The sequence below is a fragment of the Copidosoma floridanum genome, unplaced genomic scaffold, assembly GCF_036245765.1.
Source record: "Copidosoma floridanum isolate Cflo_tuat_1 unplaced genomic scaffold, Cflo_Japanese_pri ptg000020l, whole genome shotgun sequence".
Lineage (NCBI taxonomy): Eukaryota > Metazoa > Arthropoda > Insecta > Hymenoptera > Encyrtidae > Copidosoma > Copidosoma floridanum.
This window is the reverse complement of record NW_028321897.1, coordinates 3,812,126-3,956,304: the sequence shown is the minus strand read 5'-3', so window position 1 is coordinate 3,956,304 and position 144,179 is coordinate 3,812,126. Positions and strand designations below refer to the sequence as shown.

General features: G+C 31.5%; 8 protein-coding genes and 3 long non-coding RNA genes across 12 annotated transcripts; 10 read left to right on the top strand and 1 right to left on the bottom strand.

The window, feature by feature from the left end:
* Positions 1–3,861: 3,861 nt before the first annotated feature.
* eIF2Bdelta (eukaryotic translation initiation factor 2B subunit delta) lies at positions 3,862–7,439 on the top strand. Of its 2 annotated transcripts, XM_014360843.2 has the most exons (7): positions 3,862–4,015; positions 4,132–4,461; positions 4,840–5,390; positions 5,514–5,641; positions 5,726–5,903; positions 6,809–6,989; positions 7,118–7,439. In XM_014360843.2, the coding sequence occupies exons 2-7, from the start codon at positions 4,254–4,256 to the stop codon at positions 7,321–7,323; spliced, it is 1,452 nt and encodes a 483-aa protein (XP_014216329.1). In that variant the 5' UTR covers positions 3,862–4,015; positions 4,132–4,253; the 3' UTR covers positions 7,324–7,439. The 2 variants fall into 2 exon arrangements, with proteins under 2 accessions (XP_014216329.1, XP_089450186.1); XM_089594060.1 differs by lacking the exon at positions 3,862–4,015 and having other exon boundaries at positions 4,038–4,461.
* Positions 7,440–19,653: 12,214 nt separating this feature from the next.
* Positions 19,654–29,480, top strand: LOC106645080 (vascular endothelial growth factor receptor 1). The gene is given in 7 exon segments (XM_089594018.1): positions 19,654–19,764; positions 24,860–25,010; positions 25,112–25,336; positions 25,413–25,551; positions 28,420–28,678; positions 28,760–29,091; positions 29,162–29,480. Coding segments are annotated over 7 exon segments (1,536 nt in total).
* Positions 29,481–41,883: 12,403 nt separating this feature from the next.
* LOC149374326 (uncharacterized) lies at positions 41,884–42,518 on the top strand. Its single transcript, XR_016293139.1, has 3 exons — positions 41,884–42,016; positions 42,113–42,296; positions 42,403–42,518. It is a non-coding gene; the product is annotated as an uncharacterized LOC149374326 (long non-coding RNA).
* Positions 42,519–43,165: 647 nt separating this feature from the next.
* On the top strand, positions 43,166–46,311 carry LOC149374325 (uncharacterized). Its single transcript, XM_089594017.1, has 4 exons — positions 43,166–43,190; positions 43,279–43,396; positions 43,484–43,662; positions 46,121–46,311. Exons 3-4 carry the CDS (start codon positions 43,527–43,529, stop codon positions 46,309–46,311), a joined length of 327 nt encoding a protein of 108 aa, XP_089450143.1. The 5' UTR covers positions 43,166–43,190; positions 43,279–43,396; positions 43,484–43,526.
* A 125-nt stretch (positions 46,312–46,436) lies between these two features.
* On the top strand, positions 46,437–47,447 carry LOC149374324 (uncharacterized). The gene is made up of 3 exons (XR_016293140.1): positions 46,437–46,547; positions 47,113–47,262; positions 47,351–47,447. It is a non-coding gene; the product is annotated as an uncharacterized LOC149374324 (long non-coding RNA).
* Positions 47,448–47,467: 20 nt separating this feature from the next.
* Positions 47,468–52,764, top strand: LOC106642166 (vascular endothelial growth factor receptor 1-like). The gene is made up of 8 exons (XM_089594015.1): positions 47,468–47,498; positions 47,619–47,902; positions 50,376–50,526; positions 50,608–50,832; positions 50,908–51,046; positions 51,678–51,948; positions 52,045–52,376; positions 52,452–52,764. The coding sequence occupies exons 1-8, from the start codon at positions 47,468–47,470 to the stop codon at positions 52,762–52,764; spliced, it is 1,746 nt and encodes a 581-aa protein (XP_089450141.1).
* Positions 52,765–60,457: 7,693 nt separating this feature from the next.
* On the top strand, positions 60,458–61,542 carry LOC149374323 (uncharacterized). Its single transcript, XR_016293141.1, has 3 exons — positions 60,458–60,517; positions 60,595–60,782; positions 61,416–61,542. It is a non-coding gene; the product is annotated as an uncharacterized LOC149374323 (long non-coding RNA).
* Positions 61,543–78,637: 17,095 nt separating this feature from the next.
* LOC106642167 (uncharacterized) lies at positions 78,638–81,511 on the top strand. The gene is made up of 4 exons (XM_089594014.1): positions 78,638–78,806; positions 79,365–79,534; positions 81,111–81,252; positions 81,351–81,511. The coding sequence occupies exons 1-4, from the start codon at positions 78,638–78,640 to the stop codon at positions 81,509–81,511; spliced, it is 642 nt and encodes a 213-aa protein (XP_089450140.1).
* Positions 81,512–86,754: 5,243 nt separating this feature from the next.
* Positions 86,755–97,940, top strand: LOC149374322 (vascular endothelial growth factor receptor kdr-like). Its single transcript, XM_089594013.1, has 21 exons — positions 86,755–86,800; positions 86,894–87,053; positions 88,297–88,433; positions 88,527–88,710; positions 88,820–88,953; positions 89,028–89,318; positions 89,417–89,597; positions 89,672–89,789; positions 89,862–90,049; positions 90,720–90,889; positions 90,991–91,141; positions 91,220–91,369; positions 91,467–91,622; positions 91,733–92,023; positions 92,433–92,533; positions 92,634–92,784; positions 92,893–93,117; positions 93,196–93,334; positions 96,762–97,005; positions 97,098–97,429; positions 97,512–97,940. Exons 2-21 carry the CDS (start codon positions 86,966–86,968, stop codon positions 97,828–97,830), a joined length of 3,750 nt encoding a protein of 1,249 aa, XP_089450139.1. The 5' UTR covers positions 86,755–86,800; positions 86,894–86,965; the 3' UTR covers positions 97,831–97,940.
* Positions 97,941–102,296: 4,356 nt separating this feature from the next.
* LOC106642168 (vascular endothelial growth factor receptor kdr-like) lies at positions 102,297–111,167 on the top strand. The gene is made up of 14 exons (XM_089594012.1): positions 102,297–102,358; positions 104,320–104,456; positions 104,559–104,742; positions 104,854–104,987; positions 105,064–105,351; positions 105,460–105,643; positions 105,714–105,831; positions 105,920–106,098; positions 107,296–107,468; positions 107,578–107,722; positions 109,080–109,229; positions 109,316–109,486; positions 109,583–109,873; positions 111,049–111,167. Exons 1-14 carry the CDS (start codon positions 102,343–102,345, stop codon positions 111,165–111,167), a joined length of 2,289 nt encoding a protein of 762 aa, XP_089450138.1. The 5' UTR covers positions 102,297–102,342.
* Positions 111,168–118,644: 7,477 nt separating this feature from the next.
* On the bottom strand, positions 118,645–135,379 carry LOC106642169 (uncharacterized). Its single transcript, XM_089594011.1, has 7 exons — positions 135,295–135,379; positions 127,240–127,301; positions 126,722–126,845; positions 124,525–124,681; positions 123,132–123,546; positions 122,668–122,976; positions 118,645–122,586 (listed from the first exon to the last, which is right to left on the bottom strand). The coding sequence occupies exons 1-7, from the start codon at positions 135,377–135,379 to the stop codon at positions 118,645–118,647; spliced, it is 5,094 nt and encodes a 1,697-aa protein (XP_089450137.1).
* Positions 135,380–144,179: the final 8,800 nt, after the last annotated feature.

Sequence of the window (144,179 nt, the reverse complement as noted above, 5' to 3'; positions counted from 1 at the left end):
AAGGTGGTTCCTGCGAAAATTAAAAACTGGGCGATCAAAATAAGACTTGGAGAGGTTTCTTACAAACTTTTTATATACCTCTCTGCAAAATTTCAGATAGGCTTATAGTATAAAATCACGAGAACGAGACGTTCGAAAATCGTCACCGTATGTCATGCGATTACTTTTCGTAGAACTGGGACAGGATGATCAAAAACTAGAGTAATAAACTAAAAGTTGTTTTTTTTGTAATGATAGGTCAAAAATTATACCATAAAATCGTTTTTAGAAGTCTTAACATTGGATATTGTGATCTATAATGTAACATGGATGCTTTATTTCGTTCAATGAAGAATATTTAATAACATTTTTATGAATATTGACAGCTTCAATAGAAATTATCTTTTCAGTTGCACATTTGACTCGGGAGTCGTGCATGAACCACCTTAAGACTGCAAGAGTTTAAACGTCTCCAAGCTGACATATAGTACTTGTCTTTCACTTGGTGCATTGCAGTCCGATTATTGTGCTATCCCAAGTTCAAGCGACACCAACATATATTATAAAAGGACGAACATTCCCAGCTCTCGGCCTAAAGCCTGCTCTACCACGGTTCTACACAGTATCATTGGATTTATTACCTATAGTATACAAGTAAACCACTGGACAAAAAATCAAAAAGCGCATTACTTTTTGAATTTCTGAGTTAAAAATAGTTTGGTAAATAAATAATACAGACACAATTTTTATAAGTAGGAAATAAGTTATGTTTTATCACGACTGTATTTTTTATTTTTTTTTATTTTTAGGTTAGAGCAGACAAAAAAACGTTACAAACCGTTTTGATTGCCCCATGAAAACCATTCCGATTGCCCATTTTTTAAAATCATCAATTCTGAAACAATTTGTTAAAATTCTTATCAAAATTTTTTATAAATATCAAGCCATTATGATACGTTTTTGTTTTACACATCAAAATAAAAGTTTTTAGATTCTTGAAATATTGCTCATGTGATAAAACTGATAAAAACCATTTTTTTTCGACTTCAAGGTGACATTACACTTTAACTTGTTTTTATTGGGAAAATATGGGTTCTCATTGCTATATTTGAATGTAAAAAACGCGTTAGGGCCAGAACTTTGAACAAAAATTTTTTTTATAATTGGATGAATTTACAAAAAGATATTAAGAAAAGCCCCGATGACCCCACCCTATCCCACGTGTTAAATGTACGTTATGCACGTTCAAAGGAAAGTGTTACAGAACCGATTGGGTTAGGGGAAAAAAAGCTTAAGTATTAAGTATCGTTATCTTCTCGAAAACATATTAATAAAAGGCTTTTATCTAATTACATTGTTGAACGTGGAAAAATAAAAAAATAAAAAATAGATTTTCTCTTCAAGGCCCGTCTTATTTTTCCCCCAATTGGAGAGCACTCACCGATATAGTTAGTTTTTTAAATGGATGGTGGGATTGAGCCATCTGAAGTTAAAACATTTTTGTATCACCAATTGAAAGCTATAGTGGTTTAAAGAGAAATAACGTTTTTTCAGCAAATATTTACAAGACCTTATATTTACCGATTTTTATATCTTATAGCAACCACTGTAACTTTTAAATGGTGGCCGCAAATAAAACAAAATCGTTTATTCCATCGACAGGTCCTGTTCTCAACTTCCATTTAAACCAGGCAAAAACACTCTTATTATGCAAGCAGCTTTCCTGTACTTACCAAAAGCAGACATAATGTGTCGAAAAATTGACAAAAACTCACCTTTTATAAATGTGTGGTATCTTTGACAAAATGACTTAACATTAAAATTGCTGTAAGTACTTGTTGAGAATGCTGTTCGAAATGGGGGAATACAATGTAAACAAATTTTTGCAACGACTTTTTTTAGATTCATTTTTGAAGTCTTGAGTCAGTTACAGCGGAATTGACCATATACATAGCAATATATCATATGCTTATTTGCACACAAAAGTTGGTGATCACGGGGCGAAACCCACCGGAGGCCCAAAGTCAGATCCCAAGTCCGCGGCCAAAGTAGGCAGTAACCAGCTCTAGTTTGGCCCAACTTTTCACCCAATTTCAATTTCCATTCGGGTCTCGGGCTGTTGCTGTAGTAATCGGCAATTCCACCAGATGTACAATAAAGCATTTGTCATATTTTGCCAAACGTAAACAAATGTTCAGACTAAAGAATTGAAGTGCTTTAAATCGCCACTGCTAAAAAACAATTAATTTCCTTCTGAATCACTGGAACTTGAACTGCTGGAGTCAAACTCAACAGCTAACTCATAATGGAGCTGTTATATCCATTGTTTCTTTTTGGCACTTGCAACTATTTGGAGCACTCTTCTTTTCTTTGGTCTGCCAGATACTTTACGTTTTAGACCAAGAACTCGAGTACAGATGAAGCAAAAAATTAATACCTGCCTCCATTCTTATAAAAGTTGAGAAAACCTTATGATTGGGAGAGATTATAGTGTTTCTGCGATATTGCTATGACAAGTTACATTCTGTATCTGAAAATTCCCAAATGTCAAAAATTTTTATCTACCATCGGGCCCAATAGATAGAGAATAAGTTATTATTGGCGGCCAAATAAGGACTCATATCTGATACCCGACAATCGGCTTTAAAGTGAATATATAGGTATACCTTCATTCTCATAACGTGGACAAAATTGGCTCAAATTCTCGCTTTTGTTAAGTCCCAAAATTATCACCATTCGGGATCTAGATCAAAGATATTTTTTTAAATGAGTAACGAAGTGGCGGCTAGTCTTTTTTTGTGAGAGGTGTATTCACTTCAAAGTCGATTTTCGAGTAGTAGATAGGTCCCAATTTTTCCGTCTATGACAACTTTTTATTCTCTAAACATATAGGGTGACGGGGCCTGTAGAGGCAGGTATTCGAGGTGAGATGCGACTACTAGCGCCGAATAGCCAATACAAAAACAAATAAAGTGGCCAAAGTTAAAACTAAAACTTGTCCTATTTGACTTGTTCAAAAAAAAGAGCGCCAATTTAGCGCCATTTTATAATTTGAAAAAGCATCATGCGGCAATAACGCATACTAAAACCTGTCCTACAAGTAAGTATCACCTCGATTGAATTTTTTGCATTTAGAAATTGGAGCTGTTCACATAGACATTTTTTGCTTAATTCAATGTGAACGTTCATATTGAAAAGGGTGTTCCACTGTTTCGCTAAACTCAAATTGAGTGAATAGGCTTATACCTCTTTTTCCATCAGGCAACAAAGCCTATATATGGTCGTAACTACCGGGGCCGTACCATATAACTATTTTTCTGTACATCGGCCTATGTTATAACATAGGCCCGCGAAGCTAAAAAAAGTTATATGGTACGGCTCCCGTAGTTGAACTACGTTGACTGGGGCCGTACCATATAACTATTTTTCTGTACATCGGCCTATGTTATAACATAGGCCCGCAAAGCTAAAAAAAGTTACATGGTACGGCTCCTGACAGAGAACACAGTATAGGTCTGTTCAGTCTGTTCACTCAATTTGAGTTTAGCGGAGCAGTGGAACCCCCTTTTCAATATGAACGTTCACATTGAATTAAGCAAAAAATGTCTATGTGAACAGCTCCATTATTCAAATACTGGGGCCGTACCATATAACTATTATTCTGTACATCGGCTTATGTTATAACATAGGCCCGCAAAGCTAAAAAAAGTTATATGGTACGGCTCCTGATGAACTCGTCTTAGCCAACTTATCCAACTTAACAGCGACACCTGTCCCTAGAAAAATAGTAGGTGAGCAGGTTGGATGCACTGATAGTCACTAGCTACATAACCCATAAAATGTCTCCTTACATACACACATATATGTATACATGTTTACATACTTTACATGTGCAATGTATTGCATTTAAATAGAAAAAGTTCTAAATAAAAAGGTTTAATAAATTTTGTTGACCGAATGTACCCAAGTTTTAGTGTTAATCAAGAAGTGCTTGTTATTCATTAGAGCAAATGATCCAAGAGTTTATAAAAAACAGGTGATTATGTTTAACTGTCAAAATTCATGAAAATTAACCTCCACGATGCAATACAACTGTTAATGCTGTGAGTACTCTGGAGGCCTGGACACTAATTGTAGATTGTTTATTTCAAGCTGAACAGAAATATCATACAGTTGACGAAATACAAACAAGCCAAAAAAACTTGTAAAAGTTCCAATTCTGACGTATCAGCAATTCCTCTTTTTCCTGTAGTGTTGATAAATTGACTGTAGAAATGGATGCTCAAGAAAAATCTAGAGACCAAATTAAATCAGAGCGAGAAGCAAAAAAATTAGCCAAGGCGTTGGCCAAGGGCAAAAAAAATGTTAAGGATAAAGGGGAGACAAGTCAACCGGCAGTGCAACCAAGCAATGTCCAACAGAGTGAAGTGCAACAAAAACCAGCTGTCCATAAAGTTAATGTGGTTACACAAAACAGTTCTGGTAACTATCTTGATGTTTAAGCTGATTATAGGTTTTACTATTACAAAAAAATGCCAGATAAAACTTTTAAGGTCAAAGTAAACAAAATGGCTAATAAGTTTGTAGCAACGTACACATATTCAATAAACAGAAATATTTTCAAAGTACACAGCTAAGGATCAAATATAAAGACGTTTTATCTGACATTTTTTCCATTACTATTTTATCAAATCCATGAATATTGTTTATTTTTTAAATATTTGTTGCTGCCCAATATAGTTTATGTTCATATATTTGCCATCATATAAATTGAATAAGCTTAGCAAATGAAGAATATAAAATTTGAAGCCCTCAAACTTTCAAGTTAACCATGGAAAGTAAATTTAATGTAAATTTTAGAAAAAAGTAAAAAACAGTTAAAAGAAGAGAGAAGAGCTGTGCAAGAAGCTCAGAGAGCTGCCAAAGCTGCTGTGCCAGCTGATAAGATAAAAAAACCTGTGTGTGAAAAAAAAGACGACAAAGCTGTCACGATAGTTAAAAAAGAAGCCGGAACAAAGAAAACTGTTACCTTAAGTGCAGGAAAAGATAACTCGAATGCTGTTGATTTATTCAAACATTTATACATTGACAGGAATAACATTGCACGACTACTTAACTCTAGTTATAATAACATTCATCCAGCAATAATCAGATTAGGTGTACAGTACGCTGAAAAAGTGATTGTTGGTAGTAATGCAAGATGTGTCGCACTACTTGCTGCTCTAAAGCAGCTTACTAATGACTTCGAATGCCCTTTGCAAGCTGATTTTACAAGAGAATTAGAAGCTAGCTTGGTAGAAGCGAAAAAGTATCTTGATTTTTGTAGACCTTTCTCAGTTTCAATGGAAAATGCTTTGAAACACTTGCAAAGAAAAATGTGCACATTTCCTGCAACCATATCTGACAAAGAAGTTAGTTTTCATTTCTAATGCTCTTATTTCTTACTCCAACCTATCCTTGCTTCCTCCTACTTTTTACACAAATATTGCAATGTCTTTTCTAAAGAATAAGAAATGATTCCATTCAACTTACAGGCAAAACTCAAGTTAGCAGATGTAATTGATACTTACATTGAACAACAAATAGATCTTGCGGACAAGGCAATAGCCAAAGCAATTCAAAAGAAAATTTTCAATGGAGATGTTATATTAACTTATGGATTGTAAGTAACTGTCATTGTAAATCACTCGTTTTTTAACATGTGCAGAACTGATTTAATGAAAAAAAAAAAAAAACTATTACCCAGTTCTTCTGTGATTCACAAAAGTCTTTGTGATGCTCATGACTCTAAAAAACAATTCAGAGTGATTGTAGTTGATGGGAGGCCTTGGCTAGAAGGTAAAGAGCTCCTTAGACGACTAGTCAAACACGGAATTGACTGTTCATATGTGTTGATCAACGCACTTAGTTTCATTATGCCACAGGTAACGTTGATAATAATTTTTATTTCATTGACTTTTTAAAATGTTTCACACAATTATGATTTCTCAAGTGCCCGAGATAATACATGTAGGATTGAACTATATTGCAAAAATATTTTAATTAAAATAAGCTTAATTACAATATTATATGAATGACTCCAGTTTTCTAATTTTTTCTTTTTTATTTTTCTACTCAAGAAAGAAAGTAATTTGGAATCAAGTCGCTTTTCACAAATACTTTTTGCTCATAAATACACTGTTATATTCATTGAATTTAGCTGATAAAAGTTATAAGTATAGTTGAGTCTCTTTTTCTTCAGTTGTTTACTATAAATCATCCATCGATAAAAATGATGTCTTGTAGTCGATAAATAATTAATTACTAACGATTAAAGACTACACACTGATGATTAATAAATATTTGTTAATAATTAATAATTACGTATTTAGTTTTACAAACATCTGTTGTAAATAGACTTGTTCATTTATTTACGAGATAAGTTTGTATAAGATCGCGTTTATAGTATTCAAGAAAAAAAAATTCATGAAGTTTTAATGCAACTTCATGAGCACTGCAACTTGATCTGAAACTTTCTGCAGCTCTTGAGAATACCTTGTACTTTAATGCTATGCTATTAGAATTATAATACGTATTTTCAAAAACTCATAACATTTTTATTGAAAAATAACTGGATTAAGAGATTTACCAACAATAACAATTGAGAACTCGATCGAATTTTAATTCACATGCATTAACAGTCAGTGAGTGCCATTTCAACACAATAGTGATCCCTTCTGTCACAGTAACAATTATCTCACAAATTGTATCGGCTTAAAATTATGGGATGCTATTATTTTGCACAATTGGTTCATTTCACTCACTGTTAAAATAATCATCAAATTTTTAGGTGAGTAAGGTATTTCTAGGAGCTCACGCAATTCTAGCAAACGGTGCTGTTATATCGCGAGTTGGAACTGCGGAAGTAGCCCTAATGGCTAACGCTTTTAACGTTCCTGTTCTCGTGGCTTGTGAAACACACAAATCTTGCAAACGCGTCCAAACGGACTCGATTGTCTTCAATGAAATAGGTACGTTACACATTTATGAATTTTTTTCTCATAAAATATTTGTTTCGTTTTTTTTTACCAATCATTGGGCATTAATGTCCTGTCATGAAAGGATTTCTAATCATAATATTCTTTGTCATGTTCAATAGGCGATTCGGATAAACTCGTAAAAAATACGTTTAGCGATTCGAAAAAATCGTGTTTATCTAATTGGACCAGCAGAAAGACGCTCAATCTACTCAATATAACGTATGATGTAACACCAGCAGAACTGGTAACAGCCGTTGTTACAGAAATAGCAATTTTGCCGTGTACAAGTGTAGCTACCAATTATTTTGCGAATTTAAGCTTGTAAAGCAAAAGCTATAAGCTAGCACTTTCTACATCTGGCTGATTTATGTATCTATAAATTGTATAAATTATCTGTATGTATATGAATTGTTGTAATAAACTGGATTGAATATTAACTTACCTGCAAGTGACATCTTTGCGATTTAATTACCAAGACCTTACAAGGAAACATACGATTTCCTTGGGACCGCAAATTGACCGTAAGATATCATAGTAATACGTGATACTGTAATGATACGTGAACAAGCGGAAGTATTTTTTTTTTACAGTTAGTATAACTGAGACTGATGACATAGATAATCAAAACTTAGCCAGAGACGCGAATACTTACGTACAATAACTTTAAAAATCTTCGATACAACTTAAAAAAAAAAAAGTATACTACTGGCCTTGATAAATTTAATAATAAGTGACATATCAGAAACAAATCCAAAATTATACCTTAAAAGATCCGTGACTGGTGGATAATTTTATTTCGCCCATTCTTTTACTCAAACAAAAAAGTTGTTCAAGTCAGTGAAATGTAATTACTAATTACCCGGGCTTTTTGTTTTTAATCTACGCAATAATTAAACAAATTTTGTTAAGGGAAATGAAACAAACCTAACGTAAAAACTAGTTTAGTAGATTCACTGTTCCACTAAATATTTGAGTTTATTGTATTATTTTTTTGGAAAATTTTAAAGTTATCAAATCGTGTTCTAGTTCTTTGTTTCTTAACAGTTATCAATAGAAAAATTTTATTGAGGTTACTGCTTATATTAATCATATTTAATTACTAACAGCGTGTGCTAATGGTTTGAATTTTTTTAAATTTATTCCGACAAAATTCAAGCACATAACGATAATTTTATTAAGAAATTATTTATTTATTAAAAAATAGAAAAGAAATGGTGTATACACCCATAGTAGGTCAGTGCACTAATAAAAAAACTTACATACTCATGTATAATGACGTATGAGAAAATCCACAAAAAGTATCCCTTTTTTGTGGATTTCCTCTATAGGGGTGGATTGCATTTAGATATCAAAGAACCGATCATTATTTTATTAAAACATTTATTGTTAAATAAGTTGCTTGGAATAGTTTTGCGAGAATTTAAAATAAGTCCAATCTGATTATTTTCCCGAGCTATACTTACCAAATAAAAAAAAGGTTCTACGACGTGTAGTTGCTGATGAGATAATGCATTTTTTTCGGTCGATGCAATTCGAAGGGCCGGAGACCGAAACCAAGCAGCTGAGTATCGGCGGATGGCGTCAACACACGTTATCAATCTTGAACGAAAAAAACTTTGCTATTTTCAAGTCAGTAAAAAACAACGGTTTGATAAGTTGACATCATGACTTGTACATTTATTAGATAAATAAATGATTGATTGACTATGAAAAGTCAGTAGAGTTTTTTTTACTTCGGGCGTTTTTCAGAGGCTGGTAGGGTATGCCCTCGGTAGGAAAACTAGGACTCGACACAAAAGCGCCATCGCTCCGTGGCTACATGAAGTCCTTCGGGCCTTGGGTCGCAAAATAGCCCCGGGGACGATGGCACTTATCCGACGAAAACTGCTACTTTTTTTTTTAATTCGTAGAAAAATTGCAGCTTTACGATGAACTAAGTCATGATGATGTACGATAAAAATGAGAAAATTAATCTATTTATTTGTAATGTTCAAACGTAACTCTTTTTCAAAGGCGTTTTTAAACAAATTAATTTGCAAAAATCTATAAGGTACAAATCATACTTAAGGAGGTTTGGGAATTTCATTCAGAGAGGCGAGGAACGGGGAGTCCCCCCTGCCCGCGCAGCTCCTCTTGCACTCAACAAACTTGAAACTTTACGACTGTAACTGCTTGTATTTTTGAAAAATGCCTGGCAAAGCTTGATTTTTTTTTTGTCGATCATCTTCGTTTTGTACCAAGTTATCTATGAAAACGTTTTTTTTTTATTCCAACACATTTAGAATATACCTCAATTTCAATTAAAATGCCAACCTAACCTTTCTCTCTCTTAAGAGACCGTGTTGAACTGTCAATATTTCATAATTTTTTTTTCAAAAATTTCCCCTGGTAAAAAATCTGAAAAATTCATGTGCACTCCTAATATGCTCAAATATATGTGGCGTCTCACACATAGAGATATAAGGATAGAGTGCGCTAACTATAATAATGTACGTAAGGAGGAGCGATACGGTAAAAGAAAGAGATGGTCGCCGAGTGTCCTCTCCATCTCTTTCTAGCTGAGCGCTGTAATTGGCTGAATGGCTGCTGCTCAAGGAGGTATTCTGGCCGTCAGCGGCAGTTACTGACATAGGTTATTGCCTCTTGAGCATCAGCCAATCACAGTGCTCGGGTAGAAAGAGACAGAGAGGACACTCGGCAACCATCTCTTTCTTTTACCGTATCGCTGTATTCAGCCTGTAGCGCACTCTATCCTTATATCTCTATGGTCTCACATCTCTCGCGCTTCAGGCTCTACTCGCTAGGTGGCCAAGCCCCTAATAGCTCGTTCCCGTCAAGCGGCAAAATTCCCGCACGATTACTATATAAGCGCGATCGAGATAGTCTAAGCCCACACCCCTTCTGTGTCTAAGGCAGGGAGCACGTCATCAGCCTTACTGATGAGTCCTGGCGTGCTCTCGGGACGAAACACCTTATTCTCTCTCAAGTAGGCGATAACAATCGCTACATATACAAGATACATTTTTTTTGGCGCGTTTCTCTATTTTGAACTTTTCTCCCAAACCTCCTTAACAATAAAAACTCTAAAAGAAGATAAGCTCCATAAAATCATCATTCCGAGATGCCTAAAAAAATGACCGCTTATCAACAAAGAGACTATTTTAATAAATAATTACGACTATTTGCGAAAACTATTCAGGCGATCAACTAGAAATTTGTAGCGTTTTTTAGCACTGTGAAGATACACACTTTACGCTTGGTTTGGAAACATTTGGATACAAAGGTTATTGCTGATTAATAATTGAAAAAATGTCTTATGTTAAGGTTTTTTTCTTTAACTTAACAGATAAATAAATAATCCAAATTAAAAATATTCTTACGGTATTTTGTAGTTTTTTTTTAACAGCTATATTTGTTACATTTAATGTGTTTTAGAAGACTCTAGTTTAAGAGCTATAGTTAAGAAACTAATTTTTGCGAATCAAAATTTTAAATAGCAGAAATTAAAGACGTTCGGTAGAGATAGAATGTTCCAGTGAATTTTTCTGAAATTTTGACCAGAAGTTCTCGTTGTTGTTTTAATAAACCTGTCAAAATTTTAAGAGGTTCGTCTGTTTTGTTTTCGAGATATTAAATCTTAGAGCTCAGTCATTATAACACAGTCGCTTATGGGAAAACTGATTAAAACTCAGTTTTAAGCAAATTGGCCCAGTGAATTTCGCCAATTTTTTTTCATTTGTCACAGATAATGTTATGAGTTAAATGCATACCAAGTTTCGTGACGATCGTCTGATTCGTTAATATATAAAAAAATAAATAAAAGTTTGATAAAAACGCAATGGCAACGTTGCAAGTGGCAGGAAATTCAAAATGCTCTAGGACGGCAATCAGTACATATTTCAATATTATCGTAAATATTAATACATTTTCGTATAAAATACCAGCTTACATGTGTGTAGCACGTTGTTTATTTTTCTTATAAAATTTCAAATTTATGATTATTTCTGTTCCTTTCTCATTTGTCGTAGTTTGGAGGTTATACCGTTTTTGGTTTTGGGCCTTTTTACGAATGAAATCTACGAATATAAATACAACGGTCACAAGTCTTTTCAATTACTTATTTATTCATTTTCATTACATTTTTATAACGAATCAAAGTCAAATACTTACTGCTTCATCACAAAAACATTGAACATACACGTATAACACTGTCGCAACCGACGCAGCAGACGAGCGGACACCTGATGCGTGTACATAAACACTCATACATTGAAGACCCGTACGGCGTTGTCAACTCTTCACTCATCTCTGGTTTCCCCTTGCCCCGCATGTTTCCCCCCGCTATCTCTACCGAACGTCCTTAAACAGTCACCCGCGAAAAATCAGAAAAATTTTCTTCTTTACCCATTCATTAAATAGTATGGAATGTAAAGTAAAATACTTGATAATTATTATAACTGCCATTACATAAACAATAATTTAGGATCCAAGTTAAAAAAGGTATAGCTTAGCAACAGAATAACAAGGAGGTATGGCTGCATAGGAGTATTAAAGAATGACAAAGATATGTAAATATCAAGTAAATCAAAAGTTCTGTCTACCTATAGGCATGAAGTATAGCTTAATTGCTGTTCAACAAATCACAATGATACAGCTATGAACAATGAGTAACAAAGTATAGTCATCTTCTATCTCTGCCGAATAAGCGTAAGGCTTCCCCATTTTATGTTTGGCCACTGCAACAAGTCACAAAAGCTCTACTTGAAAAGAGACACATCTACAAGTTGTATCATTTTTATACGTTACCTGAATTGATCCACTATTTTAACGACTCGGCACACCTTGCACACGACAATGACGAGAGCTGGAGAAAGAAAGGATCCGCTGCCTTTTTTTCAGTGGGCTAAACTAATTGTTTTTCTTGCTGCAGTTTCAGGCATGTATAGAAAAAAATATATTATATCGTAATATAAAAGTGAGATTAATGCTTAACTAACTCTCAATTTGTGTAAATAACTCAATTTTCAAATGAATTTTGTACTGTTATTGCAACAATTAGAGTTTACACTGGTGTCCAATTCAGGCTTTTTTAGTCTTGATCTACGATCTATTTTTCTCGCTATACGACTACATAGCCTAACGTAACTATAGGTGTCGAGAAAGTGCTGGCGTACAGCAAGAGATCTTTGACAAAGGGAGTGCTACGATTTTTAGTTTTATTTAGCTTATTTGTAAATTCAAAAAGTAATTTTAAAAATTTATAATATTATACGTACAGACTCTTTCTTGCCTTTTATCTGCTCTTTCTACGCCTACATAATTTATGGTTTTGGTTTAATAGTTTACCGTAGTTTTTGTTTCTTTTATTTTATATTCTTAAAAGTCAAATTTGTTAAGATTTTTTACATTTGAAAAACAATGCTGTAAATAATAAATCAAACATATAAAAATATCTAGTAGTTGTAAAAAAAGTAAGCATTAATGTATACCCAAAGTGTGTCTAGTGGCTAATTCCACATTTGAATGTAGGGTAGTTCAGTGCAGTAAACTTTTAATTGATAGTTTTCGCAGTCATTAAATCGATGCTTTGGTCGCAGAAAGCACTAACTCTAAGAAATTTTTTTTTCATATTTTGTATTGTCAGTACTGTCTGTTCAACTCTCATTTAACTTTTAACCCTTTTTTATAAGCAGTTTTAAGTAAGCGCTCTTTAATGGCAGTTTTTGTTGTGCAATAGCAAAAATCTTTAAATACAACGTGTCTTTTTACCAACTCTTAATTTTTGCAGCTCACCTCGCAGCAGGTGAATAATTGAAACACACAGTATAAAAATTACTAAATGATTAAATAAAAGGTTACTAATTTTCTTAAATATATAACTTCTCGATTATCGAACTATTTCAATTACTGTAGAGAAAATGTAGACCGTTTACTGCCTAAGGCCACGTGGTGGTTCAACTTAATTTCCTTACTTCGTCCTTAGAATTATAACCATCTAAAGTTTTAGTTTGTTTGTTTATTAAACCAAATAAGCGTTTCGAAAGTAGAGGTTATATGGGCGTACACATTTTTATTGATAATATAAAAAAATTAATGTAATTCCAGATAAGTTGAATCTGAAATTTTACTATGTAGAGCAGTGCCCCAACTCTATATAATACTACACCTTAAAGCTACCTTAAATTATTGAGAAATTGAATACCTTAAATAACTGGAGACTAGCTTTTCTGGAAAATTTTTACTGGCTTGCATTGAAACGGAACAAAAACTATGACGAAAGGAAATCGTAGCCGATGAAAATGTAACTTGTCCATTTATTTTTTTAATCCGAATAAAAAAGTTGTACTTTTTTATGCATCTTATTTCTTCAAGCAAGCATATGTAGTGATAAAAAAAGGACTATACTATAAGTGCCATTAAAAAAATATTTTGTTAAGCTAGTAATTTAGTAGATAGACTGTTTTAATGAATTTTATGTTTAATAGCATATTTCTGTTTGAAATTAATCAATTAACTGTGCATAAAATGGTTACACTTAAAAAGTCATTAACGAATAATTATCATTAAGTTCGATTCTTATCTTGATAATATTGGTTGACTGATGATTAGTACAAAAAGTTTTGAAGACCAAAAATTTCGTAATGTAATTTCAATTATACATAGTTTACAAATGATTATTTAAAATAACATATTTTTTAATGTCGTAGAATCTTATCATTAGTAGGGCCTGGCAAGAGTCAAGAGTAATGTGGATATTGTCTTATTTTGTCTTATTTTTCAATCCAATGAGCAACACAATATGCAGTCTTATTTTTAAGGCAATACTAAAACAATTAGAATATTATCCTCACAATAATACTTAGTTTTCGGTACTTAGGAAATTTAAATCAATTGATGGGAAAAAATAACGTTACTATCGAACAGAAAACTTGTTATGACAATTTAATTTCCCAGCTAATTATAACATGTGAGTAGTTTATGAAACTTTTACGTTTATAGAAAAAAACATATTTTTCTGCATATTTTTTATGTAAACACAACAAAGTCTGTCTTTTAAAATACTTATTGACCATGAATCCACAAACTCCAAATCTTCCATAGTTTCCTTTTTCAATAATGTCTTTGTGGCATCGTAATGTTTGAAAAAATTAACTTTGTGTAAGAACTGATGAAACCAGAATACCTATTACGTTACAAAACATTTTTCGATAATGGGGCATGCACTTGACGGTTTCTTCACAAATTTAAATTATTAATATTTGATATTTCTCATAGACCTTTATGCTTATTATTATATTTTTACTACCAAAAAAAGAATAGTTTAATACTTTTAACATAGATTTATTATAAATTCAGAAGATCGTATTTTCCTGTAACCTGTCTTTCAGATTCGTACTATTATTAATCTTAGAAAATAAGTGGTATGTTACATGCTTCCTTATTTAACCTATTGAAAAAATAAACCATGACTTAATGTCAGAAACTGAAATAATACAATTTTCATTTTCCCTCAGTCGATAGTACATACTTCCAGTATCGATATTAATGCCAAAACCTTAATATTTGTGATAGACAATACAGCCTATGGAACAACTACACCTCTACTTTTCATCATGCATTTTTTATATATTCAGCAATAAAAGCATACATATAGTTGTTTATTTTTACATTTAAAACAATTCAAACGTTTATTATTATCTTTCAGAATCTTTACCGTAATAAGAATGACAAAAGTTCTAAATAACATTTCTGTATAAAACACAATTTATAATAGAAATCACTTCTCCATCAGAGTTCCGAAAAATTTTTCTCTTTATTTTTATACTTATCCTACAATAGCTCGATGTTAATTCGGTTTGTAAAATAATAACAAATGGATTCATAAGCACTCACTCCACTGAAATCGAAAAAGTGCAGTACGTAAACACGAACTAGATACTTGGTTAGAAAAAAAGGGACAAGTAATCAAATTAAACTAATTATTTTAGTAAAAACTGAATGTCTAATCGGCTAGCAAGGTAATGTGTACGTTCACATGTGTGCATGAAAAAAAAGTTGTTCATGTTTTGATGCCTGTCCCTGAAAAGAACAACTTAGTAACTCGAAGCTTCAGGAGTCTTCATCATCTCCGAAGACGGCACTGAAGTGTAGGATGAAAGTGAAACTTAGGTGCATCCAGACCTACAAGCTGAAGCGTAGTTAAATTGTTACTATTATATAATGAACGTACTTTCCACCGGATATGTCGAGAAATCGTATGCACAACTTGCAAATAATGTTAAAAACCCTGTTTTTTGTTTTCTGCAGAGAATGTCGATTATTTGCATTACCATGGGCTGCTGAAATTTTACCCAAATTAATGTATTAGCTGTCAAATTAGAAATTAAATGTATTAAACACCAAATGAACTATCTATGCACTAGATAGATTCATCTTAAAATGCATGTCATTCACCCACAACGTCACCCTTAAATCTGTAGTTAAATCACACCGAAAACCCGATATTAGCTTTCAACTGGCAAGTACCGAAGATGGTTGTGTGCTACGAGTTGTGAGTATTTAAGGAAGATCTATTCTTGAAGCACAAAGGGTATTCAAAATCCAGCTATCCTCTTAATTCAATATGTTACAATCCTTTTATCAATCTCAAGCTTGGACTTGAACTACAGAATTTTGTGACAAAAACTACTAATTTCTTGTTGGTAAAATTAGTTAAATGAAGCAGCAATGATTTTATTATCAGTTCTTTAAAAAGTTTTTTCCTATATTAATTTAACTCTTTAGAGCGTAAACGATACATAGGCATTATTTATTAAATTAATTAAAAAATGTTTATACTCATATCATTTGTATTTTTATGGGACGTTAGTTATAATAAAGTTACAAAAAATCGACAGAACGTGTAGATCTTATTGTATCATTCATTTATAATTAACTCGTAGACAGCAACTACGAAGATTTTGTACCAAAAGGATTTATTTACGAGTACTTTTGAACCTACTGGTAATATTAAACTTTTGTTATTAGGAGACTCAAAATGATTATCCCAATGTTGCGATACCTTAATTTTAATTTTTTTCTATCAGAGTGTATGGTAACATTTTTAACATTTAACATTTTTTGTTAATCTGTTAATTATGACAAAAATGTGAATGATTTAAAAAAATGCTAACAATCCCTTATCTAGAGAAAAAAGACGTTTTGACAGATACGTTTGCAAAGCAGAGAGTGTTTCATACATACAAAAAATTTTAAATCATTATTTCACATAGTTTAATTTATGTTCCTTAAATATGAACTACGAAGTTAGCAGCACTGCAATCATTATTTAGCAGTTTCGAACTCTTTTTCTTGCTTTTAAATTTAAGATAGCTTTGTAGGAAAAATTCACTGTACAAAAAAAACTGTATGGTTTTAAAATCTAAGATGAATTTTATTTGAGCTTGTACAATTAAGTTCTCAGATGTTTAACAATGTATCGACGCTCCGGACGAAGACTATGTCCTCCTTTAAAGCCTGGACGAAAACTATGACCTTTTCCTAAGTCCAGACGAAAACTATACCGTTTACTCTAGTCCGAACGAAAACTATGCCCATTTGGGATTCCGGACGAAGATTATGCCCTTTTCTGGAGTTAGGACGAAAACTATGCCATTTTGTTTAATCCGGACAGTAACTATGCCCCTTTGGGATTTCGGACGAAGACTATGCCTTTTTATTGCGTCTGGACAAAGACTATGCCCTTTTTTCTAGCCGGGTGTAGATTATTCCATTTTCTCCGAGTCTTAACTAAGATGTTGACCTTTTCTGGAGCCCAGATGAGGTGAAGTTCATTTAAGCTCACCCTACATTTGTGTTTGTAATTAGATACATAGTCAAATATATTTATATAGTGGTTGTTGCATTCACTTTTTATAATATTTATTTAACGGAATCTTAAAAAAGCTCATTCTCTTTTTTTTTCAAACACTTATTCAAACTTTACATACTGAAGCCGCTAGACCTACTAAGAATAATAAATACGTGTTGTTTTTTTTTACAAAGGCATCCGTAGATACTTGGATACAATAATTGCAAAAACTTAATATAAAATGTTAAACAGTTTTCAAAAGCTTCGTTTTTGTGAGCTTCTTTCAGGCGTTCCAGCGTACTAGTGGCTGTTAGCCGCCAAAAGCATGAATCAGCAACTCTTAAGGAATTTCTTTTTTAGTTTTAGGAAAAGAAAAATACAAAAGGGATCAGTAAATAAAGCTTAAATGTTTTTTAACTTAGTTTTCATCCAGACACGGGTTTGTTTTTAGCCCGGACTCGAAAAAAATAACATAGTTTCGTTCAGACTACAAAAAGGGCATAGTTTTTGTCTGGACTAGAAAAAAAGGAATAGTTTTCATCCGGGACCAAAAAATGGCATAGTTTTTGTCCACACTAATCAAAAGGTCATAGTTTTCCTCCGACTTCTAGAAAAGGGCAAAATCTTAGTCCGGGCTTGAAAAAAAGGCCATAGGCTTTGTCTAGGACCGAAAAAAAGGCATAGTTTTTGTCTGGTCTAGAAAAATTGGCATAATCTTCGCCCGGGAAATCGAAATGGCATAGTTTTCGCCCAGGGCCAAACTGGACATAGTCTTTGTCCAGAGTGTCGGTATATTCAACACATTTTTAAGAGTAAGAACATACTTTCTTATTTGAAGTAGACGATTATCAATAGGTTGATCTATTGAAAAATGCAACTCTTAAGGAAATCTTATATACATCCAAAATCTCAATATGCATTAAAGATAATTAATGCCCTTGATTCAGAAGGATCAATGTGACAAAATTCTAATAGCCTTTATCTTATTAATTGAGGACTGTTTTTTTTGTTATCATTTTCATACTTTACTATATTATATATTATAAGCTTTCGCATAGAGTCAACTGTTTCATGGCAGCGCAACACGTTTTTCCAAGTATAATATGTTAGTAATCAAGTTCAAAATAAAAAGCTACACTTTTTTATTTAACGTATTCTTATATTTGCTATTAATTTTTGCAAATTATGCCTCAGCAGGTTACAAAATATTTTAAAAAACTCTGCTATTAAGTGGTAAACAAAAGTTTATCGAATAGTTTACAAAATAGAACTTGATGGCTACTAGGTCATAGGATTATTCCAATACTAATTAAAAAAATGTAATCATAAATTTTTTAAATACTCATGTTTGTTTTTTATATAGTTATTTGATTTTCTATATAACAGATATAAAAAGGACAAAATTTTTTTTTACTACAATTGACAACTTTTTTTTAGAACTTGAATACAACATCTATTTTTTAATATACAGTAGAAATAATTTGTTTTTTTGTTAAGTCAATAAGATGCATTTTTCTTTAACTTGTCTGATTTAAAATTAAATAATATAATATCTGGGTTGATAATTCAAAATATTTTATAATAGATGAGCAACATTTTTCAAGGGTTAAAACTACTTTCATTATGTATAAATATATTATTAAAAAATCGTTACACTTTCAAACATATAAAAATAAGACTCTTAGTAAGACAGTATTGTAAAATTTCAGTTAACGGTAAAGCTAATTATTTGTCCAATTTTAGACGTTTAAGCTAAATAAAAATAATAGTCCCCCTCTCTTATGGTAGGACTAATCAACTTACATCCTTTCGATATTTCAGGCATGAATATTTTTAATAGAGATAACTATGCAAGAGCTATCTTTTTTTAATTATGAGACTAATTTTAAAATTCACAGGATGCCATGGATATAAGCCTCAGCTATATCCAAATGTGACCGAGTTAGAGATAAATGAAGGAGAAACTCTGAACATTACGTGCACAAGCAATGGCTACGTTAATTTTTATTTTTCCACCAGCAATACACGGGGTAGAGTAAGTTGAAATACTGTATATTTGTATTAATTGTAGAAAAAATATTTAAAATTATGATCACTACTGATTTTCACATTAAAAAAAGACAACCTCTCGGCCTCACATAACTCCAGAAGTTAGAAGTACTCACAAGATTTTTACGAGACCATCAACTGTTTTTGGAGACACTGGTTGGTATGGTTGTGCTGATGAAAGCAAACAAATTACAAGTATGACAGTCAAAAATCACAACGATCCTAAAGTCACTTGGCTGTACGTTTATGTTAAATGTAAGGTTATAACGAATACTAGCTGTTTCATTTTTTTAATACAAAATACTTAAATTCTATTATAAAACTACATCAATAATGTATTTAAGAATGTAACCTTTGTTGTGTAGCCAGCAAAAACCCATTTGTCCATGAACATGACGAATGGGATTATTTGTATGCTTTTGGATGTATTGGAAATATAATTTTACCATGCCAGACGACTTCTCCTAAATTTAAAGTTACTTTAAAAAGGCACCAAAATGTAATACAACCTTATCAATATATTCATGTATAAAATGAGTGTTGTAGACTTTTAAAATATTTATAATTTCTTAGGTAGTTGAACTTGATGAAAAGACAACTTTTGATCCCAAAATAGGTTACATTATGCGGGATACGAAAGAAAAGTTTAGTGGGATATTTACTTGTACAGTAAATGAAAAACATTTATCGTACACAATTAAAATAATGGTTACGCTCATGACACATGATAATTGTGTAAGCTTACCGGAAATAACCATGAATAGTTCAAAAGATGTTAAGATAGGATCAAGACTAAAAGTCGAATGTATCGTCAAAGTTAGTAGAGAAGCCGCTTACGATGTATTTTGGAAAGTTCCACAAAATTCGGTAAAATACCATATCCATATAACGTTTGAACTTTCGATTAACGACAAATATTTGCATATAACATTTCTAATACATTTTTCAAATTCTAAAGTATGTTCATTAATTAGACTTCCAGGATGGTTCAAAATATTATAAAAGAAGCTGGAAATAAGTATTTGAAAATTAATAGAATAACGTCAGAGCTTATTTTTGACAATGTAACATTTGAAGACGCAGGGAATTATGAATGCCAAGTAAAATCATCGCTTAACGAAAAAAGAAGTTCTAATGTGGATATCTGTGTATATGGTAGGTCATAGACTAATTTTTCGTATACTTTTCAGTGATGATCAATAGGCTCTTACAATTTGTTTTAACAGATTCTAACAGTGCTTATATTAATCTGACGTCTGTTGAGAAAACAATTTACAGATTACGTGGTGAATCTGTTACTTTTGTGGCTAACGTCTCTGCATGTCCAAATCCTATTTTAAAGTGGTAATGCTATTAAAATCAATAAATAGGTAACTTACCTGTACTGTGTTTTATTAAGAAATTGACTTATTTTCAGGGTGGATAATTATGGTGGCAGTTTCAATTTTTTAGCAAATCCATACAACCCAATGTCCATATCTTACAGCCAAACGACAATGAGCTTACAAATAAAAAATGTTTTAATGGCCAACGATGGAATTTATACACTAACAGCTGATAGCATTGCAGGAAAAAAGAACATAACATTTAATCTGAAAGTTCTTGGTACACAAAATATTTTCGACACCAAAGTACCATTCACGTTTTAAACAACATATCACATAAAAACTTTAATAACTAGACAAATGATATGCATTATAAAATTTTAATTTTCAGTTGTTCAGAATGTTTCGGATCTTAGAGCTAAAAGCTAATAGCGTTACATCACATTTTCATAATTTCTATCATTTTCAGAATAAGTAACGACGTGTGAAGAATTTAACACATCTAATTAAAAATTTTTATTTAACCAATAAGTAAAATTTTTAAAAATTAGTTCACATGCCGTACGTATAGAGATTATCAGAAAATACTTATTTGTTTAACCACAGCAATATTCTGAAACAGTAAATGTACAGTACCTTCTATTAAGGTTGTGCAGGACACCCCTTTTATGCTACAGTGCACGTTTCAAATACAATTTTTTATCAAATCTTGTTATTACTTAATAATAACATTGTTAATAAATTGTAAATATATAGTTTGACTAAATCAAAAAGAAATTTTGTTTGAACAAATCGCTCCATTATTTATAACAATATAGCCATTTTAAAAAATCTACGTGATGCTTGTTAACTTTTATAATTGTTTTTTGATTTCGATCCAAAACCTCTCAGTCTCAAAATTAATTATCGTAAATCATAACTTTTTAGGCATGGCTAATACTCAGGAGTGCCTTATATTTTTGCCAGAACAAAAAGTGTAAGTACCTTTAAAACTTACTGTTTTTGTGTAAAAAAAGTTTTGGTACAAAAAAAATTGTGACCGTGAGCATCACAGGTGCATGTATGTATGTATGTATGGGTGCTTTTCTCTTTTAGAAAAAAAATGGCAGCTGTTTTAAGATGGTACTTTCAGTGAAAAAAATAGTTTTTCGGTTATAACTTTATAACGTGATAATTTCGAGGTTTTCTGTGAAAGACAAAGTTGTAGATATAATTGAAATACAACTTTTTCGTATTTCAAATTTTCGTCCAGGATGTAACTCAAACATTCTGTGAGCCAAAAAGTGCTCAAAAATCGCAAAAACGTAGTTTTTCCCTATCTAACTTATTTGTTTTGTACTTTGAGTTATGATATTAAACGTAAAAGTTGTGGATCTTATTGAAATATAATTTTTTTTGTGTAAAAAACTTTCACTTAGGATGTAGCCCACACGTTCTATGAGCCAAAAAGTGCTTGTAAAATAAATAAAAAGTCGTTTTCGTCCATCCAACTTTCTTGTTTTGCACTTGAGATAATAAATTAAAATTGATAGTTGAAGGTCTCGTCAAAATATAAGTTATAACATCAAATTTGTGCTCTAAGTCGCAAAAATGCCGAAAAAATTCAAATTTATCAATTTTCCCTGTCTAACTTACTCGTTTTTTTATTTAAATTTCAGATTACAAAGTTAACGTAAAACTCATAGATCTTAAAAAAAAAAAACCTTTTTATAACCAACATTTAAGTCTGTAAGATAAAATTAACGCCATAAATTGCAAAAAACGATAAAATACTAGCTTATTCAAATACATACGATTGACACTCAATGCAAAGTTAAGGGTGACAATTATTGTGTTCTAAAGCTTTTTTTTCATCCCGTAGGACTGTATACATTTTTTTACCAACCCTACACCGAACAGTGCCAGCTGTTTACATAGTGTGGTAATAACAGTAATATATTTTTTCGTATCAGTCGTGCCTTGAATGCAAAAACGTAGTTTTTGCATAAATTTAGCCGCTTATTTTGATTGTAAAATATTAATTATTTGTTATAAAAAAATAATTGCTTACGATAATTTTTGTAAAAAGTAATTTCTTTGTCATAAATGGTCAATATTTTACAATTAAAAAAAATTACGATTGTAAATAATTAATTTCTTAAGAGACTGAGAGGTTTTGGATCGAAATTGGAGAACAATTATAAAAGTTAACAAGCATTGAGTAGGTTTTTTTAAAATGGCTATATTGTTATAAATAATTTAGCGATTTGTTCAAACAAAATTTTTTCTGGAATTAGCCACGCTATATATTTACAATTTGTTAACAATATTATCGTTTAGTAATTAGAAGACTTGATAAAAAATTTTGTTTGAACCATGCATTCTAGCGTAAAAGAGTATCCTATACAACCTTAAGCTTTGCACTTTTTTTAGTTATGGCAGCATATTCTTATGCATTTGCTTCAGGTGACACTTTGGCAAATAATAGATTTAGCAAAGTGATGATGTGTTCGAAAGGTTTTGGCTAATCAACATTCTGAATAATTGGAGTTTTGCTTATTTTGACTTATTTTTTATATATTTTTATCACGCAATACCACATTATTTCTGATTTTATACATTTTGCTATTATTTTTACTCTATTTTGTAACAATGTTCACACCATTTTGTTATTTGTAGATAAGCCAACTGTAGAGTTTGATTCCAGTTATTTTAAAAAATACTACAGCTTCAACCAGACTGCACTGTTTGTTTGCCTTGTCAAGAGTAATGCTGAATTCAATGTATCATGGAGTTATATTAGTAATCCAAGACGGTTCCAATATATTGATAAATCATCTGACCTACAGGTATGTTGGTTTTAACGTGCAGAACTTTGTTATATTACATAAATTATTTTGAATAACACTTAAAACTATGGAAAATAATTGTGATTCAAAATATACTAAAGTATTTAAGGGATACAAAAATAAATGAACAAAGTAACAGTGCTGAATATAAGTCAATAGTTACGATAAGACCTCAGGAAAAGTCAACAATCAAATGCACGGCTTGCAACAGTTATGGGTGTAGCGATAATGAGCATAATATTTATATTACAGGTTTCAAATTTGAATCCAACTATTTAATTTAAAATTAAGATTTCATGAAGTGTCTAATACTCATATCTTTATTCAAAGACGGTGTTTCAAATAAGGCTTATGGAGTTATACATCCAAACACAAAGTTTCGTGAAGGTCAAAATATTTCTTTAGTATGTTACGCTGTCATTCGCGAATATTCTGAGGTATATTGGCGTGATGACACATACAAAAAAGTTACAGCTTCTGGTAAGTTCTGAATTTACGTTATAATATGAATTATTAAAATTCTGTTGGAAGCGTATTTTGTCTGCGTTTAATTAATCTGGGTTTTGTAATGTTCCAGATCGAATTCGTATTACGTTTGAAAAAACTAACTATACTTACCGTGCTATACTATCGATCAGTAATTTGAGTTATTCGGATGAAAGGGATTATTATTGTATAGTAACATCATCATCGTACAGAAAATACTCATTCTATACAGAATCTCCAGAAAAATATTCTCTTAAAATCAATGGTATGAATAAAAAGCTACTTTTCTAAAATTATTAAACTGGCGGCTGTTGTTTACCCGGATTTTATTACCATAAACATTATTTTTAATATACTCTCTTCTAGTTCCAGCTTACTTTCTCCGTGGAAATATGAATGACGTTTCAATAACACGATTTGCAAAAGACCCTGAAAATCCTATCTATTTATCATGTTACTTTGAAGGACTGCCAGCACCTAATATAACTTGGTTCAAAGATGGAACATCTTTGAAGTCATCAAAGCAATTCACTTTTAAGGAAAGAAATCAAAAATTAATGATAAGATACCTGCTGGAACGCGATAGTGGTAATTATTCGTGTGTCGCAGAGAATGGCTTTTGGCCAGTAACAAAATCTCAAACAATTATTGTAAAAGGTAACAATTGCATATGCGTATAATTGTACTTTGGTACTCAAGAAATATAATTAATAATTTTTTACATGTGATAAGAGCTCTGCTTTCCATAAAAAAAACTCATTTAATGACATGTATACTAGAATAAGCTTATTACATCAGTTAATACAAAAGGCAGACTTGCCCCTGCTTAAATTATAAAAAAACATTGTTAAGTATATTCAAGTTAAAATTAAAGTTGTTGATAGACAACTTACAAATTGAATTACTTTCGCTTTGTGCTAGAAAATCGAGTTCTTATTGCAAAAAATTGGCAAGTTTATGTTAGTCACCCTTTAAATATTGTTTTTTTTGGATGGAAAATATTTTTTTCATTATATTTAAAAAAAGGATAATTATTGTTGGATTCCTTAATCGTATAACTGATTTTCGTTAAATAATAAGGAAAAGTATTATTTAAACAAAAGTAATTGGTTTTTACTCCAGGAAATCAGAAACTTTCCTACCTGATTGGAATAATAATGTGGCTTATTACAATCATTGCATTCCTTTTAATTCACTTTTATTTAAAAGCCAAACATAGGAAGGTGATTAAAAAGTTATATTTATATACAAAATACCTACATTTTAAGAATAAAACCTGACGTTTTAAAAAACTTCTATCATCAAATGAATTATAATTTTAAGTTTAAAGAAAAACAGCTATTAGAAGCTTGTTTTACACATTCAGAAGACGGAGCACTTGATTTGATAAATCCAGAAGTCACTGTAGATGATCAAACAGAGCTCCTATCATATGATAGAAGATGGGAATTTTCTCGACAGAAATTAAAATTAGGTAAAAATTTATAAATTTGTCCCCTCTCCAGAAAAGAACAATATAAATAATTATCGTAGTGATTTATAAAAACGTAAAACGTTCTATTCACTCATTTTAAGGAAAAAAATTGGGCAGTGGAGCTTTTGGAGTCGTGTACAAAGCAAAAGCTAATGGAATTATTGCTGATAAGTCAATTTCAACTGTGGCTGTAAAAACTGTCCGCAAAAATGCAGATTTAATGTATATTATTACACTGGCAAAGGAGCTTAAAGTTATGATTTATTTAGGACAGCATTTGAATGTTATAAATCTTTTAGGTGCTTGTACCAAAAATATAGCGAAACGTAAGAGTTTACTGCGCTTTAACAAGAATTATGAGTACAATAATTTGTGTGACAAAAAAATAAAATTGTATTTTAGGTGAACTTTTGGTGATCGTTGAGTTTTGCAAATTTGGGAACTTGCAAAGCTATCTTTTGTGTCATCGAAAAAGTTTCATTAATCAAATTGATTTAGATACGAGTAAAATAAATCTACCTACAGAAAAAAATATTCAAAGGTATTGATTTTTCTAGTTACTATCGTTACTTTTGTAAAGCACAAGAAAATTTTTGAAAATTGGAGCTTGCGAATAAGGGAGTATTAAAAAATTGAACATCAGAGGGCAGCATGGAGCTCGGCTTGCTGACGCACTCATAGTCTATACCTATATACATGTATATATGACTGTACCCAGCGTGTCCACTGTAAACTGTGCATACATGTATATAGGTATAGACTACAGGTACACTCAGTGGAACTCTGATCTGTCCCGGACCCTATTATTGAACAGTACTTCACGCCATAGTTCTGAAATAGGGTCCGGGACAGATCAGAGTTCCACTGAGTGTACGTCAGCAAGCCAAAATCCATGCTGCCCTCTGGTGATCAATTTTTAGATACTCCCTCATTGTAAGGACTTACAATTTTTTGGGATGTACAATTATTCATTATTTTATATGATCTCTCATCAGACACTCATTAAGTACACTGAATTTATTGTTGTTAACAGCCATAAAGGGCAAATCTGTTTGTAATTAATCCTACATTCGTTAACACAGTAGAGCAGAGCAAAAAACTTTATAAATGACTCTTTCCATGATACGTATTTTATGCTTTATATGTTAAAATTTTAAGTCAAATGGCATCTTTGTTAATATTAAAGTTCGTGTACAAAAATATAGTTAAATAAAGCTCTTATATTATCATCAGTGAGATATAATAAAAAAATTAATTAACGTGTCCTTTTAGGAAGGTCTTCACTAATTTTTTTTATAACTTTTTCGGTTAAAGTTGCTTCAATATTATAGTATCTGCTTCAGACAGAGTTGGTTTGTAACAGACAAAAATACGTGTACATTACTTATGATACATTTTTGTTTGTTGTCTTTCTTTGTTTTGTCTGTTCTTTTTCATTATATTATTGGAGTTCTGAATGTTACTTTGGTACCATTATGTTAGAATTACTTTACTATTGGATCTAGTTATCCATCCACATGCAGCATAATATGATACACTTTGTGGTATTTGTAGAATAAGAGACAAAGTTATTAATGGCTAATTTACATTATATTCTCTTTTAAGTTAACATGTGATATTTGCCTTGTCATTCGTAATTTTTTTTTGTAATTATTCAAGTTTATTGGTATGGATACAAGTTGATAAAAATAGGTATGAAATAGAGACATTATTATGTAAATTAGGATGTAGTTGTTTATTATTCATATTATCTGAATGTATACATTAGTTAACCATTTATTTTTTTATAGACAAATAAAAGAAATTCATTTTGTTATTACTTTTTTTGCTACACTTGAGTATATTATTTTTGAGAAGATATTAGTGTGTATGAAAAAATGATCTTAGTATCTATTAGTTTTAGTCCAGCAACACACCATATTTTAAATATAACAGTACTTAAACAGGAGATTTTTTTGAAGAGTGTATTGCTATCTTCTATTCTAAGTTATTTATGAAAATCTTTGTGAGTGATGGGTTAGTTGGGTCTTTCTTTATTAATTTTTCACTAGCACTAAATACTAACCTATTACATTAGTTATCATAAAAAGTGATGGAAAAGTGACTTAAATTTCAGAAAACTACATAAAACTCGTACACAAAAGGAAATTTTTTTAGTGATGATCATAAAAAAATTCGTGTTTTTTTACAAAATAATTAATACATGATTACAGAAAATTTAAAACCTAGACTTAAACAATTATTTTTGCTAATTTCAAATGAAATTTTATTGAATAAAGACTAAATTTCACGCGTACTTTAATAGTTTTTAATACGATTGTTAAAAAAAATTAATACAAATGTGCATTGTTGTAAAAATTCCAAATATTTATCATGAAATGTCGTGAAAATATGTATTAAATTTTATGAAAAGATATAAAATTCATTTGTAAAGCTGAATATTCATGGAATTTTGTAGAATTTTTCATACTAAAAATCAGATTTTATTCTTTTCAAGTTATATTTAAGTATGTCACCATTGTTAAATAACCATTTAACCAAAACATTTATAAATATGTTCAAATAGAAGTGTTTCTAAAATCTGACAAAAATGTATCAGTAAGTTAATTGTTTAAATGTTAGTACATCATCTTACGTTATGCTACGTTATTATTAGTAAGTAACATACACAGATTTTATTCAGTGTAAAAGTAACTATGTCCATAAAAGGTATTGTGGAATTGAAACAGTTGTAACGAAGAAACTAGTAAAAAAAATAAGAAGTAAAAATATTGCAGGAAGTACCCGTTGCTTAATTCTTTTATTACAGTAAATATTAATTTATGATTGTCAATACAAGAGAGACATGGATTTCAAAATATTTTTTTACAGTAAAATAAATATTTTATGCCTAAGAATAAATTTTATGTGTACTTACTATTTATAAATCGATACTTTTAAATGTATGACCTGACCTACAATCACAAATACAGATGTTAGAATTGAGAGTGTTTGACGTATTGACAATATCATACTTTTTTGAACATATCATTAGTAAGTTCACTGGGTTCTAGTATATTATTGTGTAAATGGAAGTTTGTTTCAGCTACTTTCTGAATTATCCTAAATTCACACCCTGATTTGGTTCAAGTTTAGTTTGCCTAATAAGTATATCGTAAACAAGTAGGAATTTAATATTCATCTCGAAATTATCTGTAGATTAGGCTACAAATTATGTACAGTTAAATTAAAGTAGTTTAAATATATTGACAAAACTATGAGTAGATTAAATCCATCTAAGTTAATGATTAAAGTTTGTTTTACCAAAAAAAACTTACTAAATATTTCAAATAAAAAAGAAAATGAAAAACATTTTGGTGTTCTACGAATTTTAAGTTTGATAGTCATATCACATTCTTGGGGCCAACAGGACAGTACACGAAATTTCTAACAATCACAGAACGACCTTGTGCGATAGCAGTCCAAACAATAAGCCCATGTCAAGTGGCTCAATTATGGCCAATGATGACTTTAGTGACGATGACACCCAGCCAGAGTGGCGTTCTAATTACAAAGGGGACTACATGGATGAAGATGTTGTGTTTCTCTGCACTGAGGATCTTTTGTTATGGACTTACCAGGTGGCAAACGGCATGGAATATCTTTCAAAAAAAAAGGGAAGCATCTAAGTGTACATAATTTTTAGTGTGCTCGGCAATTTTTAATTCCATAATAATAATTTGTATTTAAATGCCACTTTGTCTCTACAGGTACTGCATTGTGACTTAGCCGCGAGAAATATATTATTGGCAGAAAATAACATTATTAAGATATGCGACTTTGGACTGGCAAAGACATTGTATAAAGACCAAAACTATAAAAAGCAACACGAAGGAAAGTTTCCTGTAAAGTGGATGGCTATTGAGTCCATCAGGGATGGAGTCTTTTCCACTATGTCAGATGTATGGTCCTTTGGTGTAGTTTTATGGGAACTTTTCACCCTTGCAGACATACCTTATTCAGATACAGAGTTCGAGGAGATGTATCAGAAATTAATTAGGGGATACAGATTAGAGCAGCCCATTTATGCTAGCAAAGACATGTAAATGAAACTTTTGTTATAAAGTCTATTTCTATAAAACTGTCACTCTATGTTGCTTACATTTTTTTAGTTACGACATTATGCTACATTGCTGGGAGGAAGAGCCGATTTTGAGACCATCTTTTACAATGCTGGTTGAAAGCATTGGAAAACTTTTACAAGATAATGTCAAAACACATTTCTTAAGACTTTATCATGAGTATGAAAATTTTAACAGGAAAGACAAGTTTGAAACAAAAGAAAATAATTTATCCACTACGTCATTACCAGATGATATAACGATTCCATTAATCCGACAAAACTACGTAAACACCCTCCCTCAAATCGCAACGCCATCCTACGTAAACGTGCAGAATGACGTCACTGTATCTGATACTAAAAATGTTTGATTATTTTATGACAATGATTTTAAAATAAATCTCTTAACAAAAAAAAAAAATATGTTTGGTTTAAGTTTATTCATTCAGGGCTGAATATTTGTGCAGTAACACTCCCATTTTACGATCCATCAATATAATACTTTGTCAGCAAAAATGAGCTTTAAAAGTTTGTTGAAAATATACATGAATTAAACATTGTCGTAATCGTAAAAAAAAACACGATGGAACCATTAAACTACTAGAGAGTTTAATCGATTATTTTATAATATATAAAAAGAAGATTAAATACGATATTTTCAAATATACGTACGTATTTGGCATAATTCTTTTTTATCTGAATTTGTTTACCATGAGTAAAAATTTGGCTCTTCACTATGAAACTTACATCCATAGTAGTAGTTTTATGAAAAATCTTTTGCTTAGAACATTAAATTGTTACATAAAAATTTCATCAATAAATGAAGCAAAGATCTGTGATCATTTTAAATAAAAAATAGATATGTAGCATCTTTGCACAAAAGAATTATTTACAGAAATCCATTGCTTGCGATAGACAATTCATCTTTAACGATATGAAATTCTGCAGATAGTATATTTTATGTTGAGTCTCGCCTTGGAACTACTGTTTTACGCCTGAAGAATGTATTTGTTTATTAATTCTTTTGTTTTAAGTAATCACGAATTTCATTTCTTTTTTAACGATATTCTCTAGAATGAAAGTTACAAATATTTTTTACATTTGCAAATTTATGATGAGAATGAGAAATTAAAACAGTAGCACTCCATGGTGGTTGTCAGAAAATAAGCAGGCATGTTAATCGTAAAAGTATACAAATAACGATGGAAGCATGGGCAGAGATAATTAAAACGAGTATCATATTACAGTAAATGTGATTTTCACGTGTGTTCTATTAACTTTTTTGCCATAAATAACTGCTCGTTTATATGATTAGGTTATTTATCTCTACGATTGATTTGGTGATCGAAAAATTGTGCCCTATCGATTTTTGCTTTCGTACAAAAATTAAACAGATATTACTGCCACCACATTGTATAAGAAAAAATGTTATACTGAGTAAGTGCTTTCTTAAATCCGAATCTGAGTCAGCACTTTCCTAAAAACAGTTTTGAGAGAACACTTTTTAAAAGTGAATTTTGTCATCTTTAAGAATATGAAGTTTTATTTATTTAATAAGCGACCCGTGTTAAATATTTTTTAAAACTTGCGTATTTTTGACCGTTATTCTTTCATTTTTCCAAAACATGTAAATAAAATTTTATATTTTATGACCAACATTATAGAATTGTGTAAAAAGATTGAACGAGCCATAATGTAAAATCATGTTGTCCCACTACATGGATTCTAGCTAAAATTTCTTTACATTTTTATTCTTATCTTTTAAATTAGTTCAATGCCCTCAAAGTTACAAGTAACCATGTAAACAGTCGATTGCAAGAATCTTAAAATATTAGGTTACTATTTTTTACCTGCTGTTGATTTTTGCAGCTCATTTCTAAGCTGGTTAAGTTTTGAAACATGGATTATAACTACTAAGTAGATAAATAAAAACTTGTCGAATTTTATTACAGAAAAAAGTCTTATAGATTCTACGTCATCGAATTAGTTTAACGACTAGTAAGAAAGTGTAAATCTATTACGGCTTGAAGCTACCTGGGATCCAATATGATTTCCTAAATTCGTCCGTATTCAATATTTGAAGCTAAAATTTTAAATTGACATTTACTATGGATGATAAATCAGTATGTTACAAATGAATTTTGGATTTTTAACAATTTTTAATACATATTTGTTTATCAAAGTGATACAGTTTTTTGAAAGTATAAGTTACATCAGTGCAATTGTTGATGATATAAAAAAATAATTCAATTCCAAATAAGTTAAATCTAAAATTTCACTATATATAGATACAGAGTAAGGCCCCAACTTTAAATTTCACAACAACCTGAAGCTACCTTAAATATTTGAGCAATTTGATGACGTTGATTGGCTGGATACTAGCATTTCTGGCAAATTTTTATCGGCTTACATTGAAACAGGGAAAAAATTACAACTAAGGGGACTCATAGTAGATGACAGTTTATCTACTCCATTAATTGATTATTTCAATTAAAAAAGTTTTGCAATTTAATTAAATGTACTTATCAACTATACAGAATTTTTTTCTAACTAATGCAATAATTCAAAAAAACTTGTTTTTAAGCTTGTAATTAAGTTAATGTACTATTTTGAAAACGTTTTTTATTTAATTGCTTTTTTCCATTTAAAAATAATCCTATCAAATCTAATCAAATCATACTACAAATGTTCATGCTTAAAGTGTTATCAACACAGAACATCATTAATTTTACTGCTTAAATTGATTCGATTACCTGATGAATGATGTGTAAAAATAGTGAGATTAAAAAATTCCTTTTTAAAACTACATTCTAGCACATTAATAATGAGTTTTTCTAATTTATATGAAGAAGATGTAAAGATACAAAATTTCGTAGTAGAGTGCCAATTACAAACAGCGTGGATATAATACTTTTAGTCCACATGTTCTAATAACTATTAGGTACAATCTCTTAATTGGTAGGGCCTCACAAGAAACAAAAGTAAGGTAGGTGTCTTGTTTCGTCTTATATTTTAATACAGTATGCAGATCTCATTTTTTTTTTTTTTATTACTACTAAAACAATGCTTTTAAGAGTATTATTTTGACAATACTATTTAAAACTCGGTTTGTACGTACGTACCATCAACAAATAATAATCACAAAGTCTACCGATTATCTCGATCATATCGACTGACTGACAATGTCTGCACGTTGTGAGAGTTTTTTTAGTTTTCTACAAAAATTCAAGTATCGTCTACGACAATTTTGTATACAAAATACGAAGTTGTAACGAAGTTGGGAAGCTCATAAACGTCGGTATACATAGAGCCAATAATACATTACTTGTTAATAACTGTTTTAAATAAATAGTTGTCATAATCATCAAAGAAAATTTAAACAAAATTTTAGTATCTAATTAGTAAAATGTGAAGTTCCAACTATTATAAAAGTATAAAATTTGGTTTACTATATTCAAAATTTGTACAATAGGTGAGTGATTTTTACCGCTGGGTATATAGGTCGAGAGACCAAGTAATTTTTCCTAAATTTAAACAGTGAACTCTATACTTTAAATAATTAAATTACAAAATCTGCTTTACGTACAGATAAAAAAAATACAATTATTCTTACTTTGTAAATACTGATGATAACAGTAATTGAATTGGAATGAGAGCAATCTAAGCCATGAAAATAGTAAATCAAACGTTGCTGCTGCCAGAACAGAAGTGATGATTTATCGATTCATCGCTCGATTTGTCTTTCTGTTGTCATGGTAGCATTAGCAGAGTAAGAGTTTTGAACAAAACAAATCGACCGATCATCACTTTAACAATTTAAAGTCAATTTTTTAATGCACAAAGAAAATAAGGAAAATAAGAAAGTAAACAATCGAATGAACAAAATTTGTATTAAATCGGAGAAAATTAATCATATTTAGCATGCTTCCTCAACCAACCTATTAAAAAATAAAGAAACCATGACTCATACTTAGGTACAATGTACGGTAAGTAATATACTTTTTTTGTACGTAAGATTAATCAGATGATGTCGTTTTATTCTTATCGTCGATTTAAAAAAAAAATTTTCTTATTTAATTTAAACTCCAAGGCTTTCATCATACTTTGACATTTTTTACTTTTTGACATGTGTATAACTTATTTGTATTTCCGCGTAACGTTTATAAAAATTGTAATAGAAACCAAAAAAAAAATTTTTTTTATCATTCGATTTAGATTAAGTCACATATTAATACTAATATGATAATAACCACTAAAATACTGTTAGAAAAGTATTTCACTCGTAGTCTTTAAATAATAGGTAACATTGTAGTTATATAGTTGATGTGAGTTAATTTTTTTTTTTTTTCTACTATTGCAGTATATTGTTATGGTACAAATTTTTCATACATTGTTTATACTTGAAGTGTTATCAACAAAGAAAATCATTAATTTTACGGCTTAAATTGATTCAATTACCTGACGAATGATGTGTAATAATAGTTAGATAAAAAAATTTCTTTTTTAAATGAAATTCTAGCCCTTAAAAAATAAGTTTTTCTAATTTATACGAAGAAGTTGTGAAGATAAAAAATTTCGTAGTAGAGTGCCAATTATATATAGCGTGGATATAATTCTTTTAGTTCACATGTTTTTAAAATTATTATTATTAGTATCATCAAAAAATTTTTTGGCTATTCAGAACAGTTTTTTCTGCTCGAAACTTTCAGGTTATTTTGTAAGAATCATAAACTGTACAAGACAGTGGCATGGTTCCAACGTTTACGATAAATTTTTTTGGTTTTTTTTATTCAAGTTTATATAATTCATTTTTTAGATATTCAACAATAACCGTGACATACATTTTTAAGATTGAGAATTAAATTTTCTGATAAAATAGACAATTTATAAATAGCTACTTGTTTGTTACGTTAGAAAAATACAAATCTGTGGTAAAGGAGTATGGCTCAATCTCAGTTGGCACTATTCTAATCAATTTTACTATTTCAGGATGCTCAGTGCTACAAAAACTTTAGCTTCCACCTTATGAATCTAAATCTGTTTGTTTTTTAATCCATCTATATTTCTAATATATAAAGCAAAGTCGCTAAAACCGTTGTAATCGCTAACCGCAAAAACTACTGAAGCGATTTTGCTGAAGTTTTGCATATTGATTCTTAATACTTCCTAGATGGTTTTAGTACAGTTTTCATTTATAAAAATTTAATAACAGTAGCAATGATAAGCTCAAAGTTTTGCAAAAATACGTCAGCTTTTCACTTTAGTTCAGTAGGATCCACTAGGTGGCGTCGACATAAAATCGAAGCTACCTGCAACATTATTCAATAAGTGTGTTAATAATACGCTGGAGCGTCTCGAAAATTTCTGCAGTCTCCTACCGGCGGATCATTGAATGTTATCGAGAACGCGTATGATAGCCGTGCAGCTGGGTATTCCAGTTATCAACGATACTCTTCTCCAATGTGCAAGTGATCTGGGTTTACTTCCACCCTGAACCTTCAGGATTGACGAGTGCCACCTATAAAAAATTATTCTAACCGATAACGTCTCCGGCAGAATACCAGGAGACGTGTCTAGCCAGAGCACAACCTGCTCCTACACTTCAGAGTTATGAGGCCATTCCACCATCTCGCCTGGTGCCGTCAGAGAATTTTTTACTACAAACATAAGCCAGGGAAAACAGCCCTGAGGAGCACGGTTAGCCACAACGGCTTCCTTCTTAGTGGTCGTTCCAACGGTATACTCACAGAGAAGGTATTCTCTAGGCCTACTTTCCTGACTAACGTTAAGCGGTTGGTTATCTGGGGAACGGCTCAAAGACGAGATATTTTTTGGTTAGTGGCGTACCTCCCTCCTGTACGGTCTCCATTCACAGAGACTTCGAGGGTAAGAGTCAAGCTACCCGCAGCCAGCTCTTTATCATCAAGAATAATAATAATAAAGAATGGCTGAAAGTTTCACCCCTGACCCTTTTCAGGGCCATTATAAGTATTTCCGTTTCCTTCTCAACCATCAATCTCAGAGGTTCTTTCAAGGGCCACCTAAGTTTAAACTACCTTGCCAACAAAGACATTTTTACAACAATTTTCCGGGAACGATTCGTCGACGAAAAGACTAATTAAAGCCAGCCACTATAAAACCAAGTCAGTCATTTTCTGGCAGTCGTTATGAGCGCAGTTGTTCGCTGCAAGGCTGGAAACCCTGGCGACCGATGACCTTATATTATCCTCTCGACTCTAAGCATTCAATCAGGAATCACCGATCCTCTCGAAGGTCTGCGCTGGGTGAACCTCACAGCTATAAAGGGAAAAAAACGTTAAATAATGGCTTGCTTTACATAGTTTCTTAATCGACGAGCTGTTTTCGGAAATGATAGTAAAAATGTATTTGTTGGCAAGGTAGTTTAAATTTAGGTGGCCCTTAAAAGAATCGATATGATTTATGGTTAAGTAGGGAACGTTAATACTTAGAGTGGCTCTGAAAAGGGCCAGTGGAGAAACTTCCAGCTATTCCTTATCATTATTCTTGATGGTAGAGAGATGGTTGCGGGTGGCTAAACTCTTACCCTCGAAGTCTTTGTGTATGGAGACCGTGACGGAGGAAGGTACGCCGATAACCAAAGAAAATCTCGTCCTCAGATCGTTCCTCAGATAACCATCGCTCATTGTTAGTCAGGAAAGTGGGCCTAGAGAACTTCTTTATAGGTATGCCCTCGGGATGACCATTAAGAAGGCAGCCGTTGTGGCTGCCCGTACTCTTCCCTGGCTTACATTTAAAGAAGAAAATTCTCGGACAGCACCCAGGCCGGATGGTTGAACGGCCACAAAGCTCTGAAGTGTTAGAGCAGGTCGTACCCTAGCTAGACGCATCGCCTAGGGTTCCGCCAGAGACGCTGACTTACCAGACGCCCATTTTTTCGTGGCACTTGGTTATCTTGACGATCCGGGGTACAAACCGATTCATTTTGATTGTCAACGCTAAAAAAGTGTCATCGGTAGCCGAAATATCGTAAGTTAGTCTGCGAAATTTCGGCAAAATCGGTTCAGTAGTTTTCATGGTTAACGATTACAACGGTTTTAGCGACTTTCCTTTAACTATTAGTAAAATAAGATACTGTATAATATTCGCTACAAGCAGCTTAGTATACATGAAATAATAGAGAGAGAGAGAGAGAGAGAGAGAGAGCAACAGTATGTGTATGTGTGTGTATACGTGCTCGCGAGTAATGCAGTACAGCAGTCGACAATGTCAACACTCAACGTATAGGTTCGAGTATAACTGTTGATAGTGCTTCATATTCGCTTCGATAATATCAGCGCTATCGCCACCATCGGCTAGAAGGGCAAACATAGGTGCCGGGATGAAACGTAATCGAGTATGAGGTAGACATAGTAAAATAATGTCCTTTTAATAAATTTAATATTGTAATAGAATTAGTCACAACAAATTCTGACCGTATAAAGAAGGCGAGTGTGTGTACAAAGTAAAGCATATACTAACTACTAAATTTTTTGCTCTGTACTTTTATCCTGACACCTATGTTAACCCCTTTACCCGATGGTGGCGCTAGCGTTGATGCTACCAAAGCAAATAGGTACAACTTTTCAATTTCTGCACATGCTTATTACATTTGCTACATAGTTATTATTGTGTTAAGCATGGATGACAACAATGGCGATAAATCATCGAGTGAAATAACAGCTACAGCAGCGATTAAAAATATATTGCAATACAACAGCATAAGATTATTTTGTCTTAAACATCCAATTATAATGTATATAATTAGTAACGATTCTCTTTCAAGTCGGTCCTACTTATATTACTATAGCACTTTCTTCAAGATTAAAATATAAGCTAATACTTATGCATAAAATATCTGTTGTGCTTCGAGTATATTTTCACATCTTCCGAGAGTTGCCCGCGACACTTCCAACTGGTTTATTTGTATACCTATAACTACTACAGGAAATTAGATTTCATTTTTTTGTTAACTGTACTTAGATTGTTTCAGTTTTTGACAATCGATATTTCTGTAATGCTTAATTTATTTTTGTATTAGTTCGCGTGGTATGAAAAAAATTTTATGGTAAAAAGTTTGAAGCATCATGGAATTTTCTTTTATTAAATGTACTAAGATAGAAAATTAAAGAAAAAAGGGTCTGAGTGTGAGTTTCTGTATAATAATATGTATATAATTATAAGCAATATCTTAGAATTGTCTTAACAATAGCTATATGGATGATGTCAACTCAATAACGAAAGCTATAGCTTATTTTTTTATGATTATGACAATTTTAAATCTTGTTCATTGGCAATGTTCACCGTTCGTTACATTGTTACTGAATTAACTGTCATCATAGCTATTGCAATCAGTCCATGTTAATGATACTATAATATTTTGATGTCAACTATGATTAACTGTCTCGATGTGTGCCAGATGGACACACTTACACGAAAAAATTGTCTAATGTAAGAATAGTTTCAATTTTTTCAGCTGAAAGAAGTTTAATAATTGTCTTCTAAAATCCAGGCAGTCCGACAAAAATTAACAGAAAAAAGATGCGGATGATTATAAGCGTATGTATGCAATACACTACACATTGATAGTGGGGCTTCTCCGGGGATGCTAATTAGCCTGAATCCGATGCTTCGGACCCAGGCTACACAGTGGTGAGTTGACCCGATGCACTTCCCCCCGGTGCAGAGAGTGTCAGCTTAACTGACAAGGTGTGTTACACCGGAGATACTTCCACTGTGCCCATGGTATGATTTGTATGGTATCAATAAAAAAGAGAGGATTTAATGGATGTGGCAATACACCCCCACACATAGGTGGTGAGTGGGTGGCCCCGGCGACTGGGCCAATAGGCTGTCGCGGTAACCCGATAGAAAAAAAAAAAAAAAAAAAAAAAAAAAAACATTACACATTGATAGATTTATAAGCTGCAAGGAAAAATGCTCAGAAAAAATATATTTTAGTTGTTATTGATCATTCTTTTGTAGTAAAAATTGAAAATGGACTATTTAAGATGAGTTTCTTGAGAAAAACAAGAATCATGTGAATGCAATTCAACAAAAAATGAATTCATACTGACAACTTGATCAATAAAAAAAAAATATATCGACGAAGGAGGCCGATATTTAAAAATTTCTTATTCCATACGTTAGACTGTTGTCTCCCAAAAGAAATTTATCAAGTGACATAACATACGGAAAATATTTTTGGGTTCCAATAAACATTATGCTTTCAACGAAAAAAAAAAGCTTTTATTCCAAAAAAAGGAGACAAGTAATGCCTTCGTAAACCTCAAACCAATGTTTTTTATATTACACATTCTCTTTACAATATTTTTAAAATATTTCATTTGCGTCAATTTTCTCAGAAGTTCAATTGCTATATTGAACAACTTTTTCCTGATAAAGAAAAAAATTTACTTTTGATAACGCAGTTAGCTTACACCCTAATAATCGATCTCTACTAAGCTACACTGGTAGTCAACTATAATAGTTATTTTTAGTCCCAAGAAGAACATCTACAAGATGCTGGTAATAGTCATTTGAGCTTATTGTCAATTTTTAATATTGAAAGTTAAACAATTACCCGAAAAAAATCAGTATTATTTATGCTATAACCAATAATTAAATAGTATGGAATGTAAAGTAAAATACTTGAAATTTATCACTACTGCCATTAAATACATAATGATTTAGGTTCAAAGTTATCAAAACGTGCAGCTTAGCAACAGAATGGAAAGTAGGGATAACTGCAAAGACGTATGAAATCATAATGAAGACATGTTTATATCAAGGAATCGAAAGTTCTTTCTCAACCTATAGGCACGATACAATACTAGCTTAATTGCTGTTCAACAAATCACAAACGCACACCTGTGCATAACGAGTGATAAGGTGATGTCATCTCCTAGTATTTATACTAACTTCGTGTAAAGTTTCCTCATTTTACGTTCGGCCACTGCAACGAAGTACAAAGGATCTACTTAAAAAACGATACATCCACAAGTTGTATAATTTTGAGACATCACCTGCATCAATCCACTATTTTAACGATTCGGCACACCTTGCACACGACAATGTCAAGAGCTGGAGATAAGAAGGATACGCTGATTTTTTTCCAGTGTGCAAAACTAATTATTTTTCTTGCTGCAGTTTCAGGCATGTATATATAAAAATGTATATATCGTAATATAAAAGTGAGATTAATGCTTAACTAACTCTCAATTTGTGTAAATAACTCAATTTTAAAATAAATCTTAAATTTTGTACTGTTATTGCAACAATTAAAGTTTACACTGGTGTCCAATTCAGGCTTTTTTAGTCTTGATCTACGATCTATTTTTCTCGCTATACGACTACATAGCCTAACGTAACTATAGGTGTCGAGAAAGTGCTGGCTTACAGCATGAGATCTTTGACAAAGCGAGTGCTACGATTTTTAGTTTTATTTGGCTTATTTGTTAATTCAAAAAGTTAATTTAAAAATTTTTGATATTTACGTACAGACTTTTTCTTGCCTTTTATCTGCTCTTTCTACGCCTACATAATTTATGGTTTTTGGTTTAATAGTTTACCGTAGTTTTTGTTTCTTTTATTTCATATTCTTGAAAGTTAAATTTGTTAAGACTTTTTAAATTTGAAAAACAATGCTGTAAATGATAAATCAAACATGTAAGAATATCTAGTTGTAAAAAAAGTAAGCATTAATGTATACCCAAGGTGTATCTAGTGGCTAATTCCACATTTTAATGTAGGGTAGTTCAGTGCAGTAAACTTTTAATTGATAGTTTTCGCAGTCATTAAATCGATGCTTTGGTCGCAGAAAGCACTAACTCCAAGATATTTTTTTCTCATATTTTGTATTGTCAGTACTGTCTGTTCAACTCTCATTTAACTTTTAACCCTTTTTTATAAGCAGTTTTAAATAAGCGCTCTTTAATGGCAGTTTTTGTTGTGCAATAGCAAAAATCTTTAAATACAACGTGTCTTTTTACCAACTCTTAATTTTTGCAGCTCACCTCGCAGCAGGTGAATAATTGAAACACACAGTATAAATATTACTAAATGATTAAATAAAAGGTTACTAATTTTCTTAAATATATAACTTCTAGATTATCGAACTATTACAATTTCTGTTGAGAAAATGTAGACCGTTTACTGCTTAAGGCCACGTGGTGGTTTACCTTAATTTCCTTACTTCGTATTTAGAATTATAACCATCTAAAGACTTAATTTGTTTGTTCATTAAATCAATGAAGTTTTTCGCAAGTAGAAGTTGTATGGGCGCACTCATTTGTATTGATAATATAGAAAAATTAATGCAATTCCAGATAAGTTGAATCTGAAATTTTACTATGTAGAGCAGTGCCCCAACTCTATAATACTACATCTTGAAGATACCTTAAATTTTAAGGCAATCGGATAACGTAGATGAGTGGGATACTAGCTTTTCTGGCAAACTTTTATCGGCTTACATTGAAACGGAACAAAAATTATAATGAAAGGGAGTCGCATCCGATGAAAATTTAACTTGTCCATTAATTTTTTTAATCCGAATAAAAAAGCTGTGCATTTTTATACACTTTATTTTTTCAAGTAAGTATATGTAACGATAAAAAAGAAATATGCTATTAGTGCCATTAAAAAAATCTTTTGTTAAGCTAGTAATTTAGTAGATAGACTATTTTTATGCATTTTATGTTTAATAGCATTTTCCTGTTTGAAAATAATTAATTAATTGTGCGAGAAACGCTAACACTTAAAAAGTCATTAACGAAAAAATATTATTGTTTGCTTCTTATCTTGATTACATTGGCTAACCGATGATGAGTACAAATATACTTTGATTTTTTTTTTAAATTTTATTAAATAAAATTTTAACATATTTTAGCATATTAATTTCTTGTTGGTAAAATTTGTTGGATGATGCAGTGTTGTTTTTATTATCAGTTACAAAAAAAATTCAATTTTTTTTTATTTTAATGCTAAAGTGTGGGTAGTATTTATATAAGTATTATTTTTTTAAATTAATTGAAAAAAGTTTACACTCATATCATTTGTATTTGTACGGAATATTTGTAACGATGTGATTACAAAAAACTAACAGAACATGTATTTTTTATTGTATTATTTATTTTTTATTAACTGATAAGCTGCAACTGCTATTATAGCAACTTTTAAGATTTTGTAAAAAGAGTATTGATTTACTAGTACTCGTATAACTGTGGATAATATTGAAGTTTTGTTCTTGGGTGAATCAAAACAATCATTCCAATGTTGCGACACGTTAATTTTTTTTTTTCATTAGAGTGTATAGTATTATTAGTAAATTTTTGTGTATTTATTAATTATAACAAGAATGTTAATTACTAAAAAAGTATTAACAATCACTTATTTGGAGGAAAAAACGCTCCGACAGAAACGTTGTCAAAGCAGAAAGTGTTTTATACACACTATTTATTATAAATAAATATTTTACTCGGTTCAATTTATATTCCTTGAATTCGAACATTTTTTTTGGCTTAAAAATTTAAGATAGTTTTGTAGAAGAGATATTCACTGTACAAATTAGTTGCACACAGTTTTAATAGTAGAAAAATAAAACCCTCTGGGAAGACTTACAGCCAGAATCTCACTATGCATTAGAGTTTAATAATCCCATTGTCTCAGTCAGCTCAGTGCTACAAATATCTTACAGTCTTCTTAATCTAGGACTATTTTTTTATTTCTTATTCCATACTTTACCAAATTTGTAGGTTGCCATGGATTTAAGCCTCAACTATATCCAAACGTGACCGAATTAGAAATAAATGAAGGAGAAACTCTGAATATTACGTGCATAAGCAATGATTACATTAATTTCTATTTTCCCACCAGTGATACACTGGGTAGAGTAAGTTAAATAACTTTTCAACTTTATAGATAATTGGTTGTAAAAAAAAAAACTTGTAAAAAATGATTATCACACATGTTTGCTTTGAAACAAAAGACGACTTCTCAGCCCGATATAACACCGGAAGTTAGAAGCACCCACAAGACATTCATAAGATTATCAACAGTTTTTGGAGATACTGGCTGGTATGGTTGTGCTAATGAAAGCAAACAAATAACAAGTTTGACGTACAAAAACTACAGTGACTTAAGTGTCAGTTGGGTGTACGTTTATGTAAAATGTAAGAATATCTCGCACTTCAGCTCTTACTATTTACAAACCATATTTAACAACTTAGAAGATACTGTTAAAGAAATTTATTCTAAAATGTACATTTTTATTTGCAGCCACTAAAAGCTCATTTGTACATACGCATGAAAACGGTCATTATTTACTGGCTTCTGGATGTTATAAGCACCTTATCTTACCATGTCAGACGACATCACTTGAACTTGAAGTAACTCTGAAGAAAAATGAAAAAGTAACACAACATATACTAAACTAGACACACGTTAAAAAAAAATTTCATACTATCTACACATTCTCTAACATTTTAGGTACTGACAACTAATGAAAAGATAACTTTTGATTCTAAAGTTGGTTATGTAATTAAAGAAGCTGATTGGGATACAGAGGGTGTTTATACTTGTACAGTTGAAAATAATAGCTTTTCACGTGCGATCAAAATAAAAGCTCAGAGATCTGCATTTTCTCCATGTATGAGTATTTTAGGAATAGACGGTGAAAAAGTTGTCTCAACAGGTTCGAGACTGAATCTAACATGTACAGTTCAAATAAGAAGAGAAGCCCTTTTTACCATCTCCTGGGAGACTCCGAGTAATGTGGTAAATCTTAACGTTGTTTTTTTTTTTTTTTTTTAATTTTTCATACTATTTTACATTTATTATATTTAACACGATGCCCCAATAATAAAGTGCCTATGTTAATAAGACTTCTAGAACAATTTTAAACATCGTTCAAGAAAAAAAAGACGAAGAATTTGGTTTAGTGAATCTCATAACGTCTGAGCTTAATATAAACAATGTTACAGACGAAGACAAAGGTAGTTACACTTGTAAATTGAGATCTTCATTCCAAGAAACTAAGAGTTTTAATATTAACGTTTGCCTATTTCGTAAGTTTCTGATACATTTGCTATATTATTTTTGTCGCTCCAAAACAACAATTGAATTCCGTACATTTAGATACTATTGTATTTATAGAAACTAACAAACCGTTCATAAATTTAACGTCTTACAATCCAATTACATTTTCTGAGGATGGTGAATCAGTGACTTTCTTGGCTCTTGTTGATGCATGCCCCACACCAACTTTTGAGTGGTAATGTATCTAGCTCTTTCTATTACATTAGTACATAAAATTTAATTTATGTTTTTAAGTATTACTAAAAAGTGTTTTACATTTCAGGATTCACCCACGAGGATATAAGATTCTACCCTATTATAGAGGCATGAGAATGTTTCATAACGAATCGGTGAGCCAACTTACTAAATTGAAAGTCTCTAAAAGTGACCCGGGAACTTTTACGCTTAGGGCCACATATGGTGAAGTTGTAAGAGAGACAACGTTCTATCTTGAAGTTTATGGTACGTGAAAGCTGTTTTCTTCTATTTAATTTAAAACATATTTTAAGCTGTGCAAAACTCCAAACTTTAAAAAATTTGAAAGTTCTTTATTTTTAATGATTTCTTCTTAAAATTATTAGAACTGTATTCCAACTCAGTCAAGTGCTAAGAGCGTTACCCTGCATATTGAAAGTAGTGTCAAGATTTGCATTTTAACTCCAGACTCATTACAACTAAATAATACTTATACTATCGTTCCAGTTTTGAATTTAAAAAGATGAAAGATTACGCGTCCACATTTTTGTTACAGTACTCCTTTTACCACAACCCAAGCCCCGATCACCAAGAAATTAAATACAATTACTTTTTTTTTTAATTTTAGGACTTATAAAATAGTTTATGGTCAATCCAGGGAAGATGTTATGAAAGATTAATTCGTTAACGTAACCTCTTATGAAGAACTATATTCCTCTAAAATTTATGTCAGTAACAAAAAAACATTTTAGGAAACTTTTGAAATTCTGAATAAATTTGTACTTAAAAAGTAGTAGGTTATGTGGTACTTATTAAAAAATATGCCGATATAGATAAATAGGCAGAATAATTTTGTTTCCCATAAAAAAATTCTATCAGTTAGACAGTTTTTTGCTTTGTTTGCAACAACTTTGTACATAACCTTCCAAGACATGGAAATACAACACTACACTAAAAAAGGTGCATTAAAATTTAATTTTAGACTTGAGAATTTATATAAGTTGCAAATGTCTATATACTTTAAAGTCATTCTTAGCCAGACATAAATATAAATACCAAAGTAGTAAGCTTTTTTAATTTTTATTATTGACGTATAGATGCTTCGACAAAGATTGTAATTAGGTTTGTCTATTCCATTAGTCCAAATATGAGTAGAATAACAAGAGTGCATATAATATTTTTAATCATGAGTGACTACAAATTTATAATATTGAATAAATAAGTAACCGTAAAGAAGAGTAAGGAATCAGTTATCCATCGAGAGTGAAAGAGAAAATAAAAGAAACACAAAAAAGTATTATTGTCTTTTTAGTTTTCATTCAGCAAAATTTCACTGGATAAGTATGTTAGCCTCTTTAGGCTACATTTATGTAACAGTTATAAGCAATTCTTGAATAAAACGTACTTAGATTACAAGTATTAGGGAAACAAGTACCTTATTCGGCTTTGGCATGACAACTGAACCGAACTGAACTACCAGCGCTCCCCTGGTGGTTTTAAATGTAACTATAACGTGTTACATTCTTATTGTTTTAAAAATTATGGTGGGCTTCGTAATAATTCAAGTTATTCGTCCTTTTTGATTGCACTAGCACAACAAATGAACGAATAAATCAAAGTGAACAATTTATCATATGGACAGTACGAAATACAAAATATTTTGCAATTACCATGAAGCTCGCAGAAAAATTTAAAACAATGCAACTGTAACATGTTATAGTTGCATTTTGAGCCACCAATGCAGCGCTGATAGCACGGTTGTCTGTAGTAGGTATAGGTATAAACGAGTGTGGCTAAAGACGCCCTTTTCGTAACCCCGTAGGCCCGAAGGTGAAAGTAGTTATGGAGGAGGAAATACAGATTCACATGCATACATATACACATCCATGCTCAGCTTGTTATTTTCCCAGTTAGTTCCGAAAATGGCGAAACCGAGCAGTGACTGTCGGACACTTCAGCAACACTCCCTTATACCCACACTCTAGGTTATCACGCCAAATTGTAGAAAGTAAATTTTTTAAAATTACATTTCGTACTCTTAAATGATGAATAATAGAGTGCATCAATAACTTTACTTTAAATAAAGAATTATGTAGTTAAATTTTTAATAGTTAGGTGTCATTTTGTTAATGAAATGAACTTAACTTCAGAGGGTTTTCGTGAATTTTATAAAACATAAAAACTTTCAAAAAATTAGTATTAAGACACTAAATTACAAGAAAAAACATACTTAAATTACAGCAAATCGAATTTTGTAGTTTTTAAACAGTTATATAACAAAGTTTCACGATTAAACTCAGGCTAAATTTTGTAGAGAGTATAATGAAAAAAATTGTCATGGTTCTTTTTTCTTCTCTAATTGTTTTATCTATATAATGAAAAAACTTTGTACAAAGAACAATCCTAATTTCTAATGAATATATTATAAAATGAAAATTAACTGAGCATCCCTCAGCTCACAACTAATTCTTTAAACCTACTGATTCATACGTAATTGTTTGGCTGGTTTCAAGTGAAATTCTCACAGGTTATTTTTTAAGCAAGTAATAATTTATCAAGTAAATGTGATGCTTTGAGTGAGAAAGTCTAAACTTGTTCATAGTTGGGACGACTAAAACACTGAAAATGCAAAATTTTTCATTGGTTCCCTTAATAATCATGCAATTTCAAATGTGTTCTGTTAAAGTTTGCTGTCCTCGCCAAATTAGTAACTATTTTATTGCAGGTAAGCCAACAGTCGTGTTTGACGAAAGCTATCTTAAATCTTACTACAGCTTCAATGAAACTGTCACATTTGTTTGCCTTGTCAATCGTAATCCTAAGTCGAATATATCTTGGACCTACACGAATTATCCAAAATACCCATTAAGAAGTATAGAGAAAATATACAAATTACAGGTTTGTTGGTCTCACTAGAAAATAACTAGTTAATCTGAAAATTGAAAATTATTAAAAATATAAATGCAACAAGAAACGTTACTTAATAAAAATTTCCTGATTATTCTAGGGAGTAGATATGTATTTGCAAAATAACAGTTCTATACAAATATCAACAGTAGAACTAGAACGGCCAGTAAGATCTATTTTATTAAGGTGCACAGCTTGCAACAGTTATGGATGCACTTCCGTAGCAAAGAAAATTTACATTACGGGTATACACATATAAATAATAGTATTTAACTTTGATTTTTAAAACATTTTTTTGTCATACCCCGACGAAAGACAACTTTTCTTCCCTGACTTTAGGGTTTAAAGAGCCCTATTCCTCCCAGATAAGAAATCGAATGTACTGCTCATAGGAAAAGTATTGTGCCATCCTCTGCGTGGTTGCCACCCTCGCCTATGGCTCGGGAGGCAGTTTACTCGCAGAGGATGCCAAAATACTTTCCCTAATAAGCAGTTAATGCGATTTTTACCTGAGATGTTATGTTGCACTTTTCTCCCTTAAATCAGAGAAAAACGTCATATTTTCAGCGGAGGAAGAGAAAAAATCGTATACGGGCCTCAAGGACAAAGTACGGCATCATCTCCCGGGTGTTTGCCACCATCACCTTCGGCTCGGGAGGGAATGTCGTACTTTGCTCCCTTGGTGTGTAATATACTATTACACGCGGAAGAGAATGTTGTACTCTGGTTCCTTGTGTCGTATACTATTGTTTTTTTCATAATTTGTATTTGTTGTTGCATAGTATAATTATTCTTGTTTTTCTTCTTTAGATGGGGTGTCGAACGCATCTCTAGGAATAATTGAACCAAATAGAAGATTTAAAATAGGTGACAATATTTCTTTAATATGTGCTGCTGTAACCCGAGAATTCTCAAAGGTCATATGGTATGATGATAATGAACAGGTGGTCGTAAATTCTGGTTAGTTCTAGATTCAGTTTCAAATTTAATGGTTAACTTTTTTTAGTAAAATTACATTAATTTTACATATTTTTTAATGGATTTATAGGAAGAATACTTGTTACGTCAAGAACAACTGAATTTACTCACCAAGCTATTCTTTCAATCAACAACGTTAGTGAGTCGGATAGAAGAAACTATTATTGCAAAGCAACAAAAAGATATTATGGATATAATCGTCAAAAAATACATACAAAGTTATACTTCCTTGATATCAACGGTAATAATATAATTGCATCTAGAATATGTGACGCTGCAACTTGTTTTTATACATCTTTATTAATTTTACTTCATTTGTGATTATATTTTTTGTACAGTTCCACCTTACTTCAACCATTTCAATATCAATGATACGGAAAAAACTGTGCTAGCAAGAGATTTTCAGAATCCTTTGATTTTATTATGTCACGTTGGAGGAAATCCAACCCCTAACATTACTTGGTTCAAAAACGACGTACCTTTGAAATTGTCATCACAGTTTGGTTTTGAGGACAGTAATCAAAAATTAATCATTAGATATCTTTTAGAAAATGATGGTGGTAATTATTCGTGTCTTGCTAAAAATGACTTTGGAATGGTGGAAAAATCTCGAATGATTTTTGTAAAAGGTAACAAATGGCAATGCGAGTGATTACTTTAATTTACTTTTTATTATTGAAAATTAAAATTTAACGAGTGCACAGTACAAAAGTACAGTGTGTTTTACATTTGGTTACATTATTAAAATCATGTAAGAAAATTTAAATTTTTTAAAAATAAATTATTAAGCATTAATAAAAATCATGATTTTTTAATCAGTTTAAAAAAAATTGCTTGAGTATCGTTAATTTAAGTCATGCCAGGCAGTCAGTCACTCTAGCATTTAAATAATTTTTTTACGTTATATATCTGATAGATGCATATTAGAATCTGATGTTTTGTTGGGTAAGAAAGAATAAAGAGTCCAAGGGTTATTGGTGTAAAAAAAAGTTATCTATCTTTGCGGCGAGAACATCGAATGTTTATTGCACAAAATTATTAATAACATGCTCAAAGTAGCTAAAGAATAATGTTTTTACGCTTAGAAAATTTTATTGCCATCACATAGAAAAAACTTTGTAGGAACGGGAAAATGACTTACAGAGGTAACATGATATAAAAGTATTTTTTTGAATTAGGATACTCTGGAAATGTCATTGATTGTCTATCATCACTGTAAAATGCATTTAATTTTTTATTTACTTTTTTTTTATTGTGCTGATTTGAAAAGAATTATTTATTTATTTCAAGTTAATTCTTCAGCTTCAATTATTTAGCATCTTGTAACTGTTTAAAGGTATTTTATGGTAAAAATTTTTAATTTTAGAAAGTTTTGTAGCTTTATATACAAAAAATAACTGTTGATCAAATTTGAAAAAATCAATTATGAGGGTTATAAGGAAGAGTATGTACATACAATTAGTTATTTTCAGATTCTATTGATACATTTTAATAGGCTTGGATTTTTTTTCGTTTTTTGGTATACTTACAGAGAATCAAAATTGACACTTCGATTCAATATTTCTTTTTGCAATCTCTATTTTAAGTTTGAGAATTTTTTCAACAAAAAAGGTTAAAGATCATCAAATTGAAGCTGAAATCTCATTTATAACTGTGTGTTTTGTGTAAGTAGCCGTTCCTGAAACAAGGCGCGTACAATAGTGTTAATAAACGGACGCATCTAGTAATGATAACGTAGGATTTTCTGGACCAAATTCTATCTAATACTATTTGTTTGTTTGGAATTGTATTGGTATTGTATCAATTTTAGAAAATTAATACATCAGCAATAATCGATTTTTAAGCTATTTTTTATTCCTTAACAAAAAATTTATGGTAAAAAGTCTGAAAGATCATGCAATTTTCTTTGATTTAATGTATTAGGATAAAAAATAAAAAGAAAAAATTTGCATGAGAGCGTCAGTTCTTGTGTATTTGTATGAATTCAATCAACATTTCAGGATTTTCTCAAGAATAGTTACACGTTAATTAATAACAACTTAATCAACAAAAAATGAGTTGATATTATACAATTATACCTGTAAGTTTTTCACTACAATACAGTAGTATATTACAACAACGAAAAATATCGAATAAAATATTCCAAGGAAAATCCAAGTTTAAAATTTTCTCATTGCCCAAGCTTGGCCAAAGTTTGGCCAAACGTTGACCACATGAACTTTTGCGCAAGTTTGGCCAAACTTAAAAATTTTTTACGTGGGAACCATTTCAAGTATCATTGACTGTCTTGATGTATGACAGACGCATGCTTACACAAAAAAAGCTTTTAATCTGAAAGAATATTTGGATTTCTTGTATAAGAAAGGAGTTTAACAATTGTTTTCTGAAATCAAGGCAGTATGATTCGAATTATTATAAAAGGATGTAGATGTTAATAAGCGTATTTGCTCCGAGCCAATGCAGAGGTTGCGCTTCCTCAAGCCAAAATCAGGCAAAAATTCTTAGATGTAAACAAATTGCATGTTGATTAAAATGATAGTATTTTGAAAATACATTGCAATAAAAAATTAAGTTTTTACAGAAACCTTTATTTTTAAATAATTACCGCCAATAAAGGCGAAGCCATTGACTGAAAGTGCCATTGATGGCAAAATGGTTCGTGCTTATAATTGCCTTGTGACAACTTGTTTTTCCTTTTATATCAACGCTTTTTTATGACATAATTTGTAGAATTCGTTAAACTGAAAGAGCTAAAGGTTCTTAGTTTAAATACCCCGAAAGAAGTTTGCATAGCTAACTTTTATTTTCTGGGCTACATGTTATCAGAATTTTGAAATAAATAATGAAAAAAGAAAAAAGTATTTCTATTAAAAAAAGTAATTTTTTTTTGTAGGAAATCTAAGACCAAATTATTGGATTGGAATAGTAGTGTGGTTAGTCACAATTCTTACGTGTCTTTTAGTTTATTTTTACTTAAAAGTACAACTTATAAAGGTAAATAAAAATATGAAATCACAATGAAAATACTTAAACGTTAAAACAAAAAACTTAATCATAAAAAAAAACTACATTTGTAACGAAATAATCTTTTCAAGTTGAAAGAAAAACGTCTATTAGAAATAAGTCTCACCCAGTTTGAGGAAGGAGCACTTAATTTAATGAATCTAGAACTGACAGTGGACGACCAAGTAGAACTCCTTCCATATGATAAAAGATTTGAATTTCCCAGAGAAAATATAAAATTAGGTAAAAGAATACAAATACGTTTTTAAAGAAAGTCTACCTTTATCAATATAAAAATTGAACATTTTTTTCTTCACCCTCAAGACGAACAATTAGGAAGTGGAGAATTTGGAGTTGTGTTTAAGGCTGTAGCCTATGAATTACTTTCTAAAAAGTCTACTACAATTGTAGCTGTAAAAACAGTTCACAGAAATGCAGATCTAATGTCTCTTAGTGCTTTGGTAAGAGAGCTGAAAATTATGAATTATTTGGGACCACACTTGAATATCATAAGTCTTCTAGGCGCTTGTACTAAGAATATAGCCAAACGTATGAATTTACGTAAGACTCTAAATAATAAATCGTGAAATAAAATGTCTTACACAAATTTTATGAATATTTTAGGTGAACTTTTAGTAATTATTGAGCTTTGTAGATTTGGAAACCTAGAAAGTTACCTCTTGTGTCATCGAAAACATTTTATTAATCAAATTGAACCAACTACAGGTAAAATCGACCATTCTATTGGAAAACGATTAAAGAGGTAATAATTTTACTGTACAAACTTTTTTTTTTAATTTTCCAAGTATGGTACATCAAATAGAGATACTTAAGAATACGTCGATTCATATTTCGTTTATAGTGATAAAATACAAGATGCGTTAATGCTCACGTTAGTTTTAATGATAAAAAAATGTAAAATTATGATAACGCTTATAAACGTCAGATATTAGATAGTTGAAAAAGTGAAAAAAAAAATTTCCTGCGCGTTGTTAATTATCATAGACAGCCATGAAAGACAGGTCTGAGTGTGATTAATAATTTGCATGTAGAGCAGAGTAACGCAAAAAACGTGATCATCAATAGCATATTTTTTCAAATAAATAAATCGTAGGATCATTAGTTTCAAGTTGCTTAGCGCCTGAATTAAAATATATCTTAATAGTTTTCTAAAGTACCTTCAATCTACACTTTAAGTCCGATCTTAGTTCTGTTTGATGTACACATTCGTAAATTTAAATATTTATCGAAAAACTGTTCTTAAGTAAAGCCACAGAACTTGTACAGAAAGTATTAAGTCTTAATATTGTGAATCAAATAAAATTAATTAAAATATTTTTATTTATATGAAGTGTAAGCTTTCTATCCACAACTTTCATTTTTTTTGCAAACAGGGCAGAACTCAAGATTTCTGACAATTGTAGTCTGGTCTTGAGCAATAGACTTCCAAATAATGAGTCCAGTATTTATTGTACAAAGGATCAGACATTCGTTGGCCCAATGAAATCCGGTGATAATTTTATCAATGATGATATTCAGCCAGACTGGCGTTCTAATTACAAAAGGGACTATGCAGATAACAATTTTTCGTTTATCTACACTGGAGATCTTTTGTTATGGACTTATCAGGTGGCAAACGGCATGGAATATCTTTCAAAAAAAAAGGTGAGCAGCTATCTGTATATTATTTTTAATGCGGTAAGCTAACTCTTCATTCCATATTAACAATTTTTAATTACATACCACTTTATTTTTTCACAGGTACTGCATTGTGACTTGGCTGCGAGAAATATACTATTAGGGGAAAATAACATTATCAAGATCTGTGACTTTGGTTTAGCCAAGACATTGTACAAAGACGAAAACTACAAAAAGCAATGCGTTGGAAAGTTTCCTGTAAAGTGGATGGCCATTGAGTCCATCAGAGACGGGGTATTTTCAACTATGTCGGATGTGTGGTCATTTGGTGTAGTTCTATGGGAACTTTTCACCCTCGCAGACGTACCTTATTCAGATATAGAGTTTGAGGAGATGTTTAAGAAATTAATCAAGGGGTACAGATTAGGGCAGCCCAATTATGCTACCAGAGACATGTAAATGAAACTTTTCGTAAAAAGTCAATTTCTTTAAAACTATTACCCTACATTGCCCATTTTTTTTTTTTTTAGTTACGATATAATGCTACATTGCTGGGAGGAAGAGCCGATGTCAAGACCATCTTTTACAATGCTGATCGAAAGCATCGGAAAGATGTTACAGAATGATATCAAAACTTATTTTCAAAGACTCTATCATGAATATGAAAATTTTAACAGGGAAGGCCAGTTTAAAACAAAAGATAACTCAGGCACATCATTATTACCAGATTACACCACAATTCCGCTCATACGGCAAAACTACGTAAACACATTGCCTCTAATCAAAAATCCATCCTACATAAACGTGCTTAATAGCGTCACTGTAACAAATAAGAACTTTTAACAAATTTATGACTTGAATATTAAAAGCAACTGTGTTAATACAGAAGAAGTAAACGATAATTTCAAGCTAAATAAGCTAGATTTACGTAGTTGCAATGACGTTCAAATTTTATTGTATATTGTACTACTGAGACAAAAAGTGAATTTTCGACTCTGCCGGGTATTTTTATTCTCTGAAGTAGAAAGAAAAAAATGCTATTTTAGGATAAACATGTATTTTAGTACGAAATAAGTGTTCTTATTCTCTTGCTTCGAAGTTGAATGACATAAGGAAAAATGCATGGATATAAATATGTGAACTCAAAAATTTGAGTACAAATATTCGTGCTAAAAAGTTCTCGCTAATGCACGGTTACGTATAAAAATCTCCTTAATTTTTTTATGAAATAGAGACTTGCAACCTGAACATTACGTGTATGAGCAATAGCTATGATAATATTTACCTTTTTACCAATGACATTTGATATGAGAGACATGGTAAATTGGATTACTTCTCTTTTTAACGTTTGTATATGTTATGGAAAAAAAAATACTCAAAAATAAGGTGCATTTATTTGTGTGTTGAAAAACAGATGATCTTTCGGTCCGATGTAACACCAAACTGCAAGAGCACCATCAAGACGTTTAAAAGATCAACTCAATTTTTTGGACACCTTTTGTAGCTGACCATCAGCATCACGTCAAAAAATAAAGAGTAAATGTAAAGAGTCATATTTTGACGATTCATTAACATTAATGACTTGACTTGATCCTTTTATCGTTAATTGCAGACAGCTCTCTTTAGATGAAAAAAACTGTTTTTATCATGCATGTCATGATAACGCATGTCAATTTCTTCTAACGCACAATTCATCGTTTTGATATGTAACTTCCTTTCAGTTCAATTCAATTGTAAGAAAAAAAAAACTTTCCATCTTAAGATTATTTAAATTTACATCATATATTGTTTGCAATAGTATTTTTAGTTTCTGAGTCAGTAAACATTATTTATCAAACCACCCGGAATAAAGGTTTATTGCCTGTCATATTATTTTTGCATGCATGGGCCAATTTCAAATGTGGATGGTCCAAAAGATATTATTATAGATTCAAGAATAATCACCAAATGTATAAAGTAACTGTAAGACGAAGAACTTTTTAAACTACTTTTCGGAAAATTTCGTAGAATACGTTATAGTTTGATACTCTATAATCATTATTTATCATTTGTAATTGGTATTATTAAAAATAATATTACTTCAAAGAGTAGATTTTTATTCTTACGTAAAAAAATCAACACGTAGCTTACGCGCAAATAGAACTAAAACCTTCTTATTGAGGTGTTTATTTATTATACAGTCACAGCTGAAATATTGTGACATAAAAAGACTTATTGTTTCAACTCGAAATTCTTTGTAGATTAATAATGTCTGACATTCAGAGATTTTAAACGTTTGGAATTTGAATCATACAACAGTTTATTGGCATGGCAGAATTTAAAGTTCTTGACGTCTAAAACATCTTGGTGCCTGAGACTGAAAGCCTAAACAGTTAAACTGCATATTCAGAATCAACAAAGTTTCTGAAATGAGTTGGAACGTACACCGGAACGTCGCCAACAAATATATTAGAACATAAAAAATTTTACAGAAAATAGCCATTAGGGATCACAAAAGCCGCAAGAGGGTGAATTAGAAGAAAAACTTCAAGTGTATCTAATAAATACAATTTTACTTAGGCGTCAAGAGACTGACGCAGAAAATTTATCGAGATTGGAACAGCAGCGTCAAAATCGACAACTAAAGAGTCCATTACGTGAGAGATTAGCTTTTCATTGTACCCTCACAATAATCTCTGAAATCTTTAAAGATCCTACGTCAGATTTTTAAATAAGTAGGAAATGTATTTTTGTTTTTGTGACAATAAAAATGTAGGGTTTAAGGTCCAGGACTTTGTTGCTCTGGTAATAAAGTTGTGAAATATGAGAAAAACCTTTTTTTTTTAATATAAATTTTTTGGGGGTATAAAATCTTAACAGCTTTAAAAAATAGCCCTTTTCGTGAATTACACGGGAGAAACTGTAAATCAACGGCTTCTTATGGCCACCGATTATTTTATGGCATAAAGAACGCACGGTACTTTTCAGCATAATAATTTTTTTGAATTCTTACACCTCATTATTTAACCAAATAAACTATATGGATTCCGAAAAAATATGTTTTTAATAAGAAGATTTTTGTTCTGAGATGTATCAGGAATATGTGTAAAATTTCTAACTGAAAATGTTTCACATTACATGTCAACACACTACGGTGTTTTATTTAGTAAGTCTCGGGCGAAGCCGAGACGGGGGGCTGCTAGTTTGGAATAATTTAAAAATGAATACTTCTTTATTTGATTTCTCTATACGAAATGACATTAGCTTGTGTAGAAATTTAATTTGTTTCAGTTTTGATTTTTTAATTTCATTTTATATTTTGTCACAACAGATAATTTCATAATAATTATTTTGTAAAAATTACTAATTAAGACCGTATCTTGGCAACCAAGATGGTATTTAATTCGTGCGCTGCTGCTCTTTCTTTTTAGAGTAAATTTCTATAATCAACAGATCACACTGAAAATAGCACACCAACCCGTATTCATCGTACCTTATTAAGTCCACAGCTTCTTTGAAATACTGGCACTCAGAACCCAGAGAATCTTCATAATCAACATACTTATTGGTGCATTTTTTTGTCCATTTTACGAGAAGTAGCGATACTAACCCAAAAGAAAAAAAAATGTAAGTCATTATTATATAGGTGACTCTTTCGTAAACGGAATTTTATTCGCATTTGAGTTTGGTTACTTTGAAAATTTTATAAGCAACATTTTTTGTGTTTTTAATTTGTTTTTTCTATAAATAATATCAGAGCTAACAGAAAATAAATTAACTTATACAGCATAAACCAACTGATTGGCAAGTACTTTGATTCTCACCAATCAACACAAATAAACATGGTTACCAGACCATAAAGATTGTAACGAAAGAATAGAAATAAACATCATTTGTTATGTAGAAAAAAAAATATACTTTTAATACTGTAATTGATTGATAATTGTTCAGTCGGTAAAATAATTATTGTACCACTGTCATTCACACAACTTCGATATCTTTAAAGTTAAAGTGTAACATGCTTTGATCAAATAAAAAAATAATACTCTACTGACACGCTTTTTATACGTTCAGAATTGTAAAAAATACAATATTTGATGTAATGTACGAGTCATGTTGAATTATATTTCCTTAAATACAATGAAAACGCATATTTGGGAACCAGACTTCCAGGATTTCTGAGTTCAATAGTAAGGTTGAATAATTGAGTAGTTGCTTATCAACATTCCTAATAAATAACGTAGACAATCTGTAACGTAAAGGATATTTAATTAACATCATTTTATGTTTTATAAGTAAAAGTATATAACTTTTACTCATTAAATGCAAAATAATGTTAAAATATCACTTAACACCATTTAAATGTCCAAATTTTAGATATGCCATGAGAAACATCATAATTTACTTTCTTCAGTAACAACAATATAGGTTCATACATCCGTTATAAATTTAGTAGATAAATCGAAATTTCAAAATACAGTACTTAAAAATGGTTACTAAAGCTATTAATTACACAACTATTTGGACTCCAAGTTATCAAAGCATGTATTTCAGTAATAGTACGGCTGGGGAGTTGCAGCAAAGTAAAATGGAGACATAATGAGGAGGACAGGTGACTTCCGGCGGATGGTAAGTTCTATTTCTACATTTCAACTCGAACTAACATAGTCACCTTCTAGAATCGTTATATACTACGTGTGTAGTTCTCTGATTGTAGGTTTGGCAACTGCAACAAGGTATATACGAAGGCTCTTTAAATAAGCGATACATTTACAAATCAAGTAATTCAGAGACATTTTTTACATATGTTTACATTGTTAATGGATTAGGCCAAAGTAAGACTACAGCTTTCCAGGCTTCAACTATTTGATTAACGGGTTAGACACACCCTGTAGTCAGAAATGTCGAGCTTTCAAGGTTGGAGGGACCCACTGTCTTTTCTGCATTTGGCAAAACTTCTTGTTTTTCTAGTCATATTATCAGGAACGTGTAAGTATATAACTAACATTTACACAATTCTAATTAATGTATAAAACTATTAATGTCGTTGTCTTCACAGTATAGTTTTAACATTCATAAAAAAAATTTTAAATGAAACCACAACTGGTACTGATAACATTTACCGTTGCATAATTACTTACCTTTTTAGTCTATGTCATTGATTTTTTTTGCATTATAGTTCATTAGATGTATTGACTGAAACCAAGTGACAAGTTATGATTGCCATTTGCCATTTCACAGAAAAGTTTTAACATTATGACTATCGTATATCTCTATTTCATATCTTATCTCTATTAAAACGTTTTCATTTCAAGTTATACCCCTTTTGCTTTTTTTAAGCCTCACAAACATAAAATTTTTGTTTTTATAGTTATTTATACTTTACCACGAACACTTAATGCCAACTAGTGTTGCCAGATGGAGTAGGGGAAATAGTTATGTACAGTAAATTTAGAATTTCATTTTGCTAGTATTCGAATACTTATTCAATAGTAAATAATCTACTGATAACGTTATGCTTCTAAGGTCATGTTATCCTTCCATAATTTCCACATTCTTTTTAAGTTGAGATGATTTTTGACAAAATACCGCTTTCTATAGAAAAAAATTATCACTTTAAGTGTAAGCATACGTGTGTGACACAAATATAATTAAAATGCTTTTTTTATCTTTAAAGAAAACGTTCATATGATTTCAAAACGAAATATTAAAATATAAAACACTTTCATTCCAAGTTATAGCCCTTTAACATTTTTTATGCCTTCAGAATATACAACTTTTATTTTTATAGTTATTCATATTCTATCGCGAACACCTAATACCATCAAGTGTTGCTAGGTAGAGTAGGAGGCATAGTTATATGTATTAAAGATTGGCTTTTATTTTGCTATCCCTTTCATATTCATGAGTAAATAATTACTAATAATAACGTAATACTCCTAAAGTCATGTTATCCCTCATAATTTTCACCGTCTCTTTTAACTTGGGATGATTTTTAACTTGTGAAGTACGTTTTTTTCATAATAAAAAAATATCATCGTAAGTGTACGCATAAGTATGTTACAAATTTGATTAAAATGTTTTTTTGTCTCTTAAAAAAATGAACTTATAATTTCAAAACAAAATATTAAAGTTTATTATTAAACGTAGAGTAGATGTACAAGGCCATAAAGTAATATACCTCACACCATCGCATCTCTTATAGTGAGTAATTTACGCATTTCGTTAATATCCACTCTAGATTGTTGTTCGATGTCCTAAAGATCCTAAGGGTAAATTTCACGAGTATTCAGTCAATTTTTGATTTGTATTGCAAGACATTTTTTCGAGCGTGTTTCTTTAGTACCCACAAGTAAGTAATAAAGAGCTACAATTTTCAATTACATGTATTTTACGTGCGTGGTGCTAGGTAAGTCATATACGCACCACGTTCGAAGGTTAAATCTGTGACATTCGTAACCTCGCTCACTTGGTGCGTAATAGACTATTTCTATCTATTTCTAGTTTTTATCAAATTATTTCTCAGTTGTTTGCGAAACAAAACAAAGAACTCCACTATCAAATGGTGAAAAAAAGTTTATCAAATTTTAAATAGAACGAAACAAAGTTTTCCCAGGTCACCGATTTGTTCAAGTATTTATTTTAAAATGTGAACATGAATCAGGTTAAAAACTCATGATCTTTTTTTGTAGAGTTTTATGATTTTATATGAAATAGGTTTTTCTATGAAAAGGAAAAAAATTTTCATGTTTCTAGAATTTACAACTTACTTGTATGAAACGTGTATTTTCCATTATATGGAGAAAAAGAATACTAGCCCTATTTTGAGGTTAAGTAGATGAACCTTTTTAAAATTCGTATCAATTTAAATTAAGTATATTAATAAAATTGTAAATAGTTCTAATTGTTTTCCAAATCATGCACTGTAAAAGTCCCCCCTTTTCATTGTTGGACTGTTTCTCTTTCATTCTTGTTATAACTTACGGACTAATACTTTTTATGGCAACAAATGCTAGAAAGCTATCTGCTTATCAATCATAGAATTTGTTTTAAGATTACATATAATATTTATAATAAGCCTATTTAATATTTATTACGTAGGCTGCGATGGGTATAAGCCTCAGCTACATCCAAACGTGACTGAGTTGCGGATAAACGAAGGAGAAACTCTGAATATTACGTGCACAAGCAATGGCTACGTTAATTTTTATTTCCCCACCAGCAATACGTGGGGTAGAGTAAGTTTAATGACTGAACTATTTTATGTTTGTATAAAATGTAAGAAAAATCTTTTAAAAATATGATATTCACTGATTTTTATGTTAAAAAAGACAACCTCTTGGTCTAATATAACTCCAGTGGGTAGGAGCACCCACAAGATATTTATAAGATCATCAACTGTTTTTGGAGACACTGGCTGGTATGGCTGTGCTGATGAAAGCAAACTAATAAATAACTTCACTGATAAAAATTACAACGATCTGAAAGTTACTTGGATATACGTGTATGTTAAATGTAAGTTCATGAAACAATTTATCTTTTTAATTATTTATCATAAAATTATCAAACACTGTCATATTACTGCACAAAAACTATACTTAAAAGTTTTACTGGTATTATGCAGCCAATAGAAACCCATTCGTGCATGTACATGGAGTTAATAAATGGAATTATTTATTTGCTTTTGGATGTGTTAACTACATAATTTTTCCGTGCCAGACGACATCTCCTGAATTTAAAGTTATTTTAAAAAAAAATCAGAACGTAATATAACCTTATTTAACTATTTGTCTATAAAATAAGTGTAGCAGATTTTAAAACTATTTTCAATTATGTTAGGTAGTTGAACTAGATGAAAACACAACTTTTGATCCTAGAGTAGGTTACATCATGCGGGATACAGAAGTGATTTTCGATACGATATTCACTTGCGAAGTTATTCAAAGACATTCATCATACACAGTCAAATCAAAAGTTATTTTTACTGAACATGATAAGTGTATTAGTTTACCAGAAATAATCGTGGATGGTCCCCGATACATCACTACAGGCTCAAGATTAAGTTTTAAATGTTTCGTCGAAGTCAGAAGAGAAGCCACGTACAACATTTCTTGGAAAGTTCCGCAGAATTCGGTAAAATTTAATATCATTATGACGTTTACATTTTTTAGTAATAAAAGAAATTTTTTTGAAACACTATGATAATAATGTTATATATTTTCTGAATAATAAAGTACGTACATTAATTAGATTTCCAGGATAATTCCAATTACCACGAAAGAAGTCGTGAAAAAGTATATAAAAAAGAATATAATAACATCAGAGCTTATTTTCGACAATGCAACAGTTGGTGATACAGGAAATTATGAATGTCAAGTGACATCATCGTTTAATGAAAGAAAAAGTTCGGCTGTATACATCTGTGTATATGGTAGGTCATGTAACCATTATTTTTGTATACTTTTTAGTAATAGGCTCTTACAATTTTTTTTCTGAAAGATTCCAACAATCCTTATATCAATCTGACGTCTGTTGAGAAAAAAGTAACCAGATTACGCGGTGAATCTGTAACTTTTGTGGCTAACGTCTCTGCATGTCCAAAACCTATTTTAAAGTGGTAATATCAATGAATATGTACTAATAGAAGTAGACTTACCAGTACTTAGTCTTATAAAAAAAATCATGATTTTTTAGGGTGGACAATTATGGTGGTAATTTTTATTCTCTAGCACGTCAAGGCAACTTAATATCCAGAACCCACAGCAATACAGTACGTAGCTTACGCATCGATAATATCTCAATCGTTAATGATGGAATTTATACACTAACAGCTAAAAGCATTGCGGGAACAAAGAACATAACGTTTCATCTTAAAGTTCTTGGTAAACAAAATATTCACGATATTTATATCAAGTACCGGTATCATTTTGTACAACACATAACTAAAAATTTTTATCATCAGTTGGTTGTTTTGCATTACAAAATCCTCAATTCAAGTAGTTCTAAATGTCTCGGCTCTTGAAGCTAAAAGCTAATAGCATTGCATCATAAGTTTATCGTTGCCATCATTTATAGATTAAGTTATTATGTGTCACGAACTTGTATCATAACGCATTCTAACTTTTTATAAAACGTTAATGTATGAAATTTTAAAATCCAGTGCTCATGTTATAGATACGAACAGTATCAGAAAATACTTGCTTGTTTAAGTACTCCAATATTCTGAGACAACAAATGTACAATATGATGTAAGCCTTGCATTCTCATTAGTAAAGCAACAAATTCTGATGCGTTTGCTTTAGGTAACACTTTGACGAATAATTGATTTTGTAAAGTGTTGGACATGTTTGAAAGGATTCACCTAATCAAGATTTTGAAAAATTGGGATTTTGCTTGTTTTGATTTATTTTTGATACATTTTTTTTACGCAATATCATACCATATCGATTCAGATGTATTTTTCTATTATTTTTATTTTTTTTGTATCGATGTTAACACCATTTTGTTGTTCGTAGATGAGCCCAGTGTAAGGTTTGATCGCAGCCATCTTAAAAAATACTATAGCTTTAACCAGACTGCGATGTTTGTGTGCCTTGTCAAGAGTAATGTTGAATTTAATATATCATGGAGCTATATGAGTAAGCCAAGCCAGTTTCAATATATTGATAAAACATCTGAGTTACAGGTTCGTTTACCCGTAACAACTTTAATAACTTATATTGACGATTCCTAATAACACTTTTGAGCAGAAAAATAACCATAATTACATCAAACTTAAGTATTTAAGGGATACAAAAACAAATAAACAAAGTAACAGAGCTGAATATAAGTCAATAGTTACGATAAGACCCCAAGAAAAGTCAACAATCAAATGCACGGCTTGCAATAGTTATGGATGTAACAATGATGAGTATGATATTTATATTACAGGTTTAAAATTTTAATCTAACTATTTGCTTCAAAATGTAAATTTCATCAAATTTCTAAGACTCATATCTTTATTCAAAGACGGTGTTTCCAATAAGGCTTATGGAGTTATACAGCCAAACACAAAGTTTCGTGAAGGTCAAAATATTTCTTTGATATGTTACGCTGTCATTCACGAATATTCTGAGGTATATTGGCGTGATAACACATACAAAAAAGTTATGGATTCTGGTTAGTACTAGATTTACATAAAAAGAGCAGTCAACTCTACTTGGACGGTGCCATAAATTGTTTCAACTTAAATAATCTGAATATTTTAATTTTTCAGAAAGGATACATGTTATATTTGAAGAAAATAACTATGCACATCGTGCCGTTATGTCCATTAATAATTTAAGTTATTTGGATGAAAAAAATTATTATTTTTCAGCAAAAAAGTCGCCTTATGAGGGAAATTCGGAGAAATATTTTCTTAAAATAAATGGTACAAATAAAAAAATTTCGTTATTCAATATTGTTTACCTGCAAGTTATTTTTATGATGTTTTGTTATTTCAATCTTTTATACGAATTTATTAATTTGTAGTTCCGGCTCACTTTGTTCGTGGGAATATGAATGACGTTGCAGTAACACGATTAGCAAATGACCCAGAAAATCCTATCCGTTTAGCATGTCACTTTGAAGGCATACCAACTCCTAACATTACGTGGTTCAAAGACGGTACATCATTAAATTCATCGAATCAGTTTACTTTCGAGGACAGAAATCAAAAATTAATTATAAGATATTTGTTTGAAAACGATAGTGGTAATTATTCGTGTGTTGCAGAGAATGGCTTCGGGTCAGTTACAAAATCTCAAGTAATTATTGTGAAAGGTAACGATTGCCAATGCATTTAATTGTACTTTACTACTTAGATAACTTCATGAATAGTTGCTTACATGTGACGAGGGTTATTGCCTTCCTGCAGAAAAAACTTGTTAATCGTTATGTTTAACTGAATATGTTTTCACACCCATTGATACGGAAGGCTGGTTACGTTGTACGTGATAATGGTGTAAAAAATTTTGTTTTGTAAATTCAAGTTTAACACAAAATTACTGATGTTGGAAAGTTTTTAATAAAGTCATTTATGCTTTTTTCAAAGAAACAATCGAGCTTTCATTTTAGAATATTGGTCATTTGTGCTGCAGTTGACGTTAAAGTATCGTTTTTTTCTTGCTACGAATTTTTTCTCATTATAGTGTTACGGGGGTAACATAATGCTATCGTACGTAACAACATTTCAAAAATATTTCGTTATAATTGGTATTTCCAGTTCTACAATAAATGTACTAAGTAACTCTCAAGAAAAAAAGTCATAGTCTGATAATTATAGCAATTTCTGTTTAATTCAGGAAATCAAAAATTATATTTTTGGATTGGACTAATAGTGTGGTTTTTTACTATCCTTGTGTTTCTTTTAATTTACTTTTATTTAAAATCACAATTTGGAAAGGTAATTAAAATGTGTGGATTTTTTTTACACGTGAACTTAAAAAGTTAAACGTGCCATTTTATATAATTTTTATTATCCAATCAATAAAAATTTTTAGTTCAAAGAAAAAAAACTGTTAGAAGCTGGTTTTACGCATTTCAAAGAAAAAGCAATTGATTTGATTAACCCAGAGCTTACGATAGACGATCAAGCAGATTTTCTACCTTACGACAAAAGATGGGAGATTTCCAGAGAGAACGTGAGATTAGGTAAAAATTTAAACTTGTCCCACTTCGTCTCCATAAAAAGAAATTATGAACATTGGCATTCTATGACAATCTTACTAATATATAAAGCAAAGTCGCTAAAACCGTTGTAATCACTAACCGCACAAACTACTGAACCGATATTGCTGAAATTTTGCACACTAATTCATGATACTTCCTAGATGGTTTTAGTATAGTTTTTATCTTAAAAAATTTAATAACAATAGCAATAAATGAGCTCAAAGTTTTGCAAAAATATGCCAGCTTTTCACTTTAGTTCAGTAAAATTCGCTAGGTGGCGTCGACATAAAATCGAAGCTACCTGCAACATAATTGAATAAGTGTGGTTATAATAAGATGGAGCGTCCCCATGTTGTTGTAGTCGAGCTTCGGCAGTTCAACGAGCTGTACAGAGAATGCTGATGATAGTCTTGCAGCTGGGTATCCCGGTTATGGACGACACTCTTCTCTAAGGGGGAAGGGACCTAGATGTCCATTCACCCTAAATCTCGACGAGTGCGATAAAAAAAAAAAAAAAATTAATCCCAACCTATGCCGTCTCTGCCACAATACCAAGTGTCATATTATCAACTATTCCGAATTTAGAGTTGTGTGGCAGTCCCACCATCTCACTTGGTGCAGTTAGAGAATTTGTGGCTACAAATGTAAGCAAGGGAAAACAGCTCTGAGGGGCACGCGGCATGGGCAGCCACAACGGCTACCTTTTTCGTCGTCGCGTCCCCAACGCGCTTACCGCCAGCTATTCATCATCAGGAATAATAATAAAGAATAGCCTGGAAGTTTCACCACTGGCGCTTTTTAGGGCCATTATAAGTATTTACGTTCCCTACTTAACCATCAATTTCATCGGTTCTTTTTAGGATCCACCTAAGTGTAAACTACCTTGCCGACAAATACATTTTTATTACCATTTCCGGAAGCGATTCGTCGACTAAAAGACTATATTAACTAAAGACGGGCACTATTAAATCAAGTCAGCCATTCACTAGCAGACGTCACCTGCGAAGTTGTTCTTCGCGAGGCTGGAAAACCCGGTGACCGACGACTCTATACTACCCTCTCGACTCTAAGCATTCAACCGGGAATCACTGATCCTTTCCAAGGTCTGCGTTGGGCAAACCTATAACAGCTATGAAGGAAAAAAAACTTGAGCCAACGGGACAGCCTCCACTGGACAAGTATCACTAATCAATCTCTCCATCTAAGATCACCAAAATAACTAAATCTGCAAATAAAAAAGGTGCTTTAGACACCAACGTCTTCGACGTTATACCGGGAGACGTTGGGAAAGAGCACTACAACTAGCCCCAAAGCTTCGGACTTTGTAATTTTTCTCCCAATCAGTCTGGGTCTTCAACAGTAAGCCAGAGAAGATCACCCTGAGGTATCCAGGCAGTCACAATTGCTGTTAATTGCAGTCAAGAAAGAGTTAACTTAAGAAGCTCACCGGTCTTTTTTAGGGCCATCGGACGTCGAACTACCTTGCCAACAAATGTATTAAAATTAACAAAGTTGACTGAAAATAGCCTTTAGGTGTCATAAAAGTCGTAAGCATGCCAATAGCCGCAAAAGGGTATATTGGAAAGAAAACTTTAAATGTATCTAATGAATACAATTTGAGGCGTCAAGAAACTGACGCAGAAAATTTATCGAGATTGAAACAGCAGCGTCAAAATCGACAACTAAAGAGTCCATTACGTGAGAGATCAGCTTTTCATTGTACCCTCACAGCAATCTCTGAAATCTTTAAAGATCCTACGTCAGATTTTTAAATAAGTAGAAAATGTATTTGTGTTTTTGTGGCAATAAAAATGTAGGGTTTAAGGTCCAGGACTTTGTTGCTCTGGTAATAAAGTTGTGAGATAGGAGAAAAAAAAATTTTTTTTAATATAAATTTTTTGGGGGTTTAAAATCTTAACAGCTTTAAAAAATAGCTGTTTTCGTGAATTACACGGGAGAAACTGTAAATCAACGGCTTCTTATAGCCACCGATTATTTTATGGCATAAAGAACGCACGGTACTTTTCAGCGTAATAATTTTTTTGAATTCTTACACCTCATTATTTAACCAAATAAACTATATGGATTCCGAAAAAATATGTTTTTAATAAGAAGTTTTTCGCTCTGAGATGCATCAGGAATATGTGTAAAATTTCTAACTGAAAATGTTTCATATTACATGTCAATACACTACGGTGTTTTATTTAGTAAGTCTCGGGCGAAGCCGAGACGGGGGCTGCTAGTGTATAATAAAGTAAAACATCTTATTTATTTAACTTAAGGTAAAAAGTGAGGAAGTGGAGCTTTTGGAGTCGTGTATAAAGCAGAAGCACATGGAATGATTGATAAAAAGTCAATTTCAACTGTGGCTGTAAAAGCGATTCGAAAAAATGCACATCTCATGTATATAAGTACACTGGCAAAGGAGCTCAAAATTATGATTTACCTAGGACAACACTTAAATGTCATAAATCTTTTAAAATATAGCAAAACGTACGAAATTTACATAATATACTACAAGAAACTACGAAGAGGGAAAATTGTATAACAAAAAATCAAATTATATTACAGGTGAACTTTTGGTAATCGTTGAGTTCTGCAGATTCGGAAACTTACAAAGCTATCTACTGTGCCATCGAAAAAATTTTATCAATCAAATTGATTCAAATACGGGTAATATAAATCTACGTATAGAAAACACTGTTGAAAGGTATTTGTTTTACTTCTTACTAACGTTAATTTTGCTAAGCACTAGAAACTTTTTTTTAATTGATCCTTTTGAGTTCTTAGATTTTTTCGGGACGTTTAATTATGCACTGTTTTATATGATCTATAGTCTGATAAACTTTAAGTACACTTAATTCATTGTTATCCAAAGCAATTGAAGTCGAGCTTGTTTAAAATTATAGTTTTATATTCATCGTACTAAGCAGGAGAGCAGAGCAAAAAACTATTTAATGGTTAGTTTGTTTGGTAAAATTATTTTTTTTTTTATAATTTCTCCTTTGTTTGCAAAAAAATACATTATCAATTATCTTTCTTTTTAGTTATTGTAATATTTTTTTCTTGTTGATCTATTTTTTATTTTTCTAGCTTTATTAAATTTACTATTTTTAGCACACATCATGCCTTAATTGGTTCTAATACCAGATTTGTAGTAAGACAATCGACTTCAAAGTTATATTTTCCAGGTAAATATTTTATTTCGAAATCGAATCGTAATAGGTAGTATGTAAAGTTACCCAGTTCTGCATCAGTTATTACTTGAATACTAAAATGTTACAAAAGTTTGTGATTGAAATTTAACACTTCAAAACATTTTTCGATCAACCTAATGTTCCCAATAATTTATTACTTCTTTCATTGCAAGACATTCAAAATGCATACCTTTTTTTATGTTTCTTTCAGTCTTTTTGAAAAAAAAGCCACTGGTTTTAAGCAAAATAATTTTTTATCTTTGGAAAGGATTTTTCGCATTCTTCATGCCAACTGAATTTCTAATTTTCCCGTAACAATCTATGTAAGCGATCTAGTATTATTGAAATTTTTGTATATATTCATGATAAAAATTAATTTTTCACTGATTCATTACAAACATGCTTTTTTTTTAATTTCAATCTAAGTCCTTCTATGCTGGTACTGTTTTCAGACTAAATGGTAAGCAAGTTCACTGATATTTTCCTTCTCGTGTTATGAAGCTGGTTTTTTTGTGTCTTTTATTATTAGTGGAATCGATAAAAAAGCATAATTCATATCTAAGGTTGTAAAGTGTTTTAGGTTTTCGGTTTTTTACTACTGTATCACCAATGAGTGGAAAAAGTTGTGCTTATAGTATAATTATTTTGTTCAGATTTCTAAAGTCGATGCATCATTGAGACCTTTTTTCTTCATCTTTCTAAACAGCCAGAGCCACTGATGCTGCAAAGGGCTGCAAAATTCGTTGACTAAATTTTTTCTACTAATTTTACTATTTGCTATTCTTTTTCCATTTTGACGTTAATCATATATTTATAAAGCTATTTACAACAATATTTTTCCACTGATATACGGTATCTATCCTTCATTCACAGTCTTTTACTATTCTTACATCATATTTATTTTTTGTAATAGTTATTTACGTCACAAGTGCGGAAAAGACGATTTCCCGCTCGAGTCGTGATTGACTCGCACGAGTGGCCGGAGTTAACGGGAACGAGTGCCAATTAAGCACATGATTGCGTAGCACGAGTGTGATCGCAAGGCACGAGTTACCGTCACCAGCCACGAGTTCGAGTCCATCACACGAGTGTGAAAAATCTTCCCGCACGAGTTGCGTACAATATTTTCTGCAATAAGCGTGAGAAAAATCGTAAGTATGTTGATAATTCTCAAAAAAAGTTGTGCGGGATTCAGAGGTTCTGCAAAAGTAAAGAATGATTGTTCAAAAAATAGAGAAAAGTGTTTTTATGCCTCAAATATAGGAGCAGAAATTTGATTAAATTGAGATTTCATTTCAAAAAATAAACTTTGAATTACTTAAACCATAACATAATCAAAGAATTTTATAACTGTAACAAATCATGTTACAGAACCCCACACCAACAAAATGGAATGGTGGTTCCCAATAAAAGGTTCTGAAATTTTAATATGATTAAGTTTAATGAAATTAATAAAAAAAAGTCATTGAGAAGAAATTTTATAAGAGAGTTGAAACTTACACCAGGTAGAGTTCTGATAGTTACAAATGGTATCTTATTAAGTTCTCTGCGAGATTTCTGGTGTACAGAAAAATTTTTTTCGGTGTGTGGAAAAACCTTCGCCACACACCTTTCCGCACACTACGTGGGAAAATCGATTTTCCACACTAAAAAAGAGCGAAAAATGCCTATTCTCTGCGCACTATTGCAAGAATAGTAGTTTTCCTACGAGTTTGAAAAGTCTTTGTTTGCGAACCGAGAGGAACCAAGGTCCGTAACGAGGTTCGTAAAGGAGACTTTTCGAACGAGTATCGGAAAACTGCTTTTTTGCCAGAGGAAGTACCAGCCTTCCAAAACCACCCGAGGGCGAAAAATTATTTTATACTTGCCTATCAATTTTTCTATTTTTAATTTTGATTTTTTATGTAAACGGTTTCATTTTTTATTTAAATTTTTTGTATTTAATATGTTCATTAAAAAACCGCTTTTACTTTTATCGGGCTTGTTTTTGTATTCCCGTATTCATTGTATTATTTAATAATTTGTAAGAGATGTTTATGTTCTTATCTTGAGATAAATTAAATAGTTTAATTATATGTAACATGATTAGGAAATCTTCAAAATCATCATTTTCCACTATAATACATCTACTTCTTTTTATATTCCAAAGATTGTCATTCTTATTAAATATTATTTTTAGTTGTTTTTTAGTTCCATTTAGTTTTGTTTTAAGTCAATATTTATCTTATGGGTGGAATCTTGCACCATTATTTAGATTTTCACATGTCTTACATGGATTTTTTCTCCAGTCTTGTAATTACTATCTTGTTTATTTTTTCTTGTTTTAGAATTCATAATAATTGGTTTCAAGTAGTTAAGTGCATAAATTAAATCTTGTATTGACAGCTTTCTAAATCACCCTATCTTAAGTTTGGTTTGGTATCGTAGTAATCTGTTAGTAATTGTGAATTGATATTTATTTTTAAAAAATCTACAGATAAGGCTACATATATTATACAAGAAGATCAAAATTTAAGTAGATTATTAAAGTTTGTGTGAGGATACAAAACTTATTACCTACACTTATCAAACAAAAAAAACAAAAAACATTTTCGTCTCCTAGGAATCGTTAATTTTATAAAGTTAACTTATATTGTTGAAAAACAGAACAAGCTACGAGATTTCTGACAATTCAAGGACGGCTTCATGTGAGAGTTCAAACAATAAGCCCACGTCAAGTGGCTCAATTATAGCCAATGATGACTTTAGCGACGATGACACCCAACCAGACTGGCGTTCTAATTACCAAGGGGACTACACAGATGAAAATTTTGCGTATCTCTGCACTGAGGATCTTTTAATATGGGCTTATCAAGTAGCAAATGGCATGGAGTACCTTACTCGAAGACAGGCAAGTGGCTATGTGTACATGATTATTAATCGTTATCTGTTTTTAATTTTATATTAACTAACTTTAGCTAAATGCTATTTATTTGTTTTGAGGTTCTGCACTGTGATTTGGCAGCAAGAAATATATTACTGGCAGAGAACAACATTGTCAAAATTTGCGACTTTGAACTGGCAAAGACATTGTATAAAGACCAAAACTATAAAAAGCAACACGAAGGAAAGTTTCCTATGAAGTGGATGGCTATTGAGTCCATCAGGGATGGAGTCTTTTCTACTATGTCAGATGTATGGTCATTTGGTGTAGTTCTATAGGAATTTTTCACCCTAGCCGAAATACCTTACTCACGTATGGGGTTCGAGAAGATGAATCAGAAATTAATTAGGGGCTACAGATTGGTTCAGCCGGCTTATGCTACGAAAGACATGTAAAAAATAGTTTTTGTAAGAAAACCATTTCGATAAAACTGTTATTTTTCATTGTTAAAATTCTTTCAGTTACGACATTATGCTTCATTGCTGGGAGGAAGAGCCAACATCGAGACCGTCTTTTACAATACTGGTCGAAAGCATTAGAAAACTTTTCCAAGATAACGCCAAAACGCATTTTTTAAGACTTTATCATGGGTATGGAAATTTTAACAGGGAAGGCCAGCTTAAAACAAAAGAAGATAACTTACTCACCACGTCGTTACCACATGATATAACGATTCCATTAATTCGGCAAAACTATATAAACACCCTCCCTAAAATCGCCACAACATCCTACGAAAACGTGCAGAATAACGTCACTGCAGCTGATACTAAAAAAATTTGATGATGTTATGACAAGAATTTTAAAAGTGAAACTATTCATCCAAAAAAAAGTAAATGAGTGATTTAAGTTAAATAATTAAGATATCAATGTTTGTGATACAATAGTTTGATTTCAAAACTATCTGATGATGCGTTTATAGTGATACTCTTTTTAGCAAAAATAGGCTTTAAAAGTTTAGTGTAATTATACGTCCATTGAACACTGTCATATATATAAAAGATTACGAGATGAAACACATAGCACAACTAAAATGTTAAATTAATTATTGTTAACTATTACAGTTTATTAGAGTGAACAGGACAAAAGATTTAAGTATGAAATTTTCAAATATGCATACATGACCAAAAGTAGTTAGTTTCTGTCTGAATTTATTTACAATACGTAAAGATCAGGCTCCTCACAACAAAACTTTGCTATTCAAACCAAAATAAAACTAACACAATTGAAACAACAAAAGTGCATAAGTTTTTTTTTGTTCAACCTACTAACTTTGTTTAATGTTAAACTACAGGAATGCTGAAAAAATAAAATAATTTTCTTCCAGCCCTTACATGCATAGTTTTTTCCAGTGTTTTTGCTTCTGTATTAGTTTTGTTTCCTTTTTATTTCGTCGTATTAAATAAAAATATTAACAACGAAATACTGAACTTAAACGTAAAAGTTTTCCGCATTTTAGGATTCTATACAAAAATTTTAATGATCCGAGGCCTTTAAAGTTCATTTAGCTGTTCTTATAACAGTTCACAAATAAAAGTGCTGTTTTATACGTTATTACGTGTTAAAATAATATTCCCATTAGCAATCAATTGTTTTTTTTAAGTTTGCAAGTAAAAACTTATGCTTTTATTTCAAAATGTTCTTATGTTATACCACATTACAATACTTACATTTTTCATTTTTTATCACAATGTTATTATACAACGTCACTTTATTTATTTTTAAAATTTATCATGGACAACATAAACAACGTTTCAAAAAATTAGTTTTATTTCTGGAACCAGAAAAATAATTCAGAAAACAATATCAGAAATCATGAATTAAGCATCAATTGGCATTATATGTAGACAATGTTTTTGTATTCTTAAAGACACGCAAAAATAATTTCAAAACTTTTTTTTATTTAAAAACTTTTGACGTTTTAATGAACATTATAAGGTTCTTATTGGAAAAACAATACAGTCACACTATGCATCCCCTTTATTAGAATGCGATCGAAAATTTAATCATAAATATATAATTAACGTCAAGACACAAATAGTAAACTACTAGACATACGAAGAACAGTTGAAATTATTAGCTCAAAAAATCTGATCGATTACGTAGTCCTCAGTTGAATTTGAATAATTTGCAACTTTTAAATTGTTAACAAATATACTTAGTACTAATCACGTGTATTGTAAATTTTATTGACATAGTGAATAAGTACTTATAGATGTATTTGTATTATACAAATGACTTGTAAAGCCGAATACGTTTAGTTTATAATTCTCGACGTCTAAGGACGGTATAATATACTGAAACAGCTGTTACGTTGTGTTTCATGTTAATTTTTTTACATGTGTATATAAAAATGTCAAGATTTTTGAATGATAAACGTTTAGTTATTGTGTTTAGTGTACATCCTTTATTATTATCTAAAAAGATTTATGACTCCACATCATTTTGTGATTCTATGAGATCCTAAACGTAATGTCGTTCAACTTTATTTGATCGATAAAATCTTAGCGACTCTTAAAAGAAAATTATTTTAATAATTATCGTTACGTTAGGAGGTCCACAAAAGTAACCCTTTTTTCCAGATTTTTAAATAAATATTTTTACGACACATCCTCGAGATGGGCTTATATTGCTCGCAATATATCGTACTACGCGAGGGAAAATTGTTAACACGGGATTCAGTGATGGTGATACCCTTATTGCATGATTGACATGTAAAAGTTATATTCATACATATTATCTAATGTTAACATGTAAATTGTGAAAAAAAGGCGTCACTTCTTCTAAAAAATATGTTCATAATTTTGTTCTTAAAGTATATTATATTTCTAGTGAATTAAGCCTTATGGGGGTCAGCTAATAAAAATTTCTATAAAAATAATCGAGTACAAAAAAGGGACACTGTTTGTGAGTTTTTTTGTACACAATATTTAATAGATCGACTAAAGTACTTAATAAAATACTTAAAAATTATAGTGAAATAGTGAAGGCATAATGGTGACTCTCTTAACTGCTGTTTAGCAAATCACAAAGCCATACTTGTGTCGAATGGGTTATCAGAGGCAAAGTCACCTTTTACTCTTTAAAAAGTGCTTTTATTTACCTATTTAGCCATTGTACTCCTAAAGAGTTGAAAGTTTCATTGAAGTGAACATTACATTGTTGAAGAGATGTAAAAATCTCATTAAATTTTATCCACTGAAATACAGTTAAAGCACACATTTGTTGGATAATAATATTTCTGTTTTCTTAAGTTGCTTATTAACCAATCATTGAAAAATTGCCTATTTGTATTCTAAATAAATTACTTAGACGACATAAAAAGTTAAAGTTAATGAATGGAAATTACTCTATAGTTTAATGATTCCGTAAAAGTAATATCGTTTAACTCTATTTGACTGCTTAAATCTTAGCAGTGCTCAGGGCAACATCACAGATTAATTTTTCCAGTGAAATTAACATAGGTTAATGCTTCTGTCATATATTTGGTAGATAAACAAAAAGTTATAAGCAAAATACTTAAAAATCATTATTAAAGCTATTAAGGCTCCATTTAGACTCCATTTAGACTTCAAATCAAGTCGCGCGAAAGTGCGACGAGGTTAGATTGAGAGAGCAGACGAAGCCCCAGCGACCGCGCTACTATTTACTTCAGATTTGCACACTCGAATTTTCAAATACTAAAAAAAAAGTATTTTTTCCGGTAAGCCTGATGTATTGTGATTTACTTAAGTCTCTTTGATTCTATTAATTGTAGTCTACAACTTTACCGAAAAATATAGATCAAAAAGTCGTTAGAATAAGAAAAACAAGACATGTGTAGGTATCTCGAAATAGTCAAAACAAGATTTTTTCATTCTCAGTGTCCCAGAAATGGTCTTATCGTTAAGTTAGCTGCAAGCCAAATTTTTCCTGTGTATAGTTGAAATAGGTGTGTTCTTAAAATCAAGCAGAGCTGCCAACAGTGCGATATTAGCTACAGGTCCTTCCTAATTTCACAGTAGATAGCATGCAGTGTTGGGAGTTCTCAGTGGCTAAGGTGGTAGAGCGCTTGCTTCCCGCCTGGAGGGCTCATGTTTGAGACTCCGTTCCATCACTTCCTCCTGGGTAACTAGGTAGTGTTTTTAATATGAACTAATTACTAGGATATGATATAAATAGGCGACTGGTATATAGTATTTCACTGTGCATGCAGATATGCAGTTTATAGGGAGACGCAACGATGCCTCAGAAAAGGGAGGTTGTGGATGTGACTCTCTCATAGTAAAATCATTTCCTAAATGTTCAATAAAACAAATAATACGATGTATGTGGCAAATCGAGGTCAAATGGATATGTGCGCACTTATAAGCATGTAAAATGTACCCAAGCATTCAAACAAAGACTGACAAGATGAGGTGGTGGTAAGGTAGGACACCTACCGTGGAAAAATTTTGAAAACAAATATAAATGAAAAAATATAACTTTTGACTGGTATTTCATACAAACCTCACATCCAATACAGTTATACCTTGCTATGTAGAAAGTATATAAAAATGTAAGGGCAAAAGGCAATATTACTTAGTTTGATTTTTTTTAAGTACGAGTACCAAACAGTATTACACTACGAATGTCATACAAAATGTATGCTGCACGAAAAAAAAACTTGACCGTTTTTATATCTTGATTTCAGAACTTGTTAAGGCTACAGATTTATTAGGAAAAATACTATTCACTGCCAGTGTGTATATAGGTTCAGAAATTCTTTACGAAATATAAACTCTATGTATCAAACTCACCTAATATTTAAGGATTGTAAAAAACTATTTTTAAGGGGATTTTAATAACGCCTGTTTCAGGAATTAAATAGCGGGAGAAATGCAGTAAAGTAGAGTAGAGGCATAATAAGGACAGGTGGCTTACAGCGGATAGTAAGTTCTATTTCTACATTTCAGCATGAACTAACTTTATTGTCGTTTAGCAAATCAGAAACTTACACTGGTGTACAGTGGGTTATTGGCATGGTCAACTTCTAGTATCCACAAACTACGTATGCAGTTCTTCGATTCTAGGTTTGGCCGCTGCAACGAAGTACATACCAAGGCTCCATTCAGATTAGCTATCCAACTGCAAGTAGAGTAATTTTGAGACACTTCTTACATATATCTATATTGTAAACGGATAATGCCAAAGTGAGGCTGTAACTTTCCAAGCTTTAACTATTTGACTTACGAGTTAGATACATCCTTTTGTCAGCAATGTCGAGCTTTCAAAGATGGAAAGACCCACTGACTCTCCTACAGCGGAAAAAACTACTTATTCTTTTTGTCATACTATCAGGTACATATAAGATTATATTTTGAATTTATTAACCCACAACTGTGTCAATATATAACTATCACTCTAATTTTCCTCGCAGTATTATTTTCAAATTTGTTTCCAAATTAATACTATTATCACAACTGGTTCTGATAGTGCGTAAGCTGGTGCACTAAAACTTCTGTTTTCTTTTGCACTATATACGTATGTAGATCAATAGATGCATCTATTGAAAGTAAGTAAGGGAAAGCTCTTACGACATGTATATTACCAGTATCATAAACATCTCTCTTTAAATACCATAAATGTTACAGTTCTCTATTTTATTTGACTTATTTAATCATTTCCAAAATTTGTTGAGTAAAAATGTAAAATCTTAAAAAAACACTTATTTGTGCCACGTTGAAGCCCCTCGGCTATTGGTTAACTACATTGTATATTCAGCTTTTGTCACTTGGAATGTTCAATAATCAAGAATTATTATTATTATTCACGAATTAACGACGAGAATGACTACTAAAATATATAAGGGAAAGCTATGGCAGTAAAAAAGTAACAATTAATGTGTACCTAAGGTGGTTACAACGCGTATTGCCACGTGGCATAGATGTAGCTAATATAGACATTAAATTTACTAGTACTTGCATAGTTATTATTAAATATTGTTAAAAATAACTTCATACTTCTCATATTCTGAAATTTCTGATAGTTTTGGTAGTAATTTTTAATTCGGTAAGTACCCTTTTTTGCAGAAAAATTATAACCTCAAAGTATGAACAGAAATGTGTGACAACGAACATTTTTTATTATTTTTTAAGAAAATGATAGTACAATTCTAAATCAAAATACTGCATGAAATAAATTTATGAGACCATTAAGTAATATTACTTTACACGTTCACATGGCTTTTAGCAAATAATTTTTATAATTTTGTTAATATGAACTCTTAGCCCGATGCGCTAGGACCCTCACAACTAAGGCCATGCAGAATTAGATGAGCTTGCAGTTGATAATTTGTTAGTATTGCAGCATTTTTTCCTAACATTTTCTTTTAATATCAGTGTGAGGAATAAGGTGCTGAAATTTTAAATTTAACATATTTTTCCATCCAATGCTGTCACTTATTTCTTAGATAGTTAAAAAATAGGAAAAACAGGGCTACTCTTAACTTATGTAATAAAAACCCACCCAATTTTAAATAAAAAACATTGCTTAAGGGCTTTTAAGTCACTTAATAATTTCAATACTTCTAGGCACAACTGTTTTCAGAATCTACGCATGTATCGGGCTCAAGTCTAGCTATGGTTCTTTGTAATATTACTTAACCGCTTCTGAAATCTTTTTTAATCGTCATTAAAATCTTAAGTTTTGAATTAATATTCTCAAGTGGTAATTTAATAATAATAATTAAGGACTAAAACTTTTAGGTCATCAACAATTTGCAACACATGTTAGTGTATTAAAGCAGCGACGTTCCCTATTTTTAATGTATATAATTCTTTTCCAAAAGAATAGTAATGGCACTTATTAGGCTTTTGCAAAAAGTAAAGTATGGTAAAAATAATAATCGTCATAAATTTTGTGTCGTAGGTAATACTATGCTAATTTTATTTTTATTATATACTGCTTTGGATTGAAAACTCTTTCTGTTTGTATATTGATATTGATATAATACATGCTACTCGTCGTTTGTTTAAGTCACTATGTTTACATTTTCCTCGTTCATCTATTGCAAAGTATTTTTTTTTCGTATCCATAATTATGTTATACTTTTTTCCAAATTTCCGTTGAATGAAGTTCTCACTGAGATGTTTATAATTTCGATGGTAAAATCACAGAATGTCGCCTTTTTTTACTTCGATATTTATTGACACAGTAAATATCTAAAAACAAACAAAAAACGATGACTTTAATAAAAATAGCCGTAAAACAGCAAGTGCGCCAACTTTAACTTAGTTAACGTACAACGAAGAATGTAAGTGAAAAAAGAGAAAAAAATATCAAATCGATTTTAAATTTTGTAGGCTGCCATGGACATAAGCCTCAGCTCCATCCAAATGTAACCGAGTTGCAGATAAAGGAAGGAGAAACCCTAAACATTACATGCATAAGCACTGGCTATGTCAACTTTTATTTTCCCACAAACAATTCGTGGGGTAGAGTAAGTTGAATGTTTTGAATATTTTATGTTTACAAAGATTGTAAAAAAAACTTTAAATGATACGATAACCACTTATTTTAACGTTAAAAAAGACGACTTCTCGACCCGACATTATACCAGAAGGCAGGAGCACCAACAAGACATTTATAAGATCATCAACTGTTTTTGGAGACACCGGCTGGTATGGCTGTGCTGATGAAAGCAAACAAATCACAAACTTGACAGACAAAAATTACAACGATCCGAAAATTACTTGGATGTACGTTTATGTTAAATGTAAGTTTATAACAAATTCCAACTTTTTAATTTGTATCATAATATGATCAAATATTATCATATTACTGCACACAAACTATATTTAAAAGTTTTACTGTTATTATGCAGCCAATAGAAACCCATTCGTGCATGTACATGATAAAGGACAGTTTCTACGGGCTTCTGGATGTAATAATCACGTAATTATTTTGTGCCAGACGACTTCTCCTGAATTTAAAGTTACTTTGAAAAAAAATGGAAACGTATGTTACCGTGTCCAAATTTGTATATTAAATGAGGATCGAAAACTTAAATAATATTAATATTATAGGTAGTTCAACTCAGCAAAAATATAACTTTTAATCCCAAAATTGGTTACATCATCAAGAATAGATTTCGTCCTTATGTTGATTTATTTACTTGTTCAGTAGAGCAGAAAAACTCATCATTCACAATTAATTTTAGAATTAAAGGCTTTGTACTCTACGATTGTATGAGTTTATCGCCAATAATCACGAATGGTCCAAAACATATTACTACAGGCTCGAGATTAAGTGTAAAATGTACATTTAGAGTGAAAAGAGAAGCCACTTACAAAATTTTTTGGAAAATTCCGCAGAACACGGTAACATTAAATACCTTTATATCATTACATCTTTTTCAATAACGACATATGTTTACATATAATGTTTCTGACAAATACTCCTAATAATAAAGTATTTACGTTTATTAGACTTCTAGGATAATTTCTAATACTATTCGAGAAAATGTTAATAAGTATTACACACAAGATATAATAACATCTGTGCTCATCATTAATAATGTTGCAATCGGAGATACAGGGAATTACGTATGTCAAATAGAATCATCGTTTAATGAAACAAAAAGCTCTCAAGCATATATCTGTGTGTATGGTAGGTCTTGGTCCGCTCCTTTTTGTTAACTCTTTAGTAATGTTTAATGGTTGCTTACAAATTCTATTCGACAGATTCTAAAAATCCCTACATAAGTCTGACATCTGTTGAGAGAAAAGTATCCAGATTATATGGTGAATCTGTAACTTTTTTGGCGAATGTCACTGCATGTCCAAAACCTTTTACGAAGTGGTAACACACACATTTTTATTTCAACATATAAATCGATAAGCACGAGACTTATGTGTACTTTGTCTTACTAAAAAATTTATTGTTCTTTAGGGTAGATAATCATGGTGTCATGCCTAATGTTTTAGAATATTCAGGAAGCTTAATATCAACATCTTGCAACCAAACAACGTGTAGCTTACGCATAGATAATATTTCCATTGTCAATGATGGAATTTATACTCTAACAGCTGAAAACACTAGGGGGAAAAAAAATATAACGTTTCATCTTAAAGTTATTGGTAAATCAGATACTGTTGACACATAAGTATTATTAACAACGGGAACTGTACGAAACTTGAAAGTTTTAATAACTAATCAATTTTATAGTTCAAAATTTCTCGCTTTGCTAAACCGGAAGCTAAAAACGTTATACTACACATTTATTATCAATATTGTTCTAGAGAAAGTGAAAATGTCTTTTAAATATTTATAATTATATATTCTATCGAAGTTGTACCGTAACAAAAAAATAATGTGTTAGCTTTTTCTCAAGCTTTTAAAAAATCAGTAATTACATCACAGGTATAAATAGTATTATAAAATACCGTCTTATTTATGTTTACTAACGCTCTGGCACTATTGTACAGCCATGATGAGTAAAGCTTTTGCATTCATAGTAAATTTCATTTTAAACTCCAAATATGCGGTATGATGCTTTCAGCTTCATTCTGTTGGATTTTAATTTTTTTTCTTTTATATTTTTATTATTCAGTACCATATTGAATCTGTTTAAATATATTTTGCTGTCATTTTCACTCTTCTTCACTACAATGATAATACCATCTTATTGATTGTAGGTAAGCCCATCGTAAGGTTTGATCCAAGTCATATTAAAAAATACTACAGCTACAACGAGACTGCGACGTTTGTTTGCCTTGTTAAAAGTCACTTGGAATATAATGTATCGTGGAATTATATCAGTTACCCGACAGAGTCTACACATGTTGATGAATCATCTAAACTACAGGTTTGTTTGTCTAAATAAATAGGAAATTTTCAGTTCCAATTAATGATATAAAGTAATAACTAGGGGTACGTAAAATAATCAATTTTAATAGGAGCGTAATGCGGCAAGTTTAAAAAAGCAGACGATGCCTTAGTAACGGCTCTACTATTTACTTCTGATTCGCATTCTCAAATTTTCGAAATTACCAGCATGCCTCGAATATTTTGGTTCAGTTAATCTTTCTAATCCTATTTTACAGCTTTACCGATAAATATAGGCCTTAAAGTCATTAGAATAACGAAAATGAGATGACTAAATCTCAAAATGTTCAAATCAACATTGTACCAGGCTTAGCCTTCACAAAAAATGGTCTTACCGTTAAGTTAGCTGCAAGCCAAACTTTTCATATGTATGCTAGTATAAGTAGGAATCTTCTTAAAATCTAGCAGTGCTGCCAACAGTGCGATATTAGCTACATGTATTTTCTACAAGCTTACACTGTTCACAGTATATTGCTAAAGAATAAGCTTACTCGTCGGAAAATTAAAATATGTATATAACAATCAAATATCTCAAATACATTTTATTTAATTTTGTATCTCTTTACGTAAAGATTAAATGTCGGTATTTTAGTTTAGCTTATTAATAACCCAACAAACCTTAACTTTGAACAAAAGTAAATGGTTAGGCAAGTTCGACGTGTTGCAACTAATTACGTGCATTATTAATTATAATAAGTAGTCAATAATAATTAATTCGTTTTGATTACGTAATTACAGAAAAAAAAAAAACAAACAAATAACTCGTATTTTTTATTTAAATTATGCGTTCTTCATGTTTTCTTTAAAAAAGTGTTATAACTATACATATGTATTAATATATATCATAATATAAAATATATTATTAAACAAATTGCAGTATTAACTTTAGATGTATCGCAGGTGTTTGAATATAACTTTTGTTTCTATCGATTTTTTCTTATCAACCTAATAACATGCGAACATTTTTTTGTATTTATATTAATCACACTTATTTGCAGAAGTGATGTTAAGTTAAAAAAGTAGCTGTTTTATAATCAATTTATTGGAGAAGTTTCAGTTTTTGTACGTAAAATACCACTACTGTGCAAAAAATTCAAGGTTTTAAAATCGACTTCATAACTTTGCAAGTCAGAAGTTGTTTTTTATAAAAATGGTTTCTGTGTTTCAGTACTGATAATAATATGCAAAGCTGTTTCAGTAGTTAAAAAAAAAGACATCATGGTTTTGCATCTTAAATATGCAAACGATATGCAATTTACTTAATAACGTATTTTATATTATGATGTGTATTAATACATGAGTATAGTTATAATTTTCTTTGAAAGACAAGGTGAAAAAAAAAACACAACTTAAGTAAAAAATATTAGTTATTTATTAGTTAGTTAGTTTTTCTTCTGTTACCATGTAATTGTAATAAATTGATTATTATTCATTACCAATTAAATTTAACAACACATGTTATTTAATATAACACGTTGAACTTGCCTAACATTTTACTTTTATTCAAATTTAATTTCTGTGGGGTTGTAATTTAAATTCAAATAAAGTATTTACAGGATATCAAAAGAAATGAGCAAAGCAACAGTGCTGGAAATAAGTCAATGGTAATGTTAAGACCTCAAGCAGAGTCAACAATAAAATGCATGGCTTGCAACAGTTATGGATGTAACGATATAAAATATGACATTCACATCACAGGTTCGTAAATTCAATCAAACCATCTAAAATCAAGTTTTTAATTTGATAAAAATAAATTGTCATGAAAAATTGTTTTATGTTTATGATTTTACTTAAAGACGGAATTCCTAATGAGGCTTATGGAATCATAAAACCAAAAATGAAACTTCGTGAAGGTCAAAACATTTCTTTAGTATGTACTGCTGTCATTCGTGAATTTTTCCAGGCAGTATGGTATGATGATGAAAACAAAAAAGTTGTAGATTCTGGTCAGTTCTAGACTAAAGTTATAAAGAAACTTATTAATATTGTAAGGTTAGCTGAGTGTGCCTGAACTTTAATCATTCGAAATTTGTGATGTTTCAGAAAAAATTCACGTCACGTTCAAAAAAACTAAGTTCACTCACCGTGCCATCTTGTCAATTAATAATTTAAGTCACTCAGATGAAAAGGATTATTACTGTATATTTAGAGATGCATACGACTCGAATAATATCGAAAAATATTCTCTTAAGATCAACGGTATGTATAAAAAACTCTCGCTCTTTAATGATTGCACGGCGGATCTTTTTTTTAGATATAGATTATTTATTTTTCATCTTTGTTTTGAATAATTTTTTTATTTTTAGTTCCAGCTCACTTCGTTCGTGGAAATATTAATGACGTTGCAATAACTCGATTTGCAAGAGACCCATAAAATCCTGTCTATTTATCATGTCTCTTCAAAGGCATGCCAGCACCTACTATTACATGGTTGAAAGACAGTACACCTTTATCGTCATCAAAACAGTTTAGTCTAGAGGATAGAAATCAAAAATTAATCATACGATATCTTTTAGAACGTGACAGTGGTAATTATTCATGTATTGCAGAAAATGGCTTTTGGTCAGTAAAAAAATCTCAAACCATTACTGTAAAAGGTAACAATTATAGACGTACATAATAATACTTTATTTTCGAAGAAAACTGATGACTTATTGCTTACTTTTATTAAAAGTACTGCTTTCCTCCAAAAAAACTTATTAAGTGACATTTACAACAAAATAAGTTTATTAGATTACTGATGTAGGGGGTATTCTTATACGTCACTTTATTATAAAACACTTTGTAAAGAAAATCGAAGTTTAAAGTACTTTTAATTATATTGTCAAATTATTAATAAAGTTGTTTATATATTCTGCTCGTAAATCGAATTTTTATTACAAAAAATTGGCAAATTTATGCAATAACGACCCTTAATAGTATTGTTTTTTAAGTTCAAGATTTTCCTAATCATAAGAGTATTGTCCTTAATTACTTACTTAAAAGAAAAGTAGTATTAGAAAAGTAATTGGTTTTCTCTTTAGGAAATCGAGAACTTTACTTTTGCATTGGGATGATAGTATGGCTTATAACAATTCTTATATCTCTTTCAATGTACTTTTATTTGAAAGCTCAGCATGCGGAGGTAACTTAACAATTGTAGTTGTTTTTTAAGAATGAAACTTGTCAATAGAAAATATTTTTATCATCGAATCAACAATAATTTCAAGTTTAAAGAAAAACAACTATTAGAAGCTGGTTTCACACATTTCAAAGAAGAAGCAGTTGATTTTATGAACCCAGATTTAACCGTAGACGAGCAGGCAGAACTTCTTTGTTACGACGTTTAATGGGAGTTTCCTATTGAAAATTTAAGATTAGGTTAGAAATTGTAAATTCCTCGTTCTACCGCCAAAAAAATTGTAAAAATTAGCATTTAATTAATCCACGATAACGCTCAACTTAGGATTCATCTTACGAAAGATAAGCAAATTGGAAGCGGGGCTTTCGGAGTTGTGTATAAAGCAGAAGCCTATAAAATTCGCCCTAATGAGTCCATTACAACTGTGGCTGTAAAAACGGTTCGCAAAAATTCAGATTTAATGTATACTAGTGCGCTGGCAAAGGAGCTAAAAATTATGGTTTATTCAGGACAACACTTGAATGTCATAAATTTTCTGGGTGCTTGCACCAAAAATATAGCCAAACGTAATAATTTGCGAATAACTGTTAAAAAAATTTATATCATATCAAAAAACGTATTAAAAAAAAATTAAATTATCTTGTAGGTAAATTTATGGTTATTGTCGAGCTTCGTAGATTTGGAAATCTCCAAAGCTATCTTTTGCATCATTGAAAAAACTTTATCAATCAAATTGAACCAAATACTGGTAAAATCGACACTTCGATATGAAAAAGTTTTAGGAGGTAACAATTTTACTGCTTGTACTTTTTATTAAAATTTTTGAGCCGTGGTATGTTTACTCAACCAAAATTATTTTTAATTTCAAAACAAAATGTTCAAACGTTCAATTGGAAAGAAAAAATTTTTTATAACAAACTTATTATGGCTTAACTCTGGTATTTTCATTTCCTTCAGGAAGTGCATAATTAACTCATTATCTTAGGAGATTTTAAAAGAGCTAATCTTAAAAATTAAGACATTGAGTTAAATTTTTTTGAAATTTAGGTAGGCTTGGAGTATATAAAAAAATATGATTAAAATAAACAGATCAAAATCTATCAAATAAAAGATATTCATTACGTATAAATTTGCAAGGGAGCTACCTACAATAATCTCTTGTTTTAGTACCGTAATGTTGACGACATGATTTGTTATCGCGCTGGAACTGAAAGACAATAAGATATTTTTTTATTCATATTAATATCTTGTATAAAAACAATAACTAATAACTTAATAAACTGTCAACCAAATTATAACATTTAACATAAGTCAGCAATTACAGACAATGTCTTACATAAAAAATTAGTACGTCCTTACTTCCGCATAATTTCTTTACTTTATAGCTGTATTTACATGAATCATGAAACAAACAGTACTTAATAACGAATGAGATACTGATACTATAAATGATTCAGATAAAAAAATTTGATATGATTTACTATACTTAATAACTAGTAATGTACACCGTGTGTCCAACAAAAAATGATATGTTGCAATAACTCACGAGATATTTTTAAAAATCATAAAATTCATCAAACAAAACAAAAAAACTGGTTTGGTAATCTATAAATTGTAAATGTCATGGACGAAACTAATTTTTTTGGCCTATAGAACACGACACGAGATCTTTTACAATTCAAGTTTGGCCTTGTCTGACAGCAGTCCAAACGATAAGCTGATCAGTGGCCCGATCGAATCCAGTGATGATTTTATGGATGAAGACTCTGAGCCAGGTTGGTGTTGATTTCAGTCAATACATCTGTTGAACTATAATGCAAAAAAAAAATCAATGACATAGACTAAAAAGGTAAGTAATTATGCAACGGTAAATGTTATCAGTACCATCAGTACCATGTTTCGTCATATTTGTAGAAGGTGACGAGATGGGGTACATGAAATAAATAAAGAATTATATTGATGCTCGTTCCTATAATTTACTGTGGCAAGAGTAGGTAAAAAGAAATGAGATGTTTTGAAGCATGCGTACGTGCCTAATAGAATAAGTTTATTTCTTAATTTATTAACAATGTATTGAAATTAGGCCTCTTACAATAAGACTTTTAGTCATAGTAATGTTTTTATCGAGACTTTGTTTGATGATACCATTAAATGGTAATATAACAATTTCATCAATAATTGAAAAAAAAAAAAAAAATTATGCAATTATTTTGAAATAAAAAAGACGCCACATTAACAAGAATCTTTGTGTATCAAATAAATCTAAATTACATTATTTGCGATAAAGAAAAAACAAACAGAATTTGAACAATGAAAAACAGCAGTGTGCTTATTAAGACGCTTTGTAAATTGTTTTAATTATGCAAATTATAAGAGAAAAAAAAAAAACTTCTTTCAACCACATTGTAACAAATTTTTAACTAGTAATTGTTCTGATATAAGTGTCATTTTTTTTACGAATTGTGTGATAACTTGGCCCACTAACTTCTATTGCAGATTTCTTCATTATTACTTTAACACCAGATAGCAAATCCTACTAAACTAAAGTGGAAATCTAGCGTATTTTTGCAAAACTTCGAGTTTATTTATTGCAATTTTTATTACTGCCGTGAAGATAAAAAGTACACAAGAAACATTAAGGAACAGTCAAAAATCATTATGCAAAATTTTTAACAAAATCGATTGAGTAGTTTTCGCAGTTGGCACTTACAACGGTTTTTGGAACTTTGCTTTAAATATTAGGAAGATAAGATTAGTAAGGAAAGATAAGACGTATTCAAACTTTAATTATTAGCCTAAATTCATTCTAATTATCAATATTTAATTATATTATTAGTTTTACAAACCAATCTTACAAAAAGATATTTTGCTTACTCTCCCATGGGCATTTAATTTTATAATTGTTTCAGGAAGACCTCACGTCTATTTATAAAAAATTTCTAATCAAATTTTGCCAGACTCTTATAGCAACAAAAAAAAAGGAGCAAAATACTTATTCTTCGCCAAAAAATTTTTACATTCATTTGAAGTCAATAGTATATATTGAGTGAAATGTACGATTCATGTAAAATTGCATTTCCTTGAAAATAATTGAATCTTATTTTTGTGAATCAAACTTCCAGTATTTTTGAATTTAATGATTAAAGTAGTTGTTTCCTGAAATGTAGGTCAATCGTATACATGGATATACAATACTAAGGTTATGTTCATATATCATCCCGTATTTAAAATATCAGAGAGAAATGTGAATGCCTTTGCGTGCACTTGTACGTACATTAACATATGCATCTATCTAGTTATACTCATGTGACAATGTGACGTTGCCCCATACTCGATACTTGTTTATCTTCCAAAATCAACGAAGAGCCCTATTTTGATTACTATTACTTTAAAACTATGTTGTAAAAAATTCTTTAAAAAAAATGTATGTGTTTTTTTACTGTCTAAGGTAGTTTCCAGTAGTTTTTAAATTGTTCATAGATATACGGTAAGTTACATTTTTTTCAATAATGAGGCTATGTAGTGTTTGCAACATTGCTCCAATGTTAAAAGGGTGATTTTTTGACGAGGATATTTTAATAACGACATAGTAAATCGGTCTCAAATTTCTTACACATATTTCTTGACGCTTATATAAGTTTTGCTGAAAATTTGGTACCATTATAAATACATTTGATTTGAGAAACCACTACCACAATTAATAATTTGGACATTATTAAACGTAGAAGATAATTAATTGACATTATTTTGTATTCAACGAGTAAAAGTTATATCGCTTAATTCTATTCGAATGTCCAAATTTTAGACCTGCCATGAAAAACATCATAATTTACTTTCTCCAGTAAATTTGATATAGGTTTATACTTTCGTTATACACTCTATATATAAATCAAAATTTCAAAATACAGTACTTAGAAATGATTACTAAGAGCATGTATTTCAGTAATAATATAGCTGGGGAGTTGCAGCAAAGTAAAATGGAGACATAATGAGGAGGACAGGTGACTTCCGGCGGATGGTAAGTTCTATTTCTACATTTCAACTCGAACTAACATAGTCACCTTCTAGAATCGTTATATACTACGTGTGTAGTTCTCTGATTGTAGGTTTGGCAACTGCAGCGAGGTATATACGAAGGCTCTTTAAAGAAGCGATACATTTACAAATCGAGTAATTCAGAGACATTTTTTACATATGTTTACATTGTAAATGGATTAGGCCAAAGTAAGACTACAGCTTTCCAGGCTTCAACTATTTGATTAACGGGTTAGACACACCCTGTAGTCAGAAATGTCGAGCTTTCAAGGTTGGAGGGACCCACTGTCTTTTCTGCATTTGGCAAAACTTCTTGTTTTTCTAGTCATATTATCAGGAACGTGTAAGTATATAACTAACATTTACACAATTTTGATTAATATACGTTTATAACTATTATTGTCGTTGTCTTCAAAGTATAGTTTTAACATTCATAAAAAAAATTTTAAACGAAACCACAACTGGTACTGATAACATTTACCGTTGCATAATTACTTACCTTTTTAGTCTATGTCATTGATTTTTTTTTTGCATTAAAGTTCAACAGATGTATTGACTGAAATCAAGTGACAAGTTATGATTGCCATTTGCCATTTCACAGAAAAGTTTTAACATTACGACTATCGTATATCTCTATTTCATATCTTATCTCTATTAAAACGTTTTCATTTCAAGTTATAGCCCTTTTGCTTTTTTTAAGCCTTAAAAACATAAAATTGTTATTTTTATAGTTATTCATATTTTATCACGAACTACAATTCTCAATTAAATGTATTTAACATGCGTGGTGCTAGGTAAGTCTTATACGCACCACGTTCGGAGGTTAAGAAATGTCCTAGGTTTCTCATTAACTGTTTGTTTACGTGAAATCTGCGACATTCGTAACCTCGCTCACTTGGTACGTAATAGACTATTTCTATCTATTGCTAGTTTTTACCAAACTATTTTTTAGCTATTTGCAAAACAAAACAAAGAGCTTCACTATCAAGTGGTGAACAAAAGTTTATCGAATTTATAATAGAATGGAACATAAGTTCTCCTAGGTCACTGAATTTTTTGAATATTCATTTACAAATGTAAACGGAAATCAGGTTAAAGCATCATGGTCTTTTTTTCGTAGTGTTACAAGATTTTCTATTAAACTGATTTTTCTGTAAAAAGGAAAAATAAGTTTCATGTTGCTAGAATTTACAATTTTTTGCATGAAATGTTCATTCTTTATTGTATGGAAGAAACAAAATATTTGTCCTATTTTGAGGCTCATTAGATAAACCTTTTAAAACTTGTATCAATTAAAATTAAATAATTTAAGTACATTGTGAGTATTTTTTACTATTTTACAAATCATGCACTGTTAAAATTCCCCCTTTCTTATTGTAGGGCTTTTTGTCTATTATTTTTTCATAACTTACGAAATAATATTTTTCACAGCAAAAACTGTAGAAAAGTCATCTGCCTTTTTACCTTGGAATTAGTTTTAAGATGTATTATGTATAATATTTATAATCATTGATACATATTTATTTATATTTATATTTATAAATATTTATAATTTTAATGAAGCCTATATAATATTTATCATGTAGGCTGCCATGGATTTAAGCCTCAACTATATCCAAATGTGACTGAGTTAGAAATAAATGAAGGAGAAACTCTTAACATTACGTGCTTAAGCAATGGCTATGTCAATTTTTATTTTCCCACCAGCAATACATGGGGTAGAGTAAGTTTAATGACTTAACTACTTTATGTTTGTATAAAATTTAAAAAAATCTTTTAAAATTATGGTCACTAATGATTTTCACATTAAAAAAAGACAACCTCTCGCCCTGATATAACACCAGAAGGCAGGAGCACACACAAGATATTTATAAGACAGTCAACAGTTTTTGGAGATACTGGCTGGTATTGTTGTGCCGATGAAAGTAAACAAATAACAAACTTGACGGTCAAGAATTACAACGATCCAAAAGTAACTTGGATGTATGTTTATGTTAAATGTAAGGTTATAGAAAATTTAAGACACTAAACTTTTTAATTTAAAATATCCAAATACCATTATACTACTACATTAAAAATATTTTTAAAAGTCTTACTTTTTTTACACAGCCAAGAAAAACCCATTTGTGCATGTACATGGAACAGAAGATTATTTATGGGCATCTGGATGTGTTGGATACATAATTTTTCCGTGCCAGACGACTTCTCCTGAATTTAAAGTTATTTTTAAAAGAAACCGAAAAGTAATATAACCTTGATAAAATATTTTTTCGTCACATAAGTATTGAATATTCAAAAGATATTTCAATTGTCTAAGGTTGTTGCACTCGGTGAAAAGACAACTTTTGATCCTAAGATAGGTTACATAATGCGGAATACAAAAGTAAAGCCTGCCTGGGTATTTACTTGCACAGTTAATCAAAAACATACATCATATACAATAAAATCAAGAATTATGCCTACTAAACATGGTAATTGTGTTAGTACGGCAATAATCATGAATGGACCACAAGATATCACTGTAGGCTCTAGATTAGGTTTTAAATGTATTGTTGAAGTCAGCAGAGAAGTCACTTACAATATTTTCTGGAAAATTCCACAGAACTTGGTAAAATTAAATATCCTTATAATGTTAAAACTTTTGAGTAACGACGAAAATTTGCATAAAGTATTCGATACATTTACCAAATCATAAAAATCAATTAGACTTCAAGGATAATTCCAAATACCATTGAGGAAGTTGCAACCAAGTATTACAAATACAATATAATAACATCAGAGCTTATTATAGACAACGTAACGTTTGGAGACACAGGGAATTATAAATGCCAAGTCACAACATCGTTTAACGAAAGAAGAAGTTCTGATGTAGATGTCTGCGTATATGGTGAGTCATAAATTGGTTTTGTTCATACTTTTTTAGTAATTATCAATAGGCTCTAACAATTATTTTTTCGACAGATTCTAACAGTGCTTACATTAATCTGACCTCAGTCGAAAAAAAAATGTCCAGGTTACGTGGTGAATCTGTTTCTTTTGTGGCCACCGTTTCTGCATGTCCAAAACCTATTTTAAAATGGTGATACTATTGAAATTAATAAATAAATTACTCACCTGTACTTGTTTTATTAAGAAATGCACTTATTTTCAGGGTGGATAATTATGGTGGCAATTTTAATTTTTCAGAACATCCATACAATTTTATATCTAGAACCTACAACCGAACTACAAGTAGTTTACGCATAAATAATATTTTAACCGTTAATGATGGAATTTATACACTAACAGCTGAAAGCATTGCGGGAAAAAAAAACATAACATTTCATCTTGAAGTTCTTGGTACACAAAATATTTTCAGCGCTAAAGTACCATTTACATACAATACCATTTACATACCTTTTACATTGAACAATACATCATTAAAAATTTTAATAGTTGGACCGTAATTTGCAAAACTTAAAATCTCAGCTGTTCAAAATGTCCAGACTGTTAGTGCTAAAAGCTGACAGGCGTTATATCATACGTTCATAATTACTATCATCCTTAAAATAACTTGTGTGTTATGAGTTTTTATATGAACACATAATCCAAAATTTCCGTGTAACGAATACGTAATGTTTGAATTCTATTGAAATTTTTGCAAACCGGTGCTTACATTATAGATGTAAAGTGTATCTTACAATACCTATAAGTATACTCGTTCAAGTGCTCTTGCATTATAAAATGAGTGATGTATTTAGCTAGGTTGTATTAAGCCTTGCAGACTCTTTAGTTCGATAGCATATTCTTATGCATTAGATTCAGGTAACACTTTGGCAAGTAGTAAATTTAGTAAAGTGATGATCGTGTTGGAAAGGTTTCAGTTAATCCACAATTTAAAAAACTGGGGCTTTGCTTGCTTTGACTAATTTTTTATATATTTTTATCACGCAATATCACATTATATCTGTTCGAATACATTTCGCTATTTTTTCACTTTTATTTAATGACATTATTATATTATTTGTAGATAAGCCAACTGTAAGGTTTGATCCAAGTTATTTTGAAAAATACTATAGCTTTAACCAGACTGCAATGTTTGTTTGCCTTGTTAAAAGTAATCGCAAGTTCAATATATCATGGAGCTTTATGAGTAACCCGAGGAAGCTCGAACATATTGATGAAACCTCTAAACTACAGGTTTGTTCGTTGTAAAAAGCAGAACTTTGTTAATTTACATTGATGATTTTAAATAACACTTTAAAGTATAACAAATAACAATTATTTAAATTGTGCTATAGTATGTAAGCGATGAGAATACAAATGCCCAAAGTAAAAGTAATGGAAATAAGTCCATAGTTACCATAAGACCTCAAACGAAGTCAACAATCAAATGCACGGCTTGCAATAGTTATGGATGCAACAGCGATAAACATTATATTTATGTTACAGGTATAAAATTTTAATCCAGCTAGTTCCATAAAATTTAGGATTTAATATATTTTTTAACGCTCATATCTTTATTGAAAGACGGAGATCCCAATAAGGCTTATGGAATTATACAGACGAAAACGAAGTTTCGCGAAGGTCAAAATATTTCTCTAGTATGTGCTGCTATCAATTACATGTATTCCAAAGTATATTGGCGTGATGATAAAAACAAGAAACTTGAAGATTCTGGTCAGTTCTAGATTTACGTTGCACGAGCAATTAATCAAACTTCAAAGGCGTCATAGTTAATCTAAACTTAAATAATCTTGATCTTTGAATGTTTTAGAAAGAATACACGTCATGTTTGAAGAAACTAACTTAACTCATCGTGCCATTATGTCTATTAATAATGTCAGTCATTCAGATAAAAGGAATTACTATTGTGTAGCAAAAAATTTGTGGTATAAGGAAATGTCAGAAAAATATTCTCTTCAAATAAATGGTACGAGTGAAAAAAATTTTGGTATCTAGAATTATCGCGGTGCAAGTTACTTTTATAAACTTTCGTTACATAAGTATTAAGTCGTTTAGTCTAACGATTTTTATTTATAGTTCCGGCTTACTTTGTTCGTGGAAATATTGATAACGTTGCAATAACACGATTGGCGAAAGACCCTGAAAATCCTGTCCATTTATCATGTTACTTTGAAGGCACGCCAACACCTAATATAACTTGGTTCAAAGATGGAACACCTTTGAAGTCATCAAAACAAATCAATTTTGAAGAGAGAAATCAGAAATTAATCATAAGATATCTTTTAGAACGCGATCGTGGAAATTATTCATGTGTTGCAGACAATGGCTTTTGGCCAGTAACAAAATCTCAAACAATTATTGTAAAAGGTAACGATTGCCAATGAATTTAACTGTCCTTTACTACTCAGGAAAAATAATGAATGGTTCCTAACATGTGATAAGAGCACTGCATTTCGCAGAAAAAACTTATGTTCAACTAAATACGTTCTTTACAGTCAAAAACAAAATATTTTATATTTGATAGTTTTTAAATAAAGTTATGCATGGTTTCTCTTGAAAAATCAAGCTTTTATTGTAAAAATTTGGTGAATTAGTTGTTTTGTCGACTCCGAAACAATGTTGTTCCAAACTAAAATTTTTTTTTCTCATTATATTTTGAAAATAATTAGTAGCAGTTGGTCTTCTGAATTGTACAACAAATGTATTTATTAACCTGATTTTTCTAACAAAAAGGGAGTAATAGTAAGCTGATAAAAGCTATTTATTTTTACTACAGAAAATCAAAAACTTTACTTTTGGATTGTACTGATAGTGTGGTCGTTTACAATTCTTGTATCTCTTTCAATTTATTTTTATTTGAAGGCACAATATAGAAAGGTAATTAAAAAAGTATAATTATTTTTAAAACATTAACACTACAAGAATCAAACCTGTAGCTAAATAAAATTTTGATCATCCAATCAATCGAAATTTTAAGTTCAAAGAAAATCAACTGTTAAAAGCGGGTTTTACGCATTTCGAAGAAGGAGCAGTTGATCTTATGAACCCCAAGCTTACAGTAGATGATCAAGCAGATCTTCTACCGTACGACAAAAGATGGGAGATTTCCAGAGAGAACGTAAGATTAGGTAAAAATTTAAACTTTGCCCACTTCGTCTCCATAAAAAGAAATTATGAACATTAGCATTATATGACAATGTATAATAAGGTAAAACGTCTTGTTTATTTAACTTAAGGTAAAAAGTTAGGAAGTGGAGCTTTTGGAGTCGTGTATAAAGCAGAAGTACATGGAATTATTGCTGAAAAGTCTATTTCAACTGTGGCTGTAAAAACAGTTCGCAAAAATGCAGATCTCATGTATATAGGTACACTGGCAAAGGAGCTCAAAATTATGATTCATCTAGGACAACACTTAAATGTCATAAACCTTTTGGGTGCTTGCACCAAAAATATAGCAAAACGTAAGAAATTTACATGATATACTACAAGAAACCACGAAGAGAGAAAATTGTATAACAAAAAATTAAATTATATTACAGGTGAACTTTTGGTTATCGTTGAGTTCTGCAGATTCGGAAACTTGCAAAGCTATCTTTCATGTTATCGAAAAAGTGTTATCAATCAAATTAATTCGAATGCCAGTAAAACAAATCTACGTATAGAAAACGCTGTTGAAAGGTATTTGTTTTACTTCTTACTAACGTTAATTTAGCTAAGCACTAAAAAAATTTATTTTAATTGGTCCTTGTAAATTCTTACAATTTTTTTGGGATGTTCAATCATCTACTGTTTTATGTGATCTATGGTCTGGTAAACTTGAAGTATACCTAATTCATTGTTATCGGAAGCAATTGAGATCAAACTTGTTTATAATTAATTCTATATTTATTGTACTAAGCAGGAGAGCAGAGCAAAAAACTTAACAAAAGACTCTTTTCGTGATACATATTTTATGTTCGTAAAATCTTCACAAATGTTTTTTCTATTTTTTACTAATTTCTTTATTCTTTTTGTAATGCAACTATTTCAACAGTATAGTACCTTCTTCAAACAGAGTTACTCTGAAAGAAACTGAAATTCGTCTGCACTACTTATCAGATAATAATAACGAACGAATAAGTAAGACGTTATACATATATGTATAAGTGTATAGTCATTTGGTATTCTCTTGATTAGTTGCCCTGATTAACTTTTTTTTTTTTTTTTTTTTTTAATTATATTTGGTGAGCTTCGTATAGCTCTGAACGTTGCTTTGGAATCATACAGTAAGAATTTTTTTTACTATTGGATCTGGTTATTAACCCACATGGAGAACAATATTATAAATTATATGATCCTTTGCAGAAAAACGGTAAAAATAATTAATGACCATTTTACGTTTGACTTTTCAAGCTATTATTATTATTTCTCACTATAAATACTTTTAAATACATCTGTTAACCCTCCAAAAATTTGCTAATCATCGTTTCTATTCCCCATAGTGAGCGTTAATAAAATGAGACGTGAGTCATATTTTTTTTTTGTACAGATAATATTCTTTTTTTTCCAGTCATCTACATTTTCATTTTGTTTTAATTTTAAGATACCAGGCTTGTGTCAGTAATGCCTGTTACTAAATGTTCTGTTATATTATATTTGTTTACTTTCTCTTCTTATTGTTGTTTAAGCTTTTTTCCTTAATTTCGTTAGTTTTGAGTTTTATTCTATTAACCATTGTCTAATTGAATATATTATTAAGACTGTTTAAAAAAGGTGCATTTAAAGCAGTGGGTGAAATTTTTACATCTTGTTTTTTTAAAAAAGTTTTTTAGTTTTTTTTTAATTAATGCCTGGATATTGATCTGTGATTATAATATTTATCTTATCTGTTTTGTGTATACTTTAGGCTAGTTTTCAAAGTCATGTACAGTTTATGTTTTCTATGTTAATATAAATGCATATCTTGTAAAAATAATAAGTGAAGGTATTTTTTCTTGGATCTTTGACTGCTCAATTCACCAATCCTATGAATCAACATTATTTTAAGTAGTGTAGTAACTGGAATTCCTTTCTTAGTTTCAAAAATGCAATCATTATCAGTTATTTTTTAAAATATTTTTTGTAACATATTTTTTTTGTTGACTCTTCTTTATATATTATCATCTACCTTTATAAAATTTACTATTTTTAGCATATATCATGTCTTAATTGGCTCTAATACACGATTTTCACTAAGAGAATCCTCTTCAAGGTTATCTTTTCCTAGTAAATATTTTATTTCGAACTCGAATTGTAATAGGTAGTATGTAAACTTACCCAGTTGTGCGTCAGTTTTTACTTCAATATTAAGATGTTCTAAAAGTTCATGATCTGAATACAATTTAAAATATCATTCAATCAACCTAGTGTTCCCAATAATTTATTACTTCTTTAATAGCAAGACATTTAAAATGTATAGCTTTTTTCGTGTTACTTTTAGTCTTTTTGCAAAAAAAGTCACTGGTTTTTTCCTTTTTATTTGAACTTATATCCATACTGCACCAATGCCTTCTAGTGAAGCATCTGTATATAATTTGACGGCAAAATTTTTATCATATATTTCTAGGACTAAATTGGAGTATAATAACTTTTTTATCTTTGTAGAGAATTTTTCACATTCTTTGGACCTTATTTTTTCATAACAATCTATGTAATGGATCTAGTATTATTGAAATTTCTGGTATATACATTTATAGTAACAGTTAATTTTTCTTACCAACTGTCTAATATTTTTTTGACGTCAGGGGATTGAAAAGATTTGAATGGAACTTGAGTAATCTGCAATAGGCCTTATTGTGTTATTCTCGATTACGTTTCTTAAGCAATTTACTGACTTCACTACAAATGTGTGTTTCTTCAATTAAAATCTAAATCCTTCTTTGCTAGTGCTGTTTTTAGACCAAACGGTTAGCAAGTATATTGGTAGCTTCCTTCTCGTGTTATATAGCTAGTTTTTTTTCTGTCTTCTTTCCTTAGTGGCATTGATAAAAATGCATAATTTATATCTAACGTTGCAAATTAACTAAGGTTTCTGGTTTTTTTACTACTATAACATCGATGAGTGGAAAAAGTTGCGCTTGTAGTATGATTATCTTGTTTAAATCTTCGAAATTGATGCATCATTGAGGTATTTTTCCTTGATATTTTTAAAAACCAGAGCCACTGGTGCTGCAAACGGCTACATGATTTTATTACAATAGTCTTTCACTGATATACGGTAACTATCATTGATTCACAGTCTCGTACTATTACTAGTTCATATTTGTCTTGTGTAATAGTATATTGCGTACGAGTTTGCAAAGGCTTCGATTTACGAACCGAGAGGTTTACGGTACGAGTCAAAGGCGAGGGCCGTAACGAGGTTCGTAAAGGAGCCTTTTCGAACGAGTTTCGTGTACTATTTTTACGCCCGAGAACCCAAAATCAAGCGGTGAAGATGCTATTTTGAGATTAAGTAGAAAGCGGAAAAATTTATTTATACTTTTCTATCAATTTTCCTATTTTTTATTTTTTATTTTTTGAATGGTCATATTATGTCTATGGTTCCATTTTTTCTTCAAATTTTTCTTGAATATGCTCATCCAAGTTCACTTTAACTTCTATCAGCTTATTTTTAGTTTCTCCGTGTTCATTTTATTATTTATAAACTTGTGAGAAATGTTTGTATTCTCATCTTGAGATAATAAAAATAGTTTTATTATATGTAGCATAATTAAGAAATCTTCAAAATCATCACGTTCGAATATAATACATCCACTTTTTTTCTAATTTGAAATAATCTAATTCCTATAAACCATTACTTTTGGTTGTTCTTTACTTCCATCATTTGGTTTTGTTTGAAGCCAACTTTTATCTCATGGGTGAAGTTTTGTATCTTTATTTAGATATTTACATGCCCTGCATGATTTTTTCTATTTAATCTCGTTATTACTACCTTATTTATATTTTCTTGTTTTAGAATTTGGAGTGATTAGTTTTAAATAGTAAAGTGCATAAATTAACCTTGTATCAACAGCTTTCTAAAATATCCTAAGTTTTCACTCTAGTTTAAGTTTGATTTTTTATAACCTACATTCTTGGGTAACAGAACAAGATACGAGATTTCTGACGATTCAAGGACGGCTTCATGTGAGAGTCCAAACAATAAGCCCATGTCAAGTGGCTCAATTATGGCCAATGATGACTTTAGTGACGATGACACCCAACCAGACTGGCGTTCTAATTACCAAGGGGACTACACAGATGAAAACTTTGCGTATCTCTGCACTGAGGATCTTTTGATATGGGCTTATCAAGTAGCAAATGGCATGGAGTACCTTACTCGAAGAAAGGCAAGTGGCTATGTGTACATGATTATTAATCGTTACCTGTTTTTAATTTTATATTAACTAACTTTAGCTAAATGCTATTTATTTGTTGTCAGGTTCTGCACTGTGATTTGGCAGCAAGAAATATATTACTGGCAGAGAACAACATTGTCAAGATCTGCGACTTCGGTTTAGCCAAGACACTGTATAAAGATGAAAACTATAAGAAGCAATGCGGTGGAAAGTTGCCCATAAGGTGGATGGCCATTGAGTCCATCCGAGACGGGGTATTTTCAACTATGTCGGATGTGTGGTCATTTGGTGTAGTTCTATGGGAATTTTTCACCCTAGCCAAAATACCTTACTCACGTATGGGGTTCGAGAAAATGTATCAGAAATTAATTAAGGGCTACAGATTGGGTCAGCCGGATTATGCTACGAAAGACATGTAAAAGAAAACCATTTAAGTAGTTTTTTTAAGAAAACCATTTCGATAAAACTATTATTTTACATTGTTAAAATTCTTTTAGTTACGACATTATGCTTCATTGCTGGGAGGAAGAGCCAACATCGAGGCCGTCTTTTACAATACTGGTCGAAAGCATTGGAAAACTTCTACAAGATAATAGTAAACTGCATTTTCTAAGATTCTATCATGAGTATGAAAACTTAAACTCGGAAGGCCAGTTTGAAACAAAAGAAGATAACTTGGCTACCACGTCGTTACCACATGATATAACGATTCCATTAATTCGGCAAAACTATATAAACACCCTCCCTAAAATCGCAATACCATCGTACGAATACCTGCACAATGACGTCACTGCAACTGATACCAAAAATATTTGATGATTTTATAACAAGGATTTTAAAATTAAAACTGTTAATATAGAAAAAAGTTTTAAGATAATTCTGTTTGCTAAATTAGGCGTTTAAAGTTTGTTGAAAACATACGTAAATTCAACCCTGTCATATCTGTAGAAGATGACGAGATAAGATACAAAACTATTAAAAAAGTTTAATCAAGAAATACTTTTAAAAATTTACAGTGACATAGAGTGAAAATAATGTAAAATTAAATACGATATTTTCAAATACGCGTACATGACTAAACTAATGATTTTCTATCTGAATTTGTTGACCATGAGTGAAAATTATACCGTTCTTACATGGGGCGAAAACAGCCAGTGGAACGTCACAGCCAAAGGAGAAAAAAGTCAAGTTTTGCTACTACCTGCTCTCACTCTGACAATATTTTTGGTGATTAATGGTAACAGTATTCTTAGTAGGATGCTTGATATACAGGTTTAACTACAGAAACGCTTACAAAGTCAAATTATTACCTCTAGCTATTAGATGGAACGTTTTAAGACAGTATTTGTGCTACTGCATCGGTACCATTTTTATTCTTATTTCATCCAATAAAAAATACAATGTAATGGTCAAACATAATTCAACTGTACCGTATACATATTAGCCCTATGTGTAAGATACCGGGTGGTGATGTGTCGCCCGTAATGTTATAATATTATTTTTAAAATTCACCAAATTAGTAAGTAAACTTTTCTAAGTAAGTACGCGTTTACCTTTTTATTGAAAGTATATTTAGTTAAATTGATATAACAGTTCAGGGGTTGTAATGTATACATATAAGTCCCGTAAATAGATACTGGACAGTGATTCAACGCTTTTTATAGTATTACGAAATTCGCCACAAAAGTAAGTAAACTTTTGTAAGGAAATCAAAATCTTTTAATATTTTCGCCTATCAACAGTATTCTTAGTTAAATCGATATGAATTATTGCAGCTGTAATTCTTTTTATAAAATTGGACTCTTTGTCACAGATTTTAACATATTTCCAATCAAAGGTATGTTGTTATTATGAAGTATATTCAGAAACCACTATCTCCTTTCTTTGTATATTCCTATGTTTTTTATGAGACGTATCAAAGCACATTTCATCTATGTGACACATTCAAACGGACAGTCACTGCAAAAACTTGTATACGACCCCAGTATTTTCAAAGGTATCGATTTTGTCTTTACCTAATTGTATAATTTTATTCATAGGTTTTGTAATTAATGGCAGAACAGACATATGATAAGGTCTGTCAAATTGTAAACTAATTTTTCTTAATGATACTGGCTGGTTAGAATAAAAATTAAGTGTACAAGTTGTGGACGTCTCTTCTCCACACCAGGTGGTGATAATCTCAGAATCTTGTTTCATAAGAGTTGTGTCTAAAAAATTATTACTTTTATTATTTTGGACTTAATGAGTGAATTTTAGTTTTTCATTGATAATTAATTGTTGGAAACATTAATAATATTGATGATATGTTTTTTTATGGATAAAAATTATAGTGTCGTCTATATAACGGAATTAAAAAAGAGACATGCATTTATAACAATTGTTTAGTTCAGATAGGAAGCTATTTTTACAATCCATCAAGTAAATAGTTTTTTAAATTATCACATATGATTTGAGCTAGTAGATGAAGAGGATTATTGACTGATGAGATAGAAGATCTAATGGAAACATAAAGTTAGTGAATTTTGAGCAATCAACATGCTTTAGCTAACACTGTATAGGTTTAGGTGATTTTAATATCTTTACAATTTTTAGGTAATAATGTAGTTTTGTTTTGAAGTAAGGTACTTAAAATTATATTTTGAAATGAAAAAATATGAATCTTTATAATTTTCTGGTGAAAAAATTCCAATTTTGTTTTTAAAATATTTCTATGTTACTGATCATTGCAATAGCTTAATTTTCCATCTTAAATTATTATAATGTAAGTCACTTCGTTTTTTTATCTATTTATCCATTGTTATGATTATGATACCCTAGAATTAATTTGAACAATCAACTCTATCTCAAAAATCAATGAAACAAATTAGTTAGTTGATAAAAATATTTGTTTCATGAATTATATAGCAGGATAAAAATGAAAATACAGTTTAGTTTTAAAACAGTTTCTCAATTCCAATACAACCAATATTTATCCTGTTAGTCTTACTTGATATCATTATATTAATTAATAAAATTTCATTCCTCATAAAAATTACACAACAAGTAGAAGTTAAGAAGCAATTTTTGCGAACATGCTAAAAAAAATCATGTACGCACATAAAAAATGAGAGAACTGGTTTTAAAACTTCAAAAATTCATAAATTTTTCGAAAAAAAATTCAAGAAAAACTAACAATAGATTTTTTTCTGATATCAGATAAATTAGAAGAATAACAATTGCTTGATCTAAAATTGTCAACCATTTATTTCTGTTTAAACCATTACTTATAACTTTTATACTATTCTGTCGATGTATAAATCAGCATCCTTAGTTTGAGTTTATTTAAAAGAGTTTATTTATAATATAGAAAAATCATTAAAAAGGTATTATTATTTTCAAAACACTTATTCTAATAGAATTCACCCTCCGTTGACAAAAATGTTTATCATCCAATCAATAAAAAATTTAAGTTCAAAGAAAAACAACTGCTAGAAGAAACTGGTTTTACTAATTCCGAAGAAGGAGCAGTCGATTTCATGAACCCAGAGCTTATACATTAGACAGTCAAGCAGAACTCGTATCGTATGATAAAAGATGAGACATTTATAGAGAGAAAATAAGATTCGGTAAAAATTTATGAATTGGTCCTGTTCCCCTCATCAAAAAAAATAGTAAATATTAGCATTACAGTGATACATAATAACGTAAAACGTCTTGTTCATTTAACTCAAGACTAAAAATTAGAAAGTGAAGCTTTTGGAGTCATGTATAAAGCGGAAGCTAATGCGATTCTTACTGAAAAGTCTATTTCAACTGTAGCAGTGAAACCAGTTCGCAAAAATGCAGATCCAATGTATATTAGTGCACTGGTAAAGGAGCTCAAAATTCTGATTTATCTAGGACAACATTTGAATGTTCTGAAAAAAAAAAAGTGTCTTAAAAAAGTTTAATTAACTTTAGGTGCACTTTTTGTCAACGTCGAGCTTTACAGATTTGGAAATCTGCAAATTTATTTTTTGTGTCATTGAAAAAAATTTATTAATTAAATTGAATAAAATACAGGTACAATCGACCTATGTAATAAAAGAAAATAAAAGAGGTTATAATCTTACAGCTCATACTTTTTTTAAAGTTCTCGAGTTATGATTTTTCTATCGAAGCATTCATTTATTTATTTGTAATACTAACGTTCGAAAAGCATTAGTGCTTGACTGTATTTAGTTGTGGTAGGAAGCCGTAGCGGGCACATATCTAGAAAAATTTATGGTTTTTTGCAATTTTCAGGGATACCACTGCACCAATTGTGTACATCCAAAGCTCTTTTTTCCATTTTTTTGTGGCGTAATAGCTCATTTCACCTTTTTTTTTTTTTTTTTTTTTTGTACTTCTACGTGTTGATTTAATCTGTTCAAATTAATTTAGCAAAAATATGTTAATTATACCAGTAAATTGTAGATTTCATAACCACAGCTTTTATTTTTCTCGTCAACAGGACATAATACAAGATTTCTGGCAATTTTAATGCCTTGTAAGAAAAAAATTCAATCAGTCCAGCATTGTTTAAGTTCGTATGAATCTAATTAATACCCTGTATTTGTACTCAAACATACAATCAGACACACTTACACCCATTTTTTCATGGATGGACTTATAAAACGACTGAATAATTTGAATTATAGCTTGAATAATGTAGCTAAAAGTACTTAAACTTTTTAAAAATACTGCCTATATGTGTAAAATAAGTTTACCCAAAACATTGTCAGTATTATAGTGGAAATTTGATAATCACGCATAAAAAATCTTTAGTTTTTCTAGCTATTTCTATTCGTTAGATAGTTGGAAATTTAAAGTTCAATACTTGAAAATAACTTTAACCGCTATCAAGTAAGCAATTATTTACGTTCCAAGTTATCAAAATGTGTAGCTTGGACTTACAACGGGGGGGGGGGCGGATGGCTGGAAAGTTGTATTGAGGTACGACAAAGACAGATGACTGACAACAAAGTAAGTTCTCTCTACACAGTTTAGTATGAGCTATCATAATTGCTGTTCAATAAATCATGAGCACAAACCTATGAATATCGGGTGTCAAGGCGTAGTCACCTTCTAGTATATCTACAGAATAAGTGTAAAATAATATCATTTTATATTTGACCACTGCAACGTGATACAAAGGCTTTACTTAAATGAGCAACATATATTCAAGTTTAATTATTTTCATATATTACTTGAATCAATTTACATTTTTTTAAAAATTCGGCCAAAGTCAGGCTTAAATTTTTCCATCCTTAATTATTTAATTTACAAAGTACTACTATAACAAGTTGGACACAGCTGCAGTGAACAATGTCAAGAGCTCGAGGTTGGAAGGATTTGCTGTCTTTTTTTCTGTGGGCGAAGCTAATTCTTTTTCTTGCTACACTTTCAGGCATGTATTTGTTAAAAAAACATTACTAACACTCCAGTATAATTTTGAAATAAACCTAAAATTTTAATTGTAATCGCACCAAGTAGTGCTTATATTGGTATCTTATCTTAGATTTTAGTCTCAGCTATGACATAAATTTAGAGATTTAGATTTATTTTAATATTCTTAGCTTGCATTTTAAATAGACATTTTCGAGAGGTATTAAAACAATAACTAATCAATAAGTTTAGAGTTTTTGACAATTTGTAGTGCACGTTTGTTTATTAATAACAACTAATAATGAAATACGAACTATACATATATTATATCCATGTATGGTTAAAGTTTCTTTCAAGTAGAGATTATATTGGAGCATAACTTTTTGGTGATGTACAAAATATAATGTTAGTCAAAATAAGTTGAATTTGAAAGTTCACTATGCAGATCAAAGCCCCAACTATATACGATACTACCTGCTGAAGCTACTTTGGATATTTGAACAATCGGATAATTTTAGTAAGCTTAAGACTGACAAAGTGCCATAACAAAGAAACTTTTTTAAAAGTTAGTAGTACAGTAAATAATGCAATATATTTTATTTAGTATATGCGCCTAATACAATACTACATATTTTAGTTAGGCGCATTTTTTTGTTCTAAAGCAATCATTAAATCGTGCTAGTCAGCAGTCATTAACAAAGAATTATCATTAGGTTTACTACTTATCTTGATAAAATAGACCGACTAATGATTGTGTGTACAAATAGTTAATTTTTTTTTTGTATTCCTTCAAACAAAGTTCATCCACATCAATGATAATTTTATTCAAAAAGTTATTGGCTGTGGTATGGTATGTATAAAAGTTGGGAAGATCATAAATTTTAGTCTCGATAATATACACCTTAAAAATTCTTATTTTTGAAAAAAATCATTTTCATCAGGGGTAATGTTGATTTTTATTTGTTTTGTCTCGAATGTCAAGACAATGTGTAGATTTTATTTTTGAGACAATACTAATACAGTGCTTTTCAGGTACATTCTGTACGCATAAAATAAAAAAACGTGTCCATAAAAACTTTAAAAAATAGTTGGAACTGATTCGAAAATTAATGTCATCTAAAAATTCTTTTTTATCTATACCTAAAAAATCAATGATATTGTGTTTTTTAGACATGCGACTCGTTATCAGAGTGAAAATTTTCGGTTCTCGGTCATGAACATAACCAATATAAACGATAATTGTCTGAAATGATTTATGTTACAATATTAGACAACAGTATAAATAGATAATTAGACACAAAAAATTCAGTAATACGTATAAAAGTTTTTTTAACCAAATCAAAAATAAAATCAACATTAAAGTGTTATTCAATTCTGATTTTCTATTCACAACATGTATGATATCTTATTACAACTAGTTCAAGGTATTATCTACATACTCTCATAATTATGAGGTCCCTTCTTCTGAGAGCCACCTCCATCAAACAGACCATTATTTTAGGACCGTGACCATTGTACAGCATACATGCCTTGTTTTGCTTTTGAAAGACAGTTTTTGTTTGTTTATTGTGCACATCAATGAGTAAGACTGTACTTAATTGCTTATTTTTTTTCTGAGGCAATGGCAATTCATAAAAACCCTATGCTTGTTAAGTAGTTTCAGTTTATGTATTCATTTAAAAATTATTCTAAGTCCATGTTAAAATTATTTACAATAAGATCTAAATGTACGTATCCTGAAGAGTCTATTAGTGAAATGGCGAAGTATTGAATAAACGTGTACCATTTCATAAAAGTCATGCTTGGACTACCAAGTATTTTTGTCTGACTTACTTTAAAATCTTAACTTTCTTACAGTAGTACATCTCGACGAGATTTCTTATTTTTTAATTATGGATTTATTTCCAAAATTTTTAGGCTGCCATGGATTAAAGCCTCAACTCTATCCAAACGTGACTGAATTAGAGATAAACGAAGGAGAAACTCTGAACATAACATGCATAAGCGATGACTATATTAATTTTTATTTTCCCACTAGTGATACAAAGGGTAGGGTAAGATCACTGACTTATTTATTGTATGTTCAGTTAGTTACAGAAAAAAAAAGTATTTCTAAAAAATCATACCTAACTACTAAACTTTGGATTTGAAAAAAGACCACCTCTCAGCCCCTCATTACACCAGAAGTCAGCAGTACCCGCAAGACATTCACAAGATTATCAACCGTTTTTGGAGACACTGGCTGGTATGGTTGTGCTGATGATAGCAGGAAAATAACAAGTATGACGTACAAAAACTATAGCGACCCAAGTGTCAGTTGGATGCACGTTTATGTAAAATGTAAGGATTTTACACACTTTAGCTCTTTTTTTTTTTTTTAACTAAATTATATTAAAAACTATAATATTTGTTAAAAAAGATTATTGTAAGATAATATGTTTTTACATACAGCCTACAAAAAACCATTTGTACATGCAAATGAAAATAGTAATTATTTACTGGCTTCTGGATGTTATGAACATCTTATTTTACCGTGCCAGACAACATCCCCAGAATTTGTCGTAACTCTAAAAAAAAATGGAAACGTAATATATTTTTTACTTAATTAGACACTTTTTCAGAAAACATTGTAAACTACCTATACATTTTCAAATATATTAGGTACTTAAAATTAACGAGAAGATAACTTTCGATCCTAAAGTTGGTTATGTTGTTAAAGAAGCAGATTGGGATACAGAGAGTGTTTATACTTGTACAGTTGAAAATAATAGCTTTTCACATGTGATAAAAATAAAAGCTCATAGATCGGCATTTTCTTCATGCATGAGTATTTTGAAAATAGACGGTGCAAAAGCTGTCTCAACAGGTTCGAGACTGAATCTAACATGTACAGTTGAAATTAGAAGAGAAGCGCTTTACACTATCTCTTGGGAGACTCCGCGTGAAGTGGTAAAATCTAATATTGATACAACTTAATTGTTTCAATTTCTTAAAATATGTATTATTACTTATACATTTGATTCAATGCTTCTTGAATAACGTACGTATGTTAATTAGACTCCTGGGACAGTTGTAAATACTGTTCATGAAGAAGACAAAGGGGAATTCGGCTTAGTTGATATTATGACGTCTGAGCTTATTATAAATAATGTAACCCACTATGATAAGGGTAATTACATTTGTAAATTAAAGCCTTTATTCGATAGAGCTAAGAGTCTTCATGTTTACGTTTGCCTATTTAGTGAGTCTTCGATACATTTGCGATTTTTTTAAACCTAATGCTTGACACTCAGACGACATTATTTTTATAGGAACTAACGAACCGTATATAAATTTAACGTCTTACAATCTTAATACATTCTCTGAGGATGGTAAATCAGTGACTTTCTTGGCTTTTGTTGATGCATGTCCCATACCAACTTTGGAGTGGTAATGTATTCAGCTCTTTCTATCACATCGATGAACATTTATTTATTTATTTTTTGTGACTATTATTAAGAAATTTTACACGTTTCAGGATTCATCCTAAGGGTTATGAAATTATTCCTTACTATAGGGGTATAAGAATTTTTAATAACAAATCGATGAGCCAACTAACTAAACTGAATATCAATAAAGATGACACGGGAACTTTTACGCTTAGAGCTAAGTATGGTGGGGTGGTGAAGGAGTTGAAGTTTCATCTTGAAGTTTATGGTACGTGATAACTGTCTGGTATTAGTGAAACATTAATATTTGAAACTGCACAACATTAAATATTTATAAGATTTGAAAATTAATGTGTTATAATGGTTTCATTAAAAAATTTTAAGTGTTTTTAATTCAATACAGTCAAGTGCTACGGACCTTACGCTGCATTTATTAAGTAGTCGTGAGAGTTTCATTTCAACTCGAAACTCACTACTTGCAGTTAAATAATGATAATCTTATATTACTTCTTTCATATTTTGGGATATGTAAGATGATATTTATTCTTAATTAAGGGAAAATGTTACTTATAAACTGTCTATTTAATATTATTTTTTATGAAAAACTGTAATTTTTTATTTTCTTTACGTATAGAAGAGCATTCAGATATTAGTAGCAGTACTAAAAATGATTTTTAGAAAATTGTTGCAACCTTTAACCGTTGAAATAATTTAAAAAATATGATGATGTAGGTAAATAATCAACGGAAATTTTATTCACGACGAAAGGTGTCAGTTCTTTTTTTTTACAATTAAAATTTTTGAACGTGATTAAATTTTAACGAAATAGTTTCTAAAATTTTTCTTTAGTTCGAAGATACAACTTGTATAAGAGTAAATCCACAAAAATATTCCGTTTTATTAAAAAATTTTTTTTTAAGACTCACCTTAGAGATAGGGTTAATTTTACATGCAATGCCATGTACTTACGGAAAGTCTAGGAGGCCTTTTATAATTCTCAAAAAAGTAAATGGAAAAATTTTCTCATTATACATTCATGCACGGGCTGTTATGGAAGGCCGTCACAAAATTGTTGTTAGTATCACATTTTTATTTGTTGCTTCATAAATTTTCTTTAAACTTACAACTAGTACTGTAGATCTACTAATTTAGATACAATGGTTGTATTCTTGTATCCTTTATTTGTATGTAACTCTACTAAATAAAAATGTGCCATGTAATATTTCTAGCTTTTTCATGTAAATGGCTGATTGTAACTAGAATGTTCACACATTATATTTAAACCAGAAATAAATTAATTTAAGTGATGCTTTAAATAATAAAACTTAAGCTTATTTGTGGTTGGAAATACTAAGAAATTGTAATTGGTTTTTTTTGCTTTTTTGATTATTATGCAGTTTGAAATACATTCTGATAAATGTTGCAGTATTTTACCTTATGCAAAGTAATAACTTTTATTCTGCAGGTAAGCCGACGGTCGAATTTGACAAAAGCTACCTTAAATCTTACTACAGCTTTAATGAAACTGATACGTTTGTTTGTCTGGTTAATCGTAATCCTAAGTCGAATATATCTTGGACCTACACGAACTATCCAAAATACCCATTAAGAAGTATACAGAAGATATATAAGTTACAGGTTTGTTAGCCACAATAAGTAATAACTTGGTTATCTGAAAATTGAAAATATTTTAAAATATTAATGGAACAAAAAATGTTGTTTTATAAAAATTACTAAATTAATCTAGGGAATAGACATGGATGCACAAAATAACAGTTTTACACAAGTGTCAACAGTAGAACTGGTACGGCCAGTAAGATCTATTTTATTAAGATGCACAGCTTGCAACAGTTATGGATGCACTTCCGTAGCAAAGAAAATTTACATCACGGGTATACACATATAAATAATAGTATTTAACTTTGATTTTTAATAGTTATTTACGTAAATAGTGCGGAAAAGACGATTTCCCGCACGAGTAGTGATTGACTCACACGAGTGGCCGGAGTTGACGGGAACGAGTACCAGTTGAGCACACGAGTGCGTAGCACGAGTGTGATCGCAACGTACAAGTCTATCACACGAGTGCGGGAAATCGTCCCACACGAGTTGCGTACAAGTTTTTTCGCAATGTGTGAGGAAAATAGGTACAAAATAGGTATGAATTTTGATTTCCAGTGTGTAGCAAACTTTTTCCGGTGTGTGGCAAAACCTTTTCTGCACACTGTGTGGCAACATCCTTTGCCGCACACTTTTTCCACACACTGTGCGACAACAATCTTTGCCACACACCTTTTCCGCACACTGTGCGGAAAAACCTTTGCCGCACACCTTTGTCGCACACTATGTGGGAAAATTGATTTTCCACACTAATACCAGTGCGAAAAACACCCATTTTCCGCACATTATTGCGAAACAGTAGTTTTCCTACGAGTTTGAAAAGTCTCTGTTTGCGAACCGAGAAGTTTGCGGCCCGAGCGGAAGGCGAGGGACGTAATGAGGTTCGTAAAGGAGATTTTTCGAACGAGTTCCGGAAAACTGCTTTTTCGCCCGAGGAAGTACTAGCCTCCCAAAACCACCCGAGAAAAATATTTTTCCACCCTCGGGTGGTTTTGGGAGGCTGGTACTTCCTCGGGCGAAAAAGCAGTTTTCCGGAACTCGTTCGAAAAGTCTCCTTTACGAACCTCGTTACGTCCCTCGCCTTCCGCTCGGGCCGCAAACCTCTCGGTTCGCAAACAGAGACTTTTCAAACTCGTAGGAAAACTACTATTTTTATCATACCCCGACGAAAGACGACTTTTCTTCCCTCTCTTTAGGGTAAAAGAACCCTATTCGTCTTGGGTAAAAACTCGTTATATCTCTGCTTTCTAGAAAAGTATTTTAGCGTAATTTGCGTAGAAACTGTTTCCCAAGCCGTAGAAAAGCGTTGGTTGTGGCCAAAATACTTTTCCAATAAGCAAAGAATACGAGTTTTACCTGCTAGGTTATGTTGCACTTTTGACCCTGGAGTAATGAAAAAAACGTCAACATTCGACGAAGACAGATGAAACATTGTATACGCCAAACGGGAAAAAAGTATATGGCATTGACTTTCGGGTGTTGTCCTCATTCGCCTTCGGCTTGGGAGATCATTATACGCGTGGAGGAGAATACCATACTTTGATCCCTTGTGTCTTATACAATTGTTTTTTTTTTTTATAATTTGCATTTGTTGTTGCATCGTATAATTTTTTTGTTTTTCTTCTTTAGATGGGGTACCTAACGCATCTCTTGGAATAATACAACCAAAAAGAAGTTTTAAGAAAGGTGATAATATTTCTTTAATATGTGCTGCTGTAACCCGAGAATTCTCCAAGGTCGTATGGTATGATGATAATGAACAGGTGGTCGTAAATTCTGGTTAGTTCTAGATTAATTTTTTAAGTGTTATAGTTATAATTTTCTAGTATAGTTTGACCAGTTTACATGTTTTCTGACACATTTAGAAAGAATACACGTTACGTCGGTAACATTTACATTTACCTACCAAATCATTCTTTCAATCAATAATGTTAGTGAATCAGATAGACGGAATTATTATTGCAAAGCGACAGAAAGATACTATGGATATAATCAGAAAAAAACACATTCAAAGTTATACTTCCTTGATATCAATGGTAATAATGTGACTGCTTCTAAAAACTGTGATACTGCAGATCATTTGATACATTTTAACGATTTCTACTTCATCTATGATAACTTTTTTTGTACAGTTCCACCTTACTTCATCCATTTTAATATGAATGATACAGGAAAAACTGTGCTAGCAAGAAACTTTGAGCATCCCCTGATTTTATTATGCCACGTAGGCGGGATTCCAACCCCTAACATCACATGGTTCAAGAACGACGTACCTTTAAAATTGTCATCACAGTTTGGTTTTGAGGACAGTAATCAAAAATTAATTATAAGATATCTTTTTGAGAAAGATGGTGGCAACTATTCGTGTCTTGCTGAAAATAATTTTGGAATAGTGGCAAAGTCCCAAATTATCATTGTAAAAGGTAAAAAATTTTAACACGTGTAATTACTTTAATTTATTTTTATTTTTTGGAAATAAAGTAAAAGGCGTGCTATCACCTCACACCACACAGATGAAGTACAGTCTATAATACGTTTGATTTGGTTATAAAAACTAAGTCATTCAATGTAATGTTTTAAACAATAAAATTATTACTAAACATTTCTTAATTGTCAAACATTAACAAAAATGAATATTACTTGGGTACCCAAGCACCCACTGTCCACTGGTTATTATTTCTTAACGATACTTATTGGAAACTCAATTCATAATTTTTTTTCTCTTACTCTACTTACTAAGTATTTTAAAATCTCGTATATTAGACCCGTTTGCCGTTCGCTATTATACAATGATGTGAGTATCTTACAATAACACAATAGTGTTTTAGTACGATATCAACTAATATTAACGGCGTTAATGTGTGCCAGATGCAAACTTACACCAACGTCAAATCCAAGGGAAGATTTGAAATTCTATTTTCGGACAGGAGTGATCCAATTGTCTTCTAAATCCAAGCTGGTGTGAAAAAAATTAATAGAAAAGAGATATGTATGTTATTCAGCATACATATAAAACAATTTTATAGTGATACTATAAGCTGCATGAAATAATACTGGAAAAAAATAATTCACTTGCTTGATATATTATTCTCCTGTGTCAAAAATAGACTGTTCAAGTCAGTCTTTCGAATAAGAACGAGGATCAGTTGTATTTTTATGGAAATAATAGTATTATGTAAATGCATTCTATTAAAAAAAAAATTTGCAAAGTTCAAAAAACATCATCAACGAATTTAAAGTCATCGACAGAAAATTTATTAAAAAATCAATGAAAACGCAAACTGCTTGGTACTTCTATATTAAATATACCTAAAACATGTCAGCATCACTTTGTGTCAGCTTTATTTTTCTTGCAGTTCAAGATTATTTTATAATATTACTGATGGAAACCGTTAAACTAATAATTTTATTGAAAGCAGAAAGATTTCAAGGCTTTCACTTCAAATTCTGTAAAAAAAGATTGTACAGCTAGTTTTTTATTTTCCGAACTACATGTTATTAGAATCTTTACTCAGACTACGTGTGAGCAAGCTAAACGAAATAACATGCTGGAAGAAGAAAAAAGTATTTACATTGAAGTAGTTAATTTTTTTTTCAGGTCGAAATCCAGATTATTGGATCGGAATGGTTGTGTGGGTAATCACAACTCTAACGTGTCTTCTAGTTTACTTTTATTTAAAAGTAAAACATAAAAATGTAAATAAAAAGAGGTTATAGTTGTTACAACATAATTATATATAAAAAAATTCGATAATAAAGACAAATTACGTTGACAACTAAATAAATTTTTCAAGTTCAAAGAGGAAAGACAATTAGAATCTGGTACTATCCAGTTTAAGGAAGGAGCACCTAATTTAATAAATCCAAAACTATCAGTAGACGATCAATCGGAACTCCTTCCGTATGACGAAAGATTCGAATTTCCTAAAGAAAACATAAAACTAGGTAAGAGATCATGAAAAATTTTTACAAAGAAACGTTACTATCAACTTAATCAATATCCATGTTTAACATGTTTCTTTTCTACCTAAAGACAAACAAATAGGCAGTGGAGCATATGGAGTCGTGTATAAAGCCGTAGCTTATGAAATACTTACTAAAAAATCTACTACAACTGTAGCTGTAAAAACGGTTCGAAAAAATGCAGATCCGATGTATATTAGTGCACTAGCGAAGGAGCTCAAAATTATGATTTATTTAGGACAGCACTTGAATATCATAAGTCTTCTGGGCGCTTGCACTAAAAATATAGCTAAACGTAAAAATTCCCATAAGGCTGTTAACTACCATTTTATCTTAGTAAGTGTCTTACACAAAATTAATATTTTAGGTGAACTTCTGGTAATTGTTGAGCTTTGCCGATTTGGGAACCTTCAAAGCTATGTTTTGTGTCATAAGAAAAGTTTTATAAATCAAATTAATTCAAGTACAGATAAAATTGACCCTTCTATTGGAAAAAAATTAAGAAGGTAATAATTTTACTGCTTCACCTTTTTTTCGATTTCTCTAGCAACGGTACTTGTCATGGACTTAGGACTTGACAGTAAAAGTAGTATCAATGCTTATTTCAGTTTTAAAGTTTAAAAATTGCAAGTATACCTAACTTGTTGATGACAGCCATAGAAAGTAATCCTATGTATGGATAATTATTCTCACGTAGAGTATTGTAGAGTAAAGAAATTAAATAAAGATTCTATCCATCATGTTAACTTCTACAATTTATGTCTTTAAATTCTGCATGAAAAGTCTTGACTGTTAATAGTTAAATTCGTGTACGGAAATATACTTAAATACGGTTCATATACAAATACAGTCTTCAACGGAATATGTGTCTAAGACTTTTGGTCTCAAATAAGTTTGGTGTAAGCATTCATAAATTAAAACGTCTATCAAAAAATTACTTTTTTTGAAAACATTTTGACCCTTATGACTCGTAAACCTGATAAACAATTTTAATTTTATGGCCAACAGGACAAGACACGAGATTTCTGATGACATTAGTACGACCTTGTACGACAGCAGTTCAAGCAATAAGTTCAATATTTACTACACTGTAGCTGAGAACGTAAGCGATCCAAGTGAATTAAGTGATGATTTTGACAACGATGATATTCAGCCAGATTGGCGTTCTAATTACAAAGGGGACTACACAGATGAAGATGTTCCGTTTCTCTGCACTGAGGATCTTTTTTTATGGGCTTATCAAATAGCAAATGGTATGAAGTACCTCTCCCAAAGAAAGGCAAGCACCTATGTGTATATTATTTTTAATGGTTACCCATTTCCAAATATATTTTAACTTAAGACATATGGCACTCATTTCATTTGCAGGTGCTACATTGTGACTTAGCAGCGAGAAATATATTGTTGGCAGAAAATAACATTATTAAGATATGCGATTTTGGTCTAGCAAAGACATTGTACAAAGACGAGAACTATAAGAGGCAATGCGCTAGAAAGTTACCTGTAAAATGGATGGCCATTGAGTCCATTAGGGATGGAGTCTTTTCCACTATGTCAGATGTATGGTCATTTGGTGTAGTTCTATGGGAACTTTTCACCCTTGCAAAAATACCTTACTCACGTATAGGGTTCGAGAAGATGTATCGGAAACTAATCCGGGGCTATAGATTGGGGCAGCCCATTTACGCCACGAGAGACATGTAAATGAAAGTTTACGTAAAAAGGCCATTTCTATAAAACTGTCATTCTTTATTGCTTTTTTTTTTTAGTTACAATATTATGCTCGGTTGTTGGGAGGAAGAGCCAACATCGAGACCGTCTTTTACAATGCTGGTCGAAAGTATTGGAAAACTTTTACAAGATAATAGCAAAATACACTTTTTAAGACTATATCACGAGTATGAAAATTCTAATAGGGAGAGACAGTGATAAAAAAAAGAGAAATCATGAATACATCATTAACAGATGATATAATGATTTGGCTAACCCGTTGTAACTAAGTAAACACCAAGCTTAAAATTGGAATTGCAGCTTACACAAATGTGCTTCATGATATCACTGTAACTAATATTAAAAATATTTGACCATTTAACGACTTGAATATTAAAACCAAGTATGTTTATTAAAAAAAAAAAAAGATTACTTTAAGCTAAACAAAATAGATATGAGTAATTCCAGTGAAGTTAAAGTTTTAGAACTGTTTGATGCCATCATTGTATGTTAAAATTACGAGGTAAAGTAGGTAAAACGTTTTAACAGCTGTGCTAAAGATTGTTTCCATAATTTACAGTAGAATAGTGATATTAAGAAATATTAAATATCATGTACCTAAATATATGTATACATACCCGAGAGAACTAATACCGTTGTACCTACAACGTTGAGAAAAGATTGTATTATTGTACGACTCATCTCAACTCTCAGCTCCTATCTTTTTATCTACCCTGCTCTTCTATCCTTTACGGCCCAAACTAGGAGGGGCGCACAGATGCATAGCCATACGCTATCATACTCAACATCGTAGAATAATATAAATTGTTAATGAAATTTTTGTTTTCTGATTCCTATAGCACCATGAACATAAAAATGTAGTTTTTTTGTTCTTATCGAAGTTTTCAAGCAAGTTTCTAATTTCTGCACTACCAATTTTTGTTGTATTATATTGTTTGTCAATGTTTAGTAATGTATACAAGATGGATATTAATATGCATACTCTAGTTTGAAGTTTAACAAACAAGAGGTGAAACTTATTAGATCCATAGAATTGAAGAAGTAGAGAAATAAATTAACAAATGCAATTTAAAAAATTTAATAAAATTTTTATTTTATGGAATTTCACCATGCGGGCCACGGAAAGAGTTCTGCAGACGCATATGGAGATATTGTAAATATTTGAGATATTAATAATATTGTAGAAATCAAGAATTTCGCGAGAATAAGAATGCTAAGTAGACATTTTTTAATCCTAGAAGACGATATAAAAATAATAATTTTATATGTGTTGATGATCTAAGAACAATTCAAAATACAAAACGAATTATTGCAAATAGTTTGGAATAGAAATAACTATAAATTGTTATATTTTTATCATTGTTGTGTTCATACTGCCATATGAATCAATTAAATTTCATCTCTTGTAAAAACTATGAAACAAGTAGAAGTTAAAAAGCAATTATTGCGATCTGCTTGAAAAAAAAAACTTTTGCAAATAGTACTGTTTCATGGAGAAAGGATGGCTTTTGGTGTACGCAAGATAACAAGAATGTTTTATATTCAACAATCCTTCATTACTTATATTGGCGAGGGAAGACTGTATTCCCGACCGACGCCCTTGCTGTGTACCCACCGACTCTTTTACTGGCTACCTATCGACTTACCTGCTACCGACCAACTGCCCTTAACTTTAAGCTTCTATCTCTTTGTATTCCCTGCTCTTTTCCTATTTAAGGCTTAAACTGGGAGGTGCTCACGAACGCTTAGCTATATGCTATCATACGTAACAATACATAAGAAAGTCTGATATTAAATCTTTACAAATTCATATTTTTTATGACAAGAAATTGATGGAATATTGACAGTAAATTATTTCTTCCATAATTGAGCCAAATATCAAGAATAAAAATTGTCTGGTCTATAATTTTTAACCATTTCTTTTTGTTTAAGTTATTGCGTAGGAGTTTTCAATTTTCAATAAAAAAAAGATGAACATGTATTTGCGAAGTATAATGAGTACTGTAAAGTTAAGGGATTTCTATTGTTCTTTACCTTAAAATAAAAAATTTCTGAGATTAAATCTTATACTCTGTCAGTGTGATATTTTATACGTATTTTTCATTGATAATATAGGTATGTGAGTGTTAACTTTTTAAAGTAAAGAATCTGTATTTAATGAAGTTATTTTGTTTGCTACATTAGTATGTAGCTTCGGAATTGGTTTATCATATCAAAGTCATGGGGCATAATTCAAATGTCCAAAAATAGTTGCTCTTTCAGATAAGTGTTTCATGATTTGTGAGGCATCTTAAGTGAAGTCATCTCTAATTTTTTATTTTGCTACTACACTTTAACATATTATGCAGAGTTTTATAAGTTTTCCATATTAACCCAAGAGCACATCAAATATATGTTTATGATCGCATGTTACATATTAAGCTTCTTTGAAAAGTTTACGTATAGCAGTTAACACAGTACGGTAAAACTTGTCAGAACGGATGAAAGACAGTATCACCAAGTTGAAGATGCACATTAGTCTACTTGGTTTGAGTTTTACAGATTATTTAAGTTTCTGATATAATGTAAAAGATGTACGCGCAGATTGTACAAAACTTCCTAAGATGTTATTGAATCTATAAAATATGGACTTACATACTTAAATATGAAAAAAAATTAGTTTTTATCTTTTTATCGATGTTCTGGAATATTGTATGATAGAAAATCTGAAAGGTCATAAAATTTTCTATCGAAAATATATTTAAGTAAAAGTTAGAAAAAATTTTCGTCAGCGTTAGTAAATGTACAACTCATCATATTTTGGGATTTAATTCACAGATATTTATATATTAAGATTTTTTTTTTTTTTTTTCATATATCTATTACCACTGAAGATTAACATTTTTATTCATAAATTTTTTTCTATTCTATCGATTTTGCAAAATTACATTTTCATTTTTAGTATGTTCTACTTATGATGGAAACTTATACAGATTACAAAATTTTGTGTACAAAAATGTATTTGGATCCATTAAAAGAAAATCAAGTACATGGATGTACGTGGATGTGCATACGCGAATGTAAACCATCAGTCATACTTTGGGATTTCATTAGAAAATTTTTAGAAACTTTAGTTTCATTTTGTAGACATAGATATAATAACAAATTTTGATTTGATTTATTTTTAGTTTAATTCCATCAATTTTAAGAAAGCCATTCTTTAAAAACAATAATTTTTTTTTCTGTGTTGAAAATATTATATTTTATGTTGAAGTCCTATGTGTTCACGTACTGTTTATAATGTCAAATGAGAAATTTTTGATAGGGCTAGTAATTATTTTTTTAGTAGATGATAGGTTATTTCATTACGCAGTTGTATAACAGACGAAATTTGATTTCGATTTTACTTATGTAGATGTTTATTAAAAAATAAAAAAATATATTAAAAATATAAATAAGAAAGCTTTGTGCCATCAAAGAGACAAGAGATTTTTTAATTTTTTTGTTTGTTGGACGAAAAAGATCTTGATGTATAAGTGATGGTGGATAAAAAATTGTTTTTCTAATTTTTTCTTAACGATAGCTTACTTTGAATTATGTATCTGATAAATAGAAAGTACATTGTTAGTAGGTAATAAAATAATAGTCATCAGTTGCAATAGGAATATAAAACATTATTATTATTATTATTATTATTATTTTTATAATCATCATCATCGTACTATCAATTCTTATAAAGTATATTTATACACTTTTCAACTAACAAATAATTTAGATCATCGATTTTTTGTAGGTTTATCTACAATGTCAAAACTGATTGAAGCAATTCATGCTTGACATTTTACAACTTACTATAGAAAAAAAAGAAATAATTTTAATGTTGTATTGCTAATAAATATATGCTGTGAATTCTAACACTAATTTTTATTTTACATTGGGTGCTCATTATCTACGCAGCATTTGGATGTTGTTATCTGCTTGATAACTGAAACCTTAATATTATTGAAATACAATCTGTGTTACAGCAAACATTCATGATTTATTACGTTATAAAATTACCATAAAAAAGTGTTATTGTAATTATAATTTTATTAAAAATAATCTTATTCATTTAAAGTAATCTCATTCATTAAGTTTGATAATAATAGTATATACACGTTTATTCTTTACATTATAATACTCTTCCCTTTTCAACCATAAAAAATATCTTATACATTATTTTAGTGTTCAATTATGCTTACAAACAGTTATTTTTACTATGTTTGAGTACAAGTAAATATAGAAGCTCAAATTAAAACTTTAACTTTATCTATTACATTTTCATTTTCAACATAACACGGTTATATTACAATAACCTAAGCGTATGTTAAAACAAATAGTCTTATCATTGTAACTATTTGTTCTCCGATCAGAATTGTACATTAAATTGGTCATTGCTGAAAAGAGAAAGATGATTATAAAAACTATCAACTAGATTCATGAGAATGAAGTATAGTTTTAATAAACTTATTTGTTTGTTAACGCATGAAAAGAGTGTATTTGAAACATTTTTTTTAGTTTCGTGATTCTTAACAAAAGAAAATTACAAAACTACTAGCCCACGCAACTCACATAAGATGACGCCTATTACTCAGGGCAAGAATAAGGAACCTCCTTCATTAGAATCATTTACAGCTATTTGCTGTTCAATGTAGATATAACAAGGTGTCATCCAGTCTTACACTAAAAAAATTGAAAAACATTCGAATATTATATATTAGAGAGTATATATTCCATAGTTTACACATTAAATGTATAAATAGTACAAAAATACAAACATAACTATTACCACTATCTATCATTAAATTACTTAATTATATTAGTATACAACGACTAATTAAAGATTTCCTCTATTATGCTTCTTAGAGCGAGGATTCCCATTAATTCTAATAAGAGTGAATCCTTTATGAAATACTAAAGTAGGTGTATGGCAATACTTATAAGTAAAAGTTGTTTCATTTTACAACTTGAAAAATTCTCTAAGAAAAATTTAGGATTCACAAATTACTAAAATCAATGGAATTTAAATGAATATTTATAATGAAAAATGTGCAATTAAATACAACTCTGCTTCTCAGCTACTATGAATTTACCAAATTAAACATCATGAGAAAATAACTTTTCACTACAACGCTTACAAGTGACAAATGTTGAAATCCTGAATATGAAGCGATTATGAAGGTATTCATAAAATTTTTGAAAACAGTACTGATCACAATCAAATAAAATCAGTAATAAGAAATAAAACTAATTTTTTTTAACAAATTCAATCGCTAAAAATATTTGATCACTAAACCATTTTTTATTTCTCATAATTATTACCAGAAAAAGTAAGTTTAGGAAAATTCAGCATTAGGACCAGTATTAAGAACAACGATATATTACAAAAAATGTAAGAGTTTAATTTTCATGACATCAAACTAATTTTAAATTGCGATATTATTAGACAGATTATTCTATAAGAAAGAGAGCTATAACGTGTTCACCAAGTTCTTTTTATACACTTAGGGTTCTGCACATCATGTCGACAACTCTGACTTTCTTCGTCAAATATCGTGCCTTCTTCACATACAAATCGAAAATCTAGAACCTGCCTTGCTGTAAACCCTCGTGAACAATAATGGAATAAGCGGCAGTCTCGCACATCGCCATAAAAACTATACATTTCTTTTTCTAGACAATTGAAGCCTGGAACTTGTTTTGAGCTTTGACTTGTTTTCTGATTTTGAGTTCTAACGGTTGTCAGCTCCAGTTTTCGTCGTTGTGATGGCCTGATCGTTGGTGATGACTGCGATGTTCTCACGGTCGTCTTTTGAGCTTTGAAAACTTTACGACTGGAATCATCCTTACTTTTCGTTGTTTCATCTACCAAAGAATCAGGACTTATGGTTGACAATTCAATATCTGCTTTTGTTGTGTCGACAACTGAATCTTCTAATTTTTTTGGCACATAATATGCATCGTAAGAATCCGAACTCTGTTTTCGTACTTCATTATCGAAAATTTTTTCGTTTTCTACTATCGCAGCCAACGTAGTTGTCTCTTCTAATGGAATCTGATTATTAATATTTTCTGTTACTAAATCAATCTTTGCATCTTTAGTTGTTGCTTTATTGCCTATTTTTGTTGCTACAGTTGGTACAGTAGTTAGATCAATGCGTACAGGATTAACTATTGGGTTGCGTTTTGATTCTGTGCTAGAAATTGAACTAATTTCATCATTACTGCTATACACGTCCTCTTCTATTTTGCTATTTTCATCTAATATCGATGATTCTGATGTTGTCGTGGTAGTTCTCGATAACAAAGGAAGCCTTCGAATCACTGGCTTAGGAGCTAGCTCATTGTAAGTTGGAGGTGATTTAGTTGGTTTTGGACCACCTAACGGTTGGCCACGTCTTATAACTACCGGATTTGGCGTTGTTATTGTGGGATTATAAATATAATTTTTCCGAAAAGCTGTAGGTTTAACAAATTTAGTAGTAGTTCTTGCAGTACTTGATGTATTTGGAACTGATGAAGTCGATGAAGTTATAGATGTATCAATATAAGTGATTGCCAGTGGAGTTGTCGTAGTTGTAGTTGTAGTTGATGTTGTAGTAGTTGTTAACGTCGTTGGCTTTGGAATTGGATTCAGAGTTGTAGGAGGTAGGGTCACATCCAACGTTACATCTGAATCATAATATTCTTCAGAAAGTGCAGCAGTAGTAGTTTCAAACTTTTCTTCATATACTTCATCATATTCTTGCTTATCTGCTGCACGTATTGGACTAGTATCGACGTTTGTATTTCTTATTCCTTCAGTGTGGTTAACTTTAGTTGTATGTATATTAGAATCTTCTTCGTTTTCTTCTTTTATTTTCTGTTCGATCTCAGGTCCAATGTAGCTTTCAGGTTCATAATTATCATCAATATAATCTTCTATATTTGTAGTACTGGTCTCACTGTGTCCACTTTTGATAGTTATCATTTCTTGTTTTTCTTGTTCATCATTTTTTTTATCTATCAATGGTAATTCATCTGTGAATTTTAAAATACCTTCTGTGTTAACATATTCTGTAGTTGTTTTTATATCTTCTTGAGAGTCTGTACTTTCAATGTTATCAACTTTTAATGTTGTATTTTCTATGCCATACTCATCGTAATCTTCTGTAGACACATCATCAGGAATCGTGTATTCTGTTGGGATATTTGTGGTTCTCAAGTTCTCATCATCCGGTATTGCTGTAGGCTTATCATTTTTAGAATAAGATTTTAAGTCTTCAATTTTACTAGTAATTTCTATTTCTTCTTGGTCTTGTTCAACAAATTTTCTGCTTTTATCGCGGCGATTGGAATCCCTGCGTGGTATCAATTCAAGTCTAGTATCAAATCTATTTCTGCTTCTTCTATTTGCATAACCATTTCTAGTTATATGATGCCTCAAGTCTGCGTAATCAACATAATCATCAGAAATATCTCTGTCAGTAGGCTCGTTAAATGCATTAGTATTTGGCTGTCTGTGATTAAGTAAGTCTTGTTCGTTATTAACTTTTTGTTTATCAAGTAGCTCTTCTTTGTTTAAACTATTAAACTGCTTTTTTTCGGATATTTTTGATTGTTTATTATTTTCATCATCTGTAGATGATTGTATGTTTTTATTTTCATCCAAAGTACGAAAATCAGCATTTTGCGATGATTGTAAAACAGGTTCATTCAACGTTTCAATATCAGTTACTTCCGTTTTATTTATTACTGAATTTTCATACGAATGACTGAGAGGCCGCCTTCTTCCATTTCTTCTTCTTTCCAATTCTGGTCGACGCCTTCTACTTTGAGGTAATTCAGAAGGGATTTTTATTCTGTTCCTACCAGATACGGGATTATTAGTTCTATATCTGGATTTCCCGAAAGCTTCAATATCATCTTCATAATCATAATAACGATTCCGACTCCTACTTAAAACTCTACGACCCTGTGGACCTCTTCGTATAGTTCCTTTGCGATTAAAGTTAATAATTTCATCATCATAATCTCCATCTTCAACAACATCTTCGATGACATCTTCAGAATCTATGTAATCATCTCTGTAAATGCGTCTTTCTTTCGGTCTTTGTCTTAATCTGTTAGATCTTTGGCGCGTACCTGACTCAACACTTTCACTGGCATCATAATCTTCATAATATTTATATGGTTTAGCTTGAATGCGAATATTTCTACGAGGGAAATATCTTTGAAATACTTCCAATGAATCATCACTCCGATATCTTTTACGATTTGATGTATTTGAGTTCAAAGATGAACGTGTATGTATAAATTCTCGTCCTCTGTTGTCTAACACATTATTTGGATCAATTGCTTCGTTTGAGTGATTAAGTTGATTTCTTTGATGTGTAAAATCACTATTGTTTATTAAAGAATTATTGCCATCAACAGCACTTAAAAATAACTGTACTGTGTCCTTTGGCTCTGCATCAGTAGGGATGTCTTCATTAACTTTCAGCTTTGAAGCTGCTTGATGTGTAGTATTACGTCGTAATACACGGTTTAAATTCTGCCGAGCAATTATTGGCCTGCTATGTGCATTTATTATTGGAAATCTATTATCTTCATTTTTAACAGGGACTGAAATTTCTGTGTTTGCTACAGTTTCTTTTTCTACTGTAAGTTCATCGATATTCTTAATTGAATTATTTTTATTCTCAGACGTGAATGTAGAATTACTGTTTTCAGGTATAGGTAATCCAAAAAGGATAGCTTTTATTATTGGTAAATTGGCTTTTAGATCTTTGATATCTTTTATTTCTGCATTGAATATTATTTCTTCAGATGATGGATTTTCTTTCCCGATTTCAACATCAGCAGAACGTTTCTTTCTTAAATTTCTTCCTTCAGTTCCAACTTTTCTACTTATCACTATTCGTTGATCGTTTCGTATTTTTGGCACATCACGATAAAAAGGGTCAAAAGATTCATCACCTTCTTTGTACTCATCGTAGTTGGATGGTATTGTTGGGATAGGAAGAGTTATTAGTTGGCTAACATTTAAAGGTCGTCCAGACTCATCACTTACACTAGCTTTTGCAGTAACTATCACACGAGATTGAGACGGCAGAAGTGGCGATGGATTTTGAACGATTCGTTGAATATCTGGAGGGGGTAAGTTAATTGTTATCTGTTGAGGTTTCAGTTGTGGAATAGCAGGGGGTGGTGGAACATGTATATGTTGAGTTACTTGTTGATTGTTTGAAGATTTTTGCGGATTTTGTGATGTAGGTCGTTGAGTGGGATAGAAGGCATTGATTGTTAATTGAATCGAGTTTGGGGTTGGTAAATAATTAATAGATATTCTTTGCTGCTGTGATGTTTGGCCACTACTCTTTGTTTGAATTATTGATGGATTTTTTTCTTGTTGTGGAACTGGAGAAATTTTTAACTTTGAGTTCTACAAGAAAATAATTGTTTTTATAAGTTCAAAGCATTGTATAGTAAGAAAGTATTCTTTGTAATCGTTTTTTTATTTTACCTTTCCTTGATTTGTTGATTGGGCGGGCTCTAGAGCCTTTCTTTCAACTTGCTCTTCACGTTCATCCTCAGAATTATCTTGATATTCAGCAATTTCACGTGGACTATTATTATGGACATTGAATTGTTCAGTTGTGCTTGAAATTCCATGGTTATGGAATAAGGGGTTAATTAAAGAGGGGTTATTGGCATTGCTGTTCAAAAGTGTTTGAATAGTTGAAGACGTTGATTGTACGTGATATTGAAGAGGTGTCACCGTAGATGGCTCGCTATGAATCACCTGTGTATTTGCATTCGAAGTATATCGAACCTAAAGTATATAAAATATTACATTAATACTTTAATACATAATATATCATCGTAATACCAACATAAAAATTTCATAATATTAAACTTCCAAGTGAATAAAAAAATAACTTTCTTTACTCATAAGCACAGAAGTGAGTTGAGAGATTAAATATATACCTGCTGGTGAACTTGAGGAGTTGGCGTTGTTGAACTGACTCCTTGATTGCTGAAAAGCTGATACGATGTTGCTTGATTATTGTTATTGTTGCTTCTTTCGTCACTGTGGAAAATGTACTGATGATGATATCCACCATTTTTATCATCATAGTGGGTGTTAGATTGACTGGTTTGTACAGCAGGAAATGCGGGTCTTGGCTGGTAATGTTGAGAATAACCTGCTGAATTTGATTGATAAATATTGTTTGCCGAGGTCGTTGATGGTTGATTAGGTTGTGGAGTAGTCGTGGTTGTTGAACTCGAGGTGCTAGGTATTACCGACGTCATATGCTGTTGCTGTTGATGATCGCTTCTCGGCTCTGTCGATCCGTCATCTTCATTTTCATCTCTTTCTTCTTCTTCTTCTTCGTTACCACTGATAAAATATATGGATTAATGAGTAGTAAACCTTATAAAATTTATTTTAAGATATAAGCGTTATACAACTTCAATTAAAACGTGAAGCTTATAAAATTTACTCTAGTACGGATCAATAAAATTTTACTTAATGTATTGCTTTAAATAAAAATGGTGACAAACATTATAACACATAAAAATCAGACTTTATAGACCATGAAACTTCAATAACGTGAAGGATTCAATAAAGGAACCCAATGGAAAGAAAGATGTTAATCTAGCTTGGCTGTGTTTTAAGCAAAAATCATCTTAACGCAAGTGAATTATAAAACGAAGCGTTACACAGCTTCTGTAACACCATCTAAGACGGTACACACAGCGTATAAGCACGAGGTCCCTTTCGAAATCTAGCATCCTACTCGCACTTATAATCATCTAGCAGCTTGCGCTCATTGACTGTAGCGCAAACATTGTAATCGATCGAGTCACCGATTGATTGGCAATAATTATACGGAACGTGTCTCAGTGCAGCTGTGAGGTTATCACGGTCTAGATCTGCACGTTGTCAAAAGTGCACTGGCCTGTGGGAGATTTGAAATGGACATTTCGTTCGATAAACATCGCTAAATTTTTTCCACGTCGTTTCGTTACTTGATACTATGACCGTTTATTTGAAAACAGGCTTCCCGTTCATTATTATCATTCATCATGTCATGACTGGCAATTGCGATTATCCATTTTATAAATCTTACATAATATACGTGTTTTACAACATAAAACACTAGAAACAATAAAATTAATTGCCACCTACTCATTTAAGATTAAAAAATACTGTATTAAAATAAAAACTTAGTTTCACGCGTGGTACACAAAAACTTTTCATGAAAATAATAAAAATCTATGATGATTCTATTTAAAAATATTTTTAATATTCCAACACTTTAATAAAGATACGATAATAATCGCTGTCTGGTCAAAAATAAAACAAAACAATTACCTGAGAGTTACGGCATGGCTTCCATAAAGCTCGAGGTTGAGGAAGTAGAATTGCTCGCTCTTGCTACAATCGACTTCATCGACTCTCTCGCAGACTCTGGTTTCTTGGTCAAAAACGGTCCCGTTGAGGCAGAGAAACTTTATATCCATTATCTCATCTGAAACCACATCTCGGGATGAAGAATGGATCATTATTTTTGGGGAGCTTGTGCATTTTTTGATTTGTGTTATACATAAAAAACCTTTTTTTTTATAAGTAGGTTCAAACAATGTTTTCTAATGTTGTAATATTTTTTCAATAATTTAAAATTTAATTTACTTTTAATTTGTAAATTTATTTCATCACTCTAAACACAACTGTACAGTAATGAGTTTATTATTTTTTTTAAGTGAGAAACCTTTTTTCTTTCTTTTTAAACAAACATATTTATCCATTATTAATACTTGTATCTAAAAATTACTTGCTGTATACTTAAAATGTATTTACTCATACATTAGAATCCGTAACGTACTGTGATTTTAAAAGTCAATTTCTTATGCTGCATGAAATAACTCTAACGTGTTGTTACCAAGAGTCAAGAATTGTCAGAGTAGTGAGAAAAGTATTTAATATTATAAGAAAGGTTCGTTGATAACTTATTCGTTAGTAGCATTCGATGGCGTGTAATCGCTACATTTTTTTCAAATCATTGATTAATTTACGTTCTAGTTGGAAAATAATTTTTTTCTCCAATATCCTTACACACGATCATAGTTGTATGTATTTATGTATGACGAAAAGCTTGGATTTCAATTGATACTTGGCATGATAAATCTGTAGGCAAACAGAATAATGCCATGACCATAGTGCACTACTGGGCCGATGTTTAGGCTGACCTAAGCCACGAGCTCCCATTCTTTAGCATCAAACACTGCATTGCGGTCTTGTCGGAGATTTTGACTTTGTGATAGTTTGAAAAAAAAATTGTCTGCTACCAGTACCTATACACACTAGGTGGAAATAGGGATTGCAAAATTTAGAAAGCTTTTTTAACGTCAAAGGTTAAGAGAAGAATTTTTTCATTCCACTGTGCCGTGGTTCGTGGGTAGATGAATTTTACATATTGTGAAATTTTTTTCTCTAATGGGGCTTCACCCCTTCCATGGAAATCTCTGAAGTTTGATCTTATGTTTTCTTAAATTAGCTTTTTCAAAGAAAAGTTGGACGACCAACTTTATAAAATAAACAATTTTCATCTACATTTAACTTTTAAATATTGTAGTTATTTTCATAATTTCTTAAAACCATACTTTGAATGTATCTACTCTCAAAGAACTCTTTAACTGCTTGATAAGATATATTTGAATATCAATGTCCATGATTTTTTTTTTTTTTTTTATGTAAATTAAAAGTACAGTATTTTTAGCAGTTCCTAAAAAATAACATGATACTAAGTTTCTCCACAGGCATCTCTACACTTGGAGTAATATAAGTTTGTATCAAATTAATTGATGCATAAATATATGTAAGAAAAAAATGAAATCAATACCGTTTACCGTACAATAAAATGAGCTTGGATGTTCAGGTGATGAAAATGAAATGTACGTACGTACTTAGCAGATGCAGTCTTTGATATTTAAAGCTCTGTTGGAAAAAACTACCATCTCTCCCCTCTAAGCTCGACCAACGTGTAAGAAATCGAACAGCACCTGCTGAATTCTATATATGTATATATTGCACGTCAACGAGATACTTACTCATTTTAAAATAAAAAATATCAATCACCCGTGGCCTATTATCTTTAACTATTCGCACGTTCACCTACGATATATCGAATACATTTAAGTTCAACTCCCCGCGTGATTAAAGAAACGAACTTAAAAGAGCCAACTTTCTACCAGTCATGCGAGCGAGCGAAATCAATCAAAATAAAAATCCTCGTCCTTCCACGACTGTTTGAGCGAGAAAAATTCTCGAAACAGGAACGCAGTCAAAGTAAATCAATGCAAAGGAGAGATCCCCAACTGATAGCGCGCACTGGCGTGCAGACAATAGACGACGCCCGGGCGTGTGCATTCGAGTGTGTGGATACATATGCATAATAGAGCATGGGCTATAAGTACTATACTCACGGGTACCGATACTGCATATCTATAGGTTCGCGGGCGTTCACGAGTGGCATTATAATATACGTTTACGTATAGAAATGCGGCATTACCTTTCTGTCCGGTCGTGCAGACGTGAAACATCTGGCAGCCGGCCTCGACGTCCGCGTAGTAGCCGCCAATCACCTTGCCTCGACACGAGAAGTTGGTCTCCGGCAGATTGTCGAAGTCCAAATACTGTGCAATTAACAATTTTCACTTGGGTTAGGAAGAGAGAAACTCGGTGTGGCACCAGTAGTCATGTGTATTTTTCTTTTACAATCCATCTCTCTCTCTCTCTCTCTCTCTCTTTTCACTATTTCACATGTCTCATTAGAGTTAAGACGTGTTTACGATAAATTCCTTATTTTCACTTGCTTTAAACAAGTTCAATCTCATACATTGACACACGTCGCGAAAGAAGCGAGAGAGAGATATAATATGCATGCTTATCCGGGTGTGCTCCGATTAAGATCTTTGAATATTATAGGCAAATAAGATCAGTAAGTGGAAGAGTATGGGGGAGGGATATTAGAAAGGAATTAGTGAGGTGGAATGTGAGGCACAATGTTTATGTTATGTGTATACTTACACCTGGTTCCCCCGCGCTGCACAATCTGAAGCCATGTTTGAAGTTGAGGATCGAGAGAATGACTGGAACAAAATGAAGATTTTTTTATTGTCTACATAAATATCTTTTTCTTTATGATTATTGTAAGGTTGAGAATAATACTTATATATATATATATATATATATATATATATATATATATATATATATATATATATAATTGACATAACTATTATTATTATTATTATTATTATTATTATTATTATTATTATTATTATTGCCGCTATTCCCATAAATTGTATGACTTGAATTTAATTAATAATTGTTTTTATTTTTCTTCAAGCATGATTGGTAACTGTGTAATCCTTTTTTGCATTTCAAAACTTGTAGTAAATATTAGTGTTCGTTGATATATTATTTCGTCTTGGTTGTATTAAGGTGCTTTTATTTGTCACACTATAATAGTTGATTTACTAGGTATTCACGGGCTGGATTGTTTTAGTTCAATTTTGTGTTAAAAAAATAGGAGGCTGAGTCTCCTGCCCCCACGACTCCAATAGTTCAATTCAAAACTTTTTCCGGTGTATTTATAAGTCATTATCATAAGTTCATTTGTTTCACCAATTATGAGCTAGTATATTTAAATACATTTGATTTTTTGTTGTCATGTCTAGTGTTATCAAAAAGATACGAATTGTACACGATTTATACGTTATTCCAGCTGTTGTCAATTTCATTTTCAATCAGTTTCTTTTTCAACTTCAGATAAGTCAACAAAACGTTTGTATCCCATAATTTCGCACTATTTTATGAAAACTTCAGATAAGATTTGTGCTTAAAACTCAGAATCATTATGTTTTTCTTATCAACAAGTTTCATTTGAATTGTCTTGTCCTCATCTTCAATCTATTACATCGATAAAAAGTTTCATTCATAGTTGTCCTTTTTATTTAGAGGTCATTATGATAAAAAATTGTGTGAAGGGCTGAAAACCTACCTGACTTTTTCATTGATAAAGAACCAAAGTGTACAAAATGCGTTTATACGATTTATTGCAAGCTAATGTTTGTATATTGTACTACAATCAAAATGATGGAATGAATATTAAACATTTATTAATTAGTCAAATAACAAATCAATTTTACTCGCTGACAATAATGTAATCTACATGGTGAACGAATCGGTGATTCGAGTTCAACGTTAAGATATGGTAAGATTCTTTCCCGTTTGCTGCCAACCATGTCACCTTCAGCTATTGGCTTCGTAATCTACAAGATAAAGCTCACTAAAAATCCCCTCTTGCGTGTCAGTTAAAAAAATCAAAGGTAAGTGGGTATTTCGCGACACTTCACGCAAAGAAAGTCGATTCTACTCAAGAAAAGTAAGGTGTAGCAACGTATAAATACCTTAATTCACGATTTAAATCAGTTAGTAAAGGCGGAAACAACTCAATCTGCACTTTCGTTTCAATACTTATTTTACTCGTCCAATTTTGTTACAAGTATTCGATCTTGGTTTCTCAATCTGATGTCTCCTCATTGTTCCTATCTATAAATAAATACATAGGTTGCTTGCTCATTGATTGTAACCATAAAACCACACTAATATCAAAGAACTACAGTTTTTTAAGCTAGTAAGCTTTTATTTAAAGAAGTAATGTAATAGATATTCTATTCAACTACTGACTAGATTTTTTAAATCATGGATTTCTAGTGAGCTTTACTAAAATACTACGGAACATTTCTGTCGAAACTATCAGAAGAAGCCATGTGTCATGTATAGAAATTTTTCGTTTCAAGTGATAGTTTTTTTGGACTCGCGGCTAATTTACGATTTGCGCCATCTAACCAGTGACGATTTACGTGGAAGAGATGCCTGAAGCTCTGTTCTGAGACCATGAATTTACATTTGTACATATACTGTGCATGTTATTAGTGTGCGTGTATAATTCATGATCAATTAAATCTTTATAGTCATACATGCTGACATGCTAAAGGCATAAGTTCTCATTTTATATTGCGTCCAATGTAATGGTAGAATTAATAAAATGACGACTGTGTAATCAGTAATATAGAATTACTATCTTTAAACTTTGTTGAATTGAATAATTTTTTTTTCTCTTCATTACATTCTCGATACCTATCTCTGTATCAGGCTTTTATCGTAATATCATCTTCATAATAGATTAAAATTAGTCATTATTTTATTTTTTTATTTTTCTTTTTACTAAATAAATGTCATATAGGGTTTGAAAATAAATGTATCTTATCATTTTTATAATAGATTACAATAAATTATCATTTTTTTTTTTTTTTTCTAAATAATTTTAGTACAGGGTTCAAAAAAATATACATGAATATTTTGCTCATTTCTCTGTATACGTAAAATTACGTTCGAAAATATTATCGATGATTCATGTACATGTGCGTCTAAGTAACAATTTGTTAATTTATATTTTATTTAATGTTATTTTTGAAAGGATTTCTGTTCGTATTATTAACATAAGTATCTCATTTTTTGAGAAGATCAATGACAAAATTAATGAATAGTGGTTTTTGAGTTATAAGAAAAAATTTTTTACATTTTTTTTTTTCTTTTGAATGGACTTTTAAAGAATTATATAATTTTTTATGAACAAAATTTGTGTTAAAGTTTAAGTGGAAATATATTCAACAATTTCTTTCGAAAATTCGAAATAAAATTTTATATTAGTTGTTGAACATCTTCATTGCTTGATAATACTACAGTAAGAGTTTGTGATTATCAGCAGAATATAGATTTTTTTTTCAAATTTGCCTTAATTTTTCTGGTATACTGTACATAGTGTTACGGACGTGGCTTGGCTTTGTCAAGCCAGCGCCCGTATATTGGCACACTGGCGTACAACTGATGACACAATAGTGCATCTAAAAGTGCAATGAATACGTCCGCTCTCGGTGGTGGTCGTGGCTGAGCGGTCAGCGTAAAGTTTCACGAATAATTAATTGATCAGGTTCGAGTCCCTGCTCCGCCTTATTGACGAACCTTTTTATTACAATTGTAATTTCGGGCTCTTTAATTTATTTATTTAGTATACCGGATTTCCCTGCTCCCCATCTACTCTCTGAACTTCTTCTACATGAGAATGTTTGACTGTAAACAGCGCTTCTACAAGAAGAGCCATCATTGCATAGTTAATTATAATGTAAACATACATGTAAGGCTGCTATAAATAATCTACCACCGAAAGATATTAACCATAAGCTTTAATTAAAAATTAGTACTGCTCCTTAAATAATTTCACTCTTAAGCATGAAAAAATTTCTGTGGATTTTAAGAGAAGTATCCGCATGAGATTAACAAAACTTGGCTTACAACGGTCATCTAAATATGGTACATACACATTTATACGGTATAAAATCGAGGACCTATACGACAATGTGAAATTAATAATTCCAAAAAAAGTTGCCCACTTCAGTCTGTGTTCAATCAATCGAGATGAAAAAACGATATATGACAGTCCCAGACACCCCTTACATTGTCTTACATATTTTTACTTGAAACCTGAAAAATCACTAATACGAAATTAAATTGATTATTAATTAACCCAACACCTCGCAATTCTACAAACCGTAGATGCATTTAATATTTCATGCATCATCCAGTCCATCTATGTCTCACAACGCAGATACTAACGTCCCACACGCGCACGTGTAATTGATTATAAGGATGGATAATAATGATAATAATTTCCATCGCAAAACGTGCACACGCGCGCGCATCATTTTCAATTTACAACGTAAGTACGTACACACGTGACCCTCCCGAGACAGGCGGTGAAAACGAAATTACACTTCTCTAATGTGCACGTGTGTATACGGTACGTACCCGAAAGTTGGTGTAATTGAGCGAGTTTAGCTTTTGCATGCACGTGCTCGCGTATACACGTGTGTACATAGTACCAAGAGTAATATCAATAATGGAGGGCTGAATAAACGTCGAGACCTGGCTTTGTAATTGACTCTAACTGCATTTATACGTTGGGTATGTGTGCGAGCATCTGTTGATTACAAGCTTTGGTGTAGGCATACATTGGCTTTTCACTGACGAGCGTAAAAACATCTCGATCGCTTCTTCTCCTTCTTCACGGGTATTAAACCAGGACAAGTGATATTAGCAGATTTTTAATCATCGGTGCATACAATAATAGTGTTCATCGAATAGGACCATATTGATGTATCATCGATGGTTAAATCAAAAATAAATGATTTTTAATTTTTGGGATACGTCTAAGAGGCTTTTACTACTTCTGGTTGTGTCATGATTGGTAATCAAATAATCACCAAAATAGTTATGAAAAATATCATCCAACAATTTCGTTGGCTACATTTTTCTAATATCCTGTCAAACCTTACTAACAAGCTTCAAAATTTTCTAATACTGTGGGACTCAGATTTTTACGTGCTCGTTTCCTGGAGTTCGTTCGAAATTTTTATTAGGCACGATAATTTTATGGGAGTGCCTTATAATTTTGTCAGAGCAAAAAGTGTAACCACTTATAAATCGTCTATTTTTTGTGTATAATAAATGTTTAACTTAGCATGAGGGTGATATCAGTTGGTCACATCGTGTATGTGGAAAAGTATGTGTGTACGCCATTAAGTTTTTCGACTAACTCAAGTAATTATGAATTAAACGGACTGTAATTTTGTTCGTAATTTGAAGTTGGATGTCTAAGCTGATGATTTACATTTGGAAAAGTTTCATCCAAAGGAAAAATTTTGACAGCATTTTTAGTACATCGCTGAGACAAAAAAAACCAGTTTTTCTGCAATAATTTTTTTCACGTACATTTTACACTTTGGCGTTCAAAGACAAAGTTGTAGATCTCTTTAAAATACACCTATTTCGCACGAAACACTTTGATCTACATCGTAATTCAGACACTCCATACAGAAAAACATATGCAAAAACAGCGAAAAAATCGGTTTTTGCCTGTTACAGAAATAAATTCAAATTCTGCAACAAAATATCAAATACAAATGTTGCAGAGCTCATCAAAACAAAACTTTCTTGTCAGATAAGTTTTTTTCTGAAGTGCCGTCTTAACAATTTAATCGACAAAAATCGTTTCAAAATATCTAAAAAACCGTTTTACACCATCCAACAGCACATTTTTAGCAAAAGTGTTTAATACTAAATTTGTAGATCTTCTAAAAATACATTTTTTTGTCCTGACTAATTTCACTGATAGTGTTATTATAAAGTCACTTAATATCGAAAAACGTTTTAAAATGGCTGAAGAAACATTTATTAGTTTAAATTCAAAGTTAACATATTGATACTAATACTCAGTTGGATATGATAATGGAATAATATTTCATGAGATTGTATTATTTAAATAACACTTTTTGCTCTAGAACCTTGTAGATTGGTCGTGCCTTACATGCAAGACATAAAGTGTTTTGCATAAATTTAGCAGCTTATTTTCAAATAATTTTTCCAGAACAATCTAATAAATAGTTTTTTTAATACGTCTTGTGTTATCCTGCGAATTTGAATATTGTCTTTTCATTTCTTTCCAAATCTCTATTACGATTTTATCTGCTTCAAGCATGTCTATCCTACGTATGTTGACTGCTTTCGCGTTCAGAATGACAAATGAATTTCATCGCCTGTAGACTCACGATTAAAAGAAAGAAAAAAAACGGTCCCGCTCGGCCGTGCCAAAAGTAAAACAAAACCGCCTCAGGCCGGTATTTCGTGAGCAGAGAAAGGTCATTTACATCGCGAGTCTTTCACAGCTGGATAATCGATCGATAATTAACACATTGTGGTATTTCGGCGAACTCCTCAAATTTTCTTCCTTTCCCTCTAATTTTAGCCATAGGCCTTTCACAGCACCAAGCGCTTATAAGGCACACAACACATAAAGGATGCCGGGCGTTGGTGATGTTGCGTAACGGTGTCGATCAGCACAAAAAACCTTATTCCGGTAACAGCTCTGAAAAGTATGTTGAGCAAGATGTTCCCAGAGGACGTTCGTTTGTCTGTTTTTTCGGCACCTACTTTATTATTATTTTTTTTCCTCCGTTCGCATGATTATGTACGAGATTGATATTGACGCAACGCACTTTTCGATGTAACACACTTTAAAGGAAAAGTGGATGTGCGGGATTTTAATGGGCTAGTCGTTATGATTAGAACAATATCGTAGAGGAAACTAATATTGAAAATGATTTTTCCAATTGGCTTGAGCAACGTATTTTTTGAATCACTTTAATTTGATTCTAGATTTTGTTGTTGTATAAAAAATCTCACTTTATGAGATTGGATATTTCGTGTGTAAGAGATAATTCCTCTCTTTTCTTTCTTTATCATCAAATCTTAACAATCAATTGATAATGTCGCTGATATTTGGCCAAATCAAAAGAAAACGTCTCGATTGATTTACGTTCTCGTTTGATGTTTGGAGTAAGTTTCAAGCCATTCATTTCTTTCACACATATCAAAATTATAGTAGAAGCTTATGCCCAACGAAATACAGTCGATGATATTAGGCTATTGTATCTTCTTCAAATATAACAAAATAACCAGAAACAATATTGAATTTATGTATAGTGACAATTGATATATGTACCAATTGATACCAACAATGAGCATCTCAGCTAGTCAACCGAGATAATATTATGTAAGTAGACGTAAATATTTGTCTACATAGCGTACCAGAATGCCTCTCACCTTCTTCGATCAATCACTTATTTTGGATTTTGAAATTAACATATTATCCTATTACAATTAAAGAGTTTTTTTGTAGCAATTGGGAACTTCCAAAAATATCTTCTATCGAGATATAGGATTAAATGAGGTGAACTCAAGTTCTCGCATTCACTGTTTTCAAGCACAAAGGTAATTAAGGGGATGTGACATATAATGTACCGATTCTATGGTAGTATTTCCAACACTTTACTCTTCAAAACTTGATAAGTAAAAATTTAAACATTTATTTTGTAATGAATCTATTTTCGTGATACTGTAATAGTTTAAGTCACTCATTTAAAAGGAATGAGGGAGTACTGTCAGCTTGCAGACCGACAAGTGAAAAAATCAAAGTGCACGCAACGTTGGTAAGTGTAAACAGTATCTCAAGTTCCACTGACTCGACAATGATCTCTAAAAAACTTCCTTTGACGAAGCGCAAAATCAGAGTGCCTTTCCACCACTCGTACCCAGGGTAAAACAAGATTTTCCGTACGCTAAACGCCGTCAAAACTCTAAGGACAATCAATCAGCTAGAAAAAGAGGTTTAAAAAAATGGGGTGGGGGACACCCATCGAAAAGCACGATAACTCCAATAAACGAGTTCTCGTCCTGGTCGTCGAGGCAAAGACCATAAATCACAATAAGTCCCACGCGCAGCAACGATATACCTCGTCACATTTATAAACACACGTCAGATCCACGTTACAATAGCATCGCGCGCAATCGACTGTCACCCATCCACCATCCGACAGCGGCAGTCCCAGAAACGTCACGCTGTCTATATAGCTCACTTGTTCGCTCGGCACAGGGAATCGCATGTGTGCAGCGAAATTTTCGAATCCATGGCTGTATTTTATCGTACAACTGTTACCCAACCGATTTACGATGACTATAACACACGCTCGAATCCACGTGCAACTGGAATCGACAACTTTATAAGCATCAGAATCGAAAGAAACGTGTTGTTATTGTACACGCGTTCGTACACGCTTATGAGAACAGAAGAGATCGACAACGCCCCCATTCGCTACCATCGCGAGCACATAATCTATATATGTAGAAAAGGAAAGGGTAACAGTATATTATTGTACAGCCGATCATTTGAACCGGTCAGTTGTAGTAGGCCGAGGCCGACCGGATACAGAAAACCCACCCTGTACGCGTGGAACCGTATACCCACTAGCGCTGCTTTTGTTCGGTCCACATAGGTACACGTGTGTTACAACACGCATGCGCGCTCGTTTGTATTATAACTCTCGGTTTTCATGCGGGGAGCCCTTGAAATTAGAAGGTCCCCCTCAGGGGGAGGGGGGACACCAAAGGCTATGGCTCAACTTTTCCTTTCGACGTTGTCTTTCGCTTCGACTTTCGCTGCGCTCTTGGGTAAAAGTTGTTTCTCAGCATCCTCGTCAATATACATTATACCTACACATGCTTACCCCGAGATCGTTGAGATTTCAGAGACTCGTTAATTTTGTCGCTCGACGTTTTATTTTTGGTCTTTGGTAGAAACACGCTTAGGATTAACTGGCGCGCTGATATCGAGACCGGTATCATTATTACTACTGATACTTAGCGAAGGTAATAAACTTTTTTTCCGTGTTTCACGGCTTAATTTTTGAGAATGAAATATTATCTTAAGCGTCTCAAGTTAGGGGATTTAAACGTACAGTTAGAGATTTCATAACGGTGTGGTCGTGAAAACTTTTGTTGAGAGACAGTGCACGCTCGTGTAGGTTGATTTCGCGCTTTGCGTTTGTTACGGGTCTGGTCAGAACCAAATCAACTTTATTTCTGATAAAGATTTCTCAGAAAATCGTTTTTCTATGAAATTTTTTTCGATATAGAGTAAAGGTTTTTTTTTTTATTTTAAAATATTTACACCCCAGGGCTTGCATTCAGTGATAAGAATGTCGTAAACATACAGACAGTATCGGGCACATCGAGTAAAGTTTTCTTTGAACTTTTTTTAGAAAAACTTACAAAATTCGATGAATGGTGAATATCCAACCTAATATTGGTTATAGGAATTTCGTATATGATATTTATCATTTTTAGTTTTTTGACAATGACTCGATGTTTCATATCACTATGTCTATAATAATTTAAACAATAAAAACGGAGGGTCTCTAAGAAATTAAGAAACAACTGTCAGCAGCAACTTTAAATAAAGTCAAAGCTACATCTTCACCTTTGGAATTAATCATTAACTTAAGACATACGATATGAAGTAGCAGATCTTCCACAACTCTTTAATATTTTTTCAATTATCCACCAGCAAACCAATCATGCAATTTCGTGCACATGCCGTAAAACGTGCCAGCAACAAGTGGAAAAAGAAAAAAAAATGTAAAGGAAGTAAGTCGTGTACTCGGACTCTCTCGAGAAACTCCGCCTGGTCACGCACGGTTGGGTTCCATCCGCAGCCGCGAACGCCCCAGGAATTATTTATGAAATTTCGGTTTCTGCATATACATGCACACGCACATGCACCCAGAGAGTTCAGTTAAGCATATCCTGTACGTACACACCTACTTGTATCCTCACGTCCGGGCTTTCCCCATTCCTTTCCCTTTCGCTTGTCTGCCAGCTTTCTGCAACATAAGAGGATCTACTTGCTATTGAACGCGAGTGCTTCGCTTATTTCTGGATTCCTTGATTCGCGGCTATTATTCCTGACCAGCTTTTTTATACGGTCGCTCTCGCTCTAGTTGCTTCTTCTCATTGGGGGTCTTGCACTCTCGAGTACTTTTAAGTGGCGGATTTTGGTTTGTACACATGATATTCTTCATTGCCTTTACATTTGCATATTCTTTAGAATTTTCCTTATTTTTTTCTTTGCTCAAGTTTTGTAAGTATTGTGAAATTTTTCATTTTCAGGAGTATGGAGTCTCTAGCTTAGGCACTTTAATAAGCTATCACTGGATAAATAACAAAGGTGACGTGAAAGCAAACGTTATCCATAAGTACATGATTGTCAGGTTCGTGGACATGAAAATACATTTCTAACGTTACTTAATCATCAGTTCGTTTAATGTTGCGTTAATTAGGTTAGGGGGACGAGTTTTTTGAATTTTAATTGTTACAGTCCAGTGTCATTTTTATATGTATTTGCTAAAGAGCCCAACAGGTGGGAGTTTGGAAAATTTTTTTTGGGCCCAAATTTTTGTTACACAGAGTATCAAAGTTCCGATGAAACAAAAATATTTGTACTTATGAACATTTTTTTTATTTAAAGCACCCTCTACTGTTAATGATGTAGAAATTAATAACAAAAAAAATGTTGCACAATATCCTGCACTATTAGTCCTGCCCCTTCTGCTCTATCATAAATACGCCCATGATATGTGAATTCATATCACACGCTAAAATTCCATCCTTCAACACCGGCACGGCGCGGCGGCGCCTGTGGCCAAGATCGTTGGCACAGCCACACAGATGAGTCCCGCTAACGATCTGGGACAAAACGGGTTCAAATCCTTTCCATTTTTCTCTTATATGCAACCTGGCTGTATATACCAGGCCAATGAAAGTACTCGATGTTATACATCAAAGAGCTCTACAAATAAGTAGAGTTTTATTACGGTAAATGTTAAATACTTTCGTATGTCATTTTCCTGCCTGCCCCCCAACGAATCACTGATCTTAATTATTATATCATTTGTACTTATGTTTCAAACTGTATGCAAATGTAACTTTTCCTACTTTGAGCTACTTTCGGGGTTGGGTGTGCCCTTGGTAGGAAAAATAGGGTTCGCACCTGATGTGCATCCAACCAGGGCAAGCACAAGGAGTCCCTCGGGCCTGGATCTTGCCTTGGCGACATGCGCCATCAGGTACGAAAACTACTGTTCTTTATTGGTACAAAAAAATACTTTAAAAAAATGTAGCCCACATGGTAAATCATCGCAAAAATAATAGTGTAACATCGGTGTATCCACATTAATTTTTTTTCCTCTTGCTTCAAATCTTTCCGTGCCGATTTTAAAATACAAAACGCAGGGGCCAATGTGTATCTGCAAAGAGGTGAATCACCTAATGCTCGTAGCTAAGGTACTACGACCATGCATGATTCACTTACATGCACGCTGGCCCACGCTGACCGGAAATGCAAAATAAAATACTTTTCTACAACCATCGATACAAAAGTTTAACTGGGAACAGTTGAACTGAAATATTAAATTCAGATATAATGTTAGATAAACATAAGGTTGAACATTAGGATAGCTTAGAATTAATGCATAGAAATAAGCGAAAATATTATTACAAGCCAGAATCATCACAAACAACCAGTACGTACTACACCACTAGCAAACAACTACATTACATATTAACTATAACAAATTTGGTACACAACTTTAGTAACCTTCAAAGAACTATCCGATTTTTACCATTCAAGTTAGCAAACTTATAATTTACAGAGTAACCATTTTTTTATCGAATTAATAATTTCATAAACATACTGCAATAGTCTAATTTGTAATCTAGTTGATTGCTAACACCTTTTCCCGAATGTAAAGGAAAAACGGAAAATAGCCCTTCCCTTTTTCTTGACTCAGAGAGAGAGTCCGTATGCCTGCCTCCAATAGGGGTAACAGAGTCCTGATTCCCCAGGGTACGACGAGACGACTCCCTCTCCAACTACTAGCAGCAGAAAAACATGTTTACCAAAATTATACCAAAATTTCGCATTATTTTCGTAACATTATAAACATTCAAACTACCGGTAAAACAAATTATGTTAACTCACAACAAGCAAAGCACTAGTATTTTAACAACTGCTATTCTTATTATCATCATTATGATTATTATTATTATTATTATTATTATTATTATTATTATTATTATTATTATTATTATTATTGTTACTACTATGATTATAAATACCACCGCTAATTATAAGTTAGTACGGCCGCAGCCACCGTTTTGGCGCTTAAGTAGTAGTATTAACTAACAACTCACCAATCGTTTGTTCACCCTAGCATCAACCGAATTGTTAAGCGATTTTCACCGCTCTTTTTGCAATGAACTTAGCTGAACGAACAACCAATGTGTAGCATTAGTAAATATTAACAATACCTGGTCGTAATGTTAAGATTAAAATATATTGAAATTCTGTCAACTTTTGATGTAAAAGAGAAAGGAAGGGCATGAGTAAGTGAATCACCTTCCCTTCTCTTGACGCACAGAGGAGAACAAGCCGGATGTGGGATGTGCCAATTTCTGAGTGGCTAAACTAGAGCAGTTCTAGCTAATTAGATTTTCGGCTATTGTCTTTTCTTCAAAATTTTCCCCCGGCAAGCTTTCCTGCGTTTTTCGAGCCAGCGCGTGACCGAGGTCCGCTTCTCGCAATAAAAAGGCCCGTAGGCCCAGAGGAAAATTAGTTTGCAGTTCGTAGTTCAGAGTTTGACTCGACTCGACTCGGCTCGAAGATAGCCCTTCAAAGTGGACTGAGTAGTAAGAGTCCGCCTCTGCTACAACCCAGTCTACTGCGAAGCGAGGTAAACCACTTCAATTCGGCACGCGAAATCCGACAATACCCTTCGAAGTAGACTGAGTAGTGAGAGCCCGACTCTGCTACAACCCAGTCTTCTGCGAAGCGAGGACACTGTCGAATTTCGCTACCACCCTAGTAAGATCAACTGGTTGCCAGAGTCCGTCTCTACTGCCACTTGATCTTCCTCGAGAGCGACTTATATTCACGCGGGTTCAACGTTTGTATAACAACTTTCGTGTTCAAATAAAAGTAAGTGACAACATATCATATTCTTTCTTTTGACCAAGTATTTCCTTTTGCGCGAATACCATTACTCGCCTTAATATTGGCACCCGCGGATCACCGGGAAGTGTAAAGTGTTTTCGTTTTCGCGAACGCCATTACTCGCCACAGTATTGGCATCCTTCGGTCACCGGTAATAACAAATCAATCTTTAGTATAAAGTGTTCTTCGCGAACGCCATTACTCGCCACAGTATTGGCATCCTTCGGTCACCGGTAATAACAAATTAATCTTCAGTATAAAGTGTTCTTCGCGAACGCCATTACTCGCCACAGTATTGGCACCCTTCGGTCACCGGTAATAACAAATTAATCTTCAGTATAAAGTGTTCTTCGCGAACGCCATTACTCGCCACAGTATTGGCATCCTTCGGTCATCGGTAATATCAAATTAGCCAAGGACAATCCGTTGCCCTCCGTGGTAATAATATTATTAGAATAACAACGAACAATTGAGTTAAGGCAAATGCTTACCGTGATATTAAAGTTTCAAGGTCAAATTACATACGATATCCTTACTCGTGATGGTGTTAGCTGTTTTTAGATCGTGAACGAGGTATACACCGCTCTTGACAAAAGAAAACCGCAAGCAAGTGCATCGGAATATTGCACAGCAGTCAATCTTAGTCGCGTGAAGGCAATCGTACCCTTTTTTGAGTAACGCGTCTTTAAGTTGAATTACCCTTTTAACCCCGCGTCCCACCTACGCGCCCAGTGTGAATCCCGAGCTATTGAGCGAAAGCTTAGGCTCAAATAATACGTTGCGCCGACGTAACAATAGTAACAAGTAATTCATGTTAACTTGACTATAGCTCTTTTTTTAGTACTAAAATCATAAAATAAACACAATAATGAGCCCCTTGCTTTATCCTTCTTTTCAGCCATCAAATCGTACAGGCTGTACCTTCTATCTTGAATAATCATTGTAATGCGTAAGCGGAAAACCAATCATAAAACGATAATTTGGAAAAAAATTCTCATACCTAATTTTCCAAACGGTCAATTACCCTCAAACACATTATGACGTAAATAAATTCTCACTCGAAGGAGTTGCTCTATTGGCGTGTGCACAAAAAACACAGCTTTTTCCGTTGACACACATACTTTAATAGCAGACAGAGATCTTACAAAACGCGCCATAATTCCAACGACGGTGGCGATTAAACGAGATCAATGAAGAAACAAAGGCGGACATAATACACTGCATTTACGACAGCAGCATTGAGTATGGCAAGAGCGAAACGCTGAGAAGAAGAAAAAAAAATGAGAAACAACTAATCGGCTACCTCCAGCTTCAAATCGTCATAATAACCATTACACCTCTAACAAACCCGCGGTGGAGAGCATTGCCAACTCTGATCAAATAAATCCGTGGCAAAAGTGTATATGGACAAACACTGTCTGCAAAAAGTGCAACCCTCATAAAGGAAGCTATGACTCTCTCGCGCAAGGAGGACGAAAGAAAAAAAGAAGATAAGAAACTCTCAACCTAAATAGAAGGCGATGCAATAAACATACCTTACCAACCCTGCAATAATCACTCGATACAAGCAGTGAATGAGAGAGAGGGGGAGAAAGATAAAACGCGTCAGCAGCGTCCGGTGAAAGGTTTCTTCTGTGCGAGCTCTCCTCGAATTATGTGCACGCGCGTCTTTTTTTCCTCTCCCTCCCTCTCTCACTCGCGTAATAAGCCGTAGGAAATAACAAGCAGGTGGATCTATCGGATCTCTTTCGACGTCTCGTGTGTCCTTCTCGTTTTCTGATTAGCTTCTTGTCCTACTGAGTGTCTAGTTTTCACTCTGCCGAGAGTGTTGGTACATTTACTAGGTATCTATAGAGGTTCTTTTTTCTTTTTCTTTTTTTCACAACAAAGATACCCTGGAGACATAAAAATTAAAGCAGGATTCAAGGATTGCTCGATCGATCTCTTTTTTTAATTTATACGTACTTTACTGTTACATGATATTAGAGCCTAAAATGTCTCAAGGTAATAAGTATGATGAAACAGTAGATTTTTCATCATAGTTATTAAAATATCAATGCAAGTACCAAAAATCTTTGGGCTTAGTAATATACTTTAATTACAATAATTTATCCCAGACACCCTACGTAAAGCTATAGATAAGTCAAGGCTTACACATGAAAGATTTTGTAATATTAAAAGTATTTTCCTGAACCAAATGGTTTGGGAAATGAGTTAAAGCATGTAAAGAAGAATATGAAGAAAATAACTTATCAAGATTCACGAAAGAAAGATTTCAGATCAAGCATTCTGACCATTTATTCAAAAATAACTTAGTAATCTTTTAACTGAGGATAATTTATGAGTAGCTTCACACCATGGTTGATTAACATGAAAAAAAATCTATAGATTTTCGAACGTAATACCACGTAATAGTTGTTAAAAAACCGTTTTAACAGAAAATTTTGAAGGAAACAACTACTGTTGCAGTGTCGTTGTCAAAATAACATGTGTTTTTCATCACCCGTTCATAGTCCAAAATTTGAAGGAAGAGTTTATTTTAGACGACTCAAAATTCAAAGATCATGGGACTTTACCACCCCTAGATGTCTTGATGATGGCCCCTCATGCGAACTAGCAAGTATCTGAAAACAATGGTTTTCTTGCATGACAAGATGTTATTCTTCTTCCTTAAAAATTACCGAATGAAGAAGAGGATTTTATGCAAATTTGTAAATAAATATGATAAATCACTGGTTATCTTTTAGTCTTTTAAGGTTTTCAGAATCTCTTTTACATTCACTTTTATTTTGTCATTACAAATATCGCTAATTGCTGAGAAGCCTTCTACCTACATATCCTCCATTACGAAACTATGTAGTTGCGCATCTGTTACGTAGTGATCTAAGATTCTGAACCTTACACTTCAAAGTCTGCTTTTATTTTACTACAGTCTGCATCGGTACTAGAAAATAAGGTTAGTTTAAATCCAATTGAGTCGATATGCAAGTTCATGTAGACGTTGGGCCTGATTCTTCATGTTTTCAAGTCATGGTAATTAATACAGAATCGATTTGATTTGTCCGTCTTTTGAACTGTAATAATACTTTGAAGGATTGTATGCCTACAGAAAAATTTATTTCTTCTAATTGAACCATTTATTGATGTAACTACTATATGAATTCATATACTTGGAGTGCAAATAATTTAGCCTAAAGGTGATACATATTAAATTAGACCCAAAAACTAAGAACATCTACAAAAAACTAAATGCATCCAAAAAAAAAAAAAAGAAGAAATAAGTGTTCAAAAGTAAATCTTCATTGATTTACTAACAAAATGTTTGTAGGTCCAATAAAAATAGTAAGATAAATGGGCTTAGAATAAATTCTTGTCTTCTAATTTTATTGCTGGATTTTCTTTTGGAACCACGTCAAATCTAGCTCTTTGAGGCTCATTCATTAGCCATCAGAATGGTATTTGAGCCTTAATATAAGGCAATCCAGAAAAATCTGCAAACGTATTTTTTAATCCTGTCAGTAGTGCGAGACTAAAAAACTACTTGATGATCTCTATGCTCCATAGTTATCTCTAGAAAATAAGCAGCAGTATCCTCCAGCTGTACCTCATTTAACAACCAGACGACAGATATTTAATTTGAATCTAAAAAGGGATAATGATTATCTTCAACCTGAAATAATCAGATGGCCTATCTAAGAAATACATAAACTCTAAACGATACTTTAGATCCTTGGCCGGAATGGAAAAGCTAGTCGAAGATCAAAGAAGCGCCAATACATCAAGGAATAACCCTTCAAAAGGTTTTCAATGAGTTCAACAATGCCAAGGTTCACATAAAACATGTTGACGATTTTCGTGATGTAATAAAGCAACTAAACAAGGTAATTTAGTACACAATGCAACGACTGACACCAACATAAAAACGAGATCTCATCATAGTCATCCGCAATAGGATATCCTCAAAATATATACCAAAGAAGGAGTTCTAAAAGTAATTTGTACAGGAAAAAGTAAATCCAAGAATGAACCTTAAATCTAAAAGGACCATGAACTAACTAATAGCTACAGACAAATCGATTTTGGATTTTGGAATTCCTCGTGTTTATGTCATTCCAACTTCGCCGACAGGGATACTTATTGTTATTCGTCGTTAATTATTTAGTCATCGCATCTAAATTACAACAAATTTTTTATTTAATCTTTTAATCCATACTATAAAGCCTAACAGTGGTTTCTTCACATAGCAATCATCTTTAATGATTTCAACCTATCGATCACAGGCAACATAGTAAAGAGATTATTTGGCGAATGAAAGGTACAGTTCAATTTTTTGAGCCTCCAGAGAGTATTTTAAATTCCCAATTTTGGCAATGAAAGTTGTAAAAGACTATGAACTTCTTCACTGGGTAATCATTACACTTGTGCGAAAATTATATACTACGTATACTTGTTACGTACT

Bases quoted from the DNA above. Each gene is read 5' to 3' on its own strand.
- LOC149374325 (XM_089594017.1), top strand. From the start codon at position 43,527: ATGAGAATGTTTCATAACGAATCGGTGAGCCAACTTACTAAATTGAAA. The intron at 43,663-46,120 runs GTACGTGAAAGC...ATTTTATTGCAG, and splicing joins GTTCTATCTTGAAGTTTATG to GTAAGCCAACAGTCGTGTTT.
- LOC106642167 (XM_089594014.1), top strand. From the start codon at position 78,638: ATGCCTAATGTTTTAGAATATTCAGGAAGCTTAATATCAACATCTTGC. The intron at 78,807-79,364 runs GTAAATCAGATA...TATTGATTGTAG, and splicing joins GTTTCATCTTAAAGTTATTG to GTAAGCCCATCGTAAGGTTT. The intron at 81,253-81,350 runs GTTCGTAAATTC...TTTTACTTAAAG, and splicing joins ATATGACATTCACATCACAG to ACGGAATTCCTAATGAGGCT.
- LOC106642168 (XM_089594012.1), top strand. The intron at 107,469-107,577 runs GTTTGTTAGCCA...AAATTAATCTAG, and splicing joins AGAAGATATATAAGTTACAG to GGAATAGACATGGATGCACA. The intron at 107,723-109,079 runs GTATACACATAT...TTTCTTCTTTAG, and splicing joins AAAGAAAATTTACATCACGG to ATGGGGTACCTAACGCATCT.
- eIF2Bdelta (XM_014360843.2), top strand. From the start codon at position 4,254: ATGGATGCTCAAGAAAAATCTAGAGACCAAATTAAATCAGAGCGAGAA. The intron at 5,391-5,513 runs GTTAGTTTTCAT...TTCAACTTACAG, and splicing joins CAACCATATCTGACAAAGAA to GCAAAACTCAAGTTAGCAGA. The intron at 6,990-7,117 runs GTACGTTACACA...CATGTTCAATAG, and splicing joins GATTGTCTTCAATGAAATAG to GCGATTCGGATAAACTCGTA.
- LOC106642169 (XM_089594011.1), bottom strand. From the start codon at position 135,379: ATGTATATTGACGAGGATGCTGAGAAACAACTTTTACCCAAGAGCGCA. The intron at 122,977-123,131 runs GTATATATTTAA...TATATACTTTAG, and splicing joins CTCCTCAAGTTCACCAGCAG to GTTCGATATACTTCGAATGC. The intron at 122,587-122,667 runs GTAAAATAAAAA...ATTTTCTTGTAG, and splicing joins AATCAACAAATCAAGGAAAG to AACTCAAAGTTAAAAATTTC.
- LOC149374322 (XM_089594013.1), top strand. From the start codon at position 86,966: ATGTCGAGCTTTCAAGGTTGGAGGGACCCACTGTCTTTTCTGCATTTG. The intron at 88,711-88,819 runs GTAAGGTTATAG...TTTTTTACACAG, and splicing joins GATGTATGTTTATGTTAAAT to CCAAGAAAAACCCATTTGTG. The intron at 91,623-91,732 runs GTACGAGTGAAA...TTTTATTTATAG, and splicing joins ATATTCTCTTCAAATAAATG to TTCCGGCTTACTTTGTTCGT.
- LOC106642166 (XM_089594015.1), top strand. From the start codon at position 47,468: ATGGATATAATCGTCAAAAAATACATACAAA. The intron at 50,527-50,607 runs GTAAAAGAATAC...TTCACCCTCAAG, and splicing joins CAGAGAAAATATAAAATTAG to ACGAACAATTAGGAAGTGGA. The intron at 51,047-51,677 runs GTAATAATTTTA...TTTTGCAAACAG, and splicing joins ATTGGAAAACGATTAAAGAG to GGCAGAACTCAAGATTTCTG.